The sequence below is a fragment of the Schistocerca piceifrons genome, chromosome 5 (assembly GCF_021461385.2).
Source record: "Schistocerca piceifrons isolate TAMUIC-IGC-003096 chromosome 5, iqSchPice1.1, whole genome shotgun sequence".
In the NCBI taxonomy this organism is placed as follows: Eukaryota; Metazoa; Arthropoda; class Insecta; order Orthoptera; family Acrididae; genus Schistocerca; species Schistocerca piceifrons.
The window spans coordinates 192,293,390-192,437,568 of record NC_060142.1 but is presented as its reverse complement, the minus strand read 5'-3'; positions in this window follow the sequence as shown (position 1 = coordinate 192,437,568).

The window sequence follows — 144,179 nt, the reverse complement described above, 5'->3', positions numbered from 1 at the left end:
AGTTTTTCCATTCGTCTGTAAAGAATTCGTGTTAGTATTTTGCAGCTGTGGCTTATTAAACTGATTGTTCGGTAATTCTCACATCTGTCAACACCTGCTTTCTTTGGGATTGGAATTATTATATTCTTCTTGAAGTCTGAGGGTATTTCGCCTGTTTCATACATCTTGCTCACCAGATGGTAGAGTTTTGTCAGGACTGGCTCTCCCAAGGCCGTCAGTAGTTCCAATGGAATGTTGTCTACTCCGGGGGCCTTGTTTCGACTCAGGTCTTTCAGTGCTCTGTCAAACTCTTCATGCAGTATCGTTTCTCCCATTTCATCTTCATCTATATCCTCTTCCATTTCCATAATATTGTCCTCAAGTACATCTCCCTTGTATAGACCCTCTATATACTCCTTCCACCTTTCTGCTTTCCCTTCTTTGCTTAGAACTGGGTTTCCATCTGAGCTCTTGATGTTCATACAAGTGGTTCTCTTATCTCCAAAGGTCTCTTTAATTTTCCTATAGGCAGTATCTATCTTACCCCTAGTGAGATAAGCCTCTACATCCTTACATTTGTCCTCTAGCCATCCCTGCTTAGCCATTTTGCACTTCCTGTCGATCTCATTTTTGAGACGTTTGTATTCCTTTTTGCCTGCTTCATTTACTGCATTTTTATATTTTCTCCTTTCATCAATTAAATTCAATATTTCTTCTGTTACCCAAGGATTTCTACTAGCCCTCGTCTTTTTACCTACTTGATCCTCTGCTGCCTTCACTATTTCATCTCTCAAAGCTACCCATTCTTCTTCTACTGTATTTCTTTCCCCCATTCCGGTCAATTGTTCCCTTATGCTCTCCCTGAAACTCTGTACAACCTCTGGTTCTTTCAGTTTATCCAGGTCCCATCTCCTTAAATTCCCACCTTTTTGCAGTTTCTTCAGTTTTAATCTACAGGTCATAACCAATAGATTGTGGTCAGAGTCCGCATCTGCCCCTGGAAATGTCTTACAGTTTATAACCTGGTTCCTAAATCTCTGTCTTACCATTATATAATCTATCTGATACCTTTTAGTATCTCCAGGATTCTTCCATGTATACAACCTTCTATCATGATTCTTAAACCAAGTGTTAGCTATGATTAAGTTGTGCTCTGTGCAAAATTCTACCAGGCGGCTTCCTCTTTCATTTCTTAGCCCCAATCCATATTCACCTACTACGTTTCCTTCTCTCCCTTTTCCTACACTCGAATTCCAGTCACCCATGACTATTAAAGTTTCGTCTCCCTTCACTATCTGAATAATTTCTTGTATTTCATCATACATTTCTTCAATTTCTTCGTCATCTGCAGAGCTAGTTGGCATATAAACTTGTACTACTGTAGTAGGTGTGGGCTTCGTATCTATCTTGGCCACAATAATGCGTTCACTAAGCTGTTTGTAGTAGCTTACCCGCATTCCTATTTTCCTATTCATTATTAAACCTACTCCTGCATTACCCCTATTTGACTTTGTGTTTATAAACCTGTAGTCACCTGACCAGAAGTCTCGTTCCTCCTGCCACCGAACTTCACTAATTCCCACTATATCTAACTTTAACCTATCCATTTCCCTTTTCAAATTTTCTAACCTATGTGCCCGATTAAGGGACCTGACATTCCACGCGCCGATCCGTAGAACGCCAGTTTTCTTTCTCCTGATAACGACATCCTCTTGAGTAGTCCCCGCCCGGAGATCCGAATGGGGGACTATTTTACCTCCGGAATATTTTACCCAAGATGACGCCATCATCATTTAATCATACAGTAAAGCTGCATGCCCTCGGGAAAAATTACGGCCGTAGTTTCCCCTTGCTTTCAGCCGTTCGCAGTACCAGCACAGCAAGACCGTTTTGGTTATTGTTACAAGGCCAGATCAGTCAATCATCCAGACTGTTGCCCTTGCAACTACTGAAAAGGCTGCTGCTCCTCTTCAGGAACCACACGTTTGTCTGGCCTCTCAACAGATACCCCTCCGTTGTGGTTGTACCTACGGTACGGCTATCTGTATCGCTGAGGCACGCAAGCCTCCCCACCAACGTCAAGGTCCATGTTCATGGGAGGCCTATCTTTTTCTAAAATAGACGAATGTTTAAAGAACATACCATTTAAATTCTGCTTCTTTATTGCGAGGAATGTGATTTGTGTCAATTTTTAACTAGCACTCTGACCTTCGAACTTTTCTTTCTGTAGTCGAAATATCCTTAAACAAACATTAATTCCGTTGATATATAGTACCTGTTTATCTTTCACAGTCAGTATATTGTGCTAATGTCTAGATCGTCAGTTATATCTACATGGTGAATAAACTGTTACATTTTACTATATTATACGCCAAAATTTGCAACTTATTAGATGAACTTGTGAAACATTGAACGTAACGCTACAGAAACTAAACCACATTCACTATTCAATATTTCGACATTACAGCTTAAAACGTCAGTGGATGTAACACCTCTAAAACATATATAACTTGAGGAGTATTTAAAGTAATTCTATTCAAAATTCTACACAATGTTCTTACGCCAAAACAGACGTACTATTGAAATTTCAAACTCGTGTCTTCAAATTTCAGCGGATGTAAAATATCTGTAAAACATCGATTTTCGTGGGAATTATAGATCTGGTGAGGTTCAAATTCCAGATTAATTATGTTTACGTGTTTCTGAACCATTTTAGTAACAAATTACATGGTCCTAAATTATCAGATTTGTTAATATGTTGCTGCGCGATAGTAAGGAGACACGGCCACACCGGGAGTTCACGTTCCTGGCTTGGCAGTGGAGGCTGAGGAGATGGCAAGGGACGTCCCACCCCCTTCGTCTCACGGTGTTAACTTACACCTCTCGCTAGCTACCCAACGCACTTACTTGCAGTTAGGATTTACTACCATCCCTTAAGTACTACCATCGCTTAAGGACTATAATCCTCCAAAAATATTGGCGTGTCGCCCAATTTAGATGTGCCAGGTGTGACATTACAGCCTTTATCACTGCGATTTTTAACATGTAAAAGTTTTTTTTTTCTGTATTCGCGTCAGTATGTGCGAACTTTTAACATATACCACTGAATGTTGTAACCGGATATCTTTGCCGCGCTCCTGAAAAGCGCAGAATATCACGATAGCTATAAACTGTTATACGCCGCTATCGATCAGTAAAAAAAAAAAAAAAAAAAAAAAAAAAAAACGATGCACCTATGTTTCAAAATAACAATTGCCAATTTTTACTTCTGCAGCGAGCCGCGCCGCTCTCTAGCTGTTCTTCTGTGAATGTGTTGCGAGTCGGACGCAAAAGTATTGTGCCCCATACTGATATAATCATTTTATTGTAACTTTAAGAGTTTAAGTGATTAAAAAATATATGTAGCCACAAACAAGCGAGAATGTATATCATGAAAATTCGCTCCACCGCCACAATGGGTGGCCATGTTAATGTAAGTTTCCGTTTCATAATATAATACTTGAAGCCTTGAAGTTTATTTAATTTCAAAGACAATCTCTCAACCTTATTTTCATTAATTATACTTGTGATAATCTTTCCTGTTTAAAAGATTTGTGCAGCTTATGATCCAGCGTGTGTTCTGTCGGAACAGGAGGCTGTCGTGACGACATCGTTATAGTATTTATTCCAAGTTCTTTCAGTTCCGTTTATATGTTCGTACAAATCCAATTAGTTGGTCCCTTAGGTTTCTTTCATGTAACTTCTGTCTGTTTTCTCCGCGCGATCTTCCTCCGAAAAAAAATTCTGTTCATTTTTAGTAATTTTCGATATCGCGAATGAGAAAAGACAGCCGCCTCCTGCTCCGAACGGAACACCACGACTTTTCTAACGTCGGAGAGTACCGCACGAATTTTCCGCTAAAAGGTAATAGAATTTCTTAAAGCTGGATCAATTACACATGTTGCTGCTGTTCTCCGACAAATCTGGTGTGATTAATAGTAATTTATTCTGTCAAGACAAAAAGAACCAATTTTATTTTTTACCAAAGCAACAAAGCTTTCAATAAAATTACTAAAAAAAAAAAAAAATATACCAGACAGGGCAGCCATTTGTAAATGTTTGAGAGGGCCTCCTCATACCTTACTTCTGTATGATACATAAACAAATGCACGGCAACCCGTTCGATTTATTGTTAAGAGGGGTCTATAATAGTGCTGCATGTACTGAATCTGAAGATGACTGTAGTTAACATTTAAAACCGGTAATTGTATAAACAAAACGTGAGACTGTCGTTTGGTTAAATAAAAAGCATATCAATCTCGCATTCTCCAAAATGACAATAATGTCTACCACATAAAAGAAATCATTGTGCAAGTCAGTCAGTTTTGTAGTAGCTGCCTGTTTTCGTGTAATCTGCTTTTGCTAGACGAGTGAATTGCTTGGCTCCCACTTAATCTTTCCTCATTTGATGGCATGCAAACAGCCCACTCATAGCCTTTCCTGTTTAGCTATCAGACCTAAACACTTCACGTGTATTTGCACTCTTACAATTGCCACTGATTGAGAAACAATAAAATCCCTTCAATAGTTTATTTTTCATAATTCTTTCACTGCTGAGTTTTATTTTTTGTTATTCTTCATGTAGATAAGTAACACGTTGACAGTTCGGAAGTATACTGAAGAATGATTTCTGATTATAGTCTAATAGCCTGCAGAATCGACACTCAGTATTTTGACAGTTATTTCACAGTATTCTTACACTTTAATTTTACAAAGTCTTTTCTCAAAGAACCTGCACCAAACATGTTCACACTTGGACAAAGAAATAATCTTTACTAAATACTGAGGACTAACGCTAGTACATAGAGTCAGATTCACGAGCAAAATCGTATCCAACTGCGTTACCACAGCATATTAAGTTTCTTTCTCTGTAATTTTGTGGAATTTAAGAACTTATCAGGGCATTTTCTATTGAGCAGTTCCTTTTCGTCCACTGAAGAACATCTTCACAATAATTATTAAAATTATGTGATAGGCTCTAATATAATTCGTGTTCTGATGGGACAACTCTTTTCAATTTATATGTAACTGGATTTGCAGCACTAAAATTTGTTTGCCGACTATTACATACACCTGTTCCACGTAACTGGGAAGGAAATCCTAAAATGATTACGCAAACCTGAAGTAACCCCGTGGAGAGCCGTCGTCGCCGCTTGTGTGCCGCAATAAATATTTCTCAAGAGCAGTGACACACTTCAACGTCAATCCTGTAGGTCTACTTTATATATAACGGGTATTCAAACAAAAAAGAGGCACATGGAAAAAGATAAGTAAACTCTTTATTATTTCAAAAGTTATCGCCAGGTCTTAATACATTTATCCCGCAATGAGGCAAGACGGTCAGTACCTCAGTGGAAAAAAAGTTTTCGGTTGCCAATGGAACCGTGATTGTACCCAGGCATGCACCTCTTCGTCCGAAGCAAATCGAGGGCAACGAACGCCTTTCTTCGACGCTCCAAAATTATGGAAATAGCGTGGGGAGATATCGGGAGTATATGGAGAATGTCTAACGGCCTCTCAGCGACACTTCTGCGGCCTAGATGACTACAACACGCCAGCTCCGGGAAAGTCAAAATGCCCGGGGCCGCTGCTCATTGACTTCCTGGAACACGGTGCCACAATTAACACATAGCAGTAGGTGGACTCTTTGCAAAACTGAAGCACCCCAGCAAGTAGATAAGTCCGGAAATGTCGACAGACGGCATGATTCTGTTTCACGATAATGCCCTCGCACTTGTTACCAATGTTGTTTCGATTGCGCTACAGAAGCCCTGCATACAGTCACGATCTCTCCCCTTGCGCTCTCCATATCTTTGGAATCCTGGTGAAAGACCCCTGTGGTCGTCGATTTGCTTCGGATGAAGAAGTGCAGGTCTGTTTTCAATCGTGGTTCCGCAGGCAACCGCAAACGTTTTCCCATGAAGGCACTGGCCGCCTTGTCTCACTACTAACAGGATAAATGTATTAACAGTTATGGCGATTATTTTTGAAATAATAAGCACTTTAGTTATCTCTTCCTCATCTCACTCGCTTTAATTTGACTGCCCTTATATTAGCCCCCTCCCTCCACTGAAACAATAGCAAAACACTAATTATAGCAAAACTAAATTCTTCACAGACAAGGAAGCATGGCGCACTTAATTTAAATGTCAACGACGGCCACAATACGTTGTCTAAATCAGTGTGGTTTGAATTGCAGTTCCAAAAAATGGAAATGACAACTATAATTAAAAAGGAATCATCTATTGACGTGATACCACCACACTGTTTAATTACAAAACATTGTCCTTCTGTTAGCAGTGCAGGACTTAGTTGGAGTGGTGCTCTGGCTGGGTGTTGTGGAGATGCAGGCCTGAATTTGACTGTTATTTTATTAATCACTCAAATTTTTCTAACAGAATCGAAAATTTCATACAATAAAACAAAAGATATATTTATGTACTTCGAAAAAATTTGAATAGCGCCAAAATTATACAGTGCTGCAGTTATCACTGCAATAATAGCAGAACAGATTCAAATATAGGACAAATTCAATCTTGCCCCATAACGAACAATCGGGAACAACACAATTAACAATGTAACTCTAAGACAATTAACAATGTCTGGGACTCGGCCATAAGCAGAACTAATAACTGTAAAATCTTATCTAGGATCAGTAATTACAACCTCTGCCTACACCTTGATGTTTTATTACTACCATCATGAAACATCTAAAACACCATCTACCCGCAACACTATCAAAAACTACACATGCTTCAGTTTGCATAATATTTTATACAGTAACATACGTAACAACTCTTTCACATAATAGCAACAACAACAAAATATTAATGCAACCAGCGGGAGCCACAGGCTCAGATATAATCAGTAACGTTAGGTTGGTACGTACATAAATTAGTAGCTTTTTCGTTTTGCCTGTTGATATTCCTGTTGCTGTTGGTTTATTTAGCGGTTGTCATTTTTTATTTGGAGTTTACTGTTGCTATCGGAGTTTACATACTGTCATTTTGTCATTTTAAGATAGTGGGAGGAGCTATGGCCGGTAGAAAAAGGGGCGCCAAGTGGAGAAATCGGAACATTTCTGACGTACAATATTCTGTATGAGTTTAATAGAGGTGTAACAGCAACAGAAGTAGCTAGAAATATTTGTTACACGGCAAGAAAATGGTGTTCCCGGTTTAACGGTGATCGTTCTGACATTAGTGACTCGCCACGTTCAGGAAGGCCTTCGGGATTTGTTGAAGATCTTAATTACGTAGGCTTCCGCGGCCAGAGTCAGTCGCCATAAAAGTTTTCTGGGTCATTAGACCCAGAAGAAGGCCGCTGCAATCGTAGCCGAATCGTTGGTTTACGCATTATGACGCGGTACCAAACCCAGAAAACTTTTATGTCGATTGATGAAGATCGTTTCGAACTCAATAATCCCCAATGATCCACATCAGTGCACTGAGAACTGTCATGTGTAACGAACTGTGATTATTCAGCCATCGTGCGGCATTTGCCTGCAGTCATGAAGGTTCAAAAATCGGGTGCGTGGTTAGCGCATCCTCTAAACCAAAAGCACAAAAGTTCAGGATGTGGCTGGCCATATGTGCATCTCTACTTACTCGTCATCAATTGGCTCATGCACAACAGCGACCATTCCTAGTCTATACCGTTCGTTACCGGTGACGAGGAATGGTATCTTTATGCTAACATAAGGGAAAGAAAGGAATGGTTGAGCCCAAACAAAGCACCAACTTCCCGTACAAAGACCTGCGCGCATCCGCAGATGTTATGAATCTGGTGTGGTGTACTACAAATTGCTTCCCCGAGGTGTAAAACCATCACAGCTGCCAGTCCGAGAACAACTATCAGGAAGACTGCGTGAAGGGATGCTGCTCCACGATAACGCCCAATCGCATTCTGCTAGACACAAAAAACGCTATACAGGAGTTGGGTTGGGAAGTCATTCTGCACCCACCTTATTCACCTGACTTGAGCCCTCAGATTTTCACCTTTTCCGGTCTCTATCGAAGAACTTTTAAGCAACTTACATTCCGGATGAAAATGCGCTCCCAACATGCCTCTATGAGCTCTTCGTCTCAAAATTACGTGATTTCCACAGTCGTAGAATCGAAATGTTACTCCAACGTTGGCAGATTAATGTAAATAGTGAAGGGCAATATACAAAATGATTCAAAAAGAATATCACAACTTTGAAAATCTGTATTTAATCAAAGAAACATGATGAATCTTAAGTAGTCAATCAATGTGAAGAGCAGCTAATAAAGTTTTTGTCACTAGACAACAAATTCATAGATATGACCCCCCTCCATACATTCGAGCGACATTAACCCGATACTGGAACTCGTTCCACACTCTCTGCAGCATCTCTTCTGTAACAGTTTGGATAGGTGCAGTTATTCCTTCTTTTAGTTCCCCAATGTTAGCTGCTAGATGTTGTCGAAACACCATATCTTTAACACACCCCCATCGAAAGTAATCACGGTGGCTAAAGTCAGGCCTTCCTGGGGGTCACTGATGAAATGCTCTGTCACGAGCTGCCTGGCGGCCGATCCGTTGCTGTGGATACCTTTGGTTCAAGTTCGCAACGGGGTGATGCCCCATCTTGCTGGAATATGGACTGACGTGCTTCTTCTTCGACTTGTGGTAACAGTCAATTCTGAAACATATCCAGGTACAGTGTTTGCATAGTTACGTTTGCACATTCGAAGAAAAAAGGACCAGAAACTTTATAGGCTGAAATGGCACAGAAAACGTTCAGCTTAGGTGAATCACTTTCATGCTGAAATGTCTCCTGCGGTTTCCCAGTGCTCCACAGAGGGGCACTGTGCCGATTGACTTTCCCTGATGTGTGAAATGTCGCTTCATCGCTAAACACTAGCTTCGAAATGAACCGGTCATCTGTTTCCCTTTGCTCAAGGACAGACTCGCAGAACTCAACTATTTTCAACTTATCAGCTTCGGAAAGAGCTTGAACCAATAGTGGAAGATAAGGTTTCATTAATAACCTTGTCCTTGTTGTTGTTTTAGTTGTGGTGGTGATCAGTCCGGAGACTGGTTTGACGCAGCTCTACAAGCTACTCTACCCTGTGCAAGCTTCATCTCCAAGTACCTGCTGCAACCAACCCGCACGATGGCCGTGCGATCTAACGCACGTCTTTCCGGATGGGAAGGAGCGCCAGCCCCCGGCACGAATCCTCCGGCGGATTTATGTCGTGGTCCGGTGAGCCGGCCAGTCTGTGGATGGTTTTTAGGCGGTTTTCCATCTGCCTCGGCAAATGTGGGCTGGTTCCCCTCTTCCGACTCAGCTACACTACGTCGGCGATTGATGCGCAAACAAGTTCACCACGTACGTGTACACCACCATTACTCTACCACGCAAACATGGGGGTTACACTCGTCTGGTGTGAGACGTTCCGTGTGGAGGGGGGGGGGGGGAGTCCACCGGGGGTCGAACCGCACAATAACCCTGGGTTCGCTGTGAGGCGGCGGAGGGCTGAAGTGGACTAAGGTAGTCGTCGTGGGGTTGCGGACCACTGCGACTGCGGCGGAGACGGAGCCTCTCCGTCGTTTCTTGGTCCCCGGTTAACGCAACATAACTACTTCAACCTACATCCTTTTGAATCTGCTCAGTGTATTCATCTCTTGGTCTTCCTCTATGCTTTTTACCCTCCATGCTGCCCTCCAATACTAAATTGATGATCCCTTGATGTCCCAGAACGTGTCTTGCCAACCGATCCCTTCTTCTAGTCAAGTTGCGCCACAAATTCCGCTTCTCCCCAATTCTGTTCAGTACCTCCTCATTAGTTACCTGATCTAGTCATCTAATCTTCAGCATTCTTCTGTAGCACCACATTTCGAAAGCTTCTATTCTCTTCTTGTCTAAACAATTTATCGTCCATGTTTCACTTCCATACATGGCTACACTCCATACAAATACTTTCAGAAACGACTTAGTGACACTTAAATCTATACTCGATGTTAATAAATTTTTCTTCTTCAGAAATGCTTTCCTTGCCATTGCTAGTGTACATTTTACATCCTATGTACTTCGACCATCATCAGTTATTTTGCTCCCCAAATAGCAAAACTCATCTACTACTTTAATGTCTCATTTGCTAATGTAATTCCCTTAGCATCACCTGATTCAGTTCGACTACATCCCATTATCCTCGTTTTGTTTTTGTTGATGTTCATCTTATATCCTGCTGCCAAGACACTGTCCATTCCGTTCAACTGCTCTTCCAGGTCCTTCGCTGCCCGTGACAGAATTACAATGTCGTCGGCAAACCTCAAAGTTTTTATTTATTCTCTTCAATTTTACTTTTGTTTCCTTCACTGCTTGCTCAGTATATAAACAATAGCATTTGGGATAGGCTACAACTCTGTCTCACTCCCTTCCCAACCACTGCTTCCCTTACATGCCCCTCGACTCTCATGACTGCCAACTGGTTTCTGTACAAATTGTAAATAGATTAGAGATTAGATTAGATTAATACTAGTTCCATGGATCATGAATATGATATTTCGAACGAGTCAAATTTTCCAATACATAACATAATTAAGTTAATTTCACAACATAATTAAGTTAATATAACAACTTTTTTTTCTTAATTTATATCTAAAAGTTCCTCTATTGAGTAGAAAGAGTTGTCATTCAGAAATTCTTTTCGCTCCCTGTATTTTACCCCTGCCACCTTCAGAATTTGAAAGAGGGTATTCCAGTCAACATTGTCAAAAGCTTTCTCTAAGTCTACAAGTGCAAGAAACGTTGGTTTGCCTTTCCTTAATCTATCTTCTAAGTCGTAGGGTCAGTATTGCCTCACGTGTTCCTACGTTTCTACGGAATCCAAACTGATCTTCCGCGATGTCGGCGTCTACCAGTTTTTTCCATTCGTCTGTAAAGACTTCCTGTTGTATTTTGCAGCTGTGACTTAACAAACTGATAGTTCGGTAATTTTCACATCTGTCAACTCCTGCTTTCTTCTGAAGTCTGATGGTATTTCGCATGTTTCGTACAGCTTGCTCACGAGTTTTGTCAGGCTAGGCCCTCCCAAGGTTATCAGTAGTTGTAATGGAATGTTGTCAACTCCCGAGGCCTTGTTTCGACTTAGATCTTTCAGTGCTCTGTCAAACTCTTCGCTCAGCTTCACATCTCCCATTTGATCTTCATCTACATCCTCTTCCATGTCCATAATGTTGCCCTCAAGGACATCGCCCTTGTATAGAGCCTCCATATACTCCTTCCACATTTCTGCTTTCCCTTCTTTGCTTAGAATTGGGTTTCCATCTGACCTCTTGATATTCATACAAGTGGATCTCTTTTCTCCAAAGGTCTCTTTAATTTTCCTGTAGGCAGTATCTATCTTACACCTAGAGATATATGCCTCTAAATCCTCACATTTGTTCTCTAGCCATCCCTGCTTAGCCATTTTGCACTTCCTGTCAATCTCATTTTTGATACTTTTGTATTCCTTTTTGCCTGATTCATTTACTACATTTTTATATTTTCTCCTGTCGTCAATTAAATTCAATATCTGTTCTGTTACCCACGGATTCCTACTAGCCCTCGTCTTTTTACCTACTTGATCCTCTGCTGCCTTCACTATTTAATCTCTCAAAGCTACCCATTCTTCTTCTACTGTATTTCTTTCCCACATTCTTGTCAATTGTTCTCTAATGCTCTGTCTGAAACTTTCTATAACCGCTGGTTCTTTCAGTTTATCCAAGTCACATATCTTAAAATTCCCAACTTTTTGCAGTTTCTTCAGTTTTAATATGCAGTTCATAAGCAATAGATTGTGGTTAGAGTCCACATCTGCCACTCTAAATGTCTTACAATTTAAAACCTGGTTTCTAAATCTCTATCTTACCATTATGTAATCTATCTGAAACCTTCCAGTGTCTCCAGGCCTCTTCCACGTATACAACCTTCTTTCATGATTCTTAAACCACATGTTATCTATGATTAAGTTAAGCTCTGTGCAAAGCTCTACTAGGCGGCTTCCTTTTTCATTCCTTACTCCCATTCCATATTCACCTAATATTTTTCCTTCTCTTCCTTCTCCCACTATTGAATTCCATTCCCCCATGACTATTAAATTTTCGTCTCCCTTCACTGTCTGAATAATATCTTTTACCTTACCATACATTCCTTCAGTTCTTCGTCATCTGCGGAGCTAATTGGCATATAAACTTGTACTACTGTGGTAGGTGTGGGCCTCGTGTCTACCTTGGCTTCAATAATGCGTTCACTATGCTGTTAGTAGTAGCTTACCTGTGCTCCTATTTTTTTATTCATTATTAAACCTACTCCTGCCTTACCCCTATTTGATTTTGTATTTATAACACTGTATTCACCTGACTAGAAGACTTGTTCCTCCTACCACCGAACATCAATAATTCCCACTATATCTAACTTTTACCTATCCATTTCCCTTTTTAAATTTTCTAACCTACCTGCCCGATTAAGGGATCTGACATGCCACACTCTGATACGTAGAACGCCAGTTTTCTTTTTGCAGATAACGACGTCCTCCTGAGTAGTCCCCGCCCGGAGATCCAAATCGTGGAGTATTTTACCACCGGGATATTTTATACAAGAGGACGCCATCATCATTTAACCATAAGTATAGTTGCAGAGGATTAGTCAAGCTGCTTTACACGTCTTTGTGGCCGTCCACACAACTTCGACACATATCTGTTCGTAGCACTCCTGGGGGTGCAGCAAACTTATGATTGAAATAAAGAAATAAGAAGTGCCCACTATCGGTCTGACATACCATATTTTCAGTTCCTTTCTGTACTTTCCCTGGACGTTGTAAAATTTGTTTGAGAGCGGCTCTTCGACAACGATCGATGATAACTCGAAAACAGCAGACCACAAAAGTTTTTTTTTTCTTTTTGTTTTGTGTGTCTGCTCCATTAAGTTTGCATTACGCATGAGAAGAACTAAATGGGATTGTGGACAGTGAAATATTGCTTATTCGATAACGTGCATCCGAGAGAAGTAAATCTCTCACAGGAAGGAAAGAAGCGCTCAGAGAAGCTGTAATTAATTATCCCTGTAATAGGAAACTTTTGTAATGTAGCGGATAATTTACAACTGAGACGCGACAGTTATTCTGTATCCGCATCATCTTTAAAATTGTGCCTCGAATATCGAAAACGAATGTATTCATTTCATTACGCTGTTTCGTCACAAGAAAGCATTTTGCAATTGAGGTAATTTGAAGCAGATGAAGTAAACCGCCATAACAAAACACCCTTTCAAATACTGTCAATGTCAAATAAAAAACTCAAGTAAATAAAAAGTATAGGCAACCGGCAGGAACAAAGGACGTGAATTACTTGGAACTAAGTAATGAACGTATCACTGTATAGAAGCAAGCAAATACCATGCTTCTTAATAAATTTACAATATCGCTGGAATAATATCGATTTCATTTAACAAAATTTGTGAATGTGACGTCCAATATGAAAAATGTTTCAACAAGAAAATGGTCAGCTGAGGGAAATTAGTGCCCATTAAGTGATATTTGATACCGTGCTCTGCTGCTTCTTTACCGAATACTATTTGCGCTAGGACGTTGACGTACATTTTATCAGTGGTATTCTTGTGTTTTCATACTGTATGCTGCAAATGTGTTTTTAGATTTAGTGTACCACAGAGTCCCGTTAACCCCGATGCTCTGGGTTGGCGCCCGTCGACTGATAGGGCGGGCCATGCACATACGAGGATGCAGGGGATGAATTCACGTCACGGACTCGTTGTATGCGGCTGGCTGTCCTTATCCTGCAGGTAAATGTCTCTTGCAACCCTCACTTCACTTTCCTCTGCGCAATAACAGATGCACTGGCATGAGGTTCGCATATATCGACTCTCTGTTATCGTCTTCGTATCACTCTTACTGGTATTGTCTCATTTCAACAATGAGGCTGCACGTTAATATACAGTGAAAATTTCCCCAGTTGTAAACAATGAGAAGGAAGGATACTCTCTGACGTCTCCTCAACATAGATAACGCAAGACAAGTAACAGAAACACAGGCAGACAAGAATTTTCCTCTTCATGTTTTGTTTTGCGTTTGGCCCTCATCTACGCCGGGTCGGCACGGTCATTATCGGAATTGGGATGGTTAATTTAAGAGGTGGCCGGATGCTCTTCCTGTCACCAATCCGTTACCCCCCTGGAAGATTCATGTGTACCCAAACTGTCTGTGTGTACTGTTATCCACGCAAAAGGGCGGGAACGTTTTGTAAGTGTTAGCGAATCGTGAAACTTACGTGAAATTGAGTACTAGTCCGGCACTCACTCGTACATGGAAAACCGCCTAAAACCACGTCCAGCGAGGCCGGCACACTGGCCTGTTCTGTTTAAATTCGGTTGTGGCACAGCTGCCCGAATCCCGCAAGTGGTATGCTAAAGCTCGCGGTTATTTGGGTAGGTGAAAAATGAGCGTACGGCATTGTTGGCCGGGAGTTCCCCATTCGGAGAAATTCGGCCGCCGAGGGCAAGTACTTATTACATTCGACACCACATTGGGCGACTTGCACGTCGGAGGTGGGGATGAAAAGATGATGAGGACAACAACACCCAGTCCCTCAGCGGAGAAAATCTCCTGCCCCAGCCGGGAATCGAACCCTGGCCCCTTGGCGTAGCATTCCACTGCGCTGACCACTCAGCTAACGGGGGCGGACTCTGGTCAGGTAACTTGGACACACTCTGGCCAGGTACCTCAGACACACAAGAACTGGGTAAGAAATCAACTTCGGCTTGCTGAACGAAGGAATGTGGTTCAAATGGTTCAAAAGGCTCTGAGCACTATGGGACTTAACATCTATGGTCATCAGTCCCCTAGAACTACTTAAACCTAACTAACCTAAGGACATCACACAACACCCAGCCATCACGAGGCAGAGAAAATCCCTGACCCCGCCGGGAATCGAACCCGGGAACCCGGGCGTGGGAAGCGAGAACGCTACCGCACGACCACGAGATGCGGGCAAGGAATGTGGAATTCACCTCTATTTATTTACGAAAATCGTGAAAATATAAATCAGGATGAAATTTTTTGGAACATTGTTCCAGGAAAAACAATGATGTTTATTATATTATGACTTGAGTGTTACCCCCCCCCCCCCCCCCCCCTATGAGCAGATGGACCTGCTCCACGCCAACGGTTGCTACGGGCTCAAGGAATGTTCAAATGTGTGTGAAATCTTATGGGACTTAACTTCTAAGGTCATCAGTCCCTAAGCTTACACACTACTTAACCTAAATTATCCTAAGGACAAACACACACACCCAAGCCCGAGGCCCGAGGGAGGACTCAAACCTCCGCCGGGACCAGCCGCACAGACTATGACGGCAGCGCCTGAGACCGCTCGGCTAATCGCGCGCGGCGGGCTCAAGGAATGTAAGATCTGAAGATGATCTCCTAGAAGACCGAAACTGGTCATCTCAAAATAAATATAAACAACTTAAATGCAGTCACGATGGTGTGTATTGAAATAAGTTGTAATAAATCAGGAAGAACGGCCTGAGGTTTGATCTCCTCCAAAATAGGTCCCGTGTCTTAATCACTGCACGGCTTGGTCAGTGATAGCTATAGGGGCGTATATGAAGTGCACAGTACGGGAATTACGTAATTACGTATACTATAAAATCTAATGTCGATGCTACTTGTCGTTTTTTTATGTCATGGCGTCTTTGTTTCTAAGTTACCATCGTTTTCACAAAGAGTAACAGATATTGGCGTCATTTGCAATTTATGCCACACCTATACCGTAATTACGTTAATTCGAATTAAATGGACCCTTGAGCAGGACACAGGCGTTACTGGAGAAGTCGCAACACAGGCACTGCATGCAGGATTTCGGTTATGGTGAAGGAATATTACTACTATTTGTGACGCGCGCATCTCATGCGGTTTTGAAGCGTGGAGTATGTGGTATTTTCAACGTTAAAGTTTTTATGACTAAATCATAAGTGTGGTAGTAGCATGGAGACATATGTGGCAGTTTAACGTAGGCTTGCAATAATGTACATGGAGAGAAAGGGTGACAGATAATATTCGTTTCTCTGGGGAGATTAAAAAGTACGAACAATTCATCATGACCACTTTCTGTGTATTTGATGCAAGTATACCGACTTCTCACTTGTTAGCGAAAGGTCATATAACGCAGCAAGTAATAACTGCATTACAATGCAAAATCCGTCGCTGATATAAAAGTTTCTCAGTTTAGCCACGATTCAGCAAAAAGTTCTATAAGTGATGTACAGCATTAATTAAGCTAACCTTTTCATGGACCATCTTAATGAATCGACGCCTGGGATTCCCTCGTATCGGTTTTCTGTGAATCTCTCGCAGATATTGTCGTTCAAAGCAGATCCTGTAGTGCACTGGATTCTTCAGAAGATGCAAGCAAGCTACCTGTGATTATAAGTGAACGTTATAACACCCCAACGACCCCCTTTAAGTCAATTTAAGACAGAATATCATAATATGAAGTAGGGAAGAGTTATCTTGGCAAATACGAAATCTTTGCCGATAACGCCAAGAAGTTTTGATAACAACAACATTATACATCACTGAGAGTTTTTGTTATGAAAAGAGGAGGAACAAACCTCAGATTTACTTAATGGACAAATATCCAAGTGATAATTGCAATTAATATCTTGAAAACTAAGTCCAACGTGATGTTAGTCAGAGATAACTTTTATGTGGAAGAGAGTTGTAAGCGCAACGAAGAAATTCAATGCGCCTACAATACTCTTTCACAGAAGAAGTCGCTTGTTGGCTCTCGTCCTGTAAAGACGTGCGATAACAATTCTTGTTTAGTTATTGAGAGCACGAAACGCGACGAGATTGTTTTGCGTTCAGAAGTGTTTCTTGCGTGACGTGATACACGAACTTCGGAAACATTTTCTAAGCAGAGACAGGAACTGATAGACGCGTTTAACCGTGCATAACGGGTTAATTGAACTTTATTGACGAAACTAGTGAATATTGGACTTGATTTTCAAATAGTTGGAACTAAAAGAAGAGTGGATAGTACATCAAAGGACTACACTCAATAAGTCTCGAGTAGGACACAATTACACGACTTCACGAAGATAATACAATTACGCTGAAGAGTCAAGTTGTCGAAATTGTCAAGAAAGTTAATTTTAATAGAACTTACTTCACCAAGCAACTGCGTGTGCGTGTGGTGCGAAAGTTATAAAGTATTTAATGGCCAAGGAACAATAAACTGTTTGTTCCAAGTGAAATATCAAGCGTGGACTACATTATTAAGTGATTTAATCAATGATAGTTAACCAACGACTGTTCAGCAGGGACAATTTAATCTGAATATCAAAATGCCTACTTCATTAATTGAAAAGAGAACTTTTGAATATTTTTTTTTAACATTACGGCGAAGGTTCACTCAGACGTGATCAAAGAGTATCTGTGGATCTTGCTTCATACAGGTTCAACAACTCCATAGCAACGAGCCAACAACGTACGAGAAGACTGATAATTACAATGTTTCCTCGCAATTGGTGGTGTGTACGATGCGGATGAGATAATATTTAACAACAACTGCATATCCGGGCAATGAATCAATCAATCTTAAATCAGAAGAAGCATCCATCGTACGAGTTCGCATTTCTGTCTGCCGTTCACCAACGGGGACCTACGCCATCGCGCATCGTGTCTCAACTCCACTGCGAGAGCTGTGGCATTAGCAGCTCTACGGCGTCGACAATATCAGCACGCGGTTGGAGTGAGGGGACGCCACACAATGTCCAGTCAGCTAATTTTCTTGAAATAAGTAGCAGGGTGTCATTACGATGCGTTATAGCAAACACCACAAAACAGTAACAATTAAATAGTCTGAAACAATACGTCTCAAAAAGTTAATAAAATTCGATCGCTTGGTAAGATCGACTATCACCTCAGTACATCCTATCTCTGACTCACGAGACTGGCACGTAGCCGAAATCTTACATCATAAAAATTCACAGCTTTTCATACATCTTCGGTGACTTAACAAAATTCGTTTGTCTACTGCATTAACTGGTTTACTGCATAGCAATGCTTTTGGCATTAAAGCCCTTGATGACCTATAGGCTCCTCCTAGCATTTTCTATGTCAAAATTGGACGTTAAAGAAAATTTTGGGGTTCACGCCAGGACAAGAGTGGTTTCGCTACGTATTGACTGGCGAGCAAGGTTAACTCGCACAGTGGCCCACTTCTCCCCAGTTCCATAATTCACTACCGTGCCATACGGCCCACTCATCAACACTACCTTGTGGGAACCAGCTTCATGTTCGCTGCCGTCGTATTCTGCAGCGCTGCTTAAGGCAGGGAACTACTTCTGCTATCTGCCAAGTTCACGTAAACGTAAAATTTAGAAAATAAAATACATTAGAAAACATGAATATTACTGACATACTACTGCCAGGTGGCATTTTGACTACTGATCGTGTCCAAAAAGAAGACGTTACTGTTGTGTTAGACTAGGAAATCGGCAGAGTATGCCTCACAGAATATCAAGATGGACCCAAAGTAAGATTGGGCATTAACGTTCCATAATATTCCGGGCTTTCTAACTCGACCGAGACAAAGAGTGTTAAGTCGGGACACAAAGCATCCAGTGATATGAAAGCAAGTTTCTATAGAATCAAGATTCACTCTTTCCAGAACTGTGAAGCCAACAAGGCCAAATACTCGTATATTATCGGCCGTAACTCTCATTGAAACAAAGATACGTAGCGATCGTGACGTCTTTTTGAACACCGTGTCCTCTGTGAATCTCCATTTTAGAGAAATCAAGCTGTTCCCGAATTCCACTCATTAACAGCGAGCACTAGGCGACAACTCCGAGTATCCGATGAGATGGCTTGTCGCAAAAAATAATTAACATGATCTACGCTCCCGTTCCTGCTTGGAATGTGATTCGCGGTTGCTAATGAGGGGCACAGATTCGATCGGCCGCTGAGCTGCGGTGGTAAGTTATCTGTAACGTGACTCAGTTGTATCCATCCCTGCTATTGTAGGAAGAACACGAGGTCGCCCCAGATTGCTGTAACAAACACCTGTAACGTGGCCATCGTCGACACATTCCCTTAATACCATACGATAGTGGAAACAATGGAGCCGGTAATGGCGGCAGCAATGGCTCCTTTGCTAAGGCCGTGCGTTTCTGATACGATCTACTTGAGTGGTTCCCAATCTTTCTGAGACTATTACCTCTCAGTACAATCATATATTAGCTAGTACCCACCTCCTTCCCCCACCAACATCACATAAGCAACTAACAAAGCTTTAGAACGAAAAAGTATTTTCTTTGAAATCTTATTTTTAAAAAATAATGAATTTTATTTAGATTTTGTACATGTTTTATTGACCTGCGAACTAGTGGGTCAATGAGACAGTTCATACTGCTTATTTTTAATCGTGTTTTTTATAGAATGACTGAAGCAAATCTCAGTGCATCGCATATACTACCCACAACTCCTCACAAAAGAGAACTAACTATTCACAGTGGGTTACAAAACGCTTACTCTGCACCACTCTGCCCCCTAGCGACACTTGCTTCACCCACACCATACACTCCCATTTTAAAACAATCAAGTTAAAATTCGCGCGCTGTACATAGGCCTACTGTTTGTAAATCACTTGATTGCTCGACTCTTTACCTCTGAAATGGCAGAAATTAGGGTACTTCAGGCTGCCAATGCTTTTGTATCTGACAACTGCCACTAATAATAATATAGAGTGTATCAAAAAGAATCATCTTAATTTGCACGTCTATATTTCTGAAGCTGATAAACATATACAAAGAATTTTGTTTTTTGATGAACGGAAAACTCAAAAAGTTTTTTTTCCATACCTTTTCATAGGTGTTCAATACGCCCCCTTGAGATGCAAATGTAAAAGTGTACTCGACAAAGACACTGCGTCAGACGCTAAGGGACGGCCCCGCGACTTGCCTTTACACAGACAATCTGTTTCTGGGAGTTGTTCATGACATCGTCTAATGCTCTGTGCTGTAGTAGGGTCACCACCATACCTAGTACGAAGGTCACGCTGAACAGTTATTACTGACCAGAACTGAGCAAAAAGAAGAACACAAAACGCTTTCCGTTGTCCCAACACCATTTTTAATAGAACTGAAGTGGGCGCACACTGCTGCTAGCTAGCGGGAACCTTGTAAAACTCGAGTGTTTGCTCTTTCCATCCGTACGTTGTTCAGTCTCATATCTCAAAGAACATAATAGTTACGGTTTTTTCAAATTGGATACTTCTTTTTGATACACCCTGTAATACATTGAAGAACCAAAGAAACTGGTACACCCGCCTAATATCATGTAGGGTCCCCGCGAGCACGCAGTAGTGCCGCAACATAACGTAGCACGGGCTCGACTAATGTCTGAAGTAGTGCTGGAGGGAAATGACACCATGAATCCTGCAGGGCTGTCCATAAATCCGTAAGAGTACGAGGGGGTGGAGATCTCTTCTGAACAGCAAGTCGTAAGGCATCCCAGATATGCTCAATAATGTTCATGTCTGGGGAGTTTGGCGGCCAGCGGAAGTATTTAAACTCACAAGAGCGTTCCTGGAGCCACTCTGTAGCAATTTTGGGCGTTTGGGGTGTTGCATTGTCCTGCTGGAACCGCTCAAATCCGTCGGAATGCGCAATGGGCATGAATGCATGGAAGTTATCAGACAGGATGCTTACGCACGTGTCACCTGCGTATCTAGACGTATCAGGGGTCACGTATTACTCCAACTGCACACGCCCCACACCATTACAGAGCCTCCACCAGCTTGAATAGTCCCCTGCTGACATGCAGGGTCCATGGATTCATGAGGTTGTCTCCATACCCGTACACGTCCATCCACTCGATACAATTTAAAACGAGACACGTCCGACCAGGCAAATATTTCCAGTCATCAACACTCCAATGTCGGTATTGAGGGGCCCAGGTGAGGGAAAAGCTTTATGTTGTGCAGTCATCAAGAGCACACGAGTTGGCCTTCGGCTCCGAAAGCTCACATCGATGATGTTTCGTTGAATGGTTCGTACGCTGACACTTGTTGATGGCGCAGCATCGAAATCTGCAGCAGTTTGCGGAAGGGTTGCACTTCTCTGACGTTAAACGATTCTCTTCTGTCGTCGTTGGTCCCGTTCTTGCGGGATTTTTTTCCAGCCGCAGCAATGTCGGAAATTAGATGTTATACCGGATTCCTGACATTGCCGGTACACTCGTTAAATGCCGTACGAGAAAATCCCCACTTCATCGCTACCCCGGAGATGCTGCGTCCCATCGATCGTGTGCCGACTATAACACCATGTTCAAACATTTAAATCTTGATAACCTGCCGTTGTACGAGTAACAGCAGTATCTGATCCAACAACTGCGCCAGACACTTGTTGTTTCGTAGGCGTTGCCGACCGCAGCGCCCTATTCTGTCTGTATACATTTCTCTGTGTTTTAATACACATGCCTGTACCAGTTTCTTTAGCGCTTCGGTGAAATAATATTAATAATAATGTGTAGGCCTGCCACTGTCTAATAGCTTTCACACTGTTATTGTTGTGCTGCCAGTTAGTTCGTTTATGGTTACAAAGCAAATAAAGCAGCATTATCTGGTCTATTGCTGCAACTACCTACACATCAGTGAAGGCATTTTCATGAGAAATTTAAGAACATGTGATGTATATATCACAGTCTTGCTGTCATAGATGAAATGAGCAAAGGACAAAGTATGTATATAGTGTACGGACTCTGTAAGGATGATGATGTTCATACATTCAATTCATGAGCTGTAATCACTATATTGTCATGCGTCAGTTCTAGGATTTGAAAAAAAAATATTATTGACAACTTATGTAATCAGTATTAAGATATAAGAAAGTAGTGAAACTAGTAACGATCTTTTAAAAATAGTTTAGTCTCACTCATCAGAGAATTACATTTTACCCCTAAGGGGTAATTTCCCTATAGTTTGGGATCCACTGTTCTACTTGAAGTATTACCACGAGTCTATGGCGACACCGCACCACATTACGTGATGAATTTGGACACTGAAAGAATCACTGACGCATTGGCCCTTTTTCACACAAAAACGGTTTTCCAACGAATTGTGAGTCTCATTAGTATCATTTTTTCCGGTATAGAAATCTTTTTATGCAACAGCAAAACTAACAATGATGTCCATGCAACAGAACGATGTTAGCGCTTACACAGTCAGCTAATTTATTATTCTGGTCGTCCTTATTTTCATACACTTTTTTTTTTGTCATCAGTCTTCTGACTGGTTTGTGCGGCCCGCCACGAATTCCTCTCCTATGCTAACCTCTTCATCTCAGAGTAGCACTTGCAACCTACATACTCTATTATTTGCTGGATGTATTCCAGTCTCTGACTTCCTCCACAGTTTTTGCCCTCTACAGCTCCCTCTAGTACCATGGAAGTCATTCCCTCATGTCTTAGCAGATGTCCTATCATCCTGTCCCTTCTCCTTATCAGTGTTTTCCACATATTCCTTTCCTCTCCGATTCTGTTTAGAACCTCCTCATTCCTTACCTTATCAGTCCACCTAATTTTCAACATTCGTCTGTAGCACCACATCTCAAATGCTTCGATTCTCCTCTGTTCCAGTTTTCCCAGTACATGTTTCACTACCTTATAATGATGCACTCCAGAGGCACATTCTCAGAAATTTCTTCCTCAAATTAAGGCCGGTATTTGATATTAGTAGACTTCTCTTGTCCAGGAATGCCTTTTTTGCCATAGTTAGTCTGCCTTTGATGTCCTCCTTGCTCTGTCTGTCATTGGATATTTTGCTGCCTAAGTATTGGTTATTTTACTGCCTAGGTAGCAGAATTCGTTAATTTCATCTACTTCTTGACCATCAATCCTGATTTTAAGTCGCTCGCTGTTCATTTCTACTACTTCTCATTACCTTCGTCTTCCTTTGATTTATTCTCAGTCCATACTATGTACTCATTAGACTGTTCATCCCGTTCAGCAAATCATGCAATTCTTCTTCTCCAGCAATGTCATTAGCGAATCTTTTATCTCCATCGTTGCTTCTTCGACGTACAGACTGAACAGTAGGGGCGAAAGGCTACATCCTTGTCTTACACCCTTTTTAATACAAGCACTTTTTTCTCGATCATCCTCTCATATTATTCCCTCTTGACTGTTGTACACATTGTATTGTAACACCTCACCCGCCACTTAGCTGGTTGTGACCTGTGTTCACCCCAACTAATTGACGAAGAGATCAACAGAGAGTGCAACACTGCCGCAATATCGGATAACGCAAAAAAGTAATATGGCCCTGTGACTCCTGATTGAACTGCAGTGGCAGTGTTGACATTAATTTATTCATAATTGATCACTTTTAATTAAAAGGGGTGCACATTGATGTTATATTCAGCTATTGAACACCAGATGCAAATGTTGAATATAAAATTAATTAAGAAAGTGACTTGGGATTTCAACTACTTGATTGAAAACAGCTGCAGTCGATTAGTACAAATTTATTTTTTAACTCCCGACCTTCAATCATCACATTACAAGACTCTCCTATCAGGCAGTGGTAATAAATTGCGTTTGCGTGGAGTAAAGCGCGACAACTCAAAAGTAATTCCTATCGACTGACCCAGGCGTAATGTGAAGTGCGAGAAGAATTCTACAATACATGGCCCATGAAATCCTCGTGGAAACTTTGCCGACGTGATCCAACAAATTAATCAGTGGCCAGAGCGGGTGCAATATCATCGAATGCAGCGTGGCAGACCGGCGTCATTGTGTGGACATCGGCCGACCTCATGGTGCTGCAAGGCTGCGCTCATCTATTCACTCCTAGCTATCTTGGTCAGTACATAGCTGAACCAAAACTTTCTATCTCCAAGCTCAATCGTTCCATTTGCTAGGTCCTAAACTGCAGAGATGCTCACTCTTTCTCAGGCAAGCTGAGTAAAGAACGCCACGTCCGCACCCTAGGAAAGCTGGGAACGGAAAACCTCCTACGGAGACTTCTCACAGTCCGTTCTTCGCCTCGGTTTCCCCTCCAGCAAAATCACTTACGCCAATTGCAGCACAAGTCGCAGTAATTATGCGTCACTTCCCAGCGCCGACCAGTGCCTGCTCTGGGAAGTGAACAAATTCCCACAAAATTTCCCTTCCTCTCAACTTCTGCTATTTAGCTCGTCCCAGGCCACCCATCAAGGTTAGCGTCTGCACGAACACCAATTTTTCCGGAATTCTGACTCCCAGGAGAGTACTTCAAATTCCTTGGTCCTACGTTCCCATCGGAGGCTGGCGTATTTCATTCTGTCGCTCTTCACCTGATTTGCTTCAGACTCTGCGGACCGTGAATTCCGCATGAAGTTGCTATAGTCACGAACACGCATAGTTTGACCTCTGTTGACCGCTCCACCGTAGCTTTGCGCGGCTTTCTCGCATGTTTCACAGAAAACGGGATGACATTTATCAACAGGCGTACAAGTTCTCCGTCTGTTTCCTGGTACACCAGCATGGAGTCGGGGTCAACCACTTACTCACTATCACTTATCTTAAGGCGCTGGAGGCCGCACCCCGTTACCACTTTCTCAGAGCTTGAGCCACCCTAAGCTGCCTATTGTTGCTTCCCCTAGCCGCTCGCCCGGCGACCACGGTCAATTCTGAGTACTCCCCTGGGATAAACTAGCCTCCAGTAAATCGAAGCGTTTCCACAAAGTTTTCATGTCACGTGAATTACTTTAAAACCATCACCCGACATTAATTATTTCAATATGTCCATACTATACCCTCTACAAGATGCATTGTGCCTTGTCAGTCATTTTTTGTTCAGCCCTACCGTTTGCTCAACGTGAGTTAGGTGATCTTTAATGACTTCATGTAAGTGGCATAGTTCTTGCCATCTTACAGTATATGACCCATTTCTCCCTATAGCTTACCCCTACTTTTTTCAGAATTTCGAACATCTTGCACCATTTTACATGATCGAAAGCTTTTTCCAAGTCGTCAAATCCTATGAACGTGTCTTGATTTTCTTTAGTCTTGCTTCCATTATTAACTGCAACATCAGAATTGGGTCTCTCGTGCCTTTACTTTTCCTAAAACCAAATTGATTGTCATCTAGTGCATCCTCAATTTTCTTTCCATTCTTCTGTATATTATTCTTGCACTCAACTTGGATGCATGAGCAGTTAAGCTGATTGAATGATAATTCTCGCACTTGTCAGCTCTTGTTGTCTTCGGAATTGTGTGGATGATGCTATTGCAAAAGTCAAATGGTATGTCGCCAGACTCACACATTCTACACACCAACGTGAATAGTCGTTTAATTGCTACTTCCCCCAATGATTTTTGAAATTATCTCCTATCTCTTCTAAATCTTCTATCACATCAGACAAATCTTCCCCCTCGAAGAGGCTCTCAATGTATTCTTTCCACCTATCCACTCTCTCCCCTTCATTTAACAGTGGAATTCCCATTGCACTCTTAATGTTACCACCCTTACTTTTCATGTTACCCAAGGTTGTTTTGATTTTCCTGTTTGCTTAGTCTGTCATTCGGACATCATTTCTTTTTCGAGGTCTTAAGATTTTTCCTGCAGCCATTTCGTCTTAGCTTCCCTGCATTTTCTATTTATTTCGTTCCTCAGCGACTTGTACTTCTGTACTCCTGAGTTTCCCGTAGCATTTTTGTACTTTCTCCTTTCATCAATGAACTGAAGTATTTGTTCTGTTACCCACGGTTTCTTCGCAGTTACCTCCCGTGATGGCCCTTTTTAGAGATGTTCATTCTTCTAGAACTGTACTGCCTCCTGAGCGATTCCTTATTGCTGTACCTATAGTCTTAGAGAACTTCAAGGGTATCTCGTCATTCCTTAGCACTTCCGTATCCTGCTTCTTTGCGTATTGATTCTTCCTGACTAATGTCTTAAATTTCAGCCTACTCTTCATTACTACTATATTGTGATCTGAATCTATATCTGCTCCTGGGTACGCCTTACAATCCAGTATCTGATTTTGGAATCTCTGTGTGACGATGATGTAATTTAACTGAAATCTTCTCGTATCACCCGGCCTTTTCCAACTCCTCCTGTTGTGGTTCTTGAACAGGATATTCGCTATTACTTGGTGAAACTTTGTCCCTAGCCTATACTGTCCTGTAACATCCGCTTCTACTCCTTCCCCCACAACTGCATTCCAGTCCCCCTTGACTACTAGATTTTCATCCCCCTTTACATACTGTATTACCCTTTCAATATCCTCATACTCTTTCTCTATTCCTTTATCTTCAGCTTGCGACGTCGGCATGTATACTTGAACTATCATTACCGGTGTTGGTTTGCTGTCGATTCTGATTAGAACAACCCAGTCACTGAACTGTTCACAGGAACACACTCTCTGTCCTACCTTTCTATTCATAACGAATCCTGCTCCTGTTATACGATTTTCTGCTGGTGTTGATATTACCCTGTACTCATCTGACCAGAAATCCTTGTCTTCTTTCCACTTCACTTCAGTGACCCCTACTATATCTAGATTGCGCCTTTCAATTACCCTTTTTAGATTTTCTAGTTTCCCTACCACTTTCAAGCTTCTGACATGCCATGTCCCGAATCGTAGAACGTTATCCTTCCGTTGATTATTCAATCTTTTTCTCATGGTAACCTCCCCCTTCACTGTCCCCTCCCGGAGATTCGAATGGGGGACTATTTCGGAATCTTTTGCCAATGGAGAGATCATCACGACACTTCTTCAATTACAGGCCACATGTCCTGTGGATACACGTTACGTGTCTTTAATCCACTGCCTTCTGCATCCTCATGCCGTTGATCATTGCTGATTCTTCTGGCTTTAGGAGCAGTTTCCCACTCCTAGGACGTGAGAGTGCCCTGAACCTCCCTCCGCTCTTCTGCCCACTATGACAAGGCTGTTGGCAGAATGAGGATGACTTCTTTCGCCGTAAGTCTTCGGCCGCCAGTGCTGAAAATTTAAGCAGCGGCGGTATTCGAACCCGGGACCGAAGACGTTTTGATTTTGAATCAAAGATGCTACCCCTAGACACGGGTGCAGGATACAACAACATAGGACTAAAATAATAGTCACTCCCACGATATTTTACCTTCATACCCCCTGACTCTGGCATAATTAATGACCAGCATTTTGCGAGAAAGAGAGTCCACAAGATTTTTTTTTATAAAGTTCAGTTGATGTCACTAATTAAGGATTAGATCTGGTACTGATACTAGATTGTGGGGAAAGTGATTTCTACGATTCTCCTGCTGTTTAATGTATTTGCAGATATTTACTATGTGATTAATATCGTGAGATTTAGCAGGCCAGTCAAGGTTGGATATGATGCCTGAGTGGTTGTCAAACAATGGCATACATGTACTGCCCTGCGTAGCTGGTTGTTGTTATTGAGGAAGATGGGTATGCGAAGAGCATGGTGGAGAGCCAAGCATGGAAAGCCTTCTCCAAGGTGAGTACAAAGGCACTCTCAATGAGATACATGGATGTATGCTGGGCCCATAACCCATACCAATCGAAACCATGCTCTGCTACTAATTCTAGCTCAGAGTTTGTGTGGAGTGGGGCTCCAGCTGCGGGGGTTGGGGAGGGGGGGGGGGAGGGGGTACAGGAGTGTAGACCCAATCTTACAATAACTTTATTAAACAAAAAATATTCTCCTTAAGAGGAGAGAGACGACAGCAAAATAGAACTTAATTTAGAGCTCAGTTAAGTTTCTGAAGTCAGCACTAAACAAGAGAATAATAACATTTAGCAGAATCAAAATGGAATTCAAATATACCTGTAGCGCAGAGAAGGCAGAATTCAAATACACTTCACCCCAGCAAATAGAATCAGACCAACAACAGTAACAGTTACAATGTGCAGCCCCAAGCCCCAGATAGAAACATGACAATAAGTTTAACTTCCGCAATAAACCATAGAACAACAAACTACAAGATAACTAACTTAGTTAACGTTAAAAATCAAACAATGCAAACTCCAGGTAGGAATAGCAACAATGTATTAAAAGACATATTGCTACTTAAACTAGAGAAGACACGTCAAGTTGCAGACAAGCACAATTAAAAGACACTTACATAAAGCTTTCAGGTACAGCCTTCCCATCAGTAAAGAGAGTCTCACACTGTTGTAACTGACAGTTCGAAAGTTTTTACAGCACAACTTTATTTATGTGAGTCTATATGGAAATGACTGAATAAGAACGAGAAGTCCAATCACAAAGCCAGTAAGAATTTCCTACTAGAGGCAACAAAAGATAACTTCTAAGTTTCCCACAAGAGTCAGTGGTAAAACACATACACTTAATTCCAAGTCCTATTCCGATGGCGAAGACGTAGTCTTCCGTGGAGACGTCCTTGAGGTCGGTATTCTGCGTGAACTGATGTCTGGTGCTGGTTCTAGCCTTTAAATAGTATTGGCCAGCCAATCAGATGTTGGTGTAGTAATACTTCCTGCAGGCCATCTCGAACTCCCTCTGCAGGAAGTAGTACGCGGAATGTCTGTTTCCAAAACAGCCAATGTTTACCATTGCTTATGCCTTGGGCATAGACTACCTCGGTCCTGTGTGGTGTTAGATGTGTTGCCAGTCCGCAGGGGCTACCTTGGCGACGGCATAAAACACACCATTCACACACACAAGCAGTCACACCTCACACACGCATGACTGTCAACACCAGCGTCTCGGGCCGTAATGCAACTGTCACATGGGATGCAAGCAGCAGTCAAGGAAGGGGTGGGGAAGGGGAAGGGATAGTAGTGTACAGGTGTGGAGAGAGACGAATGCCATCTGGTGGAGCGTGCACGGGCTAGAATGCCAACAGGGGCAGCGTCAGAAAAATTGTGAGGCAGGGAGGTGGGGGAAAATGGATCAAATCGGAGAGGAGCAGGGAAAGATCGGTGGATGTGTTGGCAGAAGGCTGAAAATAAACAGGGTGGAAGATAAGAATGGAAAGGAGATGATAGAATGGAGGGGATGGAAACTGTTAGGTTGATGGTGTGGGGATAGTTTGTTACCATAGGTTGGTGCTGGAATAATTACGGGAGTAGAGAATGTGTTGTAGCGATAACTCCCACCTGTGAAGTTCAGAGAAGCTGGTGGTGGAAGGAAGGATCCAGATGTCTCAATTTGTGAAGCAGCCATTGAAATCAAGCATTTCATGCTGAGTAGCATGTTGTGTCACGGGTTGGTCTACTTTGCTCTTGGCCACAGTTTGACAGTGGCTGTTCATCCTGGAGGAAAGCTAGTTGGTAGTTATACCAATATAAAAAGCTGTGCAGTGATTGCAGCAGAGCTGGTAAATGACATGGCTGCTTTCACAAGTGGCCTGCCCACTAATGGGGTAGGGTAAATATGTGACAGGTCTGGAATAGAATTGCAGGATAGGTGGATTGGGCAGGTTTTGCACCTCCACAGGGATACTACCCTTGTGACGAGAGGTTTGGGTTGGGATTGGAATAGGAATCAACTTGGATGTTGTGGAGGTTGGGTGAGTGACAGAGCGGTGGGAAGTATCTCAGGTAGGATGTCCCTCATTTCAGGGCATGATGATAGGTAAAGAAAGCCCTGGCGAAGGATGTTGTTCAGTTGTTCCAGTCTGGGGTGGTACTGGGTGATGAATGGGGACATTCCTTTTCTTTTTGGGGGTGGTAAGAGGATTGGGGTGTGAGGAGAAATGGCACAGGAGATCTCTTTGTGAACTAGGTCTTGGGCACAGTACCTGTCTGTGAAGGCCTTGGAGAGACCCTCAGCATACAGAGCAAGGGAGTTTTTGTCACTGCAAGTACACCATCCCTGGTAGCCAGGCTGTATGGGACGGATTTTTCGGTGTGAAGGGGAGGACAACTGTCAAAATGTGAGGACTATTGGTGATTCTTTCTGGGTTTAATGTAGACAGAGGTGCCAATGGAGCCATCAGGAAGGATGAGGTCAATATCTAGGAAGGACCACCATGTGAATTGGGTGGGAGAGAAGGTGCTGAGGTTGTGAAGGAATGAAGATGTGGTGCCTTGGACCTGAGTCCAGATCATGAAAATATCAACCTGAAACAGACTCGGGATTTGATGTTTTGGGAGGCTAGGAAGATCTCTAGATGGTCCACAAAAAGATTGGTACAGGAGGGTGCCATGTGGTGCCCTAGCTGTACCACGGATTTGTTTACGTAACTTCCCTCCAAATGAGAAGTAATTATGGATTAGGATAACATTAGGTGATAAAGGGGTGGGGATGGTGGAGAGAGTGGTTGGTGTGTTGATGTGGGTGGCTAGATTATGGGCAATTAGTTGTAGCTGTTGGTCAATGAGGGCTGAAATCCTTTCAGTGGGGGCACAAGAATCAGCCACAATGGGGCGTCCAGGATTGTCATGGGTGAACAGCATGTTTTAGTGGTTAGGAGGAAAATGGATTCAGTGAAGATGTTCTGGGAAGGGCCTGAGGCTTTAAGCAGGGATTGGAGTCTGCGTTGGAGTTCTGGAATGGGATCAATCTGGAAGACTTCATAGGTGGAGGAGTCAGATAATTTGCAGAATATTCTGCCAAGTAGTCACTATGATTCACAACGAAACTGGTGGAACACCAACTAGTTAATAAAACAAGACTTCTATCAACCTAAGCAAATTTCTCAATACATTTTGCGTGCAATAAGATATACCAAATAGATCAATCTCACAGTTTAAATTAACGAGATAATTTGTGGTAGAATGACATTACCAACATCAGTCACACTCATATGAGAATAATAACAAGATCACATTAAGTGTAATGCCCCATACAAAATCAGTCACCCTCACAGTGCATAAGTAACAAAAACAGAATGGCTCTCACTTTTAAAGAAAGCATCGATACTGTCAACGTAGCACCAAAAAACAACTGTAACAAGACACACTGTACCCATATATGTTACATGGGTCGTATTACTGATCATCTGATACACTCAATGAACAGCCAGTACACTTCACTGTACGTTGTGTTGCATCACCTGAACAACCAAAATACTGCTGTCGGCTACTAAAGCAAGAAGTTAGTCCACCTCTTGTAATCTGGGAGCTCCTGTTTGTGTCCACTTGAATCGCCTGGGAGAAGACATCAACCAGCCCACTCACTGAATTGTATGGAACCACAAATTGGCCATCGCTCTGAGAACTACGCCACTTAATTTCTTAGGTCTCAGTCCATTGGCCATGCTCCATACTGACCATGAGTGAGACCCACAAACAGCTCCTTGGCATCTCAGTTTAGATTAGGTTTACCGTTCCTGTCAGTTCACCAGCTGACTGCTCTCGTCCACAGCTCGTCCCGCCTTGACTCCAGCGACACTATAGTCAGATCATGTGCACAGTCAGCCCGCCATCTTGCAGCGACAGTGTGACAAGCTGCTAAGCATAGCTCTGGCCGCAAGCAAAACATACTGTATGTGACGCTCAACATGGGACAACGTTCACAGTAAGCTGAATGAGTGGTCCCAAGTTCGCAATGAAAACACCCCGTAAACATCATGGAACAACCTCCGGTGTGAGCTACAAACTTCACACAATGGTTGTTAAAAGTTTCATTTGCCGTTGGTACAATCGACACTTTGTATCATTTCAAAAGAAGCGTAGTCGTGACTCCCTGAACCACACTGGACGCCTCTAGTCTGCTACTGTTCAGTTTTTGCCCTATGTGATCCATTGATGACGTACAGATTTACGTAACACTGTGAGCAACGACCTTTAGTGAGGTACCTGGCTCTAAATATCAGTTACATGCAGTTCGCTTTAGAATGTTCACTTGGAAAAAATGTTCAGACGGACTTGCATTTTCTGAGAGTAACAATTCCTGCCTGGTTTGAGACCGATTATCAGTGGCAGAATTGGCACCCTGACGGCTATACTGTTTCATTACCACAGTTTTTACGCCATGTTACATGCCTACCAGTGTTAAGCTAATCCTTGTAGATTCTTTGAACAGTCCATATTGACACATTAACAAATCAGGCAAGCTGATTCATGGTGTGGTCATGGGAACGTCTATAAGCGGTAGCTCCTTTCTTGCCTGCTTCTGCATCTTCACGGTCGCCCATCTTACTTCGCTGATTCAGAAATCCGATTGGCATGTAGACACCATCTCACTGAATGGAACGAAATGTCGTGTGGCTAAGGCCTCGTGTCGGGTAGACCAGTCGCCTGGTGCAAGTTTTTTTTAGTTGAAGCCACTTCGATGACTTGCGCGTCGATGGGGATGATGAGATGATAATGAAGACAACACACACTCAGCCTCTGAGCGGAGAAAATCTCCGACCCATCCGGGAATCGAACCCGGATCCCTTTGCATGGCATTCCGTCGCGCTGGCCACTCAGTCATTGAGGCGGACACCTCAGTGAAGTAGACAATGGGAATGGTCGATTTAAGTTTAAATAGTGGAAATGACACTGTAATCAACTGATGACCAAATCGTGTTATGTTACACTTGTTGTTGTTGTTGTGGTCTTCAGTCCTGAGACTGGTTTGATGCAGCTTTCCATGCTACTCTATCCTGTGCAAGCTTTTTCATCTCCCAGTACCTACTGCAACCTACATCCTTCTGAATCTGCTTAGTGTATTCATCTCTTGGTCTCCCTCTACGATTTTTACCCTCCACGCTGCCCTCCAATACTAAATTGGTGATCCCTTGATGCCTCAGAACATGTCCTACCAACCGATCCCTTCTTCTGGTCAAGTTGTGCCACAAACTTCTCTTCTCCCCAATCCTATTCAATACTTCCTCATTAGTTATGTGATCTACCCATCTAATCTTCAGCATTCTTCTGTAGCACCACATTTCGAAAGCTTCTATTCTCTTCTTGACCTTAATTGTGTTAGTTAACAGTGGTTAATTCCACGTGGATATTCTAAGCGAAATAATGACATTAAATTTACTGTACTCATATTTTCGCTCTCTATCTTTATTCAAACACGCGAGTACCAGGATTCAGGAAATTAAATCAATATAATTTTCTGGTATTAAATATAATAGCCGCATGTGTGCAATACCGATGTTGTTGAATAATAAGTTTGTATATAGCCAGAAATGCGCTCGAGATAGATCGATGCACCTAACCACGCTACTCGTGCAATATTGTAATCAAAACACCTCAAACATGTCTACACCATCTGTCAAGTTCGAATAATGCATGGCCTGTAGTTCTCAAGAATCACAACAAAGAACCTTTACGACAGGTTCATGCACATGCCGTATAAAGGACGGTGACAAACCTGTTCGTATGACAAATTTATTTATTACGTAAGAGAGCAAACTCCGCGAATCTCGTCAAACACTTTGAATGAATGGGAGAAAGTATAATTATTATTTTATTAAACAACAGAAAAACTGGAGGGGGGGGGGGAGGTGAGACGGAGCAATCACCACAGTTCTGAGCTATCCGTCTGCAATGACAGTGTTATAGATTGATAAATTATGTAATTACGAGTGGAATAACATTCCACCATATCGCCGGTATCCAGAACAACATACGGGGGTTACACTTGGAAATTAAGGGCAACACCCTTAATGTTTTGGAATAGGTTGAAATCTTCAGAGTTCTGAAGAAATCCCCTCGCTCCTCACTTAATTCCCAGACCGATCTGAGGCACAAGGGTCTTTCAGAAAAATTTTGATTGCTTAAACAGGTAGCCTTACCCCTACAGCTTACTTGTTAGTAGGGTCTGTCATATATATTTTTTTGCGTACTCCGGGCCTTACGCATTCAGATCCACCATATTTATTATTCTTATGGTTTTAACTGACTGCCATGTTTCATATTGGCCACCTAGTATGGTATTAGACTTTAAAAAAAAATAGGCATAAGGAACTGTTTATCAAATGTACAGCACCCCCCACTCTTCCCACCTTGTACACGTTATCCGGCCTCTGGCTAATCCTCGCCGACTGCGTGAGCCCTTTCCGGGTTTCGGCCAGTCAATCAGGCCGTGTCCGCTGCCGCGCGGCTCCTCTCAGCTTGCACGGTAAGCTCTGATATGATTGTTTACATGGCCCTAATTCCGCTGTTTATTCATGCTAATGTTTGCGCTCTTCGTCGTTCGTCTTTAGGAGAGTTTTATCAACATCGTATTTTATTTTTATTTTCTAGGTCATTGCTGCTCCCATCATTTAAAAAAAAATTTTTAAAAGATTTTTAAATTTTAACTACCGCTGTCACCAGATGACTGGATACTGGACATGAATGGTGGGGAGTGGCTACAGGGCAATGTTCAACGTTACCATGTTATAAACAGCGTATGTGAGTACTTTCTTGTCTCATTCAAAAAACTGGTTGTTTAAAAGTTCAGTTTATACCTCAGAATTGGGGTATCGAATAGTTTATATGAGCTCTTATTATGTTATTTTTTGTACAGATTGCCTGAGGATGCACCGGTAAGTGGTGCGAAACAGATCGCAGATTTAATAAAAATCATTGATACAGCCGGTGCGGAATTTTCTTTGGAAAATGTTGTAACGCGGCTTCGCCTAGAGTAACGAGGTGTTCCTCCTTCGATCCAAGAGAACGGCACCATGTCCAGGGAAGCGCCCGACAGATAGATAAATAGGCGCAAGGGAAAAATGGTTTATTTATTTTGTAGGCGAGAACACTTAGTACGTTGCCGAGGAAGAAGGCGCCAGCCAAAATCTCTGATACCAGAAGTTGTGACACGTCTTACAGAGCTTTTGAAGGAGCTGACCAGACACGAAAAACAAGGTGAATGAAGTCATAGTTAACGCACAGCGACGCTTGGCTGCCGTTACCTATTATGACCTGTAGAACAAGACTGCTGTCACTGGGGAAAGACTAGCCTGTCCACCTCACATGCAAGCCGCCTAGCACCTTCAGTCTCAGTAGTGTTATTCTGTGCACAGTATGCCTATTAACACAATTGATAACCCTGAAAAAAAGACTTTTCAGTTTGAGTGGGAGCAGCCAACTGCCGCCAACAGACTTTACTGTCAATAGCTGCAAGACTTCTGCTTGGTCACTGTGAGGCGGTAAGTTTCTCAATTATTAATCATTAAAATAAGAGAGCAAAAGGCATTATAAATAGTTAAAATAGGCAATACGGAAAAACCTTACATTATGCTTATTTATTTACTAGATTCCACAATTTATCTGAGAAAATGACTTCTCAACATTTGCACATGCAATGGAAGCAAATATACATCTATATCTACATCTACATCTACATGGATACTCTGCAAATCACATTTAAGTGCCTGGCAGAGGGTTTATCGAACCACCTTCACAATTCTCTATCACTCAAATCTCGTATAGCGCGCAGAAAGAATGAACACCTATATCTTTCCGTACGAGCTCTGTTTTCCCTTATTTTACTGTGGTGATAGTTTCTCCATTGTAAGTTGATGTCAACAAAATATTTTCGCGTTCGAAGGAGTAAGTTGGTGACTGGCATTTCGTGAGAAGGTTCCGTCGCAACGAAAAATGCCTTTCTTTTAATGATGTCCAGTCCCAATCCTTTATCATTTCAGTGACACTCTCTCTCATATTTCACCATAATACAAAACGTGCTGCTCTTCTTTGAGCTTTTTCGATGTACTCCGTCAGTCCTAACTGGTAAGGAACCCACACCGCGCAGCAGTATTTTAAAAGAGGAAGGGGCAAGCGTAGTTTGGGTTCCTTATTACTGTAGGGTCAATTTCCACTGCAACAGAATTTTCACTATGTAGTACTTTAGAAATTTTTCTATTATTGTCAAGATCAGAATTCGAGAACACCATTCTACGCTTTTCATTAACTAATGAACCTCATTTCCCTGGCACTCTCTCCAATCTTTCCATTGCATCTTTTGGAGTTTTCACTTACTTCATCAAAGGCTGCCCTGTTTCTCAGCTTGGCATATCAGTTGCGTGTACTGTTTCTCCTGGGTGGTCTTTGGTTTAAGAAAATGTAAACTAAATATTACGATAAATTTTACAAAGAACCGACAAGTTACGCCAAGTAAGAAGAGATAGAACTACAATTAACATGTTTTTCCATGGGCTCTTGCACTTTTATGTATGAACTATCTATCCTTTATCATTCGCTTATCTTATCTGCTTGGATTCGGACCTAAGAGGACGTTCTTGTGTAAAGCTCATCTTGCTGTACCAGCTAATAACGTAATCTGTACTTAAAACCAGAAAAATATAATGGTTATTTTCCCAAAAGAATTTGTGTATGCGGTCAATCAGTTTGTCCTGAGTAGATATGGGCCACAACAAAGAATTTTCATTGTTAGGCGCCATATTAGAAAATCTTTTACATTTTTCTCTTAGCTCATCTACGAGACGTGCCGTCGGTTAGGAAAATTAACTTTCTTGCAGATCCTACGAGCCTGGCGGGCGCTGATAATAATTTAACAATTTTTACTTACAGCTTTTCTTTATATAACGAGATAACATCCCAGGCAGAAGAGGTCTGATCACAGGATTCCATTTCCATTATAGGATTTCATTTGTAGATGCTACTCTTGTTCTCTTGTATTGGCGAATCGAGACGAAACCACGATATTATGTATTGCAGTAGTTTACATCGAACAGACTTGTGAAATATTCTCTGGTGCAATAAGCATACGACTTCTCACGAGTCTGGAATAATACCTGCAGTGTAGGGTAAAGAAGGAAAGGACAATTAAATATCGACGATTACTTAATTACCCTGAGAACTGAGCTAATTTATTAATAACTGATCTGTGTCGGGCTAACTTAAAAGATATTGCACTATTAAGAACATTATTGTGTGTCATTGTCAGAAAAGTGTTTTCAACCGCTACTATTGAGTCATTAAGAATACGATTACATTGGTAGACTGCCGTATATTTTTTACATATCACTGTTTTTATATTTTTACATTACATGCGGCAGGAAATCGAATTCAGCCACAGTGAAACTTGCTCTCCACTTCCAAAGATTCGAGTAGTTTCTTTTATGCTCCTCCAGAGTGATAACCACCTTAGCTATACTCTGGAAATGTGAAGCGTGGCATACTACTGCTGAAATCCATGTGACCCATCTTCTTATGGTAGGTTGAAGAGTCATATGAATAACTGGTGCAATGTCTTTAAATGTCTCAGTGCTTAACAGGGATTTCACAAATATTTTCTTAATACTAGAAATCAGCTTGCCAACACCCGAAAACAAGCTTCATATCTTTCCTGGCACCCTGTGAAACCCATGTGCAGCACACTAATTGTAATGAACCGGTCAGTAACCCTGTTGTAATCCAGCATGCTTTTATTGACTCACCTTCTGCAGGACCTATTCGTCCGACAATGTGATGACGATATGATGATGATGATTGGTTTATGGACGCTCAACTTCGCGGTCAGCAGCACCCATACAAAGTCTCAATTCTTACACAGCCCAGTTTTTTGTACACAGTCCAATCTAGCCACTGTCACGAGTAATGATGATTATGATGATGAAATGATGAGGACAACGCAAACACCCAGCAACCAGGCCGAGAAAATCCCCCACCAGTCCAGGAATAGAACCTGGGATCCCATGATCCAGAAGCAGCTACGCTAGCCAGTGGACCACGAGCTCCAACAATGTTATTAGCAACACAACAGTGCTATCTGAGGTAATGATAGTCACCCTGCAAACTGACCACTATTCCCACAGCAATATGCATTCAAGAAGTATGGTGCACTTTTTTACAGTTTTGTGTAACAGTGGGGATGTATGAGGTAGTTTGTTACAATTTTGCTGGAACATGTCGATATAAGAGGTAATTTGCTACAATTTTGCTTTAATATAACGATGTATGGGTCAATCTGTTTCTGTTTTGCTGTAACATGTTGTCATATGGCACAATTTGTTATAATTTTTTTATAAAATTATATAACTTGTCACAATTTGTTACAATTTTTCTATATGGGGCAATTTGCCGCAGTTTTCTTGTAACATGAGAATTTATTGAGTAATTTGTTACAATTTTGCTGTAATATGTAGATACATGGGAAACTTGAAACAATTTTGCTGTAACATGTTGATGTGTCAAGTAAACTCATCGCATGTTTGCATTACTAGCAAAAAATGATATATGTTTTCTATTGTAAGGTAAAGTCATAACCCTAGCATGGACTCACTATGACCTTTTGTAAGTAGGCTGTTTATGTGTTTGTATGTCCGCAGCGCTATGTAGAGTTCTGCGTTAATAACTCTGGTAGCACTGCGCACGCCCTGTAAGAGACTCTGTGGCGGGTCAGACTAGCAGTTGGAAGTTAACAGTCAGCGGTGATGGAAGTTGGAGGTGAACAGCCAGCAGTGATGGAAGTTGGGAGTGAGAAGTCAGCAGTGATAGATGTTAGAGTTTAATAATTAGCAGTGTTTGAGATTTTGCAGTATTAGCACTAGAAGACGATCTGGAGGTGTTCGACTTGGAGACTGAATATTATTCGTGATTATATAATTTTTGTAACTGAATGTCACGGACGATTATACATTTTTTTGTACTAGATGTCACAGTATGAAGATAAAAATACACTTTTTGCTTTGCAACAAAATCTTTCCTTTGCTAACCAAATGCCTGTCAGTAGTTAGAACCTTCAGTAGTTATAATCTTTTATTTAGCTGCCAGTATTGGTGCTTGTGGCATGATGTATTTCGTGTAATGAAGATTTTTGGGAGGTAAATGACTTACCTAATGTATGGGTTGTTGCTAGATTTTCTTCTACTTCAGGGCCATTCTTTTGTATTTATTATTTGAAGTCATATTATCATTTTTTGAGCAGTCAGATTGCGTTGAGCCAGAATATTGTGGGTCATTAATGAATAGAATAAATTTGAGCTGTATTAGTCAAGGCAAATTCTGTAGGTCAGTGTTGATATGATAAAGACAGGCAAAGTGACAGTACATTTAGTTTCATTCATTGGCTTAAGAACATTGAGTAAGCATTCAGCAGTCCAAGTAAAATTTTATTAAGGAGTTTCACTTTGACTCACTTTGAAAATTAGTTGAAACTGGGTAACTGAAAGCACAGCAACCTCCCTAGGTCTTAACCATATAAATGTGTATTACTGCTGTTCAGTATATTGCTTCATCAATGTGTTCAATGTGTTATGTAATCTCGAATGTATGACAAGAATTGTTAGCATTATCAGCAGAAAATGAAAAACATTTTTAATGCAAGATGAACGTTTCCCCCTTTACGCAGATTTGTGTAATGTTTGGCTGCCTTTGATAATTAATTAAAAGTGGGTTGTTGAAAGCTTAGAGACCTTATAAAATCTTGGTGTCACTGTAATGTTCTTGCCGGCCGCGGTGGCCATGCGGTTCTAGGCGCTCAGTCCGGAACCGCGCGACTGCTAGGGTCGCAGGTTCGAATCCTGCCTCGGGCATGGATGTGTGTGATGTCCTTAGGTTAGTTAGGTTTAAGTAGTTCTAAGTTCTAGGGGACTGATGACCACAGATGTTAAGTCCCATAGTGCTCAGAGCCATTTGAACCATTTTTTGTAATGTTCTTAGCTTCATACCATCACAATTTTCCATCAAATACTAATAACGCTCTGAACTATTGCTTACAAGAACATCAAATACTTCAGGTGTGAGAGGCACATTTATGCATACCGAACGTAAGTTCATAATAAAAATGCTATTTCAAAACAGCTGCTGACTTGTTAACTAGTTTTCAGATGGGTAGGGCATGTGCATTACCTCACTCCTGCCATTGCCGATGACTTAACAAGATCTTTGCAGAATGTGTGATATCTAATCCAGCTCATCTCTCCTTCACTCATCCAGACACTTACTGCAAGTAAAGGCTGGGCACGTGTGGATAATATTTTCTCAGATGGGATGCTTTTGAACACCACCATATTCAGATTATTTGGCTAATTCTGAAAATAGCGCAAAATTCAGATCTTTTGAATACTTTTCAAAATGTTGTAAAATTCAGACCATTCAAATTTTTTGAGCGTGGCTGGTATATACTAATTCCCTGTTTCGTTTAATGGCTGCTAAAATACAGGTCTCTGTGTATGTGTGTTTATGTGTGTGTGTGTGTGTGTGTGTGTGTGTGTGTGTGTGCTGTGTGTGTGTGTGTGTGTGTGTGTGTGTGTGTGTGTGTGCGTGCACTTAAGTGCTTTGTTCGTAAATAATGCAAGTATTGGGATACTTGTGAACACTAGGCAAATTTAAACAATTCAATTGAAACATACGTAATTTTTTGACGCAGAGGTTTTATGAATATCTTTACATATTCTGATAAATAGTTCAGGTATTCGCATACTTTTGAACATTGTGATTGCACATTGACTGGCTGTTTCGATTTAATGCTTTCTTTTTAATGCTTTCTTTTTAAGGTTGGTAGAATACTGGGCTGTGCTTGGCTCTTTCGTTTCATGTCCATAAAAACGGAGGGGTATTTGGCTTTTCACTGTTTTTTTCCCCTCCCATCACCATCTTGGACTGTGAGATCACTGTCCCTGCTACTAAGAAACACGAAAATATTGGTAAAACTGTCGTCATTATTAGATCTGAACCTAGGGCTGAGGGGTGGACCACATAGTATGTTGATTTACTACTTCGTACATAACAGTGAGCATAGCTATCCCTGACGTCGTTGTCTCATAAGCTTTGACATTTTTTTGCATATTAGTCAGACCTGGATCAGGTTATGCTAAACCTTCCACACTAATTTTTGCACTATTACCTAGACTTACAGTAACATCAGACATTAATGAGTCAGCATACAGTGCGCCACACTGGTTACGTGAAACATTACTCTCGCTTGATGAGCCTTGTAAGCCAACAGCCCATGCTGTGCATTTTTGCTAACATTCCTTAACACATTGATTAAATTTGAGTCTAGTTGCAACTGTATGGGTTTGATAACCATTATAGTCAATCATCAAACAGCAAACAACAGAAAGGGTCAGACTATTTGGGCCCACGAGTGTGCACAGTTTTTGCAGCATTTCTCACAGTTTATTACTGAAAGACGGAAAGTGTGCACTCTGACGATCAGGATCAGTTATGTGACTTGCCTTGCTTCGAAGAATAAAATGACCTAAACAGTTTGCCAACTCCCGTTTGCTTCGTCCAAACAAGTGAATGGCTGAGGGGGTGGCGACGATACTGCCATTTCGGGCAGTTACTGGATTTGCAGTAGTTGTAGCGGGAAAGTCTGCTGTTGCTTTTGGAATTCCCACTATTTCTCGATTTGTTGCTGTTGCTGCGCTGTTGTTGCTTTTGCAGCTATAACTCCTGGTTACGTAACTTTATGAACTGAGGATTTATGCTGCACACTGTGTAGTTGCACCATGAGAAGCACATTGTCGTCACTTTTCTATACTGCTCTGCATTGGTAGAATACAGTTTACGATCACTTACATTGGTAGTCATACGGGAGGCAGTTTCTCTGATCAATAGAGGCAGATTTCATGAAGTGAACGGCTACCAGAAGTAAGGTCAGAGCACCCCAAGACATGTAGTGAGTGAGCGCAAAACAGTCAACGATCCGAATCAAAAGTTATAAAAGAAAGCAAGGTCAATCACTCTACTATTAAATCGTGCTTACTGAAGTCTTCGTCGAAGACACTCTCGCATCGGTGGTCGAGCCCTCGTGACATGCCCATGGTGGCAGCACCCTCAGCGGGAGCAAGCTGCAGCCATGCAATGAATCTAGAGCATCTCTCACCTGTCCTCTAAGACGATAAAAAAGCGGGGTGGGGATACGAAACTAAGGGCAGTTGCGGAAGAATTCACAAATCACGAAGAAAGCATATTGAACTTCCTTCGGTTCTCTGGACTTTTTTTTCTTTTCTTTGCGGGTGAACGTAAGAAACTATTATATGATAAAAGAAGACTTTGTTATAGGCACACCATGACATGTTAACTTGATTTTTCACTGGCACCGTCGATTGAATTTGATGTGTCCATTAAGCAGGTTGATGCTTCATTAAGTAAAACTTCTAAACATAATATGATAAATGATAAGTACAGTTAAATTCAAATTTTCCTGAGTACAGATATTCTAGACCCATAGTAGAATACCAAGTCACTATATACAATGTAGCTATCATCATACAGTCAGAAACCTAGGTTAGGTAGGTGTTCCAGTTTTCATGGTGGGGATTCTAAAATAATTTTTAATTAGGTTTTCACAAACTTTTGACCTAAGGTAATTGGTAAGTAATTATCATTAGCTATGTGTTTTAACTTGTTGAAACTCTGATTTATAAATTTTATAAAATAAAGTGACTTCCCTCCTTCATAAATCATCATTACAGAGGATCTCGTGGGTGGTTAGAAAATTTTGCTACTCACACAGATACAAAAGATAAGAACGGTTGACTACCCTGTCCTACATCTACGTCTACACCATCTGCACCTATATCTATATTCCATCTCTGTCTGTGACAGAGGATATTTTATGTACGAGTACCTTTCCTGTTCTAGTCACAGACTGTTCGCAGGAAGGTCGATTGTTGGTATGCCTCCGTGTGAACTCGAACCTGTTTAGTTTTACCTTCATGATATTTTTGCGACATATATATGGAAAGAAGTAATACATCTAGGAATTACGCTCTCGGAATTTCAACAACAAACGACATCGGAATGTACAACGCCTCTCTTATAGTGTCTGTCACTGGCGTTGGATGAGCGTAAAGCTTCTGTGGTTTCTAAGTGAACCCGTAACGAAACGTGCAGCTCTTCTTTGGATCTTCTTTGTTTACTCTGTCAATACCATCTGGTACTTATCACAGGTTGACGAGCAGTATTCAAGTATACGTCTAATGAAGGTTTGGTAAGCTACCTCCTTTGTAGGTGGACGGCACTTCATTTGGTTTCTTCCAATGAATCTCAGTCAGGCGTCAGCATTTTATGTGGTCGTTTCAATCTAAATCACACATTTTATTTAATATCTTTTGAGTGCGACAGCTCGTAATGATTGATCTGAAATCGTGTGACCATCCAATAATGGATCTTTCTGCCTGTTATCCACAATGTTTGAATCTACCAACCCTGATTTGAGTGCACGTCGTCTTGTCACACATCAGCCAGGACCCTGTTATAAAATGTACAAGTAAATATGTTGACAATCAGATGACTGAGGTCCTGACTGAAGTGGAAGAAACGCTCACTGGACAGAGATACGTACACTACAGGCCATTAAAATTGCTACACCAAGAAGAAATGCAGATGATAAATGGGTATTCATTGGACAAATTTATTATACTAGAACTGACATGTGATTACATTTTCACGCAATTTCGGTGCATAGATCCTCAGAAATCAGTACCCAGAACAACCACCTCTGGCCGTAATAATGGCCTTGATACGCCTGGGCATTGAGTCAAACAGAGCTTGGATGGCGTGTACAGGTGCAGCTGCCCATGCTCCTTCAACACGATACCACAGTTCATCAAGAGTAGTGACTGGCGTATTGTGACGAGCCGGTTGCTCAGTCACCATTGACCAGACGTTTTCAATTGGTGAGAGATCTGGAGAATGTGCTGGCCAGGGCAGCAGTCGAACATTTTCTGTTTCCAGAAAGGCCCGTACAGGACCTGCAACATGCGGTCGTGCATTATCCTGCTGAAATGTAGGGTTTCGCAGGGATCGAGTGAGGGTAGAGCCACGGGTCGTAACACACCTGAAATGTGAAGTCCACTGTTCAAAGTGCCGTCAATGCGAACAACAGGTGACCGAGACGTATAACCAATGGCACCCCATACCATCACGCTGTGTGATACGCCAGTATGGCGTTGACGAATACACGCTTCCAATGTGCGTTCACCGCGATGTCGCCAAACACGGATTCGACTATCATGATGCTGTAAACCGGACCTGGATTCATCCGAAAAAATGACGTTTTGCCATTCGTGCACCCAGTTTCGTCGTTGATTACACCAACGCAGGTGCTCCTGTCTGTGATGCAGCGTCAAGGGTAACCGCAGCCATGGTCTCCGAGCTGATGGTCCATGCTGCTGCAAACGTCGTCGAACTGTTCGCGCAGATGGTTGTTGTCTTGCAAACGTCCTTATCTGTTGACTCAGGGATCGAAACATGGCTGCACAATCCGTTACCGCCATGAGGATAATATGCCTGTCATCTCGACTGCTAGTGATACGAGGCCGTTGGGATCCAGCACGGCGTTCCGTATTACCCTCCTGAACCCACCGACTCCATATTTTGCTAACAGTCATTGCATCTCGACCAACGCGAGCAGCAATGTCGCGATACGATAAACCGTAATCAGGATATGCTACAATCCGACCTTTATCAAAGTCGGAAACGTGATGGTACGCATTTCTCCTCCTTACACAAGGCATCACAACAACGTTTTACCAGGCAACGCCGGTCAACTGCTGTTTGTGTATAAGAAATCGGTTGGAAACTTTCCTCATGTCAGCACGTTGTAGGTGTCATCACCAGCACCAACCTTGTGTGAGTGCTCTGAAAAGCTAATCATTTGCATATCCTGTCGATTAAATTTCGCGTCTGTAGCACGTCATCTTCGTGGTGTAGCAATTTTAATGGCCAGTAGTGCGTTACATAGTTTACAGGTAAGCAAACACTCTGAAATCCAGAGCTGTAAGCGGCAGTTGGGCAGGCAGGCGGACCTGGGATGCCTGCGCGCCTCCTGCGTGCCGACTGCCTGTTAGCAGCTGCTGAGGTATAAATTAATTTCCGATGATCACGTTACGGGACACAGCGGCGGTGCACGGTTAGTTAACTCCAAGTGACGGGCGGTCGCCCAGTGGCCGTCAGGGGTTGTGTCGGACTGGCGGCGGCTGGGGGGAGGGGGCAGCTATTGATTGCGAGCGGCTCCCCGTGTTGCGGTCGCTCCTATTGTTGGCCGCCGGCGCTGTGGCCTATCTACGGACTCGTGTTGCGGTTCCGTCGGCTGATAACACGGCACAGAGGTCAGCCCTCACACTCCGCACCCATAATGGCCTGGCACTCATCCTCCTGCCAGCTCCGGGGATTGCGATAAAACAGGCCACACTGTAGCTCTTCTTCCTTGTCGTTCTAACACATCTGTACGTGGACAGAGAGGTCCCACAATTGGGGATGTGGGTATAGGCATTTTGAGATCCCGCGTGAAAACGAGTCAAAAATTCTAGAGCCAAATTTGTTGCAAATAACTCGGACAGTGTGTCTGGAAACGTGACAATTGAATTGTATTTCCTTTCTTCATGACCTGTGTGAATATCTAACAGATGCGCTGTATGAGAATAATGGGGACAATTTGAAGTTATCAGAACGTAAAATAATAACTGAATGGCATACACTGAGATATATTCTGAGGTTTCCTCATTATATGGCTAGGAACCCGTCCGAGCTACAAGAGTGAGAGTAGTTTCATTCTAGCGGCGTTTCGAGACCCAATAGAGTGATAAATCCTGTTAAAATGCAACACAAATGTGCTAAGTGGTAACCCCGCGTTTTTTATATGTAGCTGAAAGCGGGGCAGAAAAATACCTATTCCTATTAAGATTTGTAGAGCTAATGTAGCTATGATTCTTATTTTTTTCAGAAAACAATTCTTAAATGTAAATGTAGCACGACAAGTTCGGCTTCCGAATGCAGACAAATTCATTTTTAAAGTTAAATATGCAAAAAAATGGTTCAAATTGCTCTGAGCACTATGGGACTCAACATCTCAGGTCATCAGTCCCCTAGAACTTAGAACTACTTAAACCTAACTAACCTAAGGACATCACACACATCCATGCCCGAGGCAGGATTCGAACCTGCCGCCGCTACCAGAATCGCTCGGCCACCAGCGGCCGGCGTTAAATATGCACAAATAATCAGTTTTCCAACGTTTTTTATGTGTAATATTGAATAAAATAGTGCTCACGAGATGTTTTTTTCTGCTTGAGGAAAACTATAGATTCTAGCATTTATTATTTGCACTAGGTTAGAGCGTAAACTATGTGCAGCTGAACTGCTCAGATTTATTAAGACAGGCGCCAAGAATCTTGTACAGTGATACGATAACAGAACAATTTTTCATAAACACCTATCGAGACACATTAGTGACAGTCTTGGAAGAAGAACTAGACATTCATTATAATCAGTTTATTTCTTCTTTTTCCATTTCAAGGAGCGGGTGTTTATCAAAGTTTTTGCCTCCATCTCTTCATTGGCCGTTCTGTATCCCGTTCTCTAGTTTGGTTGAAATGTTTTGCTTGCCATGGCAGGTACTCAGGTGGAATCGTTTTGATGTAGGAACACCTTTTTTGTAGTGTCAAATGTCTTCCGATATCGTTGTATTTACGTCCAGTTGTTGTCTTATACCTTCACTCCACTCTCAGCCACTTAGCATCACTCCGAGAAATGATTTCAGAAAACTCATATTTGCTGCCTCAGTTCTTCATTCCTCTCCTATTTTTACGATCAAGAGACGGCTAAGGTAGCAAATTATATAGGCTTGGTGTTATCTCTTTCCTCATAGTTCTACCAAGATACCTCCCTATGCAAACATTTCTAGCACTATATTCCAGTATATTTTGAAACACATCTGGGTTACTCTTGTATTTTGATATCTCTGTCCTGTCATATTTAAAAGTTATTTTATTGTTTATATGTTTTATTGTTTACCACTACCTTTGCTTTTCTTGTGTATTTCCATTGCACTTATAATAATTCACTTGTAATATTACTGATATTAAAATATTATAAAACTTTTAATCACGTCTGCTGGTGCAAAGCTTCTGAAATGGTAAAACGGTTCACGGAAAATTTGTTTTTGACAAGGGGTTTTTTACTTGTCAGTTACTTACTTAGTTCGATAATACCTTTTATAAGTTCACTAAGTCACTTTTGTGTTTGGAAACATGTGTCAACGTGCATGTACACATCGAAGACAAGTCATGTGCACGGGATTCTCACTGCGCCAGCTGGCAATCAGCCTGCAACGGTGAGTTTGACATATAAACTGTTCATTTCCTGTAACACATATTTACTTTATACGTTTTGGCTTCACAACATCACTCGCTCGAATGCCCTAGTGCGACCGTTGTCCACCAGTTAAAGTCGCTATCTTCACTTATAAAAATTCTCATAAATAAATGACTCCATCTTTCTTATCTGCACAAGTCTGTTTGCTTCCTGGATCGCATAGTTTTTACATTTGGCTTTCTTACAAGTGGCGTACTTTACACGAGTAATGTGTCGCTCGTGTGGTTTTTGGAATGTTAGCCACGTTTGTTACAATATGTTGCTCGTGGTCCAAAATCCTTTACTTCCCTTTTTGCGTAGGCTATCTCCATGTTACCATGCACCCATGAAATAATCTGATTCTAGGTACGGATCGGCAAAGAGCAAAGCATAAACAAAATCCAAACAACACAGACCGCGATCACGAAATTAACACACGCCTCCGAAATCGCATGTTGCAAAAATCTTAATTCCTGCTCTAAATAAACTCACATAACTCATGGTCTTACATCATTTATCATATAATGGATCATGCTGATTAAATTGTGCCAGTATACTTTTGCACAGCAGTTCTCTGTTTCAAAATAGAATTAATATCAACTTTATGAAATAGGTAAGGAATAGATTAGCATACAGATAAATATTTACATACAAAATGAAATATCAGTCCTATAGTACCTTTTTTCTGCTTGACTTTTCAGCTAGAAATGTTATCTTTCATGCTGCTTACATAGTAATATTATAGTCTTAGTGTCGTTATTGCATGGCCTGTACATCTTCAATTCAATACATGATCAGTTCAATTTAGCGTAACTCCATTGGTGCAAGAGTGACCAGAGAATGCATTCTACTTACATACAGTTCACTAACGGGATTAACTGACTGTTCTTTATTTGGTAGTCTTCAATGTATAAGTGTACCACATATTTATGCCATAGAAATTGAAATTGAAAAAAAAAAGTTTACTGCGAGGTAACTATTTGCACTGCATATAACTGTCTCTTGCTCCGTGTGCACTTAGTTGCAAGTAACAGTTCATTTCTTTGTGTTTGTACTACGCAACAAACTATAAAAATATAATTTTAGCTCCTCCATGATTTTCCCTTTTCCTAACTTTAAATAATCTATGCAGAAATATCTTCCAGAACAAACTTGTCAAATTTCTAGAGTTCATATAACAATTTTAAAAATAATCCTTTGACTGACAAAATACTCAGTCCTCTTTTTCGTGTTTCACAGTTCTATTCCTGTAGTGAGATACTTTCTAATTACATAGAGTCACTTTTGACAACATAAACATACTTTCATAAAAACACATAGAAAAACTTCCTAACTACTGCTTTTATTCAAGAAATATTTAAACTAAAAAAAATCATTACTGCTTCTAATGTCAGCAATTTTATGCTGAATCTGTCATACTATGAAAGTCTATGTATATATAATTGGTAATATTTATGTACATTAGTTTTGGTACGCTAGTGTAAATTCTTCATTATGCCATAGACTTTCATAACATGACAGGTTAAGCATAAAACATCAAAAAATATATGCATTCACAATACAGAATGGTAGATAAAATATAAAAGACAAAGTAGTTTGACACTTGGGCAAACATCCTTAATGAAGGTGTTTCTTCAGATAGTTTTGAACATAAAGTCTGCATGGCGAAAGGGGAGGCTCTATAGCACGCCACTGTATCATTTCCAGAGCTCCTGTTTGACAGCCTCACTTTGGGAACACGGGACGGAATAGGTTGCTTGGCAGTAAGTTTTATGCGGTACAACTTCCATCTGTTAAACATAATCCTTAATTACTCAAGGATTTAATGAAAATAGCTGGACATATTTCTCCAGAAACACACATAATTCCGATTTCTACTTGTCCGATAAAGTTTCACCTCATCGGGCTTGAATCGTGTAAGCGAAGAATCTATTTCGTTTTGCCAGCGGTTCTTTGGTTCAGATGCAAGATTCGTGTACTGTGAATGGTCTTGCACCCACAGCACTCTATTCTTTATAATCTATATTGTATTCCTTGGCACAGTCTTCTGTGTTTCGCTTTTGTCTTTATTAGATTCAAAAGAAACTCCTCACCCCCTAACTTTACATGGCATTTCCCATGCGGGGGGATCGATCTTTACTTCCCGTTCCGCACGAATTCCATGCCTACATGCCTACGAGACAGGACACGGCTAAATTTTTCACGACGAGATACGTGCATTGATTCGCTCTGTTCTCGAATCCTACACCTAACAGTGCCTGTTACGTAAAAGTCTGGCCTCTGGCGCCAATAGCACCAGATACCACGCAGTTCTGAACCGACAAAGTCGGAATCTTCACTGACTGGGCTATTTTCTTAAAGAAATTAGCTTCTATCACGTTTACTCTTGCACTGGCATCTAAAATCAACGTCGCAGGAATACTACCCACAACTGCTTGAACTGCGGCTTGTACGTACTTCGAGGGACCTTTAATATTATTGTCTAACTCATTAAATAACTCTTGATGGATGACAGTCTCATCGTTATACTGCTCATTCAAACTATTGCCCCCTTACGTCCCACGACTGCCATCAGGGAGCTCGGTACAGTAGCGTTCAGTCTGATCCTTTGGACGTCGTCGTTGGTGGCGCTTCAGCCACCTCGATTAACCGGACGTCCTGATCATAGTTAATTCTATTTTGGTTCACAGGTGTACCTTGTCCTTGATTATTTTGCGACCACTGATTATTATGGTCTTGATTCCTATTGTTATTTCCTCGGTTGCCGTTTCGATTATTTTGATAATCGGAATGATAACGATTATTATTTCGTCTTTGCCTTTGAAGGAATTGTTGTCGTTCCGATTTGCCTGTTTTATGACGTGCCGTCGTTACTCCACGATCGCCGTTTTGGCTGTTATTGTGGCCGTGTCCGTTCTTATTCGCGGACTGCCTGTCATTGTTGTCGTTCTGCATTTCGCATCTTCTTATATTATGTCTGTGGTTCCGAGCACTGACAAAAAGTATTCAAGGTCAAAATCAGAGAGAGACTCTTATTAACTTTTCGCTTATGTGCACAGGTTAATTTTGCCTTCTAGATGCGTAATACATCTTTGTGCGCGTCCAGCTCGTTCCAGTATCTAGTTAAATTAATGTATTTTTCGTATTACTTCTCCAATGCATCCTGCTTTAGGCTGTAAATATCTGAGCTGAAAACCTATTTTCTAAGGTGTTTTTACTTAGCAAGAGAAGCCTTTCCGAATTGTTCGTTCTTCAGTAGCCCTTAAGGCAGCGTCCCGTTAGATACGTGAGGCAACGAACTGTATTCTCTACTCCCCATTACATTATCTGGGCAATACGTTGCGGAATGAACATATAAAAATTACTGGATGTAGCTATCTTTTGTCTCGGATGGCCATGAATTGTGGATGTTTTTACAGACTTTCTTCCTGAAAGATTTCTGATAAGGTGGCACCTGCCCCCATCTCTTCACGCAATTGTTGTACTGAGGGCTTAACAGGCTGATACGTCTCAAAGTATGGCCCTGGGCTTTGTGCACCTGCATTGTACGCATCCTGCATTTGCAGTCGGTGCTTCGCGGGACAGCTACGGTATTGTTAACACCGCACGGCGCACTTCTTTCACCTGTCTTGGTCTCGCTATTGTGGAACGTTGTGATCTACCATGTGCTTCATGTAGTCTGTTTCTGAGCGGAGCTTTTGTTTTGCCCTGCCGAGTTCGGCCATTACCTTGCCCGGAAACTGATAGAAAAGATCTGTTTTACTGTATAGTTGATACTCGCAAGTTTTTATACCTATCGTGCTATGCAAGCAGGTATGAAAATTTTCTAGTTGGTTCATATTATATTTTAATGGTATTCGAGACATCGTAAAATTCAGAGAGACTACATGTGCTCCTTAATAAAAATTCGTGTATGTTGTAAATACCTCATAGTATAACTGATGCTGTGCTGTGCCAGCTACAAACCCTTCCACTTTTATCGTTTTTCCCTGATATGTAATTATGTAATTGACATATTTCACTGTAGACACTGTCAGTAATTATGTCATCGTACGCCTCATTTCAGGAGTTAAGAATAAGTCGTCATTTAGTTAAAAACATAGATAATCCATCCAAATTCAAAATTAAAGTATTTAAGCGCAGAGAAATATTCGTGCATTTGCGCTATATCGCATTGTTGAGATACATAGAATAGTTCACTATAAACATATTAGATATGCTGACCTTATGTAGGACCCTGCATACTTAATGTACGTATCAGAAACACATAAACAAACTTCGAGGATAGATGCCTGTGTGGACTCAAGCTGGCGGACATTTTGAAGTTTTATTTCCAGTTTATATCTTGAGAATTTCGTTAAATTTTCTTTCACTGTAACTTATAAACAAAGAACTTTTCGACATGTACATATGTTTTTTTTCTTTTTTTGCGAGTAATACATCCTCAGAACTTGTATATCTTCATACAGATCCCCATCCAATTGATGTATATTCCACACAACGAGAGAAACCAAATGGATGTCCAAGTTATGAAATTATACGCACATCGCATTACTTTTGGACATGCTACTTTGTATATTAAAGTGGAGTATTATTTATTTTTATATTTAAAATCTGGAATTCAGTGGATTTTTTGTCACCAGCAGTCATGGGAACAAAAATGATGGGGTTTTAGGCGAGTAATAGAATCGCCAGTTTTGACTAGTAAATGTTCCCCATAAATGGCAAAGATAGTACGCCCAAAATTGTTTACATAATAATCATTAACTAATAACTAGAGAACTTTGATAAACTATACGCGACTGTGTTGTCTGCTCATACTACGAAGTATGGGATTTACGCTGCATCGGGGCACATTTAAAAGGTCTCCGTCACTGTTCTTGTGCTGTACAGTGTGGTGGATGGTTTTTACGACACAATCTTACGTTGCCAAGAGCTGAGGTAAGAAGGTTAACGAAGTGCGTCCCGAGTTACTAGCCAGGAGCCATTAGTATTCCTTGTTCGTTATTTTATTCAACAGTCTTATCTAGAGCAAATTAAAAAACAAGTTTATTACGTCTCTGAGTGGCTACTACCTCGTGCGTGCTGATTAATAATGGAGTAAAAATTAACTGTTACTAATTACGAGAGTGGTTTGAAAAGTTCTCGGAATTACCACGAGAGGTCAGCCCTAGCGCAACGAGTTGTTCACGTGATATTCATTGGACTGTTGCCTGTAAAGACGTGCCACGTCAGCGCTCTTGGAAGAGAGCTGTGGCGGTGACGTGGCTTCGTTGTCGTTCCCGTGTAGTGATTTGCAAAGACGGAAAAAATCGAAATTCCAACAGTGATTAAATACTTCGTAAAGAAAGGTATGAAAGCAAAGGACATTCATGCCGATTTCCAGAATATACTGGGGGACTCTGTTACTTCACATTCAGCAGTTGCCAAGTGGACAAATGAATTTAAATTTGGTCGGGTGAGCTTAGATGATGATGCGCGCAATGGTTGGCTAAAATGTGTCACTGCTCCAGATATCATTGCAAAAGTGCACAAAATGGTCATGGAGGATCGCCGGTTGAAAGTGCGTGAAATTGCTCACGCTTGCCAGACGTCATCTGAAAGGGTATATCACATTTTAACTGAATAATTAGAAATGAAAAAAAATCTGCAAGATGGGTGCCGCGACTCTTGATGCTGGATCAAAAACGCATGAGAATGGACATCTCGGAACAATGTTTGGCCCGTCTTAGGAGAAACGAACAAGATATTTTGCGCCGGTTTGTGACGACTGGTGAAACCTGGGTACACTACTATACTCCACAACAGTCAAAGCAGTGGAAACATGCTGATTCTCGGCTACCAAACAAATCAAAGACAACTGCTTCCGCGGGAAAGGTTATGGCATCAGTGTTTTGGAATGCAAAGGGTATTCTGTTTGTAGATTTATCTCCCCACTGGGCAAAGAATTTCTGGAGAATACAGTGGTAACCTCCTGGATAATTTGCAACAAAAGATACGGGAAAAAAGGCTAGTTTAGCATGGAAGAAAGTCATCTTCCATCAAGACAATGCGCGCCCGCACACGTGTCGTCGCTATGGCAAAATTACACGAACTAAGGTATGAATAGTTGCCACACCCGCCTTGTCCAACTGATATGGTGAGAGGTTCCATGCCCTCGTTTGCATGTCGCCTCTCATTTTCATCAATTTTATTAATGTTCTATGTCATAGCGCGGTAGTAATAGACCGAATAGGGTTATTGTAATGAGAGTATTTGTACTGAGAGCTCAAAAAATACTTTTCACTTGATTCCTATCCATGTTGGGTTAGTTCCCTGGGTGGCCTGTGCGAGGCAAGCATTGGAGGACGCGGCACACGGCATTTCCTGTTGGGGGCTGCACTTCCCTGAATTCTGAGGGGTTCGTACAATAGGCTTAAGCACCTGGCGGAACAACTGACGTCAGTCGAGTTTCTTCTATTGTATGCAGGGTGAAACGATCTGCGAGACGTCTGAGTGTCGCCGCAGTTTATGTGCTTACCGTTCCGGCACGTCCGGAACGAAGATTTCTGCACCGACTTACTGCATTGTCTTCTTGATTCTGAGAATACTTGTGGACCATGCCCTGCACGGTCTGAACTGTGACTCAAAGGTGCCCACAATCTTTCTCCACTGTCTGGCGCTGGATGGCCGGTGGTCTAGGAAGGTTGCTTACGTAGCCGGTCAAACGGCAAGTTCAGTGCCCTCAGCTGAACAGCAGAGGCATGATTGGTCAACTTAAACTGAGGCTAGTTGACGTCATAAAGCCCTGCTCGAAATTGGAGGGAACCGGAGCTATTGGCGCGAATGATGTTCTGAGACAGTGTGGGGGAATTTTGGAATCAGAACTGAATGCTGATTGGCGGGAGAGTAGGGAGTGGAGCAATGTTGGCTTCGCTCTTGCGTTGTGCGGGCAGCAGATTGGGGTATCTGATCTTCCTCAGAGTCGGACGGTCTTGCACTTGGTCGCTCTTTTTCAGAAGAACTTAGAATTCTTTGGATGGCCTTCGAGGCCAGGGATTGACACAGAGTTGCTGCATGGCAGAAGTCGGCGCCTACATCATCAGGACGCTGCCTACCGACTACGTGCTGCAGATTTCAGTACTGGTACAATATTTCGCGGCTCTGACATTGTAGGACCTTATCAGTTTCATACTGAATCCCTCAGTAGCACACGCGCTCGCTTTGCTACAAGTCCACCTTGCTTGTTTCTCCATGTGATCCAATTTGAGCTCTCACTACTAACTGCGATATTGCTATGTAGACGGGAGATTAATATTTGATTCATTAGGACCTCCAGTCATTATCGTTAATGTATTGCATCACAGAGAGTGGGAGCCCCTTATTCTCGAGCCACCTCTTATTCTCATAATATATCAATATACCCTATCCTTTAACCTACTGTTTGTGTCGATAATCATGTGCATTTATGTTCTGATGTATAATAAATCTCATTGTAACATTTAATCCGCGTATCATTTCCTGGATATATCCAGAATCCCATTTCCTGTTGTTTATTATGATAAATTTCTTCTTTTCTGAGTAGATTACGATTTTTTATTATATTATTGTAAGTGTGCACTCCTCATTTTACCAAATAGCAGGGTCCACCATCATTTTCTTCCGTTACCGTTGTGAACATAATTAATTAGGTGGTAGATAAGGAGGAGGTCGATTGCATGTCTCGTTCTCTTGCAAAATTCGTCTGAATTAAAGAGGTACAAACTCGTCTGCACCCCGGCACCTGGCAATGGGTCTGTCAGACTTCCATCTCTTCTCAAAAGTGAAAATTTTTCTGGGTGGACGAAGATTCACTTCAAACGAAGAACTGATAGCCGAAGTTGACAACTATTTCGCAGGCCTGGAGGAAATTCATTTTCAAGATGGGATCAAGGCACTCGAACATCGTTGGACCAAGTCCATTAATCGACAAGGAGACTTCACTGAAAAATAAAAAAGTTTCAGTGCTGTAAGTACTTTTTTCTATTCGTTCCGAGAACTTTCCAAACCTCCCTCGTATGTGGAAAAGGAAATTGAGCTGTCTACAATTTTGGTGGAGTTAATATTACGTGACACTAGGGTTCGTTAATAGAATTACAGGATTTCAACAGAGCAGAAATCTGAAACTGCAACTGCATTATCGTAACAGCTTCTAAACCACACTCTTGAAAGATCATTGCAATTTCACGGCATAATGTGCATAATTAATCATTAATAGTGATGTTCTACACCCTCCCATACTTTGCTGCTGTAATTAAGTAAGAAAAGTCCCAGGCGCAGGTGTCGCACAACGTGGGACAGAATCGTGGTGCATTTGTACGTCTTGTGAATACGGTACCAATGGTAACTAAACTGCGCAACGATTACTTTTTCGAAATCCTGTAATTGTCTCCCACTACAAAGCATAAATTGGAAGTTTTGCTTTAAGGTGGCTACGACCGTCATCTGTAAGAGTGCAAAAGCGTGGCGCCCTGTGACGCCACCCTCGGGCTCGGCAACGCTTAAAACGGCGTGTTGTCGACCCAAGCGAAAAGGCCTCAACTCGGAAGTTCATGACTGCTAACAGGCTGGCGGCCCATCTAGGACATGAACGTAGGCAAACCCTTGCCACCAGGAATCGTTAGCGCCAGGATTTCAACAGAGCAGAAATCTGAAACTGCAACTGCATTATCGTAACAGCTTCTAAACCACACTCTTGAAAGATCATTGCAATTTCACGGCATAATGTGCATAATTAATCATTAATAGTGATGTTCTACACCCTCCCATACTTTGCTGCTGTAATTAAGTAAGAAAAGTCCCAGGCGCAGGTGTCGCACAACGTGGGACAGAATCGTGGTGCATTTGTACGTCTTGTGAATACGGTACCAATGGTAACTAAACTGCGCAACGATTACTTTTTCGAAATCCTGTAATTGTCTCCCACTACAAAGCATAAATTGGAAGTTTTGCTTTAAGGTGGCTACGACCGTCATCTGTAAGAGTGCAAAAGCGTGGCGCCCTGTGACGCCACCCTCGGGCTCGGCAACGCTTAAAACGGCGTGTTGTCGACCCAAGCGAAAAGGCCTCAACTCGGAAGTTCATGACTGCTAACAGGCTGGCGGCCCATCTAGGACATGAACGTAGGCAAACCCTTGCCACCAGGAATCGTTAGCGCCAGGATTTCAACAGAGCAGAAATCTGAAACTGCAACTGCATTATCGTAACAGCTTCTAAACCACACTCTTGAAAGATCATTGCAATTTCACGGCATAATGTGCATAATTAATCATTAATAGTGATGTTCTACACCCTCCCATACTTTGCTGCTGTAATTAAGTAAGAAAAGTCCCAGGCGCAGGTGTCGCACAACGTGGGACAGAATCGTGGTGCATTTGTACGTCTTGTGAATACGGTACCAATGGTAACTAAACTGCGCAACGATTACTTTTTCGAAATCCTGTAATTGTCTCCCACTACAAAGCATAAATTGGAAGTTTTGCTTTAAGGTGGCTACGACCGTCATCTGTAAGAGTGCAAAAGCGTGGCGCCCTGTGACGCCACCCTCGGGCTCGGCAACGCTTAAAACGGCGTGTTGTCGACCCAAGCGAAAAGGCCTCAACTCGGAAGTTCATGACTGCTAACAGGCTGGCGGCCCATCTAGGACATGAACGTAGGCAAACCCTTGCCACCAGGAATCGTTAGCGCCAGGATTTCAACAGAGCAGAAATCTGAAACTGCAACTGCATTATCGTAACAGCTTCTAAACCACACTCTTGAAAGATCATTGCAATTTCACGGCATAATGTGCATAATTAATCATTAATAGTGATGTTCTACACCCTCCCATACTTTGCTGCTGTAATTAAGTAAGAAAAGTCCCAGGCGCAGGTGTCGCACAACGTGGGACAGAATCGTGGTGCATTTGTACGTCTTGTGAATACGGTACCAATGGTAACTAAACTGCGCAACGATTACTTTTTCGAAATCCTGTAATTGTCTCCCACTACAAAGCATAAATTGGAAGTTTTGCTTTAAGGTGGCTACGACCGTCATCTGTAAGAGTGCAAAAGCGTGGCGCCCTGTGACGCCACCCTCGGGCTCGGCAACGCTTAAAACGGCGTGTTGTCGACCCAAGCGAAAAGGCCTCAACTCGGAAGTTCATGACTGCTAACAGGCTGGCGGCCCATCTAGGACATGAACGTAGGCAAACCCTTGCCACCAGGAATCGTTAGCGCCAGGATTTCAACAGAGCAGAAATCTGAAACTGCAACTGCATTATCGTAACAGCTTCTAAACCACACTCTTGAAAGATCATTGCAATTTCACGGCATAATGTGCATAATTAATCATTAATAGTGATGTTCTACACCCTCCCATACTTTGCTGCTGTAATTAAGTAAGAAAAGTCCCAGGCGCAGGTGTCGCACAACGTGGGACAGAATCGTGGTGCATTTGTACGTCTTGTGAATACGGTACCAATGGTAACTAAACTGCGCAACGATTACTTTTTCGAAATCCTGTAATTGTCTCCCACTACAAAGCATAAATTGGAAGTTTTGCTTTAAGGTGGCTACGACCGTCATCTGTAAGAGTGCAAAAGCGTGGCGCCCTGTGACGCCACCCTCGGGCTCGGCAACGCTTAAAACGGCGTGTTGTCGACCCAAGCGAAAAGGCCTCAACTCGGAAGTTCATGACTGCTAACAGGCTGGCGGCCCATCTAGGACATGAACGTAGGCAAACCCTTGCCACCAGGAATCGTTAGCGCCAGGATTTCAACAGAGCAGAAATCTGAAACTGCAACTGCATTATCGTAACAGCTTCTAAACCACACTCTTGAAAGATCATTGCAATTTCACGGCATAATGTGCATAATTAATCATTAATAGTGATGTTCTACACCCTCCCATACTTTGCTGCTGTAATTAAGTAAGAAAAGTCCCAGGCGCAGGTGTCGCACAACGTGGGACAGAATCGTGGTGCATTTGTACGTCTTGTGAATACGGTACCAATGGTAACTAAACTGCGCAACGATTACTTTTTCGAAATCCTGTAATTGTCTCCCACTACAAAGCATAAATTGGAAGTTTTGCTTTAAGGTGGCTACGACCGTCATCTGTAAGAGTGCAAAAGCGTGGCGCCCTGTGACGCCACCCTCGGGCTCGGCAACGCTTAAAACGGCGTGTTGTCGACCCAAGCGAAAAGGCCTCAACTCGGAAGTTCATGACTGCTAACAGGCTGGCGGCCCATCTAGGACATGAACGTAGGCAAACCCTTGCCACCAGGAATCGTTAGCGCCAGGATTTCAACAGAGCAGAAATCTGAAACTGCAACTGCATTATCGTAACAGCTTCTAAACCACACTCTTGAAAGATCATTGCAATTTCACGGCATAATGTGCATAATTAATCATTAATAGTGATGTTCTACACCCTCCCATACTTTGCTGCTGTAATTAAGTAAGAAAAGTCCCAGGCGCAGGTGTCGCACAACGTGGGACAGAATCGTGGTGCATTTGTACGTCTTGTGAATACGGTACCAATGGTAACTAAACTGCGCAACGATTACTTTTTCGAAATCCTGTAATTGTCTCCCACTACAAAGCATAAATTGGAAGTTTTGCTTTAAGGTGGCTACGACCGTCATCTGTAAGAGTGCAAAAGCGTGGCGCCCTGTGACGCCACCCTCGGGCTCGGCAACGCTTAAAACGGCGTGTTGTCGACCCAAGCGAAAAGGCCTCAACTCGGAAGTTCATGACTGCTAACAGGCTGGCGGCCCATCTAGGACATGAACGTAGGCAAACCCTTGCCACCAGGAATCGTTAGCGCCAGGATTTCAACAGAGCAGAAATCTGAAACTGCAACTGCATTATCGTAACAGCTTCTAAACCACACTCTTGAAAGATCATTGCAATTTCACGGCATAATGTGCATAATTAATCATTAATAGTGATGTTCTACACCCTCCCATACTTTGCTGCTGTAATTAAGTAAGAAAAGTCCCAGGCGCAGGTGTCGCACAACGTGGGACAGAATCGTGGTGCATTTGTACGTCTTGTGAATACGGTACCAATGGTAACTAAACTGCGCAACGATTACTTTTTCGAAATCCTGTAATTGTCTCCCACTACAAAGCATAAATTGGAAGTTTTGCTTTAAGGTGGCTACGACCGTCATCTGTAAGAGTGCAAAAGCGTGGCGCCCTGTGACGCCACCCTCGGGCTCGGCAACGCTTAAAACGGCGTGTTGTCGACCCAAGCGAAAAGGCCTCAACTCGGAAGTTCATGACTGCTAACAGGCTGGCGGCCCATCTAGGACATGAACGTAGGCAAACCCTTGCCACCAGGAATCGTTAGCGCCAGGATTTCACCCGGAACAAGTCCCGCCCACTCACCCCCGGTTTTCCCGGTCTTTGTTCGGCGCCTGGGCATCGTTTCAGTTGACCCACGTGGCTTACCGCGTTCGGCTGCACTTGGAGTGAATGTTAAATTAACATCTTGCTAGGTCTTAAATTTTGCCAGGTAGTTAAGAGACACATTACAAGAAACGTGCACAATTGGCCTCAGCTGTGCCAGGTACTCCCACAGCAAACATAACAGAAAACAATGTAGCACTGAATTCTTTAAATACGAGAACTGTTTCCAGATGAATAGCCTATGAAGAAACATACTTCTATGTGAGGAAAAGCACCCAAAGCTAAAACAGGATAAACCTACCCTCGAAGAATAATTTGTTTGGAGAAAGAGGAACCACAGTATACTTGACACTTAAGTTTCAGAACTCAGACAGTATATGTGAAACAAGCACCAATGTTCACTATACTTCCAGAGGGCATCAAAATTACTTTGTTGTTGCTAGATCGATCCAAGCTGATTTCGCGTGCTATTCACTGAATAGTTTTGCTGAAAAATTTTAGGGGTGAAAGAAGAACTAGCACAGTATGAAGGACGTTTTACAGCCATGAAACACCGCAGCATAGATTTCCTCCATAACTGCTCTGTGACAAACATAAACATCACATTATTATTTTTTTTAAATGGTTTGAATGACAATTACGACATTAATAAATCTTTTGGTTAAAAACAGACAGGACAAAGAATAACGACACATTATTTTCCTGAGACGTTTGCAACAGCATATAGGTCACTAATCACACAGAAACAGCTACAATTCTTTGTAACCTCGTTTATAATGCGCAGGTATGGTATTAGAAGAATTTACAAGTTAAAATTCACCCATTACCCATGCAAATACTAACGAAATTTGTCATACATGCAAATATCTTACTGCTTTCATTAGGCATTTCTACTTTGACATTCTTATATTCTTTAATTTTCGTGAGCTACTATGAGGGCCTACATAAACAAAACAACCTTCACTTATTTCTATATAACGGTGATTTTAGACAACACAGTTATTCGGAGTGCATCCGTGGCTTTACTGCCGACGTGACAGATTCAAGACCATTGTTTTCGCATTGTATATTTGCTCTGCTGTTTCCCTCAAATAAACGTATTATAGTAAGTGCATTAGTTAATGAAAATTTCTCCTTATTGCCCTTAAATAACATCACGTTATTTTTTGTTTTCTATTGCTGGCGATGCTTTCAATTCTCTATAAATATTTTTATCTCTTTAATAATGCAGATTCATATTACATTACTATCCAGAAAAGCTTAAATTTCTTATCGTTACTGAATTTCATCACAGTATAACACGTGTTGGAGTGCGACGATAACAACTTTGTTGTAGCTTCCAGTTTGCGGAACTGGCGGCCGTTTAGGGGAGGGCCTTACACTATGGATAGGCGTGGAGGGGGGTGAATGGGCGGGACTTGTTCCGGGTGAAATCCTAGCGCTAAGGGCACGTCTTGCCACCCCCCACCCTCCCCTGCCGCTTTCGGTGTGGTTTAGCAACATTCAGGCACTAGAGAAGCCGGCTGGTTGAATTAGTGTCAAACTTTCTGATTGGTACGTTTGTAATGTGTTCAGCAAAGTTGTGTGTGTGGCACTGACGATGGTGCCGAACACGAGAGAGGAAGGGGGTGGGGGGCTTAGAAGGACGCTTTGTGCTTTATCTACGCACAGGTTAATGTTGAGCTCCCGCATGATTACGTCGCAGGAGGGAAGAAAACGGGAGGACTGAAAAAGAGTCAGCACCCCTTTGCTGCTTCGGATAACGTTCAAGTTTCACTGAATCGTTCTGAACGGTCGTTAGTGGTTCCAACCTGTACACGAGAGCAAAAATTGCAGCCGCGCTGCACTCCGACAGGGTGCTGTCACGTTCAACGGGGATGCAGCCCCTTAATGTCCTTAGAGAAGGGTTGAAGTGTCAGAGGGTGTCAGCAGTTTAAAAAGATTGTCAAGAACATCACCCTGTTGCCCATAGCACTGCGAATTGTCGTTTTCAACCGCGGATTGTTGGGAATCAACTCCCCATGGAAAGGTGTGGTTTCATTGACTCCCGTTATGCCACCTCCTGAGGCCTTTTCGTGTCTGTTTTGAGTGGATGTATCTGAAATGTGTTCCTCGGCCACCCGTAAGAATACTCAAGGTTTTAAACATGGCTGAAACAGCAACTGTTGAAATTCTTCACGGTAAATGATAACAGCCAAACAGTTGAAAGATAAAGATTTATTAAAATTCTTGACCACGGTTTCGGTATCTCTAAATATACCTTCATCAGAAGTAAAATACACTAAAATCACATCCTGCGGTGGAGATACATAAAACAATTGTGCCAAAGGCACCGAAACCGTGGTCAAGAATTTTAATAAATCTTTATCCTGCAACTGTTTGGCTGTTATCATTTACCGTGACGTAAGAATACCGCATGGTTTCAACGCCGGTTGGCGCGGTTCTAAATCGAGCGACACGTCCACATCGGCGTTGGGCAAAACTGTGGTGAAATTTCGTGAAAATGTGACATCATCTGCGCACCTTACAGTGTCATCAACTTGCTGTTTGAAGCGTCGCCATGCTCTAGGGTGACCTCGGAGGACACCACGCTTTAAGGAAGAGTGGAGGAAGGTTGTGGCCACCTTTGAGTTACAGTTCAGACATGCGTCGTAATGGGAGACAATTACGGGGTTTCGGGGAAGTGATCCTTTAATTTTGCTGCGCAGTGTACACGCAACAGGTGCGTACTTAACAAATTTTCTTATCATGGCCAAGGAAGCAATAAGAAAAATAAATGTGCAGGTGGAGTTAGGACGTGCTACCACAATTTAGATTTCCGTCAGCCACACCTCATCTTGGGCGTGTGTCCACCAAGTGCAGACTTTCAGCAATGCAGAGTACTGCGTTGCCTACAGAGACGGCCTTCGGTGTGACAGAAAGAATGGTTTAAAAGGCGTACTTCCCATCCATCCCATCGATACACCACCACACTCTAACAGTTCACTACGTCCTACACCAACCACCGAAGCCGAAACATGTTTTGTAACCACAGTTTCTCAAAATATTCATCCCTTTGAGCGAACCTTTGGTAACTGTGCCTAGCGACAATGCCACGGTAACGGAGAACGCGGAACTAACGATGCTGGTAGCCAGCGAACTGCGTACGACGGCCGTTGGCAGGAAGGGCCTTCGCGATGTGTACTAGAGAGAACCTCTGGTTTCCGAGGCGCCGAGGTAAAGCCGTCGGCACACAGACCGTGCTGTCGAACGTTAACGTTGAGCGTGCCAAGGTCAATGTGCTGCTGAACGCTCAGGAACTATGCGACTTGTGCATACGGTACGTGGGCCCCAACGTGGTATAAGCGATCACAACGCACTCCAGCGGCAGTTGAGGGATGTTTCTAGTTCGTAAACCACACTGTTTACTCAACGGGCGCGCGTAAAATTCCCACGTTAGCTGTATTAAAACGCACATTTCCTCCATCGTCCACGAAAAGGAAAGTACCATGTCCAATCAATGACACGGACTTATAAGAGTTCCATTGCAAACAGGGCGGTACATATTTGGAATACTTCTCCCCATAAGATAAACATTATGTCATCGTTCCTACGTTTTACTAAAACCCCAAGGTCAGTCTTACTTGATCACTGTTCCTACCCAGTAGCAGAATCTTTGCAACATGTGAATTACGAAGCGTAAAAGTAAAAGGAGCAAAATATCTTTATACAAGTAGCGCAAGCTGTCCTGTAGATTAAGCCAATCGAACAAAGTCACCCCTCAAAAAATAAAGTGAACTTATATTTACATAATAGCAAATATTATAGCATATACTTATATTAAACTAATAATAAAGTATCAGAACCTAATAAAAACGCGAATGTTAGGAAAAAAAATTGGAAGTGTTACGACGCGAACCACCGCCCCAGCAAAATACTCATCCTTCGACAGAGACGCTTCTCATTACGCTTTTTCTTTTTTTTTTTGCATTTTGTTCGTTATTGATCGTTGTGTTTGGTCGTTGCGGACGTCGCAAGACATACTGTTAAAGTTCGGTGGTTGATCCTTCCACTCAGTTTTTTTATTACAGAGGCCAACCGGCTCTCTGACGGAACACGTTTCTTTTTTTTATTTTTTTTCCGCCAACGAACAAAAATTAATAATACCTATGAACTTTGTATAAAATAAAAGGAGAAAGGAAAGGGTATAATACTTTATTATAGTTTATTTGTTGTTCATTTTGTTCTTGTGTATTTATTTGGATTCGAACGCAGGTCTCCTGACCACTTTTTTTAATCTTTTTTTATTTATATAGATATCAATGTGCGAACAGTCATAGTTAATCAAGCCTGGAAAACTAAAACAGAATGAAGACGCCATCGAAGATATGAAACATAAATAACATGAAAAGAAAGCTACCACGTCGTAGTGAGGCTTCCCAGCGGCTGCGCCCACTGATAAAGGTTGTTCAGTACATGCTCGTTTGCAGTTCGTTTCTGACCTCATCTACCACTGCCTCGAACATTCCAGCTGCACGGCGAGCTGTGAAAGGCACTCCATAGGTAGTTTGCGAAGCACTGTCGATATCTGGTATGCCCGGAAATAGCATGATGTCTTTGTTGCAAATAGAGCCAGAAGTCAAGGAAATTCTTGTGTCCGTCACGACAGAGGTAATGGACTGCATGGCCACGTATCCAGGTGACAGAGTTGGTTGTCTCATCCGGAAACAATAACGTGCGTGCAGATATATGCTCCGGCCTAACTCGCAAGAGATAAGCCAGTATCTGCCGCACTAGGTGCCAAACCGGTTCCGCCTCTCCACAGCTGAGGCGGTGCTCGTCAGAATCTACTGTATTACAACCCACACAATTGGGAGATTCTGCCATGTGGATGTTGTAGAGACGTTCTTGCGTCACCAGTTTGCCATTAACGACTACGTACCATTGGGAATCAACATCGGAATCAAGCATGGCATCGTGTACAGTCTTCCACAACACGCGCCACCGTACGTCAGGATATTTTAGTTCGACCTCATTTAGGGGGCGGCGTTGCAGCATGTCATGATATAGGCGTCGAGTTGTGGCCATTTGTGGTGTCGTGAGCGCGACACTGCAATAACATTGTTCTAAATAGAAACGTCCTATATAAAAGAGGGGCGCTGGGATGTCCTGTAGTGGCACCGGCGCTCTTAGTGAAGCAGGTCGTAGTGCCGTCAGAAGCAGACTCGTGAGGCTCGTAGGACAACGGCGCAGCAGACATAAATGTGAGCTAACATAGAGGGCAATGGCCCTATCATGGACGTTAACTAGGCCGAGACCACCTTTTTCCTTGGGGAGGGTAAGAGAGACGTATCTGATCTTCAGTAACATACCAGCGGTGACGAAGTATCCCAGCGCTGCCATAATGCTACGAGCCAAGGGCTTCGGAATGGGTAGCGTTTGGGCGACATGCGGTATGCGGGACGCAAGGTATACATTGGCATAATACGCCCACTGTACGATGTTGAGGGATCGCAAGCGCTGATTTGCAATTCCGGCCCTAATTTGGTTAAGAAGGCGTCGATAATTGAGCGTCGTCGCGCGTCGCATGTCGTTCATGAAATCTAAGCCCAAGCAGCGTACAGTATCACTGAAGCGTAAGGGGGCAATGTGTTCCTGCGGTAGCCCAATCCCGATGCTCAAGGCGACGGACTTGTCAACGTTGATTTGGCTACCAGAAGCTGTACCGTAGGTTGCAATCCAGTCCAAAGCCGCGGCCATGTCGTCAGCTCCACGTATGACGATCATCAAATCACCCGCATATGCGGTGCAACGATAGATGGAGCCGCCGAACTGTATCCCAGTGAGCCTGTCTCGGAGACCACACAACAATTGTTCTAAGGCCAATGCAAATAACAATGTTGATAATGGACATCCCTGTCGTACTGATCGGCGGATCGGCATGGGTGCCGTCAGTCTTCCATTAACAAGAACTCGAGAAGTTGCACTATGTAGTAGGCGTGTCAACACTGTGATAAAGGGGTCGGGGTATTCCATGCGCCATAGAACGGCCGTGAGGAAAGTGTGGCCCACTCGGTCAAAAGCCTGGCTAAAGTCGATATACGCGAGGGCTGCCGGCAAACGTCTCACCCGTGCAAGGGAGATAAGGTCTCTGTAACGACATAACGCAGTTCTGGTGTTGTTGGATCCCCCCAAGGACGTCTGATCGCCGGACAAGACGTGCAATAGTGTGCCGCGAATACGTTCTGATAGCAACCTCGAAAAGATCTTGAAGTCGCTGTTCAATAACGTTAAGGGACGATAATCGCGGACATGATTCCGTCCCTTCGGCTTATGGATGGGGACAATCAGACCTTCCAAGAATGGTGCAGGCAATGTTATACCCGGGGACATCAATTCCTGGCAAATTTCAATCAAACACGGTAGCAACAGTTGTTTAAAGGCTCGATAGAACTCTAGTGGTAATCCATCGATTCCTGGTGATTTATGGGGATCACCTTTACCAATGGCGTCGAGCACTTCCTCTTCTGTCACTTCTCCCAATAAAGTCGGTACCATGTCTGGTGGAACTGTACCGTGGACATGTGCTGAAACGGTGTCTACCGTCGCCATATCAGGGAGCATTGCTGAATAAAGTTGAGCGTAATGCCCATAGAAGGCTTCTGCTATATCTGCTTGTTCTACCACGTGTCGACCGTCGTCCGTTATCATGTCGGTTACCAGTGCCCTACAGCGCCTCCTGCGTTCTAGGAGCACGTGGTGCATAGATGGCCTTTCTGATTGTATCATGTCTGGAGCACACGACCGTATAACAGCGCCTTGTAAATGATGGCGTGCTAAGGAGACGAGCTGCGCTTTCGCGCGATTGTCTATGATCTGCCTGTCAGGTGAGGGCTCCATAGCAAGACATTCCCGTAGGACGGTGTAATAAAAGTTTTCCGTGCTCCTCCTCCATGCCGCTGCTTCCCGGCCGTAAGCCATGAAGGTGCACCTAAGAGCAGGCTTCGCACATTCAATCCACCAACTGAGGGTCGATCGGTAACGACCACGACGCTGTAAGGACGCGTTCCACGACTCTTCGACAGCACCTTTACATGCCGGCTCGTCCATATGGGCGACGTTCAGTTTCCAGGGGGGCCTACTGCGCCACACACGTGCAGGTTGGAGGGTATAAAATAAATAAAATAAATAAAAAAATATTGTTATTTTAAATATGTTAATTATTCTATCTGTATGATGGTGATTGTGATTGCAATTGTATTTGCTTATCTGGAACGTGGACGTTTAATTATTCGGTATCAGACGCTTGACAATGGCTTTTTCGTAAAGGCAATGTTACTCGTAGTTGACCGTGAAATAAAACTGAATAATCGGACTTCGTAATTAATTCGTTTCCAAAGACTGCTGCGGTAGGTGCGGACTCATAATCTAAATCTCAATATTACAATAATTTGCCAGCCATGCCAATACGTCGTACAGAGGTGATTGTCTACTAAACATAAAAAAGTTACACAGTTAGTTAAATCAGATATATTCAATGAATAAGCCTACAGTTCATAATCCTACTTACTTTTATAAATATAAATTCTTTACAGAATCGAGTGCCTAGTGTGGTTGCAACTCGCAGTATTCTTCTATAACATGAAATATGGCGGTGTGCCAGACAATAAAATAAAATACGTGCTTCTCGCACCACTTCAACCAGAGCTCTCTCTTTCTTAATCAAACATAAGAGTAACGTAATTGTGCTTTTGTTTTATCAGCGACACAGCGCTGCAGTTGTGTGCCATAGGCTTTATTTATTTGTCACTGATCATTTATTTAATTAGTATTTCGCGTTTCCGCGGAAACTCACGCTCGGCATGCAAATGTGCCTTTATATTGCCCCCTGAATTGCGAGGCGAAAGGACACACCTGCAGGCGAGCAATTCACCTAAAGGCACATGAAAATCTAAGTTATCTACAACTATTTACATGACTTACATTACACATTATACACATTATATACAAAATTTGAATGACGCGGGTGCGCCGTAAAAGTTCTTATGTTGGCAGATAGATTGCGTGCATGCGCAGAAGCGTCTGTGTAACTTCGGGACTGCCGTTATATCGTACAATTAGATCACGCGGCACAGTATTGCAGTTCATATTGTTCGTGTGCGCGCGTTTTTCAGTCTTTGCACAAAGAAAATATTCAACCAAGATTACATATGAAGACTACATTCTATGACAGGTAACTTAGTTTTAAATTTACAATATTTGTTATAACACAATACAACTTAGATTGTTGAATGTTCTCAGTTACATAGTATTGTTTTGAAATACTTCAAAGAAAAATGTCCGTATGTTTCAGGTGCGTTGACCTATACACATCGTGTCGTTATTACAGTTCATATTCATCCGCTGCACAATAATTTTTTACAGGTTAGTATCGTCGTGGTAAAGTTTTTTGATCACAGTAACATCGTTGTATAACAACGTGATTAATACATAAGCGTGTCCATTTCTCATTTCCATTATAGTCGTAGTGATGCAGTTCATTGTGACTAAAAGCATTGCTTATTACAGATCAGACGTGACCCGTCGAGTAATTGGTCCACGTGCAGTTCGTTTTTTACATTCCGTGGAAGCTTGGTTGCAGAACCTCGGACGGCACATAGCTGGCGTCGATCCTTGGACAGTCCAGGTAAGAGTGTCCGTCACATTTCGAGAACATTTCATTCCCTGAAGTTCCAACCAAAATTCTTCCACCTGTCGTGTTGTTTTCTGGACAGGCACTTTGTGTCCATTTAATCCAGTTAACATCTTGAACTTAGGTACTGTAGTAATGTCACTAGACGATGCACGAATTATGCACTTCACATTTTCAGTTTTTTGCTGAATATAGCTCACCTAAATGTTCGTAGTTGTTAATCAAAGAAATCGTTCATCGCGTTTACATAGGTACGATGCATAATGAATGGCATTAACAGTTTCTTTCACATAGGTTTCCGCGTAGTTGCAGAGTTAGTAATGTTCGTTAATGTCCGTGAACAGTGGTTCACTATGCAATGTCTTTTTGGCACTCGTTTTGTTCACATTTTTACATAGTAACAGTTACACTATACATCAGTTAAAAAAAAAAGTAATTATACATACACACGTCACATATTTTCTTAGCATAAACATAATATAGTTGCACATAAACATGTTTACATCATCATCACATCGCTATAGGTTATTACATTGTGTCACATTTGATTACATGAATTGCAGATATTTACATCCTCTTTAGCGGTTTTGCTGGGATATTATCGATGTTTTTTGTGATGTCATCTGAAATTAAGATAGGTTAGACACAACATTCATTACATCAGTAGGCAAGACCAGGCGTTTTCACTACTCAATAAATATTCAAAATAGTAAGAGAGAGAAAATGTTCGATTCCTCGCGTTTTGTGCGTGTGTGTAGAGTGTCTGTGTGGCCGTGACTACTGATAGATGCTTTTCGTGTTGAGAGATGTGCGTCTAACCTATTTCTCAACGTAAAAGATCGCTTCACAGATGACGTCTGTCAGTTCGTCAGGTGTCACACCAAGTCAGTGGTACCTTCAGTAACAAATGTTCCGTGAAAAATTAATATGTCATCCACTGCTACGTAATCATAAATTTTACTTTAATATTCAGTCTTCTTGGTAGTGCCGCGGCGTTGAAAGAAAAGTTCTTCTGTCTTCAACTGCGTCACTGGTACAGCTGAAATGAAAATTTCTATACTACTTATTATCTATGTTGTGATTTGTTTTAGTTCTTGCCACACAGTAGGTCGTTGAGATAACGGTACGTTACATGTCTTATGGTAGAAGATCTTGTGAGGCTTAACTTCAATCTTGTACACATACGTGTTGATAACACCTAATCGTTTGGTAAAAACTTGTAAATATTTGGATAACACTTCCTGTAGTTTTATACGTTCATGTACACTGAGAGCTGTAGCTTCACTTATCTTATGATCAAGCAATGTTTTCAAGTCCATTAGCTCTGTGTCAGATGAGTGTGTTTGCATGTCTTGAATGTCATTGTCAAGTACTAACTGAACCTTGTACCCTGTACAGTGTTTGTCATGCTTTAGAGTTCTCCTGTCCAAATCAATAATAATTACACTGCCTTTATCATTTAAAATACATTTACCTTTGGAGAAGTCTATAATGCAGTCCTTCTCGCTCATAATATCTATTCCTAATATGCAATTTGTCACAAGGTTTTGTACAACCAGGAATGGCCATTGTACGGTTCCATTACCTATTTTAACGTTTACAAAAACTTGCTTCGTAACCCTACATGACTTATTACCTAGTGCAGTAGTTATTTTACAGTTTTGGGCAGGAAACTCAGGCACAGGTTCCAATTCACACATCTTTTTATAGAAATTAAAAGACAAAACGCTCACAGCTGTACCTGTATCTAGGATAATAGTAGTTGGAATCCCACCTACTACACCAGTAGTAGATGCTAAAACAATTTCATTTGTGTTTAAACGACATTGTGTACTGTCTTGTAAAAGTTCATCTGATATATTGTTATTGTGGTTGTATCTTATAAATAAAACAGGTAGTTTTTGTTTAGAATTACTCGGCATATCATTATTCTGTTGTTCAAGTGTGGTGTCAAATAACTGATTAACATTGAAGTCGCCCCCCAAGAATTCTTCAGCCACGACCTGGGGCAAAGTAGTGACTGTTTCTAGTTTGTTGGATTAGCATTTGTACTAGGTACTGACACAGATTGAGGTTGTGCATCAGGTGTCATTTCTATTATATTCACATTCGGATATTGCCTATTATGATCTCCAAACTTTTGCGGTTGTTGTTGCTGTTGCGCATTATAACTTACCTGTCGGTCGTAAGGTATGCTCCAATTTTGACCTGGTGGCTGTTGTGGTAAAGCAGAGTTTGAATGAAAGTACTGATCGTTACGAGTCCAACCTTGATGCTGTCTTGGCTCGTAGTTATTATTATTTCTATTTCTGTTTGTGTTTTTGTTATTACCTTTGTATCCGTTGTTACCGTTGTAGTTATTACCGCGGTGCCTTTTGTATGGATTGCCGCATGAAATGTTATTACTGTTGTAACTATTGTTTGTATTGGAATACGCGTGTTGATTTTGATTTCCGTACTGAGACGGCATGTGAGTTTGCTGTTTTTGTTGTACCGCGTATCCAACTGTGGGCGCGCCAGAATTGTGTTGGCAAGCCTGCATGTTTTGCATACCACTAGTGTAAACATTGTGGCTGCTGTTTTGCCGCGCGAAGCGCTGATCTTCAAGTAACATGTCAACCGAATCTAAGGCTGTTAAAAAATAATCTGAATCGTCATCCGGGATATGTAGGAGTTTTTCTTTAATGTTGAAAGGCAATTTGGCCTTCAACGCTCGGAGTATATCACGCGTTGCGACTGGTTCGTCTAAAAAGTGTCCCATGTTCAAGTATTTTTCAAAATATCTGCGTAAGTTACCATTTTTACTGTTAAAAGTTTCAGGTTCTAAAATTTGTCTTCTGAGTCGCTCCTGGACGGATTGCGACCAGAATTTGTTCAGAAAAGCACGCTCAAACTCACTGTACGTGGTACATACGTCAGCTTGACTGTATGCCCAGACAGCTGCATCGCCTTGGATGTAACCGACAGTATATGAAATCTTTTTCCGGTCACTCCAAGTGCGTGGAAATGCGTTACTAAAAGATTTAAGAAAAATCACCGGATGAATGGTTCGTTTTTCTGGGATAAAAATCTGAAATTGCCTGTGTTTCATTAAGCTTTCATCTTCCTTCGCATTGTGATATGGATTTATTCCACTGTAATTACTGGTATGTTCAGCTGGCGAGTAATTACGATAATGTTGCTGTGGTTTACCATGATAATAGCTTGTGTTTGTGTTTCCACATCGTGGTATGTGTTGTAGTCGTGGTGTGTTTTGTTCTTGTGTATTTGTCGTGTGCGGAATGTGTGTATCATACTCGAATGTATATTGGTTTCTGAACTGTACATTTTGACTGATATTTTCGTTACATTCAGACTGTAGTTGATCGGTGAATTGTCTCATGGGTGCAGTCACTGATCAGCTGTTTGTTATTAGTAATGTATTGCGCTATGGAGTCGTGCACAATTGTTGGTAAATTTTCACGTAAGCATCTATCAAAATGTTTGTCTTTGTTCTCAACCCAATCATGAAATTCTTTATTAATATTTTGAAAATGAGCTGTGGCATCTGATTGTAAGATGTCAGGTGTTGTTCAACATTGTCAAATTTTTTCTGCACGTCAGTAATTCGTTTTTCAAGATTGTCATGTGCTGAAGGATATGTTTGAATTTGTTCAGTAAGAACTTCACACGTGACATTAAGGTTTTTTACTTGTGTCTGTAAAAGTGCTACGTCAGTTGTAGTCTTTTCTTGTCTCGTATTGAGCTGGGAAAATTTAGTATTGAGTTCGGTCATCTGTTTGGTCAGTGTGGCGTCTATAAGTTCCAAACGTTTACAGAAAGTGTCATTACCTATCTTGATTGCTATGAGATCAGATTTGATTTCGTCATTTTGTGTTTTTAACTGTTCATTTTGTGTCTCTAATTGTGCCTTTAAGGTTGCCATGTTTTCGGCGTTCTGTTTCCTTATGGTTGCCATATTTTCTGCGTTTTGTTTCATTAGCATTTGTAACATGTCGGCAATGTTTACCGTTTGCAAGGTCTCTGCCCCCGCCGCGTCATTAGACGTGACGTCATGCATTAACATGGGCTCTGATTGAGATTTTGAAATTTTTGTAGTGGACGGCCTATTGTCAAAATTTTCGTCAACACTTGCGTCAATGTTTGATGAATCGTCACTACCGGTTGCTGTCGTAAAGTCATTTTCTAACACTTGTCTCACGTCCGAGTCGGATTGCGTCTGAATAGTACGTCCTTGCTGTTCCATTTTTGCGTATTGTTTTCTAGTTATTACCATGCCACACGTGATATATGTTTCAAGAAAATTTTTGACACTGATTTTAAAATAAAATGTAGTTGAGCATGAATCGCTCGTAGCAACAATGGCTGTCTGTTAATTTAAAAATATAAACTGAATTTGAGATTATTGGTAATGGCTGCTGGCCATGTTACATGATATCGTACAGAAGTCGGCCATATTGTACACTCGTGTATTGGTATTGTTGCATACGTTATTGTTTAGGGAAAAGTACTGAGAATGAAATTTATCACTGAAACTGTTATGCGGAAAAGAAACACTACAGAATTTACTGAAAAGCTAATACACTGAATTATACGTCTGGTCAAGCCTGCTAATGCAAAGATGCTGCGTCTTACCTTATTTTGCTGGAAGTTTCATTGCGTCTTCCCGCAAAATTTCAGAATTGGAAAATATCTTCAGATTTTGTTATCTCTCATACATTGACGTCCAGGTCCAGAAAGTTGATTTTTTTACATGAAACAAAGAGAACAATGTAACAAATGACAAAATAACAAGTCCGACACGCAGTCGCCAATATAAAATAAATAAAATAAATTAAAAAATATATTGTTATTTAAAATATGTTAATTATTCTATCTGTATGATGGTGATTGTGATTGCAATTGTATTAGCTTATCTGGAACGTGGACGTTTAATTATTCGGTATCAGACGCTTGACAATGGCTTTTTCGTAAAGGCAATGTTACTCGTAGTTGACCGTGAAATAAAACTGAATAATCGGACTTCGTAATTAAATCGTTTCCAAAGACTGCTGCGGTAGGTGCGGACTCATAATCTAAATCTCAATATTACAATAATTTGCCAGCCATGCCAATACGTCGTACAGAGGTGATTGTCTACTAAACATAAAAAAGTTACACAGTTAGTTAAATCAGATATATTCAATGAATAAGCCTACAGTTCATAATCCTACTTACTTTTATAAATATAAATTCTTTACAGAATCGAGTGCCTAGTGTGGTTGCAACTCGCAGTATTCTTCTATAACATGAAATATGGCGGTGTGCCAGACAATAAAATAAAATACGTGCTTCTCGCACCACTTCAACCAGAGCTCTCTCTTTCTTAATCAAACATAAGAGTAACGTAATTGTGCTTTTGTTTTATCAGCGACACAGCGCTGCAGTTGTGTGCCATAGGCTTTATTTATTTGTCACTGATCATTTATTTAATTAGTATTTCGCGTTTCCGCGGAAACTCACGCTCGGCATGCAAATGTGCCTTTATAAAGGCAATGGTGCAAATATAGGCTGTGTGGTCGGTGAATGCTGTGGGCCAGAGCTCTGCTCCTCTCGTAGCCGTCGAAAGGGTGCTTGTGAGGTAAATCCTGTCCAACCGACTTGATGAGTGGCTTGTATAATGGGTGTAACCAGGAGCTGGGCCATGGATGTGGCGCCACGTGTCAATCAGGTGGAGGTCACACACTAGCGTTTCCAATTCCGCACACGGGACGTGATGTGGCTGCTGATCAGACGGAGATAATGTACAGTTAAAATCTCCTCCGCTCACCATATCGTCTATGCGGCCCATAAGTAGACGCTTAATATCTTCCGAAAAGAAGCGGGCCCGATCTCTCCGTCTCCCTGATCCTGAAGGGGCATATACATTGATGAGTCGTACACCGTTGACCGTAGCCGCCAAACCGTCCCGTAGCAGAACAGCCACACCACAATCGGTAGAAGAGGCGTGGGATATATGGGCGGTATATCCGTAGAAGTCAGGGAAACTAGCGACACATACTTCCTGTAAGAGGGCCACGCCGATGTCCGCCGCATCAAGCATGCGTTGTAGCATTGTCAGTTTGTGTGGTGCCCTTATCGCGTTGATATTGATTGTGGCAAGGCGAAAGGTGTGCTGCCTAGCCATGGCAATCAAAGCTAACCGCAAGAGATGCCGGACCCACCAAACCCGTTACAAATTATGAGTCTTTCACGCTAGGAGTGGCACCCCCAATGCCGCCCCCTCCCCTGTCACCCGTGCCCTCTTCAGGAAGTTCCTCAACATCGTCGGATCACAGTGGGTGCAACACGATGCTGTGTAGCTGATCGGCACCTAAATCTCTCTCACGTACGTCGTCTTTGGTAGAGGTAGACGGAGCGCCATCCATCGACGCGACCTGCCGCGTTTGTGGTGCACTCGTAGTATGGGCACGTGAACCGTTTACACCACTTAGATCCTCAGCAGGCGCAGCATCCATGCCGTCTGATGAGATGTCACCTTCTTGACCGGCCGCGTATAGGAGGCAATCGTCAGAAGGTGTCCGCCGACGTCGCTTGCGTCGTCGAGGCGAACGTTGCTTTCGAACGTGGACATCCGTATCCGAATGTGGGAAGCAATCCAGCGTCGTATCACCTTCCGCTAGGAAAGCCGCGGTCGGGACAATGTTCGCGTCCACGTCCATCGCGTTCTGAATGTTATGTTGCGTCTGGAGTCCGTGGGACTGTTGCTGCTGTTGTTGCTGTGGAGGGGGCGACATATGGGTTGGCACCGAGGGTCCTTCCCCTTCCTCCCTTGGTACTTCTGGCGTCGATGGATGTGTCTGATCGCCCGTTTCGTTCTCAACTATGGTGCGCATCGTCGTCTGAGCGTACGTGAGGGGCAGGATTGTCGTCCCCGTAAGGGAAAAGGAGTCTCCCACTGGTATCTGCGTAATTCTACGTTGTAAGCAGCTCGATCGAGCATCGCCTTCCTGCCCACATCCGGAACAGGTACGCGGTTGACCGTCGTACATGATGATTGCACGACAGCCACCGATGTTCAAATAGGACGGCACATGTTTCTTGAACTCAAGTTTAATTTGGCGCACACCATTGTAGACCTTATACGTCGAGAAAGTTTGCCACTTTTCTGCAACGTGGCAGATAACATTGCCATATGATCGGAAGGCGTCCTTGACAACTTCCTCTGGGACCTCGAAGGGGAGCTCAAAAACCCTTACAGTCCTTAGGCCCATGCCTGCATGATCCACCGTCATTGCACCGATATGCCCGTCAGAATGTTTGAATCTGAGAGAGTTCGAGTATTTAGAAACCACTGTCGCGCAGACCTCTGCACTGCTCATTTTACCGTAAACCACGCTCGCCGTTATAGAAAAATGTATTCCGACGACAGTCGCCGGATCTAAACGTAGATCGTCGCGTATGAACTGTTCTATTTCATAGGCTCGAGGACGCGCGTGATCTGGTTGGAAAGTAATTTTGATCGTATCGTGGCGCCATGTGTGTGCCATAGTCGCACTGAACTTGGAACAAATACAACTCGCGCCGCGAGAAGGTAAACACAAGCAAGCGCTCACGGTCGCGCACGGCGGGGCGCAGCGGACGTCCTCGCCCCACCGCAGCCGAAAGCAGACTGATACACGTTGAGCTACCGTGGCGGCGAACTAAACCAACAGCATGCTTATTGTGATCAATCACATTGTGTTACCCCTTGCTAAAAACGCTAATCGTAGATAATTCTCGATTAGGTTTGGCTCTTCGGACGTTATTCCCACTGTCGCCGACTTGACAAGGCTAGGATATAATAAAGTGGTGACGAGTCTGACTCACGTGAGTATAGGTCGTGTTGCATCGTGATGGACGACTGCTTTACGGATCTGTGGCACTGCAGTTGCATTGCAACAGTAGCAGCAACTACAGCAACATGATGAGCTTCTGCAAGTTTTCACATCCTGAGAGCAACCGCGGAAACAGGCGCCGCCGACCTCTGACCCCTCTCAGGCTCTTAGACCTTTTGATGTCGGTACAGAAAGGTGGCACAATTACCTTACACGGTTCTTGTTCTGCTCTAAAGTAAGACAAGTGGTCGACCTTGAAGATATGAGTAGACTCCTCCTCTCTTCGAGTTTTCTGCGCGTGGACCCCGCTTCGTTGAAAACTGATTAATTGTACAAGGCATTGACTGCACATTTTGAGCGTAAATGGCACGTTGTGGCAGCGCGCCTTAAGTTAAATCAGCGTAGAAAGAGGGCTAACGAGTCGTACGCGGAGTGGACGGCGGACTCATGCTGTTTGTCTCGAGATTGTAACTTTTGATTGCAGTCAATATGGCGTTCTTACGCGGATTCCATTATCCGCGATGTACTTACTCTCTTGCCTTCAAACGAAGGACTTAGTCGCGTGACCATTCTCTAACTGACGTAGCACGGTCATATGAGTTGTCTGCGGTGCCTCAGGAAGTTTTTATTGATAAGTGTCTCATAGCGGAAGTGGATTGTAATTCTTTCCGTAGTACGTCGTCAGACGAGGCAACATGATCACGTTGCCTGGGGTCTGACGTACCTGAGTCGCTTTCATACGTTGAGTAGCCGTCTCGCAGCCGCCCTGCTAAGCACCTTAATGCGGCGCATGCCAGAAATTAGTTTCGCCCGCCGTCGGACTGACATTCCCGCAAACATTGCAGTAGTCGTCGCAGTTCTCGATCCGGTACGGCAGACCATCCTCTCCCGGCGTCGGATGGTTCCTTATGTTCTAGCGCTTGCCGCGGTTGACACACCCAGCATGTGGCGGAAATGTCCACATCTAAATAAAGTTTGTTTAAAGTGCAACCACAGGGGCTACATCACTGCTATCTGCGCTGCGCAGCGTTCTGTTCGCACTGTGGACTAGTTGTCTATTGACGCTCGTTCCGCCAAGTTCACACACATGGCAGACGCTAGTCGTAAGACTTAAGCATTGTTACAATTTCTTCGTCACATGTATCAACTTTATAGATGTACAGATGGTCATCCCAGAGCTGACTAATTACAGTTGTTGAGAGTAGAAATGTGCCGATTTCACAACGGCAACTTCGTTGTTTGTTTGTGTCTAATTTCGCATCAGTTAATATGTTCTCATAGCCGTTTTGCAAATTTCACAGAACGAAAGAATCAGGTGTCATAACAACGATTTTTATTTCATAGAGTCCGAAACAAGTGTACGAGTATAGGGGACGGAATTCTTGTCGTAATATCTACGAGATCAGCTACAATTAAATTTTTTCTGTTTATTGTGTGTGCATCGCAGTAAACGCTCTTGTACCATCCGGTATACAGTTAGTAGCATAGTGTGTGATAGGAGCGTCGTTCAGATTAGTTTGCGAGACCCATCTAGGTATTTTTCAGGATGGTCGTATATTGTCCACGCAAGAGGCGTGCTGACTTTCTTGTGTTTTCACTGTGGTTTGTAACCATTGTCCAGTGCAGTGTGTCTTCATTGTGGGCTGATTATTGTCATCGCCAGGTTCGCGATGTATTTGTCGTGTGTTTTTCTTCTAGGGATGTCGCCTTTGGTGCAATATTTCTTGCGAATGGGATATTTTTCGAGTGTGGTTACACACATGAGCTAGCGCGTCTTATGCGATTGTTGTTCACTCTGGTTATTGGCTTGTGGTTTTCCGCACTATTGTGCGTTGATATTCGTGGGGGCTTTCACGAGTGGTCCGCGAACACCTGAGTGGTTGATCTTGGGCAATAGTCTGTACTACGTGGTGCGAGTACGAAAAGTGCGAGTCACGTAGGTATGGTTTCACAGAGTGAGCTAGACACACTGTGGTGTCACCGCCAGACACCACACTTGCTAGGTGGTAGCCTTTAAATCGGCCGCGGTCCATTAGTATACGTCGGACCCGCGTGTCGCCACTATTAGAGATTGCAGACCGAGCGCCGCCACACGGCAGGTCTAGAGACACTTCCTAGCACTCGCCCCAGTTGTACAGCCGACTTTGCTAGCGATGGTTCACTGACAAATTACGCTCTCATTTGCCGAGACGATAGTTAGCATAGCCTTCAGCTACGTCATTTGCTACGACCTAGCAAAGCGCCATTACCAGTTACTATTGATGCTGTAAAACATGTACCGTCAAGAGCGATATTCACCAATTATGGATTAAAGTTAAGTATTCCAGCAGCTACGTACGTTTTTTGTTAGTCTCATTTCCTTGACCTGTTCCAGACCTCACGCCAGCCTGCGTGAGCTAAACCGCGTGCCTTTCGGCTTCCTCTCATAGTGGGATGGCTGTCTTGCCAATCCACAACACACACCATCAATTTGTGAGAAAGAGAGGAATGGAAGAAATGTAGCTTTGCAGCCAAATGTCGCTAATGCCTTGTGTTTTTTTATGTTTGTTTCAGCTGGAGTGGAAAATTTGTACACCAGCCTGAGAAATTTTTGTATCAGTTTCAGCAAAAAGGGAATTTCACAGCAGAATTGTTTTTCCCAGAGAGCAGACTGGTGACGTTGGCACACATCAAGATTCACGCTATACACCAGCGTTAGTGTCACCATAGCGACTAAGTAATGGGGAAGTAATCTCTAGTACTTTCAGTAGTTTGTATATCTTTTATAGTAGTTGCGTTATATGAATAAGTAGTATACTTAGATGGTGTGAGAGAGATTTAAGTGAATGTTCAGTCTAAGTGGGCTTAGTACTTTGAGTTGCATGAAAGATTGTGGGAAATTAACACTACACTATCATACATTACAACATTATAACGTCACCACTATTTAAGATTAAAGATTTAGAAACAGAAAGTTAATCATTTATAATTATTGCTGTAAGACAATCAAAGAATAATTGTAGAACAGAATAAGATTTAATTTTTGTCAAAAGAGCTCTGTAAACCATTTTTTGTATCTTTTTGGCATAATCATATAAAGCAACCTTTTACAACTTCGTTATAATACTTTCTGTATTTATGCTGTAAACATATTTGTAAAAACACAGCAGTAAGCCCACATGTAAGCATTGTGCAGACTACAGAAGCTGAGTGGATGGCGACATATCAAGCAGTTGGAGACGTCGCTGACACCGGGGTGGGGCATTCCAAGGTCCCGTGGGATCTACCGCTGAATGAAAGGGAGTGGTCGGGCACAGGGGCGGAGCTGCGGAGCACTGAATGGAGCGACTTACGTCTCTGGAGACATGGGATGATGCAGACGGCGATGACAGGTGGAGATCCATCTCAAACCTGTGTCCATATGCTGCCTGGATTATCCCATGAACGTCTTCGACAGCAGTGCATTGCCAACCACCACGTCACCCAAGACGGTCAGTAATCGACATGCCAGTGATTGCTGCCCGCACGCAAGGAGGAGGTCCCGCCACACCGAGGCTGCTGCCTGTACTGTACCACCAGAGTAAAAGGGGTAACCCATCTTGACAAACTCATCCCGTATAGCTGCCACATCTAACCTGTTACATGACATGTGTAGCGATGTGTTTGGTTTATTCGTGTGACAGTTGTAAATTTGAAAAATTGGAAGCCCTAAAGACCTTTGAGAAGGGAACTGTAGGAGGTACTTGTTTTCTTTAATTTGTTTTATTTGTGCCTTGCTGTTTCATTTATACAAGATTACATGTATTTTCTGTGTTTTATTACCTAGTTTTATTTTTTCTTTATAAACTCATGTATTATTTTTCGTTTTTTGTAAAGATTCACTTATTTTACGTCACTTATATGTTGTTTTTTTGTGTTGACACTTACATCTTTGTACTAAAGGAACAGACTGACGCATGTTAAGGAAATAAGCTGCACAAATGACGCATGCCGCAAGAACACTATGATTATTTTGTATTGGGTGAATATTAGAACGTTTGTAATCGATGGTTTGTCAAGGAATGTATGCAGCCATTTGTATAATTGAGCAGGGGTAGTAATTTCCTATGAAACAGAGAATCCGCAAGACAACAATATTATATTCTGGTTAGGTAAATAGCCGTCTCTGGCCCCATTTCAGGATGAATGAGTAGATAAATGGCTGCATGACCCTGTAACCACTTAGTAATTGATATCAAAGGAATATGACCCAATGGTATGCCCATCACATTTTTTTCTCAGTTTAATTTTGTACGCATGCAGCAGAGAGTGTGTGTATGATCCCTGGTTGAATGTGGTAAAGACAGGATCTAACATTGTGCTGGAGTTTATGGTGAAAAAAGATTGATTCATGTTTATTTCTTTGATAATGACCCAGCTAAAGTGTCACAATGTATTCTGTGTATCGCATATTTACAGTTAATGCCAACAGCGCAGAGCTCTCCCGATATCAGCATCAGCTTCATCTACAATGGATTGACTTTCAGCAACCGCCAATGCAGATGCAGCAGCAGTCACCATTGCCCCTGCTGGCGCCATCACAGCCACTGATGCCACTAACATACGTGCCACCCTAAGAGGAACCACAAGTGGGGACAACCAAGCAGATTGCTATCCATATGTACAATACCCCAATGCCAGTTGATTGATCGTATATCACACGACCCCATGTCTTAAGAGCTACCTACCATGTTGGAGACCAGACTCAATGACCTGTAGAATCCAGGGCACGTTGAGATGTGCCCAGCAACAGAAAGGCCCCCCTCCTATAGCAGCCACCTCAGTCTTCCTATGTATAGTCAAAGCTTCAATGAGCAGTGTTACTTGGCAATAGCACATCATGCGAAAGTTACTTTTAAGTTTTGCACACAAATGTATATAGACTTACTGAGGGAGTGCACAGTATTTGCTTGGTGTTCACCACGACCAGTGGACAGGTCATCGTGGAGGAGGGCATAGTCAACTCACTCACCAGTTTCAACACACCAACCTTCGTGTGTGTGCGTGTGTGTGTGTGTGTGTGTGTGTGTGTGTGTGTGTGTGTGTGTGTGTGTCCACAAGTGTCTGATTCAAGCTCTCTTGGTTAACACTGCGAGATCTGGTTACTTAAGCATTGGACAGGACTCATCTTGCACCTGTAATGCTAGTAGCAATAGGAAAGACTCAGCTACAGCTTCGTGAATCTCTTTACAAAGTAAGTGAAGGCATTTCGAACAGACACTTTGAAACAGTGAAAGAAGCATAGAAAAGGAGTATTTCAGAAACGTCCATATCTGTTAACCACAAGTAGGAACGTCTCACATGATATTTTTGAATACACTTTTGTTCTGTAGGGAACGAAAAACATAGCGTTTTTCAAAACCCACGCACCTGCTACCACCTGAATCAGTTATGGCCCAAAGACCTTAAAACGACAGTCTCGCCAAACTATAACAGCGGTCGGAGCGGCAGCTGTTGCCCGTAAAATGTTTAATGGATGGCAGCTTGACGAAAATTTTAATATAGAAAGTAGTGGGTAGCATTTAAAAAGAGAGAGAAAGAGAGAGTGGCCGAGTTTTTGTCGCTTGTAAAGCTAGTACCATTATTCATGATTACGACCGCGGGCGCGATGGCTTACTTGGGCGGTTATTTAATGTATATCTAATTTCAGTGGCGGGTGCGGGAAGGGGAGCGGAGAAACGGGAGAGTGCTGCGTTCGCTGTAATCCTCGGGAGGAAGAGATGGCACGTGACTGGCGCCAGCGCGGCGCGCAAATTATTCATGCGCGGGCGTATCTGACAGGTGGTGTTTTTATTAAAAGTTTTTAACGGCAGCTACCGCCGCGGCACAGCTGCCGAGCTTTCAGTGCAGAGTCTTTGTTTCGCCCCCTCCACCTGGCAACTACTACACCCACCCCGCCACCGCCCTCCGTCAACTTTTTTGGGCCTGACACAAAGTGGAACACCACACAACACACCGCGCCTCGCCTCAGCTGACGGACGCGTCCCGTCCCCCCCTCATCCTGGTCGGTTCCTTCGGCCCCTCCCCGCCCTTTGGACACACAATGAGGCAGGCGCAGCACGTCCGCCTGGCGGCGCCTATCTCCCTTTCAGAAGAGACGCGGGCGTCCGCCCTGCTCACTGCGGTGCGGGACGCCAATGTTGCTGCTCTTGCCTGGAGAGCCTACCGGCTTCTGCGGACACGACTGCTGCCTCTGAAATAAAGGATGAAAGTAACTTCCGTATTATGTGCTATAGCAAATAATATAGCTCGATGAAACGTGGACCACACGTAAAAGTAACTATATAATGTAACACAGAAGATAACTAAAAGAAATAGGCAACGAGACGAACTGAAATGACATTTTCATTCAAAGAGTGTAATTGCAATGAAGTCACTACGGTTCATGATAGTACCTCGGACTTTACAAAAGGCGGAACGTGGTTGTCCATAGGTTGTGTGATCCCCACGGACGGCAGTGCAAACTCTGCAACGTGGCCGTGCTGGATTAGCCGAGCGGTCTAGGGGGCGCTGCAGTCATGGACTGTGCGGCTGGTCCTGGCGGATGTTGGATTCATCCCTCGGGCATGGGTGTGTGTGTTTGTCCTTAGGATAATTTAGGTTAAGTAGTGTGTATATACAAGGTGAAAGGATATCAATGATACGATTCGCTGATGACATTGCTATCCTGAGTGAAAGTGAAGAAGAATTAAATGATCTGCTGAACGGAAGGAACAGTCTAATGAGTACACAGTATGGTTTGAGAGTAAATCGGAGAAAGACGAAGGTAATGAGAAGTAGTAGAAATGAGAACAGCGAGAAACATAACATCAGGATTGATGGTCACGAAGTCAATGAAGTTAAGGAATTCTGCTACCTAAGCAATAAAATAACCAATGACGGTCGGAGCAAGGAGGACATCAAAAGCAGACTCGCTATGGCAAAAAAGGCATTTCTGGCCAAGAGAAGTCTACTAATCTCAAATACCGGCCTTAATTTGAGGAAGAAATTTCTGAGGATGTACGTCTGGAGTACAGCATTGTATGGTAGTGAAACATGGACTGTGGGAAAACCGGAACAGAAGAGAATCGAAGCATTTGAGATGTGGTGCTATAGACGAATGTTGAAAATTAGGTGGACTGATAAAGTAAGGAATGAGGAGGTTCTACGCAGAATCGGAGAGGAAAGGAATATGTGGAAAACACTGATACGGAGAAGGGACAGGATGATAGGACATCTGCTAAGACATGAGAGAATGACTTCCATGGTACTAGAGGGAGCTGTAGAGGGCAAAAACTGTAGAGGAAGACAGAGATTGGAATACGTCAAGCAAATAATTGAGGACGTAGGTTGCAAGTGCTACTCTGAGATGAAGAGGTTAGCACAGGAAAGGAATTCGTGGCGGGCCGCATCAAATCAGTCAGTAGACTGATGACCAAAAAAAAAAAGTGTGTATAAGCTTAGGGACTGATGACCGTAGCAGTTAAGTCCCAGAAGATTTCACATATATCTGAACATCATCTGCAACGTGCTCTCACGAAGGCTAAAAGGTTGACAAACAGTTCTTGTGGTACGGCGTTGCATTCCTCCACCAGGGCGGTTGACTGCTGTTGGATGGCCCTCGGTGCAAGTGGACGTATTACACGATACGTGTGCACGTGCTCGAAGGGATTTAAGTCGGGAGAAAGGGGAGGTCGGTCCATTCGCTGAATATCCTCTCGTTCCAAGAGCTGCTCCACCAGCGCAGGCGCAGTTCGGTATGATCGCGCATTGTCATCCAAAAATAAGAAGTCAGGGTCAGATGCGCAAATTATCATTTGTAAAAAAGAAGTCAGGGTCAAATACTCACCTGAAAAGATGACCTTGAGGAAGGACAGTGTCCCAATAACTTTGACTGTTGAGTGTACTGTGTTCAAAGATTTGGAGGTCAGTACCCCCGTAACCAGTGACGAACGAATCAAGAAGGACATCAAAAGCAGACTAGCACTGGCAGAAAGGGCATTCCTGGTCAAGAGAAGTCTACTAGTATCAAACATAGTCCTTAATTTGAGGAATAAATTTCTCGGAATGTATGTCTGGAGCACAGCATTGTATTGTAGCGAAGCATGGACTGTGGGAAAACGAAACAGAAGAGAATCGAAGCATTTGTGATGTGGTTCTATGGACGATTGTTGAAACTTAGGTCGACCAACAAGGTAAGGAATGAGGAGGTTCTGCGCAGAATCGGAGAGGAAAGGAACATGTGAAAAGCACTAACAAGGAGAACGGACATGATGATAGGACACCTGTTAAGACATCGAGGAATGACTTCCATGGGACTAGAGGGAGCTGTAGAGCGCAAAACATGTAGAGGAAGACAAAGATTGGAATACGTCCAGCAAATAATTATCCACAGATAATACGACCGTGCTCTTATAGATACTTGCTGCTGCTACCACTCACTGGCAGGCAAGGCAGTAAGTTATTGACGCCAGTACATCGAATAAGAAACAAGGTGGCAGTACGTAGACACAAGACGACAAGTAATATAAGGCGTGAACACAAGCCGCGCACGGCTCAAAAACATTATGTCCCCCCCCTCCCCCCCCCCCCCACACACACACACACTCACCAGAACATTCGTACAACGAAAACTATCGTGTTATGTAATGGAGCTGGGTACATTACGTGACCCCATCTCTCGGCATATGAGGATACGTAGTGAACCTACCAACATTGTCGAACATTATCTTTTTCATAGCTGGAAGTGTAATGGTGTGCGAAGGCATAATGTTGCAGGGACGCACTGAGGTCCGAATCTTCGAACACAGTACTCACACCAGTGAAGGTTATTGTGACGTTGCACTCCTTCCCGATGTGCGTCTTTTCTGTGGTGTATTCGGCTTTGACGTCATTTTTATGGATGACAGTGCGCAACCTCATCGAACTGGAAAGCTGGAGGACACTTGGAAATAGAGAATAATCGACGAACTTACTGGCCTTTCCTCCCCTGAACTTGTGTCCGACGAAACTGCAATTGCTGATGAGATACCAATGCGACTCTTACTCTGTCATGTGAAGCTTTTATATCCTCTAACGTCAAAAAAGTTGTTATATTTATTTGTGAGCTTATCGATTAGCGTTGCCACACATTACGTTTAAATTACTGCAGCTACCGCTGGTTTAGCCGTGCCCAGCATATTACAGTAAGGAAACGGCAGTTAGTGCGTGCCGGAGGGTAGTGTGGCTCACTTCGAGTTTCCAGGATTTGCCGCAAAACAGTGGACGCATGCAGAGCTTCGAGTAAAGCGCAGACACCTCTTCGTTATTTTCTGGAACTTGAGTAATGTATGTGTTTAGCTTGTGTTAACAGATAAATGTAATTTATTTTGGAGTGTCGAGGATGGTGAATGATTTTGTACTTTTAAAAATAAGAAGTAATATTCCTATACTAATATTAACATTTAAGTAACCTAATTTACACTGCGCAACACAATTATGGGATGACTTTTTTTGAAATCCCTTAATTGTCTCCCATCGCAACTCAGGAGTTTGAAATTTAGCTCAGAGGTGCCTACAACCTTTCTCTGTAATAGTGTAGAAGCGTGGCGTCCTGCAACGTCACTCTTGCACTCGACGACGTTACAAAGAGCAAAGTGTCGACACACGCGAAAGAGAAGGGCAAAACTCATCAAGCTCTTGTAAGCTGGGGTAATGATGTCACATTGGCACCAAATTTCACCACAAGTCTGCCACCCTATGACAAGATCGCCACACCTTCTCTTACCCACATTTCACCCCTTCGTTTGAGGCCTCTGCGTTGGAGGGAAGAACCACGAAGCCTAGCTTTCAGATCATGCGGGTTTCTCATGAGCGGCCGAGGACAACATCTTAAACACACCACCGCTCAGAAGGTGACATAGACTGGGGTGACAAAATCATGGGATAGCAATGTGCACATATACAGTTGATGGTAGATCGCTTACAATAGGTGTAAAAGGGCACTGCATCGACGGAGATGTCATTTGTGCCTAGGTGGTCCATGTGAAAGTTTTCCGACGTGATTTTGGCCGCACAACGGGAATTAAAGTGTCTGGAAAGGTCCAAAATCTTCAGTTTGAAACGTCCCCTTAGAAAAATTATACATGACTGTGCTTAAACTGACACACAATATTTTTAGCGAAACGCAATCTGACTTTCAGTAATCCCTACAAGAGAATGGCCCTGACTAAATTAACCTATACGTTTCACAAATCACTTACCTCACAAAAATCTTCGTTACTCGAACTACTGCAATACAGCGAGCGCCACTACTGCCAGCTAAATGAAAGATTCAAACTACGGAGGGCACTAACTACTGATAGGCATAGTTAGCAAATGAAAGATTTTAATAGAGAACAAACAATGTATTTACCTTAATAGTCATAATATATATAGCAGTTAATGACATCCAGTCTTACAAATTTCAAAACTCCGCCATCTCTCTCCCCACATCCACCACTGCTGGCGGCTCACCTCCAACTGCGCAACGCTACGTGCTGTTAACATCCAGCTGCCCAACACTACAATGGCAGACAACAATGCAAACTAGCCACAGACTGCACACAGCACAGCCAGTGATTTTCATACAGAGCGCTACGTGGCGTTACCAATAAGAAAACCTAAACATCCTACTTACAAGTTTTTACTTTTTTGCATTCTAAAAATCTACACACTTCCCGTTTCAATTGATATATAATTTATTCAGTTAAGAAGACCAGAACTACTTTTAAAATATGTTCTGCACACACTGTGGCACTGTTAAACTGCTGTCAAATGTTGTACTAGTGAATCTACATGCTCATTATGTACATTTTAGTAATATGAGAGAAAACACGGACGCTTAGCCACGCGTGATGTGCCGGCCAGTCTGTGGATGGTTTTTAAGGCGATTTTCCATCTGCCTTGGCGAATGCGGACTGGTTCCCCGTATTCCGCCTCAGTTACACGATGTTGGCGATTTCTGCTCAAACACTGTCTCCTCGAACGCGTACACCATAATTACTAATTACCCTACCACGCAAACATTTTGGGGTTACACTCGTCTGGTGTGAGACGTTCCCTGGGTGGGGGGGGGGGGGGGGGGGGGGGGGGGCGAACCGCACAATAACCCTGTTTTCGGTGTGGGGCGGCGGTGGGATGAGTGGACTGCTGTGGCCCGTTGTGGGGTTGTGAACCATTGAGGGCTACGGCGGGGACGAAGCCTCTCCGTCCTTTCTAGGTCCCCAGTTCTATACAATGCAATACAATACAAGGTGAGAGAAAATAGGTGTTACAAAATAAGTGTTGTGGCTAACCTGTGATAGTTAGATATATATCGTTCGCTCGATTATCGTGTGTTTCGTGTTTATTTATTCTTTTGTAATCCTGATAATATTCGTAGTAAATTCTGTTCATTAAGGTCTCTGTTTCATGGATAAAAGTAAAGTGGCTAGAAATACTCTTAAGGCTTTGAAGAAAAGGAGGAATGTTGGGAAGCCAAAAGTAGTTGTTATTGCCGTGAACTATGAAGACAATAACCAAGTGTGTGAGCCTAACCTTGTTGGGCACACCTGCCCACTACAGTGAAAGTGACAAAGAAAGTGTTTCGCTTGGTTCAGTTAGTCAGAAGTATGAATGTTTTATGGGCGAATCGGATGCGAACGAAATATTTGATGCCTCAGCTCTCAACTGAATTTTTTCAAATTGTGTAAGATGTATTCAGTATAGTGGAGTCGATCTGGAACTCCCTATAAAAGTTTACGCAGGACTTGCCAGTGAAATGGAACTGAAGTGTGAGGAGTGTTCGTACGTGACCACCTTTTCGAACAGTATAACTCCAAACGAAGAAAATGGTAGTAAAATCTATGAACACAACATTAGATTTGTTTACGTCTTGCATGCAGTTGGTATGAGTGCTACTACAGCTGCAATTTTCTGTGGCATGATGAATCTTCCAAATCCCCCAACCAAGTTTACGAACTATGATAGATTTATAGGATCTAAAGTAGAATCTGTCTGTATATAATTTAGGAACAAAGCTGTGGAAGCGGCAGTAATAGAAAACAGTGGTAACAGAAACTTTACTGCAACATTATATGGTACCTGGCATCTCTTCATAGCGTAGTATCTGCCACAAGTACGTATGCAGGGAAAGTTTGAAATGTAGTTGTAATACCTACACATTGTAGGTGTTCGCAAAAGTACACATGAAAAATAACACAGCTAACTATAGTGGCAATAGTGGAGGAATGTAAGTGGCTGGTATTGTTAGTGTATTTCAACGTTCAGTTGAGTGTTATAAAGTGCGCTATGTGAGTTACCTTCGTGACGGTGATTCTAAAAGTTACAAACATATTCAAAAACTGAAGCTCTGCGGTGATAATGTTGTAGCGCAGAAATCTGAATGTATTGGACACGTATAGAAACGAATGGGATCAAGATTTAGACGACTGTAAGCTTCATGAAAATAGGTTTTAGCATGGTACGAACAATGCTTGCTTTAAACAAAGAACGTCTTCGGGTTGCTGACAGGGCTGTAAATAGCCTAGAAATACAAGCCAGAGTAAACAGAAGGAGAACAAAGAGGAAGCTGGAGGAAGAGTTTGCAGAAGATGAAGATAATCCATCCTATGGACTTGGATTGCACTAAAAAGGTAATCGAAACTTCGTTGCTCGATTCCCAAAAGTTTTACGTTTTCATAAAAATTATATGGTTTCTCAGGATCTATCGCACCAATTTGCTTCAAATTTTCATGAAATATTATACAGTCTCTTGTGCGTAACTTAACACAACATTTTCCAAAAAAACCTGTATATTAATTTATAAACAATAAATGCCACAAAAGAGCAGTGAATTTTCATTAAAATAGAAAAAATTAATCTCTAACAACTGAACTATTTTTTAAAAAAAATTCCTATGTTAAGTTGTAGCCAATACACCAATAAATAACCTGTAAAAGTTTCAACCTCCTAGCTCAATACATGTAATTTATAAGCGCTATTTTAGCCTTGGAAAGATAGGGCTTTCCGGAGCCCCTAACAGATTTTGCAAACGGAATGATAGTTTGAGCTAAGAGCATGGAACATTCTATTTCGGTACTCTTTAGGGAATTAAATATTCCGAGATCCACAGAGTCAAGAGTGTGCCGAGAATGCTACACTTCAGGCATTGCCCCTCATCACGACAACGCAGAGGCCGACGGCCTCCACTTAACGACCGAGAGCAACGGCGATAGTGTGGAGGTATCAGCGCTAACAGACAAGCAATAATGCGTGAAATAACCGTAAGAATCAACGTGGGACATACGACGAACGTATTCGTCAGGACAGTGTGGTGAAACCTAGCGTTAATAGGCTAAGGCAACGACGACCGACGCGAGTTTCTTCGCTAACAGCACGACATCGCCTGCAGCGCCTCTCCTGGGCTCTTGACCATGTCGGTTGGACGTTGGACGACTGGAAAACCGTGGCCTGGTCAAATGAGTTCCGATTTCAGTTGGTAAGAGCTGACGGTAGAGTTCGAGTGTGGCACAGACGTCACAAAGCCGCGGACCCAAGTTGTCAACAATGTACTGTATAGGTGATGGTGGTTCCATAATGGTGTGGGCTGGGTTTATGTGGAATGGATTTGGTTCTCTGGTCCAACTGAACCGAACATTAACTGTAAATGGTAATGCTAAGCTACTTGGAGACCATTTGCAGCTGTCCACGGACTTCATGTTCCCAAACAATTATATCATCTCACCGGGCCATAATTATTCACGATTCGTTTGAAGAACATTCTGGACAATTGAGCGAATGATTTGGACTTTCAGATCGCCCGAGGTGACTCTCATCGAATACTGTTACAGCCGGCTGGAGTGGCCGAGCGGTTATAGGCGTTACAGTCTGGAACCGCGCGACCGCTGCGGTCGCTGGTTCGAATCCTGCCTCGGGCATGGATGTGTGTGATGTCCTTAGGTTAGTTAGGTTTAAGTAGTTCTGAGTTCTAGGGGACTGATGACCTCAGAGGTTAAGTCCCATAGTGCTCGGAGCCATTTGAACCATTTTGAACTTGTGTTACATAACCAAGAGGTCAGATTGTGCACAACAACCTGCACCGGAAACACATTTGCAATTACAGACGGCTCTGGAGGCAGCATGACTCAATACCTCTGTAGCGGCCTTCGAACGACTTGTTGACTGTATCGTGTTCGCAAGCTTCTTTCGGTATACAGAGCAGAACCACTAAGGCCGATTAAAAGCATTCGATGAACTTTTATCATGATCCGAAGCAGAAAACGGTAATAATTTTCTTTCAACTCTCCTTTATCGCATGCACGGATGGGTGCGACATTGATATGCACAAGAATGAATAGGAGAAGAGTCCTCTCAGACCACTCCCCCCCACCCCCCCTCCACCGTTCGGCTACACCATCAATGCTGACCAAATAACCAACCCTTTCGGCGGCCCTCTGATTTCGTATGCGGCCCATAGGAGCTAGTGTGGAGTGGGCTCCTTGCCAGGCTTGCTGGTACAGAGCAGTGAATGAGTGTACACGGAATTTTTTAAAGTGCACACGAAAGGTGCTGGGGTGACATCAAGGGTGCTGCTGAACTATAATTATTAAAGTCACCGTTTTCCATTTCATTAACGAGTTATGAATGTCGGACCCCTCCGGGCAGAAGCCACAAGAGGACGCAAAAACGGAATGATGAAAAAGCATATACGCCGTTTCTGCTTCGGAACTCGTTCAGATTTCGTCGAACGGTTTGTAACGGTTCCTAGTGGTTCTGCTCTGTGTACCAAATAAAACTGCGGTCACGATACACTTCAAACGGGCGACATTACGTTCAGTGGGGTTGAAGCCTCGCGATGCGCTTAGGAAAAGGGCTCAGTCATCCGAGAGGTGTCAGCAGTGGCAAAATTTGTAAAGAACGTCGTCCTGTGGTACAACGCACTGCAAACTGTCATTTTTGATCGAGAAATATTTGAAAAAGGAACAGCCCTAAGTAGAGAGTTGTTTCATTGACGCCCTTTATGTCGCCTCCTGGGCCCGTTTGGTGTCGATTCTGAGCGGCGGTGTATGTGAAATGTTTCCCTCAGCCCTAGGCTTCGTGGCTGTGACCTCAATCGCAGAGGCGTCAAAAGAAAGGATGAAATGTGGGTAAGAGAGGATGTGACAAGCATCCCATCGTGTGGCATGTCCACTGCAGCGTTAGGCAGAATTGTGGTGAAATTTGGTACCAACGTGACATCGTTAACCCACCTACAATTCACGCGAACTGAGGTTTGGCCTTTTATTTGAATGAGTCGCCACCTTGCTGTCTGAAACGTCGCAGAGCCCGACTGTGACGTCACAGATTACCACGCTTTTGCATCACACAAAGCTACGTCGTAGGAATCTTTGTGTGGTGTGCGTACTGTAAGACCTTTGGCACACACACCATCAGATTATTTGACTTGTCGCTCTAACGAAAAGGGCGAGTGTCAGCAATATGTCTCGTGGTCTTATCGTGGCGTGTTTATCTTCTGCCATTAGGTCAGACGATAGAAATGCCACTTGCACGCTTAGAGTAGCAGATTGACGGTGACCAACTTTAAACAGAACTTGATTAATTTTCACACACATTTATTAAAATAATAACAAGCGTAAACATTACATAACTTGATTCTGGATGCTATTTACAACTGACAATCTGAAGTTCCTTTGGTCTTGGTACGTTAAACTTATTCTCACATATCTCTGGTACTTGAAAAAAGTGTCTATACATTTATCTTCACGGCTATGTACAGGAATATGGTAATCTTATTAGGCACAGACTGAAACTTGACTATAGACTGGTACAGGCAAATGCAGACAAATGCAGACTAATTGGAGGTCTGTACACTCGTTATAATACCTCACGCATTCAGGTATCACTGCGCGAGTGTGATCCGCAAGGATAAAAGGTTCTACGTTAGCAGCAATCTCATTGGCTGCGTCACATATTAATACGCGGATTGGCGGAAGCAGAATTTGGTCCGTCTCTAAGGCAGCGCCATCTCGTAGTGCGGAGATGGACGAGCGCTGCGCCTGCGCTGTTGTGCTTAGCGGGGCATGCTCTAGTGGGAAAGTTGTGTATGCGCTGACTACGTGGAACTATGTACACAACACTTTGACCCAAATTTCAACCTTTCGCGTTGCAACAGAAGACAACTATGAGGTTTCAGTCTCGATAAAGAAAACCTTGCGCTCTCTGTTTCTATCGTTTTTTAATGTGCAATGTCAGTCGGGTGGTACAGACAACGGTGGTGTCGGGTGGTGTGTACCACATAAGTAGTTTAATTCTGTTTTCAGGATAGGATGCAGAGGTCGAAGAAAAACTTTGTCATTAAGGGTTGAGAGGAAATTACCAAAAGGGCTGCTGCCTGCCGTTTTAATCTTCCTAGAAGTACTGTGAAAAGACGATTAAAGTCATTGTAGAGAATTAAAAGTCATCATGACAACTTAGATGGGGTTTTTCAAACAAACATTTCAAGAAAATTACTAATAAATGTCCATAGCACAGATCAGAGGTTTAGATTACAGGTTAATGTCGCTTGCTACGATTGAATTTCAAAAGTTGGCTTACTACTGGACAGAAAATTTAAAACTGGCCTCGCAAGTTCGAGAAAAGAAAATGACCGATAAAGATTTCTATGAAGAAGCACCCAGAATTGTTTAATGAGAAACGTTAGGTTGCAGTGTGAATTGAGTAATGTTGTAGCATATGGGATGTTACTAAAACTGACCGTAGTTAAACAGATTTTGAAATGAGTAATAAATTCGATAATAAACCACACAGTGTGTGATCCACCGTTAAATACTAACAGTCGGGCCTTCCAAGGTCCGTTTCCTAAGGGTTACCACGATACTGCAGTACCTGTGTTATTCTGCATACATGTCCGAAGGAACAGGTAATGCGGCGACTACAGCCGTTATGAAATACATTAAAGAGTGAATATGGGCAACCATCAGATGTAAAATGGAATGACGGCAATTAATATTTCTGCTGGACTGGAACTCGAACCCGGATTTCCACTTGCCGCAAGCTGTCGCCTTACTATTTGGCTATCCGTGCACAAGTCATGGCCAGACCTAGACTTCCAAATGTCGTCAGCCATGTATTCGTACATCCATTATGGATATTTCATTCTACAGCTGATAGTTGTCCGCATTCGCAATTGCGAATACATTTAATGTAACAGTTACCAACAAGCAAAGAAAAATACATAATTAGATCATTGATCTGAAGAGGAGAGAAGCAGCATCGATTAATCTAGCATCACTCAACTGTCCTCTTATAGTCAGGACATCAAGAATTTAATGCTGGAGCCAAATATACGACGGGTAGTGATAAGATTTTAATTACCATTTCGAGAAAACAAAGTTAAGTAATTGATTGTTTGCTTGTTGTCACGTACTTATCTGCAGTCCTAGTACGCAGTGAAATCCCAGCGCCCCACTACCGTACCACGGCGCTAGGGGAAGCTAAACCAAGTCGCACAGCCCACTGTCAAAGTGGAGATGGGATGCACTAAAATTTCGTGCTTACCAAGACTGGAGATATCTGCCTGATACTAAACAAAAATTAATTACGAAAGTTTATTTCCTGGAGACGATAATTTAAACTTTACTCATCGTATATGTTGCTTCAAGAACATTCATTCGATTTCACGAGACCATAGCTTCTACGTGAATGGACACACATAGTTTTCTGAGGATATATGCAGCATCCACTGCAGTTGCTGTGCAGCGTCACAGTTCACGCGCAGTTGTTAAAGGGACACACAGACACAGCCTTTCACAAACTCCAACAACAATGGTCACTTTCCATGAGATTAGATGACGCTGGTGGCCAATGGGGCGATGCGGAAGCAGCACACTCCATACGGGTGATCCGTTGTTATTCCTACATGCAGGTGCCAATGTGGTGGTGGCCCGTCCCGTTCAAAAACGTAATTTTAAGCGTTTCACATGTACGACATTCTTGTAAGCATCTTTTCAGCAAAAAAGAACGTGTCGTAAATCATCTAAACACACAAATCTTTGGAAAGTATTTCTCGAGCTCGACTATAGCCTGTAGCAATAGTGTTCTTATGTTGTGGTAGTACGCTTTTCCACTTAAATGGAACGTAGCCCACCAGTTAACACTGAACGTGAAAGGAAATTTTTATCTTTCTCCTCCACGCCCAGGGCAACGGCCTTGCCATATTGGATACACCGGTTCCCGTCAGATCACCGAAGTTAAGTACTGTCGGGCGTGGCCAGCACTTGGATGAGTAACCATCCAGGCCGCCATACGCTGTTGCCATTTTTCGGGGCGCACTCAGCCTTGTGATGCCAACTGCGGAGCTACTCGACCGAGGAGTAGCGGCTCCGGTCAAAGAAAACTATCATAACGGCTGGGAGTGCGGTGTGCTGACCACACACCCTTCCTATCCGCATCCTCAGCTGAGGATCACACGGCGGTCGGATGATCCCGATGGGCCACTTGTGGCCTGAAGACGGAGTGCCTCCACGCCCAGATTTAATTCATAAAACGCTGCACGTTGTTGTTTATCACCATCATGAAGGGCTTGTAATAGTTGAATCCCGTTTGGTTTAAGACACAAGCATCGCTGCAAAGTAGCTGACCTACTCGGCATCATCGGTTTCCTCCTGACGTACGGTATAAGAAGGCCTTAGCGAAAAATGTTGGAGCTTCAGTTGGCAAAGCGTTTACAAAAAAATAGCATTTTTGGGACTGGTCGAGAGAGGCATGAGCCACGTATATTAGCATAGATTAAACGCATCGGTTGGCCCAGCAGTAAGAATACAGAATGGTAATCTGAGGGGCATGAGATGGTGTCCCTATGTGGAAACTTAAAAGGCAAAAGGAAATTTGGAACTGCAAATAAGTATGCAAAATGGGATTGTAAGGCGTAGAAGAACGCTTCGTATATAAAATTACCGTAAATACTTTTCATATTTTACAGTTGATAATGTACACGTACTTGGATAACATCTATTGAAAAAACACGGGTATCTTTAATTTTCTGGGCATCTTGCACACATTATAAACGCCGCATATTCACAATAACATAGCTCTTTTAAAGTTTCTATACAAAAACAAACATGTTTCCGTTCATAAAAGATTGTCTCTCATGGCACAGTTTGGCAAAAATCCATGCGTAACGCAATATTTCGCACAATATTATCGAGCATAGCTGGTGGGGCACAACTGAATGCATTTTGATACAGTCTCCTCGGGATGTGATTTCTTTCCTCTCTCGATGAGAAAATGGCAGTGTTGAAGCTTTTTCATCAAATTCTTTAGCTGACGATAAGATCGGACATGGCAGTGTTGCACTAGTGGAGTGCATTTGGCGGGGGGGGGGGGGGGGGGGGGGACAGGGAAGGAGGAGTAAATTTAATTCTGCGCGACGGCAGTCCTTCTTCAGCTTGTAAAATGTCTCCGTATAATTGTAGATTGTCCTCCCCACGAGTCAATTAACGGAAGACGTTTGTTCTCCTGCACATACGGTTTCATTACATCAGTTACGATATACTGAACACTATCTTAGCGTATTTACAGTAACGTAAAAACAGAAAACAAGTAATGCTTTCTGCATTGGGACTATATTCCTCGACCTTTTACTTACCGTTCCGCACTGTTTCCACTGTGCCAACCGCTGTCTGGAACCTACGCTAACATAAATGGGTGCTTCATCCAGCTATTTTTTCTAAATGCTTGGCCATCTGAAGCTCTCGCTTATTTCACTACAAATTTCGACGTCTGTGAGTAGGCGCGGTTCATTTGTCAGGAATGTTCAAGAGGGGCAGCCAACTCTCAACTGGCACGACGTGTGGACATGAGTGGACTACGTGCAGAACCGTGTCAGAATCGCTCGATATAATGCGCTCCACATCTTGAACGAGAACACGGTGGTGATTTGCGGATTACCTTTTACACTAACAAATTGACGACCAAGGACCTCGCAGTTTGGTCCCTTTCCCCCTCCTTTAAACCAACTGACTAACAAATAGCCCCCTAAAACTGTTGATTCCAAAATCGAATTGCTTCGAGCTTCGGAAGTTCGCTGCCTTACTCTCGACGAATACAGCGCGCCGCACAGATGTAACTAAATGCCGCCTGATGTGGTGTATATTGCCAGCTCTACTCGACACACGTAGGATAATAAACGAGCCAACTGCAGCAGGGAGACACCTGTCGGCAATAGCATGAAGTAGGAACTTACAACTGGTGCAAGCTAAAATTCACCCCAACTTTGTATTTTCATTTATTTAAAACATATACCCTTCTGAAACAGAATTAATCTTTCTGGAGCAGACGGGTCGCTTCCTTAGCCCAGTAATTAGCCTTAGTGGCTACGGATGCCGAAATTGCGGGGATGCCGATTTCCAGGGCCCTATAGAACTTTCGTGGGTGACAACATCTGAAATGCGGTCATCATGAGGTAGTGACGCCCTCTCTCCTGCACCCCCCGCCCCCCCCCCCCCCCCCCGCACCCTTCCTGCATAACAGACACTCTTTCCCTGACGAACTAAGCAAAGTCAACCACTGTGCATCCTACCTGCCTGATAGCTTCACTATCCCAGACAAACCGATTACTACTTATTCTCGACACTCCATGAGGGTGCCAGTACTTCCCTCCCACCCCTCGCTCCTAGCTTCCAGTACCTCGACAATATCCCACTGACAGAACTCAGTACTCCAATAACGACACAAGACATTCAACAGATACTCTATCACAAATGTAAACGGCTCCCAGTCAAGACTGCATAACCTAGCCACCCCTTATAATATAATCCTTCTCAAGAGTTTCTATACTGAGCCGAGGAAAACCTCTCCAATCCTCCTCTTCCTCAAACCTAATAAACCTGTCACTGACGCCTTCTCCTTTGGTCGCATCAGCCGCATCTCTGTGTTGAGCAAAGTTTCTGAATCCATCCTATCCCGACGTATCGATAAATACTTACAACACCTACCCATCCACGTCCATCAATGTGGCTTCCATTACAATTTCTCCTCTAATGGCTACCTTCTCTACCTTACTCATACCCTACCCCAACAAATCAATAACAGCAAATCCTCCATTTTTGTCTCCCTAGATCTTGACATTAATGCACAAGTGGTCTAGGGATTGCGTCTTATTAGTGTCCCCGGTCCCGGTACGAACAAAACCACAGTTTAAATTTTGGATAAAAATCATTAGCAGTGGAAGCAAAAGATTTCTAGCAAAACAGGTCACTCTAATTCAGCTAACAGCCTTATCAAAGAGGGCGGAGAAGCCGATATAGATTCAGGAAATTCTCTTGCCCTTGGGATGGGAAACTGTTACTAAAGACGGAAGACACAGTGATGATCAACGGAATGAGGATGTAATGGAAACCACTGCATTAAAGACACATAATGTGTATCCACAGGACATGTGGCACGTGGTCTGTATTTGATAAAGAATCAAGATGATCTTTCCATTGTCAAAAGATACCGGACTAGCCCCCACTCGGATCTCTGGGGGGGGGGGGGGGGGAGGGGGGGACGACAGTGGCAAGTAAGAGGTGGCCATGAGAAAAAGACTGATTAACCAATGGAAGGATAACGTTCTACGAGTTGGAACGTGGAATGTCAGAAGTTTGGAGGTGACGGAAAAGCTAGAAAATCTGAAAAGCGAAATGCTAAGATTCAATTTGGATGTAGCGGGTGTTAGGTGGAAAGAAGACAAGAATTTCTGGTGAGAGGACTATAGAGTAACATCAACAGCAGATGAATAAGAAGGTAGGACAGATAGTGAGATATTGTGAACAGTTCAATGATAGGGCTTTTTTCATTGGAATCAACAGCAGACGAACACAGACAACGATAGTTCAGCACGTGCCGATGTCGCAAGCAAAAGATGAAGAGATAGAGAAACTACATGAATATACTGAACGGGCAATCTAGTATGTTAAGGAAGACGAAAATGTGATAATCAAGGGGTATTGGGAAGTTGTTGTAGCGGATGGAGTAGAAGAAAGTGTTGCGGGAGAGTATGGGCTTGGCCGTAAGAATGAGAGAGGAGAAAGACTAATCGAGATCTGCAACAAATTTCAGCTACTAATAGCGAATACTCTATTCAAGAATCACAACAGGTGTAGACATATATAGAAAAATCCATGATAGGGAAAGATTTCAGTTACATTACATCATGGTAAGACAGAGATTCCGTAATCAGATACTGCAATTTTAGGCGTACCCAGTAGCAGATATAGACTCAGAATCCAATTTAGTAATGATGAAAGGTAGGCTGAAGTTAAGACACTTGTCAGGAAGAATAAATGCATGAAGAAGTGGGATACGGAAGTATTAAGAAATGAAGACATACGCTTGAAGTTCTCTGAGGCTGTAGATATTGCAATAAGGAATAAATAAGTAAGCAGTTCAGTTGTAGAAGAATGGACATCTTTAAAAAGGGCAGTCACGGAATTAGGAAAGGAAAGCATAGTTACAAAGAAAGTAGCTGCGAAGGATTAGGGGGTAACAGAAGAAATACCTCTCTCGATCGATGAAATAAGGAAGTACAAAAGCGTTCAGAGAAATTCATGATCATTGAAGTATCTTAGGAACAAATGAATAGGAAGCGCAGGGAAGCTAAAGCGAAACGGCTGCATGAAAAACGTGAAGAAATCGAGAAAGAAATGATTGTTGGAAGGATTGACTCAGGATGTAGAAGAGTCAAAACAAACTTCGGTGAAATTAGAAGCAAGGGTGCTAACATTAAGAGCGCAATGGAATTTCCAGTGTTAAGATCTTAGGGGAGAGCGGATAGGTGTAAAGAGTACAGTAAAGGCTTCATTGATGGGGAAGAATTGTCTGGTGACGTGGTAGAAGAAGAAACAGAAGTCGTTGTAGAAGAGATAGTGGATCCAGTATTATAATCACAGTTTAAAAGATGTTTAGTCAACCTAAGATCGTATAAGGCAGAAGGGATAGATAACATTCCATCGGAATTTCTAAAGTCATTGGGGGGGAGTGACAACAAAACGACTATTCACGCTCGTGTATAGAATGTAAAAGTCTGGTGATAATTCACACAATCAACTTGACAGCTCATGCAGTCAAGTTGCTGACAAGAATAATTTATAGAAGGATGGAAAAGAAACCTGAAGATCTGTTAGATAATGATCACTTTGGCTTTAGATAAGGTAAAGGAGCCCGAGAAGTAGTTCCGAAGATACGGTTCGGTTGATAATGGAAGCAAGACTAAAAGAAATCAGGACACGTCCATAGGATTTGTCGACCTGGAAAAAGAATCCGACAATGTAAAATGCTGCAAGATATTTGATATTCTGAGGTAAGCAGGGCTAAGCTATAGGGAAAGACGTGTAATATACACTCATACTCATAAATTAAGGATAATTACAGAATGTGGTGCCATACAACGTGGCACTACAGAAAACTGGCGCTATAGCATAAGCACAAAGGGAACACACACGACACAGATCTGTAAGCCCACGGTATTGGTGATAAGTTGAGAAAACCGTCCAGAAACACATGTGCTACAAAACGCCACTGTTTCCTGTGCTTGTACTCCGACATCACTATGGGATATGATCACCATGCACACGTACACAGGCCGCACAACGGATCGGCATAATCGGGATCGGGGGATCGAGCAGCTGCTGTGGTATAGGGTCCCATTCTTGCACCAGTGCCTGTCGGACCTCCTGAAGTGTTCTAGGGGATTGAAGATGTGCAGCGACACGTCGACCGAGAGCATCCCAGACGTGCTCGATGGGGTCTAGGTCTGGAGAACAGGCAGGCCACTCCATTCGCCTGATATCTTCTATTTCAAGGTACTCCTCCACGATGGCAGCTCGGTGTGGGCGTGCACTATCATCCATCAGGAGGAAAGTGGGACCCACTGCACCCCTGAAATGGCGGACATACTGTTGTAAAATGACGTCCAGATACATCTGACCTGTTAGAGTTCCTCTGCCAAAGACATGCAGGGGTGTACGTGCACCAATCATAATCCCACCCCACACCATCAAACCACGACCTCCATACAGGTCCCTTTCAAGGACATTAAGGGGTTGGTATCTGGTTCCTAGTACACGCCAGATGAAAACCCGGCGAGAATCACTGTTCAGACTGTACCTGGACTCGTCCGTGAACATAATCTGGGACCACTGTTCCAGTGACCATGTATTGTGTTCTTGACACCAGGCTTTACGGGCTCTCCTATGACCAGGGGTCAGTGGAATGCATCTTGCAGGCCTCCAGGTGAATAAACCAGGTCTGTTTAGTCGTCTGTAGACTGTGTATCTGGAGACAACTGTTCCAGTGGCTGCGGTAAGGTCCCGAGTAAGGCTACCTGCAGTACTCCATGGCCGTCTGTGGGCACTGATGGTGAGATATTTGTCTCCTTGTGGTGTTGTACACGGTATGACGTCCCGTACTGTAGCGCCTGGACACGTTTCCCGTCTGTTGGAATCGTTGCCATAATCTTGAGATGACACTTTGTGGCACACGGAGGGCCCGTGCTACGACCTGATGTGTTTGACCAGCCTCCAGTCGCCCTATTATTCTAACCCTCATAACGTCATCAATATGTGTTATTTGAGCCATTTTCAACACACAGACACCATTAGCACGTCTGAAAACGTCTGCACACTTACTCGCTGCACCGTACTATAAGATGCACCAACACACCTCTGCGTATGTGTACTGCTGCCAGCGCCACCCTGCGACGACCACAGGTCAAATGCACCGCATGGTCATACCCTGAGGTGATTTAAACCCGCAAACCGCCCACCAGAGCGTTGTTTCGCCATGTATCAGCATCATCCTTAATTTATGAGCATGAGTGTATAATATGTACAAAAACCAAGAGGGAACAATCAGCATGGATTAAAAAGGGTGTGAAACAGAAATATAGTCTCTCGCCCCTGCTGTTCAATCTATACATCGAAGGAACAATGATGAAAATAAAAGCTTGATTCAAGAGCGGGATTAAAATTCATTGTGAAACATTGTCGATGATAAGATTCGCTAATGACACGGCTATCCTCAGTGAAAGTGAAGAAGCATTACAGAGTCTGCTGGATGGAATGCACACTCTAATGAGAACAGAATTTGGACTGAAAGTAAATCAAAGAAAGGCAAAAGTAATAAGAAGTAGCAGAAATGAGAACAGCGAGAAACCTAACATCAGGATTGATGATCGCGAAGTCGACGAAGTTAAGGAATTCTACTACCTAGGCAGGAAGATAACGCATGACGGACGAGCAAGAAGGACATAAAAGGCACGCTAGCACTGACAAAAAGGGGATCCTGGCCTCAAATTTAGACTTTAATTTGAGGAAGAAATTTTTGAGAATGTACGTTTGGATCACAGCATTGTCTGGTAGTGAAACATGGACTGTGGGAGAAACGGAACAGAAGAGAGTCGAAACGTTTGAGGTGTGGTGCTACAGAAAAATGTTGAAAATAAGATGGATTGATAAGGTAAGGGATGAGAAGGATCTCCGCAGAGTCGGAGAGGAAAGGAATATGTGGAAAACACTGACAAGAAGAAGGGATATGGTGGCAGGAGACCAGTTGAGACATAAGGTGTAAGTTCCATGGCACTAGACGGGACTGTAGAGGGAAAAACTGTAAAAGGAGACAGAGATTGGGATACATCCAGCAAATAACTCAGGGTGTAGGTTGCAAGTGCTACTCTGAGATGAAAAGTTTGGCACAGGAGAAGAATTCATGACGGGTCGCAACAAACCAGCCGGCAGACTGATGACTCAAAAAAAAAAAAAATTATGACCGTGTGTGGTATTCCAGGCTTTCTTTCGACTCCAGACCTAAGCACTGCCAATAATTTATGTCCGTCTTATCGCTTCCTTTCTCTCTAATCGCCAGTCTTTTGTTTCTAACAGCAAAACGATCTACCAATCTTACATATCGCTGCAAGTGTGCCTCACCATTTTTTTCTCTCACCTCTTCTATCGATATGTCAAAGCATCCCCCTCCTGTTCATCTCCTCCAGTATACCTTCCTCGCTCTCTAGCCTACCGTCCAGAAATCCCAACGATGCCTCCAGGTGTATCTCAATCAGTTCATCTCCTGGTGCAATCAGCGGCTCCTCAGAATCACCTCTGCCAAAACCAAGAAAATAATTATAGGCTCAACCACCCTACGACTTTTACCTTACCATTTACGAAAGTCCTATCCTGTTAACTAGCACACTAAAATACCTCGGACTAACATGGACGCCCCATCTACTAACTATTCAACATAAGCCGGCCGCAGTGGCCGAGCGGTTCTAGGCGCTACAGTCTGGAACCGCGCGACCGCTACGGTCGCAGGTTCGAATCCTGCCTCGGGCATGGATGTGTGTGATGTCCTTAGGTTCGTTAGGTTTAAGTAGTTGCAAGTTCTAGGGGATTGATGACCTCAGAAGTTAAGTCCCATAGTGCTCAGAGCCATTTCCATTTATTCAACATAAAGCCCACAAAAGACTAAAATTACTAAAACTATTAACCAGTATGTGCACCTTTCCACAATCCTCCACACCTATAAAGCCTGATACGACCCTTTCTTCGCTATTCAAACGTGGCTTGGACTACCGCTCTCCTTCCTTTTATCACAGTCCTCCAAATCGTCGTATGCCACCACTCTGCCTAGCCTTTCGAATCCGCTTACCCTCCCGCACCCGCATGCTCTGCCAACTTATTAACTTCTGCAGTCTACTCTTCCATCTTCAGTACCTCTGAATATCCTACGTTACCCGTAAAATGGACAGTAATCACCCCCTAGTCCCCCCCCCCCCTGTTCGCTGCTCCTGTTACTCTGCTGCGTCTATATCACCACATTCCCCGGACACTATAGCTCCACACACTCTATGTCCTCTCCCAACGAAACTTGAATCGCCTTTCCTTTCTTTTTAACTTAGTCATCAGTCTTCTGACTGGTTTGATGCGGCCCGCCACAAATTCTTGTCCTGTGCCAACCACTTCATTTCAGATTAGCACTTGCAACCTAAGTCCTCAAGTATTTGCTGGATCTATTCCAATCTCTGTTTTTCTCTACAGTTTTTGACCTAACAGCTCCCTCTAAAACCGTGGTAGTCATTCCCTGATGTCTTAACAGATGTCCTGTCATCTTGTCACTTTCCTTTGTCAGTGTTTCCCACATATTCCTTTCCTCTCCGATTCTGCGCAGAAACTCCTCATTCCTTATGTTATCAGGCTAACTAATTTTCAAGATTCATCTGCAGCACCACATCTCAAAGCTTCGATTCTTTTTTGTTCCGGTTTTCCCATAGTCCATGTTTCACTACCATACTGAAAGGTGACTCCGGTGGGTTTATTTAATTGATTGAGAATGTTGGCAAAATTTAGTCTACTAACAACATTTATTTTCCCAAAACAAGACATAAATTATACTAAACAAGTTATAGATTGAATACCCTAAACAACTAACAGGTGCATTAATACAACACTGGGTGGATCCTGGTTGGCAAAGACAGTTTAACTATGTGATCAGTGAGTCAATGTGGACAACGCAAGCTGAGTTGATCTGACGCTGAGCAGAATTTGATTGATCAAATCTACTGAAGTTTCTCTACATAGTGCAGCTGAGATAAAGTGGCGAGATCTGTACGCCCTAACAGTGCCAGAGCGATAGTACGTTACCCAGTTTACTTTGTGCCGGGGATGTAACTTGCAGCCCGCAAGATGTGTGCGGTGGAGGAGAGACGTGGAGGCGGCACCTGTGAATCGATCGCGGCCAAGAAATTAAGGCAATAATCTCATGGTCTAGCGATGGTCTCTACCAGAACCCTGAAATCACGGTAGATTTCAGTGCGTGACACAACCGTTCGCTGGTCGTACGAAGGGGGCCAATACAGCTCACTTATACGACGGAGCGCACAAAGACACCAAACGTTAAGACTGGTAAACCAAAATCGAATAAGTGTGCCCTTGGCAAACGAGTGGTTCGAGACGTTTAAAGTCACACTATCGGTACAGTAAGAACTTCACCACAGGCTCCCCAGACTAACCTACTCCCAAGTGAAAAGTCAGTCTCAGGACAGGTCCCAAATACCAACCACACATGCCAGAGTCCTGCACCCGAGTGCACCGCACCTCTCCAAAAAAAAAAAAAAAAAAAAAAAAAAAAAAAAAAAAAAAAAAAAAAAAAAAAAAAACCGTTTTCCCGCGAAGTGCATGGACAACACCGCCTTCACCTCATCTTGAGCCAATCACAAGGCTGTAGAAGCGCTAAAACCCCCTCCCACATGACAGAACAAACTCATGTCGAATCAGGGCAAGTGTTAAGAAACCTGCATCTCTAAAAATAGAAACTACCAATTACTGGCTTTTTTAAGTTTTCGCAGGGGGGGAAGAGATGCTTTTTTCTGAAGTCATGTCGCTTCCCACAACAAAAAGCGAACAGATACAATCTCAAAGATCTTTATCTAAATCACCTGTGCCTTTGAGCTTGTTAGTCCTAGCTATGATGCGTAATAAAGATTCTATCTCTAAACGTTTCTCAGATGCTGGAGTTTTCTTATACAACCAAGGCAGCCAAGGGAAGTGGTTCACTGGCCTATTTTTACTATTAGCAAACACAAAGACGTGTGAATTTTTATTATACATGGCTCTGCACACAATGCCCAGTTTATGACTCCACTGTGTAGATGCCTTCCTTTAGACCACTGCCCCAGCCCAGGCCTCTGCTGGCACTGCAGCAGGTATCATAACATTGTTCTGCTGGAGCCCTGTCTCGATGAGTGGCTGCCCTGTAAGGCTGCAGGCCTGCAGGACAAGATTTACTAAGGGATGGGCTTACCGCCAATTGCTTTCAACACCCAAAAAGGCTTTTCTATGAGCTAAGAATCATAAAAACACCTTATGCTCTTAGCGCCCTACCAGGCTCCATCAACATCTGCTCAGGCTGTTAACTTTCTAGAGTCTCACTCAAGGTGTGTCAAGTTGTAATAAAATCTTTAATAATTTCCCATATGTGAAAAAATAGGTGAGAGAGTAACTTGTCCTTTCTCAATACAATGATCTCCTCGAAATGTACATTCTCAAAAATTTATTCCTCAAAATAAGGCCTATATTTGGTACTAGTAGACTTCTCTTGGCCAGTAATGCCCTTTTTTCAAGTGCTAGCCTGCTTTTAATGACCTGCTTGCTCTGTCTGTCATAGGTCATTTTGCTGCCTAGGTAGCAGAATTCCTTAACTTCATCTACCTTGTGACCATCAATCCTTATCTTCAGTTTCTCGCTGTTCTCGTTGCTGCTACTTCTCATTACTTTTGTCTTCCTTCGATTTACTCTCAATTCATATTCTGCACTCATTTGGCTGTTTATTCCATTGAGTAGATCATGCAATTCTTCTTCACTTTCACTTAGGGCAGCAATATCATCAGTGAGTCGTTTCATTGATATCCTTTCACCTCGAATTTTAATTCCACTCCGAAACCTTTCTTTTATTTCCATCATTGCTCCTTTGATGAACAGATTGAACAGTACGTACGAAAGACTGCATCCCTGTCTTACACTTTTATTAATCTGAGCACTTACCTGAGTCTCCCTATAGCTTACCCCTATTTTTCTCAGAATTTGGAACATCTTGCACCATTTTACATTGTCGAACGCTTTTTCGAGGTAGACAAATCCTATGGATGTGTCTTGATTTTCTTTAGTCTGGCTTCCATTATCAACCGCAACATCTCTGGTGCCTTTACCTTTTCTAAAGCCAAATTGATCGTCATCGAACTCATCCTCAATTTTCTTTTGCATTCTTCTGTGTTATTCTTGTCAGCAACTTGAATGCATGAGCTGTTAAGCTGATTGTGCGATAATTCTCGGGCTTGTCGGCCCTTACAGTCTTTGTAATAGTGTGGGTGATATTTTTCTGAAAGTCAGATGGTATATCGCCAGACTCACACATTCTACACACCTACGCGAATAGTCGTTTTGTTGCCACTTTCCCCAATGATTTTAGAAATTCTGATGGAATGATATCTATCCCTCCTGCCTCATTTGATCTTAAGTCCTCCAAAGCTCTCTTAAATTCTGAGTCTAGTAGGAGATCCCCTATCTCTTGTAAATCGACTCCTGTTTCTTCTTGTATCACACCAGACAAATCTTTCCCCTCATAGAGAATTACAATGCACTGTTTCCATCTACCCGCTGTCTGAATTGCATTGAACAGTGGGATTCCCGTCGCATTCTTAATATTAGCAACCTTGCTTTTAATTTCACCGAAGCTTGTTTTGACTTTCCTGTCTGCTGAGTCCGTCCTTCCAAAAATCATTTCTTTTTCGATTTCTGCACATTTTTCATGCAGCCATCTCGCGCTATCTTCGCTGCATTTGCTATTCATTTCATTCCTCGAAGACTTGTATTTCTGTATCCCTGAATTTCCCTGAACATTTTTGTACTTCCTTCTTTCATCCATGAACTGGAGTATTTCTTCTGTTACCTATGGTTTCTTCACAGGTCCCTTACCTGACATGAAATCTGTTGTGATGTATATCCATCCTACCAGATCTAGGAGATCCCTACTACTCACCTCTAGCCACGGCTCCCTTCCCCTCTAATTCTCTCCACCCACTTCCTAAGACTTGGCTCGTAACCTCATCCCTCTTCACTCTTCCCCAGTCCTTCCTCCAAATATTCACCCAGACAAACCCTCTCCTAAGTGCTACCTTTAAATGCTACATTCCTTGATAGCTATATCCCTGGCATTCTACATCCACTCGTCTCTTCACTCATCTATGTATGTATTTTAATTAATCAGCACATCGGATTTTCGGTTTTACCTTATGCAACCGTCTACCTGTTTTATATATTCGTGTACGATACGCACTTTTCATTCGCCTCTGTCAATATTTTAATTATTCGCCAAATTAACCTTTTAACTTATGCAGCTGACAATCTGCTTTTTCCTTTGCAAAACGTTTATTTGAGTTAACCGCCATGTCCAGCTTTTATATTACGTTTTTAAATTTTTTATGTCAAAGAAGGATACGACATCAAAAGAGAAGCAGTTTGAATAAATAACCCTTACCATCGGAACGCAAGCCTCCCAAGAGGCTTCAAATCGAAAGACATTCAACAGGCTGCGAACCTGAAGAAAAGTAAAATACATTTTTAAGAACGTCATCATTACGCAGATATGTGTGGAAAGTTTAAATAAATGCGAAGACTGTCCAACGATTGTTGAGACATCTGAGACTTTTACACTGTTGTATGTCCACGATGCAGGCTGAAATAAAAGCGTTTCGAGCGAAATACATTATTTAAGAATACGTTCATAAAGTACTGAAGCATCAAATCGTAGATGGTATTCGCTAAAAGCTCTCAACGTTTATATGAGGAATTTGGCAGCACTCCGTATACTGCTGACAACAAAGGAAATCCATATTATGGTAGGATTTTGTCATGGAAGGGCGTTGTAAAGCCACTAAAAATTTCAGTTCGTAAAGTGTTATAGCTAGCCTATGATAGCCGAAAAGACATTTCCTAACTAGAATGTTATAAATCGTAGCGTGATTATTTCATACACAAAAAGCAGGACATGAAGTAGCTCCAAGACAATAAAGGCGCCCTAAAACGTGTATATAAACGTTTCAGTTGCCATTGAATATGTAATTTGAGGTGTAAAAAGGCATTCTAAATTCCTCTTGGAATACATTAAATAAAACAGGCTACAGAATTTCCGATGAAGCACCGAAACCGTGGACGTTTTAATTTACCGACAGCGGATTACTGCCCGTAGTCGTAGCTGAGTTATTGCAGTCAACAGAAACAACACGAGGTTTAATGTCTTGTGACATTTGCACATGCTTTTTCCCTTTCAGCTGGGAATCACTATTCAATTGCCAGTGCAGCTAAAGACGGTGCTTTTGCAAAACGACCGCGGGGACGAAATGAACGTTTTAATAAGCTCGTGTTCCATAATGTCGTCCATGAAGCTGCTTAACTTCTCAATGAAATCTTGGCTCAGCGTACGAAGTGCGCCAACTAAGTTTCTTACGAGCTCCGCTTCCCTGAATAGAAGTTGTGATTGTGTCGAGATATTACTGTTCCGTGCCCTTCATTTTTTTCCAATATTCGAGAATTTTCATCTCAGTCTCACAGGAAATATTACGCTGTGGCTGTATTTGGGAAGGGCGCCACTTTCTTTACGTTACTAACGTAGAGGAAATTCTGGTTTTAAGATGACACCTGATATCATAGATTATTCTGCAAACGTTGTTTTCCTTGCGAGCCAGAAAATATATCAACAATTTAAGGACGAAAAAAATATTTGCTGTCTTCAGTACACTGAGGTGACAGATGTCAGCCGCCCGGTGAGGTCGAGCGGTTCTAGGAGCTACAGTCTGGAACTGCGCGACCGCTACGGTCGCAGGTTCGAATCCTGCCTCGGGCATGGATGTGTGTGATGTCCTCAGGTTAGTTAGGTTTAAATGGTTCTAAGTTCTAGGGGACTGATGACCTCAGAAGTTGTCCCATAGTGCTCAGAGCCATTTGAACCATTTGACAGAGGTCATGGAATAGCGATGTACACACATACTGATGGCGGTTGTATCGCCTACACATGGTATGAAAAGGCATTGCATTGGAGGAGCTGTCATTTGTAATCAGGTCACTCAAGCGAAAAGGTATCTCACGTGAGTATGGCCACATGACAGGAATGAACAGATTTTGAACGCGGAATGCTAATTGTAAATAGACGCACAGGACAATCGATTTCGGAAAATTGCTAGGGAATTTAGTATTCCGAGATCTGCAGTGTCAATAGCGTGCCGAGAATGACAAATATCGTGCATTACGTTTCACCACGGACAACCCAAGACCCAACGGCTTTCACTTAACGGCCGAGAGCAGCCGCTTTTGAGTAGATTTTTCTGTGCTAACAGGCAAGCAACACTACGTGGAATGACCGCAGGAATCAATGTGGGACGTACGAAGAACGTATCCGTTGGGTCAGTGCGTCGAAATCTTGCAATAATGGGCTGTGGCAGCTGTCGACTTACACGAGTGCCTTTCTTAACAGCACGACATCGCCTGCAGCGCCTCACCTGGGCTCGTGACCATATTGGTTGGGCGCTAGACCACAGGAAAACTGTGGCCTGGTCAGACGAGTTCCGGTTTCAGTTGGTAAGAGCTGATGCTAGGATTCGAATGTGGAGCAGACGTCACGAAGCCGTGGACCCAGGTTGTCAACAAAACACTGTGCAAGCTCGTGGTGGCTCCACAGTGGTGTGTGCTGCGTTTGCGTGGAAGGGACTGGGTTCTTCGCTTCCGCTACTTGGAGAGCATTTTCAGACATTCATGGGCTTCATGTGTTCCAACAATGACGGAATTTTTATGGATGACAATGTACCACATAATCGGGCCACATTTGTTCGCGACTGATTTGAAGAGAATTTTGGACAATTCGAGCGAATGATTTGGTCACCCACATCGTCCAACATAAATCACATGGAACACTCGTTGGAAATAATGGATAAATCCTGCACCAGCGACAGTTTCGCGATAATGGACAGCTGTAGAGGCAGCTTAGCTCAATATAAGGCTATGCAAAAAGAAGGAACAAGTTTTGAAACATTTCTTGCTTCCAAACTACAAATGATAGAAACACAATTCCAACGTTCCTGGAAAGAGATTAGGTCAAATTTTTATGCATTGGTGTGAGTACCATGTGTTACACGACAAATACCGAAACGGTGGCTCATTTCCTGCCATACATGCAGCAGCTGGTCTCTCGTTATCGAATTCACGGCTTCAACAACGCCATGTCGTAGACTTTCATGAGTGTGAGACATAGGAGGATTAGAAACGCGGTCTTTTACATAACCCCGCAGATAAAAATCGCAAGGTGTGAGGTCAGGAGACCTGAGAGACCACCGGCGATGAAGTTTATCTTCTGGTCCTTCTCTTCCAATCCAGTATCTCTAAGCAAGTCCAAGATTACCTGAATGACACCATTTCACGACGTTGGATTCGAAGAGGAGGAGTAGAAGATGGACTTCAGCGCCGGTGTCCTCCCAGGTCTCCAGGTCTCACATCTTGTGACTTTTATCTGTGGGGTTACATAAGAAATTTGAAATCTGTGATAGAGTCTTATGGGTCCAAACTGCTAAGGTCATCGGTCCCTAAGCCTACACACTACTTAATCTAACTTAAACTAACGTTATGGTCAACACACACACCCATGCCCGAGGGAGGACTCGAACCTCCGACGAGAGGAGCTGCACGGACCGTGATACGCGGCCCTAGACCGCGCGGCTACCCCGCGCGGCGGTTACGTAAGAGACGGCATCGTATTTTTGAAATCGTATTTTTGAAGCTGTGAACTAGATAACGAGAGAAATGACGCGAGGAAATGAGGCATCGTTTTGACATTTGGTGGTCACATTGAATGTATAAATATTTGAACTTTTCTATTTCCAGGAACGTTGTAATTCTGTTTCTGTCTTTTGTAGTTTGGTAGCAATAAATGTTTGAGATGTATTCCTTCTTTTTGACTAGCCCTATATTTCTGTAGGGGACTTCCATCGACTTGTTGAGTTCATGCCATAGTGAGTGGTTGCACTACTCAAGGCAAAAGTAGGTCCGACACGATATTTGGTAGTATCCTATGACTTTTGCCACCTCAATGACCTTAGTGTATATCACTGCCTGAGAGATACGTTGATTAAAATTGCACTCTTAGGCGAGTTTATTTTCAGTACGATGGAGCTGTACGTAGTATTTTCCGCACATTATTGTGCTGATTTCATTTCTTCACCACTCGGTATGGGGTCACTGCACTCGCGCGCGCAACATACCGCTGTCTTTAAGACTTGAGAAAGATCCAATCATTGCCGTGTGGGACATGAAAGTATCATACCGACAAATCACACAGATAGTTGATTGTAGTGCAGTGACCCCATACCGAGTGGTGAAGAACTGAACTCAGCACAATAATTTGCGGAAAATACTATGTACAGGTCCATCTTGAGGGACTACATTACGAGTCCGCGAGATAATTATTCCTCTGCTTCCGAGGAATAAACACATGACAATAGTTAAATTCCGGGCAGAGGTTACGGAGTGTCACTGCGTAATGTCGGGGGCGTATTACAAGAAGATGGATGAAGATCACAAGTTGCCGTGTGCCTTTTACCATTGACACCACACCATAGGCAACAAGACTTGCACGGAGTAGAGGCGAGACAGTTGAGACATTTAATGGTCCTCTGTAATGTCTCACTTGTGCTAGTCGCGGTTAGATCGACGCTCACAAATCGTTAGATAACTTGTTGAAAGGTCCCAGGGAGCAACGATTCTAACGATCCATACCTCTGCAACTCCAGGAATAACGGCGTGGGAAGGTATTCTGCGTGGCAACAGGATTGATTTGGTAGCTATTGGATTGGGTCTGAATGCTCGCCAGTATGTGACACGAATGGTAAACTTTTCTGTCATACCTTTCTTGACCTGGGTACCAATTAGTATACTTCCGCAAGGTAATGCAAGACGACACACTGCACTTCACACCACAAACGCCTTGAGATATGTATCGATACTTGACTTGCATGTCTGGTCCTTCATTTGTCATCCATACAACACGACTAAGATGAAATGGAAATATGTGTGCTTTCATAACAGTCTCCAGTCAGTTACGTTCGCGAAATGACGCAGCATGTATTTCTGGTTTGGCAACTACACTACTGGTCATTAAAATTGCTACACCAAGAAGAAATGCAGATGATAAACGGGTATTCATTGGACAAATATATTATACTAGAATGTGATTACATTTTCACGCAATTTGGGTGCATAGATCTTGAGAAATCACGAACAACCACTTCTGGCCGTAATAACGGCCTTGATACGCCTAGGCATTGAGTCAAACAGAGCTTGGATGGCGTGTACAGGTACAGCTGCCCATGCAGCTTCAACACGATACCACAGTTCATCAAGAGTAGTGACTGGCGTATTGTGACGAGCCAGTTGCTCGGCCACCATTGACCAGACTTTTCAGTTGGTGAGAGATCTGGCGAATGTGCTGGCCAGGGCAGCAGTCGAGCATTTTCTGTATCCAGAAAGGTCCGTACAGGACCTGCAACATGCGGTCGTGCATTATCCTGATGAAATGTAGGATTTCGCAGGGATCGAATGAAGGGTAGAGCAACGGGTCGTAACACATCTGAAATGTAACGTCCACTGTTCAAACTGCCGTCAGTGCGAACAAGAGGTGACCGAGAGATGTAACGAATGGCATCCCATACCATCAGGCCGGGCGATACGCCAGTATGGACTGATGCTTCGTGGTGTAACACTTTCCATTTATGTCAGAGTATTTCAGCTCTCGCTAACATCTGTCATATGGTTATCCACCTACGTAGCCGAGATCGCTAACGTAGGCATGTACAGTGACGTTCGATTCAGAAGTAAAGCGGTTCGAATAATGGTGGCAGATGAAGTTTTCACTGCTACGGCAAGTGGTGGTGGCGTAAAGTTCTCAGTCCTGACTTTGCACCATTTTTCTGCATTAAATCCCACAACGTTACTCAGCGTCTCATGAAGTGAGGGCATGTGACACTATTGATGGTGATCCGCCCATTGAATGAGGGCCATTCGAGAGGAGTAGGCTACGCACCGGCACTGGGGTCCACCCTCACCTTTCTTTCATCATCACTATATAACACCGACATAACTCTACACTCTACAGGTATCCATTACACTCATCTACTCTCTGCATATACACATACGACAGTACTCGCACGTATCCGCAAGGAAAGGGGCCAGTGTATGTATGAGAACAACACTCTTCCTGACATGTAGCTGAACCCACCACTTGGGATATCCTAGCCAACAATGCAGTACTACATTTACATTTTTTATATTTCACTCGGGAACACCCCGATGCTTTGTCAAGCAGGTGGCGCCTGTAAGTATAATTTTGGAGATACCTGCAACTGGCCATCGACATGTGCTAACCTTAAATGCTTTGAGTGCCCGGTGTCGTTGCTTTAAGTACATTTCTAATCTCTGCACCCTGTGAACTACGTTAGGAGTACAGGCGTGTGATGGAGCCTTGTGTACTCCAGAGTGAACAGGCGGATCCGGGTGGCACGGCTGCTCACTGGTCTTCGTTGTCCAGCTCTGAACTGATTGGCTGACTATAGTGGCGGCCCCGAAAATAGCCACGTCAAGGTCATCTCACCGACCTACAGCATTGACAGTAAGTGATAACTTCAAAATTCCTAAAAAAATATTAGCCATCTCTCTTTGTAGTCTAGAATATGCTAGAGTACTTTACAAACAAAATTCTTGCCACCTGCTATGGAGAAAATAAAAAGTAACGTTAAAATAAATTTTGAAGCAAAATATCTTTCAATCAACCTGTGGAAAAAACAAAACCATTGACATATTTGGACTGAAAATAAAAGATGAATATTCTCAAAGTTTATAACACGTGTGATACATATTTTATCGTTAAAAGATGAAAGCATTCGAGGTAACTGATCCGCACGTGCAATGAAAAATGTTGTCGTTTATGAATATGCGTTTTGTTGGCCTTGTAGAAACTTCCAGTGAGAAAGTTCTTCAGTAAAGTGTGAAGTTAATTTTTGTAACTTCTGAAACATCACTACTATATCGTGTTCTGTATAACGCATGGTACAAGAGACTCCGTGTGCGAGAGCGCGCGAGTACTTTTGTGCCGCCTCCGGGATTTTAGTTCCAGCTGCTCGCCTGAATAGGAACGAGAATATTGCCTTCCTCCAGAAAATGTTTTATTTGCGGCTCTTACTGATCCTTCGCCACTCACCCAACGCCCAGACAGCTGACATATGCCATAGAAAAGCAACTGTAGGTACTTTTAGGCCAACATTTCCACAGCACTCGGGAAAAATACATTTATGTGTGTGGTTTTATGAAATCCAAGTTTTGCTGAAATATACTAGAAGACTATTGTCCTCAGCACGTCATTACTGCTGCAATGTCTCTGCAGTCCATTCAAAATATTTGTCCATTATTATAGTTCCTGTATCGAAAAGCGAGAGAGCAAAGAAAAATACCAGAGATATCTGAGCCAGAATAATTAATTTTTTCGTGGAGATCACTAAGTATTTTTCTAGCAGTTGAATATTCCCCCGTGTCAAAGTATCGCAATTCTAGGCACTAACATTTTATCAAAATCGTTAAATTCCGTAGTTTCCGTTTTCATTTAGGACCTACATCTCTTTCTTGGAGACTCAAAACACGTGCTCAATCTATGGACTCTACCGAAGTTACTGAATTGTTAATACGCAGAGCAGTCGCTTCAGAAATACTGTAAGGTTTTGTTGTCATTTTATGAACTAGCGCAAAATTTATATTATTCCTGGCATCTTCACTGTTGGTAGATCAGTAAAAAGAAATCTTCAGTACGATTGATACAACAATTTTAGATTGTCTTCGAATAACACTACACGTAGGCCCTTACTCCCGTGCCGGCCGGAGTGGCCGTGCGTTTCTAGATGCTACAGTCTGGAACTGTGTGACCGCTATGGTCGCAGGCTCGAATCCTGCCTCGGGCATGGATGTGTGTGACGTCCTTAGGTTAGTTAGGTTTAAGTAGTTCTAAGTTCTAGGGGACTGATGACCACAGCAGTTAAGTCCCATAGTGCTCAGAGCCATTTGAACCATTTTTGAACCTTACTCCCGTATTTCTCTCTCTGCCAAACACGCCAGTGCACCGTTCGACAGAAGACTGAAATCGTACGTGAGCACATGCCATTTCACAGAAGCGCTGAACATTCAGCTGGCGCTGACAACTGTTCTCTTAGCATCAAACATCAGCAACAAAGCTATATGGCGGACGAATCACAGCGCTTGGAGCCGGATGACTGCAGAGAAGGGGAGTGACCTCGAGGTCTCTGATTTTGTGCGGGTCACTCTTGTCATCCATCTATCCACTGTTACAATTCGCGATGTATCATGGGTACCCGGTAGCGGCAATTTTTCGCGAACTGAGATACTCGCGGTACGACCTCACCGTGACGGCAGTTGAAGAGCCCAGTGGTTGCACAAAGTGAGAGGTTCAGCAGCTCACACGACGAACTCCATCGACCTGACCGCATTTTGCTCATGCTGCTTTCGTCTGTCACGCCGACGGCCAGCACAAGGTCTCACACCCAAATTACACTGCACGTCGAACTACACCTTTGGCTGTGACGACGGGATTGTTTTCTCTCTAATGCAGCAACCAATTAGAAATTCCTCGTAGTAGTAAACTACAGTTTTGCGCAGCAAAAGCGCATCTCAACCATCGTTTGATCTGAAACACATCTGATTTGTTGATGTCTGACACAGTATAAATAAATGTCTCCGAAATAATGAAACATATTGGGCAGGTGAGGAGGAACCCCTTCAGTGTGAGCGGTCGCAAGTTCAGTCTTTAGTAAGGCTCATTTGGAAGTGCTGTGTTAACAATTATGAAAGGAGAAATATTAGCTGCTAATGGCTTCCCACGTGCATCAGGGGAGCGAAAGAAAATTAGTGTCGGGGAAGTTTACAGATCTAACTTCTATGGGACGTATGTATTACATCTCACAAAATGGACATCTTCGACATTCAAAAAATATTCAAAACAAAACATTAACTTGCATACTGAACACTGAGTGGAAAATGTAGCGCCACAGTAATCACAAAGATTCACATCATCAAAATGGAAGGCGACCTCCTTGGGAGTTACAAAATGTGTAGGACTTTCGGCTAGGTATCCACTCCTGAATGCAAATAGTCATATTGGTGTAACGGGATGATAAGAACTGATGGAAGGTGACGACATGTAAGCGAATGCGAAACAGTCTGTCATGGAGCGTGCAGTGAAACCGGCTATCCTTAAAGATAGTGCGATAATATGTTTTGCAGGCATGGGAAAAACAGAGGCTAAACTCGTCCAGTGATTCCAGGTGATATGAACTGTAATGTCACACACTTTTCAGGAGGAGTTGTTTATTCTAAAGGAGTATGATTTTTATACTCAGACCAGCAATCAAGCAAAAGCAAGTTATTTTGACGAGGTATGGGCCAAAAGCAGTGCTCATACTATAGTTGTAGTGTCCGCTCCTGATAGCTGAGTGGTCAGCGCGACGGAATGTCATACCTAACGGCCCGGGTTCCATTCCCGGCTGTGTCGGAGATTTTTCCGGCTTAGGGACTGGGTGTTGTATTGTCCTTATCATTATTTCATCCCCATCGACACGCAGGTTGTCGAAGTGGCGTCAACTCGAAAGACTTGCAGCAGGCGAACGGTCTACCCGACGATAGGCGCTAGCCACATGGCATTTCCATAGCTGTAGCTTTCTTACAGCCGTTTTCCCACTGTTGCTTGCTGTGATGTAAGTATACCCTACTGCCCGTGATCGTAGAGGGTAGAGCACCTCCAACTTCTCGCAGCACAATAAATAACCTTACAGCCAATTTACCATCCAGGTAACGGTTCGAATAATTGTATACGAATGCGTTAAGGTATTGATGTTAGTCGATCTTGATACAACTCTCTTAGTACCTCTAATTTCCAAGGTTCCTTTCATACGCATTTCCACTTCAAATCTCGATTGGTCAGAGTTGAAAACAAATTCCTTACTGAAATGTGGGATAAGTTTGTTCATCTCATCTACATGTGTTTGGACCGATTCCGCAGTTTGCTGTGCACCGACAAGTTGACGTATTGTTTGAAATTTTGTTATCTACACTCCTGGAAATTGAAATAAGAACACTGTGAATTCATTGTCCCAGGAAGGGGAAACTTTATTGACACATTCCTGGGGTCAGATACATCACATGATCACACTGACAGAACCACAGGCACATAGACACAGGCAACAGAGCATGCACAATGTCGGCACTAGTACAGTGTATATCCACCTTTCGCAGCAATGCAGCCTGCTATTCTCCCATGGAGACGATCGTAGAGATGCTGGATGTAGTCCTGTGGAACGGCTTGCCATGCCATTTCCACCTGGCGCCTCAGTTGGACCAGCGTTCGTGCTGGACGTGCAGACCGCGTGAGACGACGCTTCATCCAGTCCCAAACATGCTCAATGGGGGACAGATCCGGAGATCTTGCTGGCCAGGGTAGTTGACTTACACCTTCTAGAGCACGTTGGGTGGCACGGGATACATGCGGACGTGCATTGTCCTGTTGGAACAGCAAGTTCCCTTGCCGGTCTAGGAATGGTAGAACGATGGGTTCGATGACGGTTTGGATGTACCGTGCACTATTCAGTGTCCCCTCGACGATCACCAGTGGTGTACGGCCAGTGTAGGAGATCGCTCCCAACACCATGATGCCGGGTGTTGGCCCTGTGTGCCTCGGTCGTATGCAGTCCTGATTGTGGCGCTCACCTGCACGGCGCCAAACACGCATACGGCCATCATTGGCACCAAGGCAGAAGCGACTCTCATCGCTGAAGACGACACGTCTCCATTCGTCCCTCCATTCACGCGTGTCGCGACACCACTGGAGGCGGTCTGCACGATGTTGGGGCGTGAGCGGAAGACGGCCTAACGGTGTGCGGGACCGTAGCCCAGCTTCATGGAGACGGTTGCGAATGGTCCTCGCCGATACCCCAGGAGCAACAGTGTCCCTAATTTGCTGGGAAGTGGCGGTGCGGTCCCCTACGGCACTGCGTAGGATCCTACGGTCTTGGCGTGCATCCGTGCGTCGCTGCGGTCCGGTCCCAGGTCGACGGGCACGTGCACCTTCCGCCGACCACTGGCGACAACATCGATGTACTGTGGAGACCTCACGCCCCACGTGTTAAGCAATTCGGCGGTACGTCCACCCGGCCTCCCGCATGCCCACTATACGCCCTCGCTCAAAGTCCGTCAACTGCACATACGGTTCACGTCCACGCTGTCGCGGCATGCTACCAGTGTTAAAGACTGCGATGGAGCTCCGTATGCCACGGCAAACTGGCTGACACTGACGGCGGCGGTGCACAAATGCTGCGCAGCTAGCGCCATTCGACGGCCAACACCGCGGTTCCTGGTGTGTCCGCTGTGCCGTGCGTGTGATCATTGCTTGTACAGCCCTCTCGCAGTGTCCGGAGCAAGTATGGTGGGTCTGACACACCGGTGTCAATGTGTTCTTTTTTCCATTTCCAGGAGTGTATAATAATATCTGAAATTATGCAACCATCCACTGCTTGCATTGAATCACTGTAATCTATGTTGCACGCAATTTGATGTACATAACACAGTAGGTCATTACCACGCACATCCTCTAAACCAGGGCTTAACAACTGGCCGGTTTTGAGCGCGAGTACTCGCGTCTGCTTAGGCACGTGCTCGCGAGCAGGTGCAAGGTCCCGGAGTAGGGAGGGAGGGGAAATGCGCGCGCACGTATGAATGTGATCTCGTACGTATGAATGCTTTGAACATTTTACTCATTTCACAGATCGAATACGAGCTTTTAAAATGAAATTGACACTTTGGGTGAGTCAGCTGGAAACAGGAAACCTAGCTCATTTTCCTAAATTATCATCCATGCAAGATGTTCACAAAGACTGTGAACGTTATTCACATAGTTTAGTTGATCAGCGCTTTCAAGATCTGACAGCACTAGACAGTGATTTTGATCTGTTCTCTCCATATTCAGCGAATATTTAAGAGATTCGTCCTGAGCTGCAGCAAGAAATTATTGACCTGCAGTGTGACAGAGAATACAGAGACAAATTTCAGAACAAGAAAAACATTTTGGAATTCTACAGACACTTCCCTCAGGATAGATTTCCTCGATAGCAGAAACTGGCGGCTACAATAATATCAATGTTCGGTTCCACGTATGTTTGTGAACAACTGTTCTCTGCAATGAAATGTAACAAGACGCGCCTGAGAAACGCATTGTCTGATCGAAATTTAAACTGCACGCTGCGCCTAAAATGCACAAGAACAATCACTCCGAACATAGACGCAATTGTAAAGGGCAAAAAGTACAAGATAACCGAGAATCCCACACTTCAGTGACACCTTTTATTGTGTAACAGTTCACAAATTAATGTGAATGTAGAGGTATACACTAAGCTAATAAAATTATGTGGCACCTGTACATTCTCCTGTATTTGTTTCATTTGTCGCAGTAATAATTCGAGAGTGATATCCCTGCAGGTGGCCGCGGATTTACATTGACTGGCGGCAGCTGTTGTGTGTCCCAAGTGACTTTCCCCACTCTCCACTCTTGTCTAGTAGTGGGGGTAGGGTGCTCGCGCTGCTCCGTGCTCGCGCCTTGCTGCTCACAGCTTGCTCCACGAGCACGTATGTTGTGAAGCCCTGCTCTAAACTGTATCGAACATCCTCGAAAAGCGCAAAAACCAGTTTTTGTAACAAGTGCGCCTTGTCCTACCTTGAATATTCGTAGTTCTTCTTATTTACTAAGTGATGATTTTGCAGATTTGTTCGAAATCTGTTCAGAATTCCTTTTCTTTACTATTATGTGGATGCACTTCCAGTTACGTAATTATGTTTAGTACCCGCTCCTTCGACAACAATTCGCCTTTACTAGTTTTCACTGGAGACTGGATTTGTGCTCCCTGTCCGACAAGGATGGTGGCTCGACATCTGTTTCAATATAACTTTCATTTGTTAAGCACATATCACCATCACTGTACTCCTTACGCACCTTGTCCACACTGTCGAGCGTGTACGACACCCCACATTACACTGACTCATCTAGTGGAAACGCTAATATTCCATCATCTGCCGCTTCTTTCCTTCTTTCTCCCTTTGCGAAATTCCTTGGCTTTCTTTCTGAAGAGAAGCCAACGTCGGTCAATGTTGTTGTAGATATAATGCAATGTTTGCTTTGCTTCTCGTTGCCATTGCTCTGCTTTGTATCACTGTAGCACTATTGTGAGCGAGTCATCGGATACGCAGTTCAACTACCCTTTGTAACCTCATGCTGTGCGCACCATTGGGTGCCTCCGATACAGCCCCCTGCTGCCATTAGCAGCCAATGTTGTGGTTGCAAGGTAGACAATATGTGGGACGTCGAATGCGAAAACATTGTTGGCCATTTGCGACATCGCTCTCAAGGGGTTCCTTATGAGTGCTAATGCGAACACTTAGCCATAAGTTCGATTTCCATGCTGCAGCTCTGAAGAGATAGAGAACGTCCTAGAGTTCCACCACAGTTAGAGTCGACTGTTTTGAAGTCCACTGAAACGGCCGGCCAGAGTTGCCAAGCGGTTCTAGGAACTACAGTCTGGAGCCGCGTGACCGCTATGGTCGCAGGTTCGAATACTGCCTCGGGCATGGATGTGTGTGATGTCCTTAGGTTAGTTAGGTTGAAGTAGTTCTACGTTCTAGGGGACTGATGACCTCAGATGTTAAGTCCCATAGTGCTCAGAGCCATTTCAACCATCTGAACCACTGAAACGTCGCATATTCAGTGACACATTCACCTGATTTCATTGTTGCCATTTGGGATTTAATGTTGTACTGAACTACGTTGTTGTTGTTGTTGTTGTGGTCTTCAGTCCTGAGACTGGTTTGATGCAGCTCTCCATGCTACTCTATCCTTTGCAAGCTTCTTCATCTCCCAATAGCTATTGCAACCTACATCCTTCTGAATCTGCTTAGTGTATTCATCTCTTGGTCTTCCACTACGATTTTTACCCTCCACGCTGCCCTCCAATGCTAAATTTGTGATCCCTTGATGCCTCAGAACATGCCCTACCAACCGGTCCCTTCTTCTTGTCAAGTTGCGCCACGAACTTCTCTTCTCCCCAATCCTATTCAATACCTCCTCATCAGTTACGTGATCTACCCATCTAATCTTGAGTATTCTTCTGTAGCACCACATTTCGAAAGCTTCTATTCTCTTCTTGTCCAAACTATTTATCGTCCATGTTTCACTTCCATACATGGCTACACTCCATACAAATACTTTCAGAAACGACTTCCTGACACTTAAATCTATACTCGATGTTAAGAAACTTCTCTTCTTCAGAAACGCTTTCCTTGCCATTGCCAGTCCACATTTTATATCCTCTCTGCTTCGACCGTCACCAGTTATTTTGCTCCCCAAATAGCAAAACTCCTTTACTACTATAAGTGTCTCATTTCCTAATCTAATTCCCTCATCATCACCCGATTTAATTCGACTACATTCCATTATCCTCGTTTTGCTTTTGTTGATGTTCATCTTATATCCTCCTTTCAAGACACTGTCCATTCCGTTCAACTGCTCTTCCAAGTCCTTTGCTGTCTATGACAGAATTACAATGTCATCGGCGAACCTCAAAGTTTTTATTTCTACTGAACTACGTATAATATTTTAGTGCTTGTAAGTGTATTAGGTGACAGAATCTCCATGTTGTATGCATAATACATATTCGTCGATTTTATGCAGTTTTACCTGCGAATTTATAACGCTTCTGTTTTTATTGAACGCCGTCGACTGCTATTTGGACCCTAACATAGCTGTATTGTAAAAAGCATTACGTTCCTTACGTGTATCAAACACGTTTTCCCTGCTCTCCACTGACTTGAACTATTATCCCACGTCTGCTAGAATTTGGGCATCGACGTCGAAACTGATTGCTAAGAGAAAGGAGTCTTTGTCCGTTGCATTTAAAAGCAATTCATATATAGGTGATACAGGGAAGCGGAAGGGCAGAATCTGCTGAGGGCAGCTTTGCGGATTTTCATCGCTACACTCAGAGCAAATTAGTGTTCATTTACGTAACAAACAGAAAGTCTGCTCAGGGCTTAAACCGATTACAGCAGTTAACCTCTTTGAGGCTGAATGCCAGGAATAGAAAGCAGTAGCGAGATATCTCTACCCATTAACACGAAGGAAGGCACGTCGGTGGAAATTCCATTGTTCGCCGTTGAACGTCGCAGAGCGCAGAAAATTCAGGTAAGGAAGAGGAGCCTAATTAGAAACCACGGGGAGCGAATTTGAATACATAAGAGGTGCGCTGTGTAGCTGAAACAATTACGGCGGCGATTAATCACTTGTTGAGCGGCGGGCGACCCGACCCGGCGGCCGGTGGGCGGCGGTGCTGCATTATTGATGAGCCGGTCCTCGAGGGCGCCTCAAGCTGGGGCGTAAGGCAGCGCCGCCTGCCAGCTCCCCGCGGGTCTTCCGCTCTCCGCCAACCACAGCGGACGACGCCTCTGCAGCATGCTGACTACCGGCGATCTACGGCCTTTAAAAAATAGCGTGCTATTAGGATAACTGCAGGCGGAGACGATAGACTAGGCTACCGTCAGGACTGAATCATTCTCAGACCGCCCAAATTTCCTTCAGTTTGGGTTATCCAATGCCACCGCTGTAAACGTAGTACAGGCTGTCCGTAATTAACGTTCCAATTTCAGAACTCTGTAGAAAGAGAACCACTGCTCAGAATGACGTCAAATTTGAACAGCATATCATTGACACAGAGGGAAACGTCATAGGAAAAACCCAATACATGTCGCTGTAAGCGCCTTAACGCAAGTTGGGTCGGCTAGAAAAGACACATGAATCACAGTACGACTGCTGAAGTTTCAGTTGCACATTACACCATCCGTACTGTTCAATGTGCGTGTCTGCACAAGTTCGATAGTCCGTTTTCGCACTGTTAATTAAGCAAGCCCAAAAGCCACGGCAAGATCTTATCACATTGGATAGGATAAATCGGTTTTTGTATAAAATGCATGTTTGACCACCAGCTACTTTTACTTTAAACACAAATATCAACCGATTTCACGGATAAGGGTTAAAATGGTTTAAGCCATCACATTACATTTGCCATTACATAAATAATCTGTACAGCATGTCATGAATATTAATATACGACACAGGACTTTTAGATGCAAACACACTAATACTAAGTATTCAACTCAGTACTGCTCTGTGGTACACTTATTATTACTATGTTTGCTTCTAAAAGTCATGTGTTGTATACTGAGATTTATGGCATGCTCTACACATTATTTAAGTAATGACAAATGTAATGTGGGGGCTTAAACCACTTCAACCCTTATCCGTGAAGACAGTCCATGACTCAAACTTATTGAAATCAAATGGCTCTGAGCACTATGGGACTTAACATCTTAGGTCCCTAGAACTTAGAACTACTTAAACCTAACTACCCTAAGGACATCACACACATCCATGCCCGAAGCAGGATTCGAACCTGCGACCGTAGCGGTCGCGCGGTTCCAGACTGAGGCGCCTAGAACCGCTCGGCCACTGCGGCCGGCCAAACTTATTGATATTTGGGTTCAATCTGAAAGCAGCTGATGACCAAACATGCATTTTATACATTGCTTAACGGCTGTTGATAGCCACCTTCCAAAAATGTTTAAATCGGTTTTTAACTGTCCTAAAGTCAAAAACCGCAAAAAAAGGAAAATTCATATCGTCTTTTAACAGATCAGAGCATCTCGGGAATCACGTTCGAAATTTCGTGCGCAAGCCGTGCCTTCAGTTCGGCTACGTTCATAATTGGAGCACTGAAGACAACATCTTTCAGATGACTACATAGCCAGAAGTCACACGGATTGAGATCAGGTGGTCTGGATGGCCAGCTTCATGCGAAAGGTGGCTGATAATTCTAGCATTTCTGAAATGCCTCTGCAGTAGCTGCTTCATTAGCTGTGCGATATGTAGAGGAGACCCATGTTGCATAAAAATACTCGTAATCATACCCTCACTTCCACTATGTTGAAGGGTTGGAATGACGTTTGTTTACCAGTGATGGTACATGTAACACAACCCGCGGGACTCATCTTCTCGAAAAAGTACGACCCTACGACAAACGACACCGTCAACCGTCGCCACACAGTCACATTCGCAGAATGAAGTGGTACCGGTTGGTGTGCATGAGGATTTCCCGTTGTCCATATTCTGCAATCCTTCGAACTGACATGGCCTCGGAGATGGGAATGGGCTTCGTCTCTCCACATAATGTTCGATGACCATTCTTTGTCCACTTCCATGAGGGCAAGAAATTCCAGAGAGAACGTTTGTCTCATCAGCAGGCCAGTAGGAAGCAACTCCTGAACATGGGTAATTTTGTACGGATAGGCGAATGTTTCGTAGGATTTTATTCACCGTGCTCGCTGGCAAGTCCAACGTTAGGACATTTCTCCTTGCACTGCATATCTGAACACCAACGCTTCAACTCTCCTGCAATGCTGTGGCCTCATCTTCGAGAGAGGTCGGATCAAGTGCTTTCCTTCCTCTGCCACATTGCACTTCAAAAGAACCTGCCTTTTCAAAATTTTGTAATTTTTTTCTTCAGACCTTAGCTAACATTGGACCAATCCCTTTTTTCGTATCCCTGAATGTGTGGAACTTCTGACGCAGAAACACCTTTCTTGTAAAAGATCTTGATCAGCAGCGCGCGATTCTTCATGGAGACAGTCATCTATTGGGTTTTTTTCCGTGACGTTTCCCCCTTCGTTAAAATACACCGTTCAAATTTACGTATTCTGAGCAGTGGTTCTCTTTCTACAGCGTTTTGAAACTGGGTATTATCTGTGGAAAAGAAAAGGGGAATATAGAAAATATAAGAGCATTATATACTGCTAGCGATTAAAATTACATCATCATGACGGTGGACTACAACAAATTTCAACTTGGTCTGAACTACACTACATGCATGGATATCCAAATGTTTAGTATTTCTGGTCAAGTAAACAATGTAGGTAGGAGAAATGTCTTCTACATTCTGTGTGTAAGCTAATGCTGTGGGTTTCTCATTCCGAAACTGCATTTACACGATGCTTGTTAGAAAATCATATAATTCCTGGATTAAGAAGGAGAAACGTATCAATATATGTCTAAATCCACATTTGCAGAGCCGTGGCCTGCCTAGACTACAGTTTAAGAGTTCCACAGGTTACTGCTCTCGTCGGTGAATCCCAGCACTGGTATGCGAATATGAAATCGATGGATTCGAAAGGGCCATACTCAACACTTTAAACTGTACGGGATCTTAACTCTCCCATGCGATTAGTGCCCAGGAAGCCACCAATATTGTTCGCTCTGTGGGCATAGTTGTTCAGCGGCTAAACGTACCTAGTTTAGAACAAGACAACTGTCCACAAGGATGTATGGCTATCAGGTATCTGATTTTAACCGGACATGTTCGTCTTTTTACGGTCGTGTCGGGCTAGCTATATACAACTCCGGTCTATCTGGCTTTTGTTAGGCTTTTTAGCGATGAAGTTGAGAATGCATAGCTAACGTCCAGTGCGAGGGATAAGTATAAGGAGGAATAAGGAGCTGTATCATGAGTATATATAGACATCCAACCAATGCTATTCATGGTTTCTTTTTCTTTCGGACGCCGAAAGAGCCTAACAGTGTCACAACCAAACGACGTGCAGAGTGAGCGAGGCAAAGTAGAATGTATATATAAATGGTGTCTCTTCTTTCGGACATATCCATAGGAACAGACATCTTGCTTGACCCTGCAGCCATACAACTAATTGTTCAAAGGTTTCATTGACGTTAGTCGCATTTGGGAATTGAAAGGAATTAATGGTGTGCCAGGCGGGACTCAAACCCGGATTTCCTACTTTACGCGAACGGTTGTCTTAGCCGGCTCGGCCATCCGAACACGCTTCCCCTCCGACCCAGATTCCCAACCTGTTGCACACTAAGACGTAGCGTCACCTACCAACCTACCAATGAAACCATTGTTACCAGATCCCTGACTCCCATAAAAGATTGGGCATGGTGTGCATCCGCATTGAAAGAAAGGTTTGTGGGTCGTCGTCACCTTACAGGGTGATCAGACATAGTCTGAAAAACTTGTAAAGGGGTTGCAGGGTAGGTTGTGCTGAGAAATAATTGTTAAGAAAGATGATGTATTTGTTGTGCCATTTGCAAGTTAATTAGAACTGAAGTTATCCAATCACGCCGTTACACGTGAAAATCCGCACCGTTTGTATAAATAAGATAACGACGACCAACGAACCTTTCTTTCAGTGCGGATCCTTAGGGAATCGAGGACCTGTGAGTAAGAGGTTCATGGGCAGACAACGTTAAGTTAGTATCGTACAACAGGCTTGGAATTTGGGTCGGAAGGGAACCGTGCTCAGATGACCGAGGCGATTAAGTCAACCGCTCATGTAAAGCGGGAAATCCACTTCCAGTCCTGGTACAGCATAAATTTTCACCTGTTGCCATTGATTCAATTCAAAGCCCTAATGTGGCTAACGTCAATGATAACTTTGAGGAAAAGGTAGAATTTGCCTACTAGCCGATGCCAACACGTCTCGCCCCATCACGCAAGCTCGTCCACCTAACTCATGTCGAGAGATTAACCTAGCAAGAATTCCACGAAATGACTTCCAAAAAAGTAACTTTCTTGATAAAGTGAGTTCGTATGAGAAATATGAATACCAATATCAATAATTAACTGAAAACTATTGTTATTTCCTTGTAAGTATAATTATATTGATTCCAGTTATGGAATATCTTTTCCTTTTCCGCTCCAGGATATAAATAATTCTTCATATTCTTTAATGTAGAACCTTTAGTTTATTTTGACAAAAGACTATCGTAGGAAGAGTGCTGAGCAATTAAGAAAACTGAGAGCTTATTTATGCGTAATTGCCAATTTATAACGTAATTTACATATTATCTTTTTAATGACATTTAAGATTGATCTCGTAAAAACTAATTGATTTTAATAAATAACAGAAAATAACCCAGCTGACTTTTTCTATTTAAAATAGGAAGTCCGGCCTTTAGGGCAAAATGCTAGCTAAATGTAACACTGTGTCCGGCTTTTGTATTTTTAGACTAGATAACCATACTTGGACAGTGCGACGGCGTCTGGAGTACCACGGAGTGTCAGCACAGCGACCGTTGTTGCAGCTTCCCTTGACGCCGCAGCAGACAGTCGTGTCGACATCTGTGCGTCCAACGATAATACTGCAGTGGCGTCGCATCTTCTCACACGAGACGTGGTTCCGTGTAGTGCATCATGATGGATGTATGCGTGTGTGGACACCGAGGAGAACGAATGTTCCCAGATTATATTCATCATCGTAATGCACGCCCGATACTTTCATGTTCCATGATAGCAGTTGGTACTGTACCTCTGGTTCGATTAGTCGGTAAGGCGTTACATTTATGGCCTGTTATGGCCTGTATCCTATCTTCGAAGTCTTTGCGACATCCTTTAACAACGCCATGTTGCCCCTACTGTCGTGACCTACCTCGTTCCAAAGTGTTTTCGCCTGTTGCCCTGTCCTCCAAGTTGTCCAGATCTCTCCTACTGTATTCATCTTGGAGAGCGACTAGCACGCCACCACTCACCGTCCATTACGATTGATGATCTTTGGAATACAATAGGTATAGGATGGGGATGACGCACCTGCGTCTGTCATCGATGCTCAATTGGACTCTGTGTATAGACCCATTTTTCCTGTAAGAGGTGGCAGCCCCAAGCACTAAATTTCACAAGCTGGACACCGCCAAAACATCCAACAAATTAACATATACATCCACATGAGTACTCTGAAATTCACAATTAAGTGATGGCATAGCGGTCATCGAACCACCGTCAAGTTTTTTGTCCACTGTTACACTCTCGAACAGTAAGCGGCAAAAACGAACACTGAAATCTTCCCGTGCGAGCTCTAATTTCTCTTATTTTATTATGATGATCATTCCTCGCAATGTAGATAGGCACCAACAAAAAATTTTCACACTCTCAGTAGAAAGTTCATGATTGAAATTTTATGAGAGGATCCTGCCGCAACGATAAAAGCTTTTGTTTTAATGATTGCCACCCCGATACGCGGCTCATATTCGTGATACTCTCTCCCCTGGTTCGCGGTGATACAAAACGAGCTCCCCTTCCTATCCGATGCGTATCCCACACCGCACAGCAATACATCAGAAGATGACGGACAAACGTACTGAAGGCAGTCTCTTTAGTAGAACTGTTGCATTTTCTAAGTGTTCTGCCAATAAATCGCAGTCTTTGGTTCGCTTTCCTCGCAACATTATATATGTGATCGTTCCAAAGTAAATTATTCGTAATTGTAATCCCTAGGTATTTAGTTGAATTCACAGCGTTTAGATTTATGTGATTTATCATGTACCCGAAATTTAGTGTGTTCCTTTTAGTATTCATGTGGATAACTTCATACTCTTCATTATTTAGAGTCAATTGCCAATTCGCACCATACTGATATCTTGTCTAAATCATTTTGCAATTGGTCTTGATCATCTGATGACGTTACGAGACGGTAAATGACAGCATCATCTGCAAGTAATCTAAGAGAACTGCTCATATTGTCTTGTAGATCGTTTATATAGAAGAGGAACAGCAGAGGGCCTACAACACTTCCGTGGGGAACACCAGATATCACTCCTGGTTTACTTGATGGCTTTATGTCAATTACTACGAACTGTGATCTTTGTGATAGAAATAACGAATCCAGAAGAGACAATAATTCGTTAGCACCCAATCCGATGAGAAGTCGCTCTTGAAGAACGGTATCGAAAGTCTTCTCGAAAGCTAAACGTATGGAATCAATTTGAGATCCCCTGTCGATATCAGTCATTGCAGCATGCGAATAAAGCCGTAGCTGTGTTTCACAAGAACGATATTTTCTGAATTCATGTTGGCTATTCGTCAAAAAATCGTTATCTTCGTGGTAATTCGTAAAGTTAGAACACACTGTAAGTTCCAAAACCCTACTGCAAATGATAAGGATCTTTATTTCAGCGGATTACTGTATTGGTGTGACATGATCAACTTTCCACTCTTCAAATACTGACCTTTCGTCGAGCGTGCTGTTGTATACGATTGCTAAGTATGGAGCTGTTATATCAGCGTACTCTGCAAGGAGCCTCTCTCATATACAATCTCAGCTGAACGCCTTGCCTTCATTAAGCGATTTGTGTTGCTTCGCTACAGCTGGGATACCTACGTTTAGACTATTCGTGTTGGCAGTTGTTCTTGACTCTAATTTTGGAATATTTACCTGATGAAGGTGTACTCTTCCACTATACTGTATAATCACTATAAAATTTCTTCATTTGCTATCCTTCCTGTTATTGCAGTTTCAATGACCAGCAGTAGACTACACGTGGTTCAAAAAGAAGTAACATAACTTACGTAATCTCCAGTAATATCTAGAAACGCAGTCAGCACACTTGGCTTAAAATAGAATATGCTCATAAAACATAGGTAATTCCAATGCTGAAAACTAATCGGTTGTAGAAAAGATATTAAAAGGTATAATGACAATATGGAAAAGAATAAAAATAATGATAATCAACATTTGGTGAAACGATGATGATCCTTGTGCATACGATTCAGTTTGACAGTCGACGATGTATGACAGTTTTATGTCTGCTAATGGCTATACATTATTGCACACAGAAAACAATAAATGACAAGATGGAACACTGAGATCACAACATAGTGCAACACTATTCTACGCACGTCGGCAACCAGTTCGCAGCCGAGAGTCATCAACAACACAAGCAAAAACCATGAGAAAAGCTCAGCTACTGTAGTATATCACTAAATGTGACTGATTTTTGTATTTTATTGTATTTCGAATTGTTGTTCCGCTGAACTATGGGGAATATTATCAATCACATTCTTCCGTCGCTCAAATAATGTGCTTCTTCATCTCCTTCGTCTTCTTCCTTTCTTCGTAGGCTAAAGCCCGTTTCCTTCTGTGTCCCTCTGCCTACCATAAGGTTGGTACTGCATCTTTTCTTCGTAAGGCCAGTATTTCTTTCACCAGCTAGTAATTTATTTATTACGTTCTTCAGAATTTTTCTTTCATCCATCCTGTCTGTGTGTTCGTTTTATTCTGCATTTTCTTACGTACCCACTCTTTAAAGGAGTCCACTTTACATCCTTTTCTAATGCTTTCACTTATCTCTACCTCTCACTATCTTTCCTGTAATGTTCGCAGAATTTTAATCTGCGTGGTTTCCAAAAGTCTCTTCGTTTTTTATGTTTCTGGTCTTGCTTCGGTTATGTATGTCATAAATGGTCAAACTTTTGTTTTGTGTATTCTTGCTTTTGCATCTTTTCCTATATGCTTTGTTGGCTTTTGCTACTTGTTCTCTGACTTCCATTTCGACATTTCCACTGCTGGACAATTCAAACCAAGATTTTTAAATGTTATAGCCGTTGAATAATGTTTCCATCCATTTCCTGTTTGTATCTAATTTGTACCGTAGATGTTTCACACATTAGGTTGTTTGAATGGATATGGCACTATTTGAAGCGGAATTGCGTCGTCAGTGTAACTACTGAGCACTATGGGACTTAAAATCTGAGGTCATCAGTCCCCTAGAATTTAGAACTACTTAAACTAAACTAACCTAAGGACATCACACACATCCATGCCCGAGGCAGGATTCGAACCTGCGACCGTAGCAGTCGCGCGGTTCCGCACTGAAGCGCCTAGAACAGCTCGGCCACCGCGGCTGGCCACGAGCAACTAAATCCTCCATTATTACAGTAATTCGTTTCAACTTATCAGACTGAGAACTTCTTGTAACTCCTCCTAGAAAGACTCTCTTCCGGTTCTAGGTGTACAATACTCTTGATTTTACGGGTAGATAATGTTCAATTTGTGATGAGCCATTTCAGTTTTAGTAAGACTATTCTCTCAGAGATGTACTGGCACTCCTCAATAAGATAATTGTATTTCTTGTGGATAGGTATCCTTAGTCCTGCTTTAGTTCTGGCGTCTTTCTCAACACTGTAAATGAGAAGGTACTGGTCATATTCCTTGTGCCCTTCGGCTTTCTTCTTTTGTCTCTTGGATACTGCATCTTGAGATTGTATGTTGCTTCAATTCTTCTCCAACTCTTGACTTTTGTTATCAAAGAATTTTATGTTCCATGATCCAATTTTTGGGAAATATTTTTATCAAAGAATCTTATGTTCCATGTTCCAATTCTCAGGAAATATTATTTTCTCCACTTCTGAGACTGTCCTTACCGAGCCACGGTATCGATGCACGGGTGTTGGTTCCAGGATATTTGTTACCTTATGCTGGCTGCGGTGTTGGTTTCAGGATTTTCTTTACCATAAGTTGGCTGCATACACTACAACCTGCCCTATGATGATGTATGTGCTCAAGATATAAAAAATGAACATTATTGATACTCCTGCGAGAGAGCTCAGCGCCCTTTGGATTGCGGCGTTTACTCCTACAAGTAACGACTTTACCAACAGGAAAGTCATACAGACTTACTTCTGTATTAGAATTTCAATAAGCCTGTCGATGAATCTCGACTATGTTCCTTTGTATGTTCCAAGCATTGTTCGCAGCCGCAATTACGGAAATTTCACGTTAATGTTGAGTAATTGTGAATAATTAATTATCATAGATATTACGCCGCACCTATATGGATACAGTGTTCTGCTCGTTCGATAATATAATTTGCTTACTATTCAAAATGTACATTGAGGTTTCGTTCAACAAAATACAAACCAATTGTTATCACATACTTCGGCAATTCATAATTCATGCGGATCGATGAAGAATGGATGTATAGTTAAAACCTACAGCCACGCTCACATTTCCCTTGAGAAATAATTTTATCTTTTCAAATTTTTTATTATCCACGACGTCGGAGGTAACGTATTAGGACACGGACGGATTCCGGGTTGTCTTTGAAGAATGCATTCTTTTACCTTTCAGCATGTGAACGAAGTTGCAGAACCATCGCCGAAAGTGCTACGAGACCTTTCCAAAGAGCTCCATCGCAACTCCAGTAAACTTAAAGTTACAAATGAATTTACTGGGAACAAGGGTAATTTACTAGAAACAAAGTAAAATGAGAGGAAGCTGTAACTTTTTCTCACGTGTGCAATAAATTAACAAAGTATTTCGTCTCTTATCAGTCTCAACTAAATGTAACACTAGCTTTTGCCAGAACATATATAGGAAGGCGATTAGAGATATTTTAGTGCCTCTCCTAACGGTGAATTAATGCAAGCATATTAGGAGAAGTGTTGCACTTTTGAAAGACAGTATGGTGTTTGTGTGCCATTAATTGACAAATCAATTTTTTTTTTTCCTTTTATGAATGTTACGTTGTGCTACAGGAGTGGTATATGGTCTGTGCATTAACATTGGCATCATATTCAATATACTGAGGTGAATACTTTGTTTTTTGGCATGTTGGTATGTTTTCAACAGCTGGTAGCACGATTCCCCCGCAACCAGTCTGTTATTAGTGGGGTTATGGTGAGCAAAGACTTGCATGCGCGCGTTTGATGTTTCCCTTTGCTGGTTTTTCCAATTTAGTAGTTTTCGCTTGTTTTTGGGTAGAGCGAACGTAGAATGGTGCTGTCTCTCATAGGAGTTCATATGCAGACAGAAATTTGTGTACATTTATGCTGAAGTCAGTATGTAAATTTAGTGAAGTTTCAAGGTGGATGTGGACGTTTTTGTGCAGGAGAAATGCTCTGGAGGTTGAGCAATTTAGTGGATTTCTTAAGAATTTGAAGTGATTGTATTGTATGAACAGACAGATTGACAATTGCGATTTGTGAGGTAGTTCATTCTTTTAGAAGATTCTGTGGATGTTGTTTGGTATTTTCTACTATTATGGGATGTACATCAGTTGGATTTTTGCACTGGATTTTGATCTCTTGGCATTGACATATCGCAGCCAGGCAAGAAAAGTGAGATAAGTAAAAAAAGGGCAATTTTTAGTTTTTGTCACAGAAAAATAAGTGTGAAGTGCCCCAACGTGCACGGAAAACGTCACTTCTGTCTCTCACAATTTGTGCACTTCAAGAAAGTTGTCAGTTTTGTGGTAGGCTACGTCATGATTCGCCACGGCAACAGTGTCACCTCAGCGTTGCATGGTTCGTTCAAGAAGAGCGACACATTCTGAGTTGTGAAACTTACATTGCAATGTCCTTCAGATATGCATGCATGTCTGAAGGAACAGACACTGTATTGACGCTTACAGCTGATGTAAATATTACGAAATTTCGTGCGTTGTAGCGTACAACGAAAAAAAATGAAATTTCTGCTATAAAAAAAAGACCATATTGCGTCTCATTTCCAGGCGAAAGATATTTCTTCATCATATATAAGACCATTTTTGATTCTTTGTTTTTGTAAACTGTGTTCCTTAAATTGTAACTGACTGTTGTTCCTTATTAAACTGTATTTATTTTCATAACTCGCCTCGCAATTTGTGTTTTGCAGGGACGGCCGACCAGCTTTGGCTAAGATGGCTTAGAATAACTGGTACTTCAGGTTAAATTAATGTCCAGTTGCTACGAGAAGGAATCCAACTTATGTGGGATGCCACGGGAAGCCAGGAGGCTGCAACGTCTCAAAGGCTACGGTTAGACGGGAACCGCCGAGTTTCATTGTTTGGTTCACACTAGTTTTCACTTGCAGGCACTGCATATATTCATTACGGTGAGCATTCTATACAGAAATGAAGACACGTAATAGGTCTTAAGGTTCAGATTTTTCGTATTAAAATACGGCATGATGCCATAATTGAAGCACACTGTTTGACAGTTCGTACTTCACAGTTAATATGTTTATACGGAAATTTCACCCGCAACGGTCGTATGCCTTTAACTTATAGAAGTATTTACACTAAACAGTCTTTATCACAGTTTAGAGCTATTTATCTGTCGTTCACTGTGGATAAGTTTAGTTTTCGTCCGCGGAAACATTTCAAAGAGTTCTGTTTTCATTCACCGGGAGTGTCCGCATATTTCGATCGCTTCTTTGGAACTTCTGATTTAAACGCTTACTTTGCACACTTACTCATACATTTCGTACATTGTAAGGGGAGAAGATTCGTTCTAAGAATTATATATTATGCATTAATCTGTACACACAGTAAATATTTCTTGACAACAATCTTGTTATGTTTTGAGCGTGTATAAGCAGCCAGTTCTCCCCTCATGCAGAAAAGTAAGACCATTTGTTCCCCTGGACTAATCAATTTATTTGATTTTACAATCATCGTTACATTCAACACAGAATCATTCTGTAGCTTGGTTATTACCCATTCATGATAGGATACGATGTCATGAGTCCCAAGTTCCTTGTTCACGAGTGATCTTGTAATTTTCGTGAGAAACAAACAACTAGCCTTTAATAGATTGTTGACATATTTGTTATGAAAATAAAATAATCTATGAACTCATTTCTATGTTTTAGACCGGAAACAAGCAGCAAATACACTGAAGTCCATACAGTTATCTTAGTTTCTAGTCAGATTTTGACCTTAATGTATCCTCTCATGATGAAAAAGTCATTTCCTTCGCAATGAAGACTTTCTTTCATGTGATGTCTTGGTTACATTTGAATCATACAACAAATCATACATACAGATACTCAATACTTAAATACTACACATAAGAAATACACAGGCATAATAAAAATGAACTCATCATTCAAATGATGAGGTCTATTACCCATCTCTAGGTACAAAATGTTTTACATGTTTATGAGGATATAATCCTCTCATCCTTAATGTCTCTGAATATGCCAGCAGGTAACATCTTTTATAAAGTATTTTTGTGGTCAGGTGTGGTTCTATATACAGCAATTGCCACTTTTTGTCATTTTAATGCTTGAGGCCTCTGCATGTGTTTTAAGACAGATCAACTCTCCCTCCTCGTATTGGTGTACAGTTTTTAACTGTTTGTTATCTTTTCCCAAACTTCCATTTGCTTTTGCTTTTCCGTTGTTCCTGGGTACTTCATCTGTTTTGTTCTGTCAGTAAGATTGCCATTCGTTTATTTCATTGATTGTTCCTGGAACAAATTCTGTTATGTTGTCAGTAGCCTAATCCGTTATGCTGTCATGCATTTATTTTCTTTTTGTTCTTGGGAACACTTTGAACTGTTTTTAAATGAACTCATTGCCGTTTGACTCTATTGTTATTTATTTAATTACGACCAGGTTTCGGCTCAATCACTTGTAAATGGCATAAAGGCCAAACCCTGGGTCGTAATTAAATAAACGTAAATACAGTCAAATGGTGGTGTGTTCATTTAAAAATTATTGTATGACTGTTGCTCAGCAGCATCAAAATCCATTTACTTTGTATTGTTTTAGTTTTACGTGATGATGCTGTGCACATGAAGAAAGGTGACGAGAATGTACCACAGCAGGTTTTAATGATTAAGGTATTATGCCGTATGGGGTTAGTTTATGTGTCAGAATTTTAGTATTTCTTTAATAATTGTTTCATCTCTTATTGTCAGATGATTTGAAGAAGTTGTTCTTGAGATTAAACAAATTCGTTCCAACGATACTTGATGACTAACAACGCTTTTTCTCTACATCAGTAGGAGTGGTCTAGTGTTTGTATATTGTGTTACATTAAGAATACGTTGTAAGCTGCTTTGCATTAATAGTAGGTGAATATGTTTACAGATTGTTAATTTGATCGAGATGTAATGGAGAGGGATGATTTTATTTGTGTAAACCAAGCTAATGCTTCTCTCAACAGATTGTGGGATAGTAGGTACATTACAGATTTCTGTTTTGAGCCTTAAATTATGAAAAATAATGATTTTGTTTGTGTAACTTGACAACATGCATGCATTGTTCACTGATCTGTTTATCCAATATGAGATGGCATGATCTTGGATTCTGTTTAAAGGCTGTAACATCTACGAGGTGGTACTTGAGCCCACCAGACGGTGAGAATAATCTAGACAGATTGTAGAGTGGTGTATTGTAGTCAGTGTTGTGTATTTTTAAGTACATGATCTAACTAAGGTGTTGCTTGATGATGGATACAGGTTATCATAATAAAGTTACAATTAATGCAACAGACATGTCTGGTATCTCTATAAAAAACCGCAGTTAGGTACCCATTGAGGAATCTCAAGTTATTATGTTACCATGTCGACTATTCTAAGAACCTCAAGTATTTTCTAAAAATGGGCAGATCTAAATATGATAACGTCTGTTGAACTACGTGCATTGTATTGTCATCATATACAAGGTACGGCCAAACTTTCAGGAAACATTCCTCACACACAAAGAAAGAAAATATGTTATGTGGACATGTGTCCGGAAACGCTTACTTTCCATGTTAGATCTCATTTTATTACTTCTCTTCAAATTACATTAATCATGGAACGGAAACACACAGCAACAGAACTTACCAGCGTGACTTCAAACACTTTGTTACAGGAAATGCTCAAAATGTCCTCCGTTAGCGAGGATACAGGCATCCACCCTCCGTCGCATGGAATCCCTGATGCGCTGATGCAGCCCTGTAGAATGGCGTATTGTATCGCAGCCGTCCACAACACGAGCACGAAGAAAAATGGTTCAAATGGCTCTGAGCACTATGCGACTTAACTTCTGAGGTTATCAGTCGCCTAGAACTTAGAACTAATTAAACCTAACTAACGTAAGGACATCACACACATCCATGCCCGAGGCAGGATTCGAACCTGCGACCGTAGCAGTCACGCGGTTCCGGACTGAAGTGCCTAGAACCAGACGGCCACCGCGGCCGGCTGAGCACGAAGAGTCTCTAGATTTGGTACCGGGGTTGCGTAGACAAGAGCTTTCAAATGCCGCCATAAATGAAAGTCAAGAGGGTTGAGGTCAGGAAAGCGTGGAGGCCATGGAATTGGTCCGCCTCTACCAATCCATCGGTCACCGAATCTGTTGTTGAGAAGCGTACGAACACTTCGACTGAAATGTGCAGGAGCTCCATCGTGCATGAACCACATGTTGTGTCGTACTTGTAAAGGCATATGTTCTAGCAGCACAGGTAGAGGATCCCGTACGAAATCATGATAACATGCTCCATTGAGCGTAGGTGGAAGAACATGGGGCCCAATCAAGACATCAGAAAATCTGTGTTGATGACGTAATTGCACAATTGTGTGCGGATTCTCGTCACCCTACACATGTTGATTGTGAAAATTTACAATTTCATCACGTTGGTATGAAGCCTCATCCGTAAAGAGAACATTTGCATTGAAATGAGGATTGACACATTGTCGGATGAACCATTCGCAGAAGTGTACCCGTAGAGGCCAATCAACTGCTGATAGTGCCAGCACACGCTGTACATGGTACGGAAACAACTGGTTCTCCCGTAGCACTCTCCATACAGTGACGTGGTCAACGTTACCTTGTACAGCAGCAACTTCTCTGACGCTGACGTTAGGGTTATCGTCAACTGCACGAAGAATTGCCTCGTCCACTGCAGGTGTCCTCGTCGTTCTAGGTCTTCCCCAGTCGCGAGTCATAGGCTGGAATGTTCCGTGCTCCCTAAGACGCCGATCAATTGCTTCGAACGTCTTCCTGTCGGGACACCTTCGTTCTGGAAATCTGTCTCGATACAAACGTACCACGCCACGGCTATTGCCCCGTGCTAATCCATACATCAAATGGGCATCTGCCAACTCTGCATTTGTAAACATTGCACTGACTGCAAAACCACGTTTGTGATGAACACTAACTTGTTGATGCTACGTACTGATGTGCTTGATGCTAGTACTGTAGAGCAATGAGTTGCATGTCAACACAAGCACCGAAGTCAACATTACCTTCCTTCAATTGGGCCAACTGGCGGCGAGTCGAGGAAGTACAGCACATACTGACGAAACTAAAATGAGCTCTAACATGGAAATTAAGCGTTTCCGGACTCATGTCCACATAACATCTTTTCTTTATTTTTGTGTGAGGAATGTTTCCTGAAAGTTTGGCCGTACCTTTTTGTAACACCCTGTATATTCTATGATACTTGCGTTATCCTCTCTAAAATACTGCAATAAAATCAGATGTTAATTTTACATTGTATGATGTTGTACAGAATATTCAAATTGTTATATTACGTGTGTTATTGACCTAATATTCTATTCATTTCTTGTCGGAGAACATTATTAATTTGATAACCGATGTATATTACTTTCCACTTTGTTAGTCTTTATTCTCAAGCACTTAATTTATTGAATTTTGAATGCATTAATGTCTTGAGCTCTATTTTGTCTCTTCGTCTTTCATGTTTTGGATCTGGAGGAACATGATCACTGAGTAGTATTGAATACGTTTGAATGAAGGGACACATATTGAACAAAAAAACATAACCGCCAGTGATTAAACAGATGGGCACTCTGTTGAAAGCTTTTCTCCTTGGATTGGTGGAAGTATCAAGCAAATCATTAATGGGAGAGCTTCTGGACAATGTGGATAATAGCATGGAGGACCAGCACTGCATGAATGTAGCCCTGCAGAGCGGTACTCCCCCAGAGCCGACGCTATAATCAGCGAAAGATACTAACTACTCTAATGTTGGCTGCATCTCCACTGAGTTGTGATATCAAGAAGCGAGCCACTCCCAGTCAAAAATGGTTCAAATGGCTCTGAGCACTATGGGACTTAACTTCTGTGGTCATCAGTCCCCTAGAACTTAGAACTACTTAAACCTAACAAACCTAAGGACATAACACACATCCATGCCCGAGGCAGGATTCGAACCTGCGACCGTAGCAGTCCCGCGGTTCCGGACTGCGCGCACTCCCAGTCACATGTTACTATTGATCAGGACAAACAGCTATCATGAAACAGTATGGGAACGACAGCTATGTACTTCACATTTAGTCTCCCCTATCAACAAATTAACCATTCTCCTCAACAAGCCTAACTTCAGCCTTCAGAAATATACTTTACAAAACCCGCATCTAGAGTTGGAACCGTCTCTTGCTACAAGCACTCTCCAAATTCCAATATTTTCGTGCATTTTTGTCAGTTCTTGTGCTCTAAAAAAACCGTAATTTTGTATGTGATGGACAAACATGTTCCTTTTCCTCCCACTCTGCAGCTAAACGTAAACAAAATTACTTGTTATAAATCAGTAATGCTTAACAGACGCCATTCTAATATCAATTTACTGCTAGTGTTGTTCATATCGTATGTGTACATATATTTTTCGAAACATTACCACGTTTCCAAAACAGACGCAATTTCAATTTTAATTTTCTCTAATTTCTGTTCACATCATATGCAGCTCTGTGGGGACAGATGTCTTATCACGCCGATATATAGTCTTTTCTCATGTCTTTTTACATTTTTATAATGATCAAATGTTCTTTCCCTTGCAGATTATAAGGCACCAGGCTCCACTTATAATCTGGCTTACAGTTATAACCAAGAATAATATTGCCAAATGTTTTAAGGTTTCCATGTTGCATACAGACTGCTTTGGGGATTTTTAGTAATTGTTTGAATATTTTTCACTATATGATCCATGAAGAACATTCTGGATAAGGAAGGGCTTCAGTTACAAACGACTTTCATGTTATGTGTCAGGACATGAGTTGTGGAGCATTCTTACGACAAACAGTCTATAGCCCGTGTTTTCGTCTGCTAGAGTGGGCTTCTCTTAGGTTGAATAGTAAAAAGCGTGTCTTCAAGTAGTGTGTTGATCATGATATGCAGCCAGCCAATCAGGTTGCTTGGTGTCGAGTTTCGAGTTCGATAGTGGACAGGCAGTCACCATGTTCTTCATCTCTGCGTGACGCTATTAACATCGTACTGCCAGCGGACAATTTGTAAGGTTCGGACTTTCGTCTCGTGTATTATCGAGATGGGCATTTCGAAGCTACAGTGTCCATGTTTATTGGTGACGGAGGTGCTTAATTGCGTTGCACAGGCGTAATCCCATATTACGTAATTTTTCAGGTGCAGGTCAAGCTTTTGCACCTGTGAATCCACACGAGCAAAGGTATTTGTTGGTTCGCAGCTTTGCTTGAGTATGTGAGAATCAGTATCTGTTTTTCATTCAGTCATCCGAGTATATCGATCGCCTTTCACATTACGTTCCCACTCTCCAGATAGTATTACGGAGATTACAAAAAACCTTTGGGGTTATTTTTCTGGTATTTGTCAAAGTGTTGTTTTTCGCATTTATGAGATTCGTTAGCGGACGTTTGTATATGAATTTTTGTGTAATCTTTCTGAACAACACCTAAGTTAATTTAGAATCTCTCAGGAATTACTTTTCTCCCGAAGTCGTTTTTCAAACCCACGATCTTTATCTTATGCTGACTAGGCGGGCGTTGTGGCTGCTGACCCTACGTTCCCACGTATTTGTTTAACGTTAGTATGACCCCCATGACGACTGACCCGACCGCCACACATGTATGTTCCCATAATTATTTGATGGCACCTGAAGATGAAACTTTATGCTTCGAAGCCGATGGTGGAATGAATTAAGAAATTTCTGGTAACTGAATCGGATTTTTATTCCATAAATGTGTTCCTCAGTTGCGGATGTTCACTTGATCAAATATTTTGCCCACGGTTTTCAATGCTCATTTGCACATGTTGTCAATTATGTTCTTCTTTTTCGTACTAGCTTCATGTACCAGTGTAAACTATTTAAAATGAACTGTCTTCGGCAGAATTAATAGTTCTTAAACTGCTTTCATTTATCACATTATTTTCTGGTTTATGTACGACTTTCAGCCAGATAAGGAGAGTGCAAGAAGCAGTCAACTTCGAGACACGTTCTGTAGTAACGAATGTTTCGATATTTTGCTTTCTCTTCATGATAGGTAGTAGAACATACAATCTGCGTGACACGTACCTCTCCTATAAGGAGAGATAATTTATGCTGCCAGGTTTTATTAGAACAATTCAAGAACTTGGTTCTGATTTATGCTCATTTATTTTATCAGTCCGTTACGCTATGAAAGTTTGCTCACTGCCTGATATTTCATTAAAAGAAGTCAGATTACGTTGTTGTTCATTCGAGATCAAATTTTATACTAGCGGGAATATTTTCAGGGCGTTAACATCGGAGTCATAACTCGTTATGGACTCACAGGCGAAAACGTAAGATTAAGATTTAAACCAGTCTTGATCGAAATCTTGTTAAAATATTTTTTGATGGGAGTGAGTGACCGGTTTCGACTCTAAGAGAGTCATCTTCAAACTCCAGAGCGGTGGATGGACACTGCTAGACGAGTTCCGTCAACTCTCGACGCTCGTGTAACTGCTCAGTCTGGATTGTCCAGACACAAAATGGTTCAAATGGCTCTGAGAACTATGGGACTTAACAAAATGATTCAAATGGCTCTGAGCACTATGGGAATTAATTTCTGAGGTCATCAGTGCCCTAGAACTTCAAACTACTTAAACCTAACTAACCTAAGGACATCACACACATCCATGCCCGAGGCAGGATTCGAACCTCGACCGTAGCGGTCGCGCGGTTCCAGACCGTCCAGACACAGCTGCTGCAAAAACGAATTATTGCAAAATACTCAATTTTTATGGAGGTGGCGTTATATAGTTTTAATGAATGTTAAGAACTGTATAATGCAATACACAGTCAATTTCGGTTTAGGATCAGACCATCATCGGGTCCAAGAACCGTCTCAGCTATGCCTTTGCCCAATTGTGTAACTGCATGGCTGAAATGGTTTTTGGATCAGATGATAGTCTGATCCTAGACCGAAATTGATGGTCTTTAATCAGATATACCGTTATAGCTACGTATTGCATAATGCAATTCTTATAATACTCCACTTTATCAATAGTCTGCGCCATGTTGTTTTGACACCTCTAGAAGAGAGCTATTGTACTGTGACGTGACAATTTAAATGTGCACCTGAATCGTCTACCTGAATACAAAAAGAAATCAATTAACTAATTTTTTTCGAATTAATAATTAAAAATTGAGCTTTGGATCATCATTCTATAATCCGTGAACAAACAGACCTCCACCGCACCAGTATAACAGCACCGGCTCAGCTAGCGCATCTGGTGGGGCTCTTGACAGTGTAATTGCCAGCCTAGCTCAGCCCAGAAGCAGAAGCAGGGAGGCATGGCGTGGCTGGAAGCGAGATGACTCGCCAGCTTCGACTGCGAAGTACGGTTTGTGTTTTCATTAAACAATTTCCAACATTAATTACATTCGCCACCATAAATCACGCAGCTAGCGAGAGTCGGACGAAAACGTAATATTCGCGGGCGAGCGGAGCACGGCCCATTTGCGCGCCAGCTCCGCGCAGCGCCGGCAGCAACATCGTTAAGGCCGGCCAACTTGGGCGCTCGCGGCCCACCGATTCCATCATGCCGCCCCGTCTTCCGCCGTGTCGATTTAACTTCTCATCCGACTTATACTTCGATGAGCCGTCTTCTTCCGTCCTACAAACCTATCTCATTTCCTGAGATCATTGTAAAGGAGAAGAGAAAGATGAGGTTACTGATACACCATACAATAAAGCAGGTAATACCGAAAAAGAATGTACCTTTGTGGTCGAGCTCCCATAACAGCTAGAATCCAGAAGCATATGCTTAAGTGGGGTAGGACGTCAAACGGGACGACTTGGAGCAGGAGAGACACCACAAGAATTTTCAATTTCCACTGTCTATACTTTTAAAAATAAATTCATAAAACTTTGTCAGAATGATCAGAAAGGATTCAGGATTTACCCTTATAGTGGTGAAAGTTCAAAAATATAAGAAAATAATTTATTTTTTTACATTCGTATTTCACCTTTTGTTCATTTGTTGCTAGAGGTACACTTTTCTTCATAAGTAAGGGAGATTCTTCGATGAATTTTACACAGCGTACAGACAATACTTACAGGTGTATGAAACTCTAGAATTTTCCAAATCTATTAAAAACTGTGGTAAAAATTGGGATAATTAACTATAAAATTTGATTTTTTCTAAGCATTTTTTCATAAATTAAATAATTCCTAGAGTTTCATACACCCGTATGTATGGTTTGTATGCTGTGCAAAATTCATCGAAGAATCTCTCTTACTTATGAAGAAACGTGTACCTATAGCAACAAACCCAGCCAATAGAAGTGAAAAAATGATGAACTTTCACAGGTAAAAAAAATTTATTTTGTAATTTTTTTGAACTTCCACTGCTATGATTGTAAATCCTGAATCCTTCCTCGTCATGCTGACAAAGTTTCATAAATTTATTCGTAAAAGTATAGACAATGGAAATTAAAATGTCCTGTGGCGTCTCTCCTGCTCCAAGATGGCCCGTTTGACGTCCTACCCCCCTTAAAATCATAGAATTCAAAAATATTCTTGCTTTTACTTTTCTGAAGGGGAAAAACTGAGACTCTAGCATTCAGTTCATAGCACGACCTATACCAGTGTGGTAGAGGAAAACATTGCGATAAAGCACATATTCCGCTCGGTTACAGTGGCGAAGTTTACGATGATGCTGAGATACTCGTCTTCGTGGCGAATATCGCTAATGCACGCTAGTGCGATGGCGCTCAGAATGATAGCGCGGCCACTGTTCTCAATGTACAGTGTTCATCAGTCAAAAATGGTTCAAATGGCTCTGAGCACTATGCGACTCAACTGCTGAGGTCATTAGTCGCCTAGAACTTAGAACTAATTAAACCTAACTAACCTAAGGACAGCACACAACACCCAGCTATCACGAGGCAGAGAAAATCCCTGACCCCGCCGGGAATCGAACCCGGGAACCCGGGCGTGGGAAGCGAGAACGCTACCGCACGACCACGAGATGCGGGCGTTCATCAGTCACAGACTTTGTTGATGATGCTGTTTTGTATTGTAAGGTGTCGTCATTTATTGTAAGGAGATTTAGAATAACTTGTACAGAATTCTTATTTGGTACGGTGAATGAAAACTTGGTTTAGGTATACGGTACAAAAATAGTATACCGATGAGTGGAAGAGATTGAAATACATCCAAGAAATTATGGTGTCACTGCCAGACACCACACTTGCTAGGTGGTAGCCTTTAAATCGGCCGCGGTCCGTTAGTATACGTCGGACCCGCGTGTCGCCACTATCAGTGATTACAGACCGAGCGCCGCCACACGGCAGATCTAGTCTAGAGAGACTCCCTAGCACTCGTCCCAGTTGTACAGCCGATTTTTCTAGCGATGGTTCACTACCTACATACGCTCTCATTTGTAGAGACGACAGTTTAGCATAGCCTTCAGCTACGTCATTTGCTACGACCTAGCAAGGCGCCATATTCAGTATTGTGAATCATGTACCGTCAAGAGCGACGTTCATCATTAATGGATTAAAGTTAAGTATCAAACTAATTATGTCCGCTTTCTGAATTCTCATTCCTTGTCATGTTCCAGACCTCACGTAAGTACAGTTCTTCCCTCCTCACGCCCGCCTGCGTGAGCTAAAACGCGTGCATTTCGGCCTCCCCTCGTAACACGGTGTTGGCTCTTCTGCCAACACAACAGAAATTACTAAACACGTAGGGTCTAAGTGCTACTCTTAG